This window comes from Centroberyx gerrardi, chromosome 5, assembly GCF_048128805.1.
Source record: "Centroberyx gerrardi isolate f3 chromosome 5, fCenGer3.hap1.cur.20231027, whole genome shotgun sequence".
Classification (NCBI taxonomy): domain Eukaryota; kingdom Metazoa; phylum Chordata; class Actinopteri; order Beryciformes; family Berycidae; genus Centroberyx; species Centroberyx gerrardi.
In genome coordinates this window covers 18434201-18545450 of record NC_136001.1, presented here as the reverse complement: position 1 = coordinate 18545450, position 111250 = coordinate 18434201, and the positions used below count along the sequence as shown (strand labels likewise).

At 39.1% G+C, this 111250-nt stretch overlaps 10 protein-coding genes across 11 annotated transcripts in view; 4 read left to right on the top strand and 6 right to left on the bottom strand.

Annotated features, from left to right (window-relative positions):
• Positions 1-4156: 4156 nt before the first annotated feature.
• LOC139922229 (solute carrier family 2, facilitated glucose transporter member 11-like) lies at positions 4157-10635 on the bottom strand. Its single transcript, XM_071912685.1, has 12 exons — positions 10612-10635; positions 9890-9988; positions 8715-8875; positions 8258-8382; positions 7963-8092; positions 7404-7552; positions 6271-6458; positions 6035-6145; positions 4913-5014; positions 4749-4824; positions 4507-4634; positions 4157-4351 (listed from the first exon to the last, which is right to left on the bottom strand). Exons 1-12 carry the CDS (start codon positions 10633-10635, stop codon positions 4157-4159), a joined length of 1488 nt encoding a protein of 495 aa, XP_071768786.1.
• A 3650-nt stretch (positions 10636-14285) lies between these two features.
• On the bottom strand, positions 14286-23014 carry LOC139922230 (solute carrier family 2, facilitated glucose transporter member 11-like). The gene is made up of 12 exons (XM_071912686.1): positions 22991-23014; positions 22248-22346; positions 21331-21491; positions 20597-20721; positions 20093-20222; positions 19836-19984; positions 18694-18881; positions 17772-17882; positions 17411-17512; positions 15888-15963; positions 14870-14997; positions 14286-14504 (listed from the first exon to the last, which is right to left on the bottom strand). The coding sequence occupies exons 1-12, from the start codon at positions 23012-23014 to the stop codon at positions 14286-14288; spliced, it is 1512 nt and encodes a 503-aa protein (XP_071768787.1).
• Positions 23015-27090: 4076 nt separating this feature from the next.
• tgfa (transforming growth factor, alpha) lies at positions 27091-32273 on the top strand. Its single transcript, XM_071912687.1, has 6 exons — positions 27091-27219; positions 28280-28449; positions 29948-30060; positions 31302-31451; positions 31751-31860; positions 32248-32273. The coding sequence occupies exons 1-6, from the start codon at positions 27177-27179 to the stop codon at positions 32271-32273; spliced, it is 612 nt and encodes a 203-aa protein (XP_071768788.1). The 5' UTR covers positions 27091-27176.
• Positions 32274-38545: 6272 nt separating this feature from the next.
• Positions 38546-41211, bottom strand: hdhd3 (haloacid dehalogenase-like hydrolase domain containing 3). The gene is made up of 3 exons (XM_071912702.2): positions 40923-41211; positions 39511-39845; positions 38546-39300 (listed from the first exon to the last, which is right to left on the bottom strand). Exons 1-3 carry the CDS (start codon positions 40939-40941, stop codon positions 38905-38907), a joined length of 750 nt encoding a protein of 249 aa, XP_071768803.2. The 5' UTR covers positions 40942-41211; the 3' UTR covers positions 38546-38904.
• Positions 41212-41417: 206 nt separating this feature from the next.
• trub2 (TruB pseudouridine (psi) synthase family member 2) lies at positions 41418-44897 on the top strand. Its single transcript, XM_071912693.2, has 8 exons — positions 41418-41611; positions 41849-41980; positions 42823-42897; positions 42992-43053; positions 43173-43254; positions 43693-43765; positions 44019-44155; positions 44287-44897. Exons 1-8 carry the CDS (start codon positions 41494-41496, stop codon positions 44613-44615), a joined length of 1008 nt encoding a protein of 335 aa, XP_071768794.1. The 5' UTR covers positions 41418-41493; the 3' UTR covers positions 44616-44897.
• Positions 44898-45969: 1072 nt separating this feature from the next.
• Positions 45970-53357, bottom strand: rab44 (RAB44, member RAS oncogene family). Of its 2 annotated transcripts, XM_071912694.2 has the most exons (9): positions 51728-53357; positions 49925-50019; positions 49368-49456; positions 49087-49221; positions 48920-49001; positions 48171-48285; positions 47420-47518; positions 47211-47287; positions 45970-47069 (listed from the first exon to the last, which is right to left on the bottom strand). In XM_071912694.2, exons 1-9 carry the CDS (start codon positions 53078-53080, stop codon positions 46982-46984), a joined length of 2133 nt encoding a protein of 710 aa, XP_071768795.2. In that variant the 5' UTR covers positions 53081-53357; the 3' UTR covers positions 45970-46981. The 2 variants fall into 2 exon arrangements, with proteins under 2 accessions (XP_071768795.2, XP_078140017.1); XM_078283891.1 differs by lacking the exon at positions 49087-49221.
• A 5466-nt stretch (positions 53358-58823) lies between these two features.
• Positions 58824-65079, bottom strand: srsf3a (serine and arginine rich splicing factor 3a). The gene is made up of 7 exons (XM_071912658.2): positions 64966-65079; positions 63536-63600; positions 62251-62461; positions 62029-62163; positions 59592-59630; positions 59390-59476; positions 58824-59232 (listed from the first exon to the last, which is right to left on the bottom strand). Exons 2-7 carry the CDS (start codon positions 63540-63542, stop codon positions 59205-59207), a joined length of 507 nt encoding a protein of 168 aa, XP_071768759.1. The 5' UTR covers positions 63543-63600; positions 64966-65079; the 3' UTR covers positions 58824-59204.
• Positions 65080-72477: 7398 nt separating this feature from the next.
• Positions 72478-83907, top strand: fkbp5 (FKBP prolyl isomerase 5). Its single transcript, XM_071912667.2, has 11 exons — positions 72478-72704; positions 77856-77988; positions 78261-78405; positions 78594-78736; positions 78908-79022; positions 79202-79358; positions 79935-80025; positions 80267-80350; positions 80479-80664; positions 80984-81223; positions 81823-83907. Exons 2-11 carry the CDS (start codon positions 77884-77886, stop codon positions 81919-81921), a joined length of 1365 nt encoding a protein of 454 aa, XP_071768768.1. The 5' UTR covers positions 72478-72704; positions 77856-77883; the 3' UTR covers positions 81922-83907.
• A 1017-nt stretch (positions 83908-84924) lies between these two features.
• LOC139922213 (sodium- and chloride-dependent GABA transporter 2) lies at positions 84925-97414 on the bottom strand. The gene is made up of 15 exons (XM_071912665.2): positions 97284-97414; positions 93218-93408; positions 92471-92605; positions 91705-91845; positions 90215-90302; positions 89993-90125; positions 89079-89213; positions 88678-88781; positions 87675-87799; positions 87364-87476; positions 86868-87005; positions 86657-86759; positions 86422-86522; positions 86088-86258; positions 84925-85989 (listed from the first exon to the last, which is right to left on the bottom strand). The coding sequence occupies exons 2-15, from the start codon at positions 93402-93404 to the stop codon at positions 85831-85833; spliced, it is 1833 nt and encodes a 610-aa protein (XP_071768766.1). The 5' UTR covers positions 93405-93408; positions 97284-97414; the 3' UTR covers positions 84925-85830.
• Positions 97415-109446: 12032 nt separating this feature from the next.
• LOC139922233 (sodium- and chloride-dependent GABA transporter 2-like) overlaps positions 109447-111250 on the top strand; it is a 14710-nt gene continuing 12906 nt past the window's right edge. Inside the window, exons 1-2 of the mRNA XM_071912688.2 lie at positions 109447-109462; positions 110641-110771. The gene's annotated coding sequence lies outside the window, so the exon portion shown is untranslated. The remainder of the gene's footprint in view (positions 109463-110640; positions 110772-111250) is intronic.

The window sequence follows — 111250 nt, the reverse complement described above, 5'->3', positions numbered from 1 at the left end:
CTTGTGTAACAGTTTCATCACGCATGGCCCCACTATATAAGCCAGTGAGTGGCACTTGTAGTTGTCAAGGACCTTAGTGAGGAAGTTAGATGGAGAAAATGTAAGGTTTGATTGCTTGTTTGATTGTTTTGCAACAATCAGTTTTAAGTTAAGAAGCACACTGGTTGTTTTTTGGTTTTAAAGTAAATTAACAAAAGCAGAAATGTCATGGCACAATGCTGGTCTGACATAACATAATAATGTTAACAAAAATATGATTTCAACAGTAAAGAATTCAGCTACCTCATAGAAGTAAATAACACCACAGTGCTTTGTTTATCACAAGGTTAAGGTTAACTCTCACATAATTATCACTTAATTTTGTTCGATTTAAAGAGCAAAATAATCACATTGATAAGTCCCTAGCTAAATGCACTGCGAAAATACAACAGATTTACCAATTAATCCCACCTACTCTTCTGCACTTGTGCCGTTCAATTTCAGGAATTAGAAATGCTCACAAAACGTCGACAGCAATTTAAAGCCCCAGTTGCTCCACAAACATCTTGTATATTTAAACTGAAGATACAGGTCTATATTTCACCAATGTTTGCAAACGATACAAAAGTAAACACATTTCTATTACATTTTTCACATTCATTTGTCACTGTAAATAATTGTATAAAGAGGCTTGTCAATGTAGGAATGGAAAATTGTCTCGGTCCCAGTGGTAGAACTACCCGTTTTACTTATATTTTGATAAAGGCTTGGGTCTTCGAGGACTGTTAATGTGCACCATGCCGGTCTCCTGCAATATTAACAATGTAATATTAAACTGAACTGTTGTGATTGTTCAGCAGAGGAGCAGAGCTGGTACACCGATGTAATGACTGAAAGAATGTGCTAAAGAAAGCAGATCTGCTGGCGACACATTTGGATGTGAATAGCCCTCCACAACCTGTTTTTCTATGGGATGATTTGTAAAAATATATAGCATTCATACTAATTAGAAAAAGTGCAGAAGAGAGGAGGGGACAGCCATTGTTAAAGTGTGATCTATACAATGTACAGGAATATTTTTTAAAATTGTGTTTTCCAGGAGAGACTTTTTTGATCATGTTGCGTTAACATGTAATGAAGACATTTTTTATGAATTTGTCATGAAACATGCCATGAGCTTGTTTGGAATGGGCTTTGTATACCCATTACAATGAAGTGTTACCAAGTCTTGTTTGTTCACCATTTACATGTTAAATCAATTCTGTATATTGAACAGGGACCAAGTTCAGGTGTGACAATTAAGAATTCTGAGAAATGTAGATTATATTTTATTAACTTATTCATGCCCTCTTAGTTTTGTGTACAAAGTGTTTTTTTTATATTGTCAAACAAAAATCTTGTGGTTTGCTAATTTTGATAATTTTACATTCTAAATTATGTTAAATAGAGGAGATGTGTGTGTTTGTTAGTGTGTGTTGTGTAACAACTTTTTGATCGGAAGCAGGACTCAGACCGTGTATCGCCGCATGAGGGGAAGTGGCTTCTTCACAAACTGAAACACCAGCCTCTTGACCAAACCCAATGCAGATTCAAGTAATCAAGTTCACTTTGACTCAACAGTATTTCTTCCTTTTGACTACACTCCTTCTATTACTCACTCCCCTCCTGTCAGTTTGCTTGTGCTATGCGTGTCTTGTGTTTGCACTAATAGTCACTCGGTCTCAGAGCAAGCTGCCTGTCTGTGTGTCTTGCAGTGAGAATGGTGTAGTTAATCCAAACTGTAAATGAGCAAAACTAATTGCAAGGCCTATATCTTATCAAGACATTCCTGTGACGGAGCAGTCTTCATTGAAATTTGCCCTCAAGTCAACACACATTCGGAGCCGCCCTCCCACCTTCCTGCTTTCCTTTGTCTCATTTGACATCTTGCTCTTCTTCAGGTGCCCTTCACTGCCATCTGACATCCATTGTAATTGAAGTGATAGGCCTAATTTTTCAAGATGCTAATTTGTTTAAGTCTTAAATAAGCTCATACGGTAATGTTGGAGCTTCCATGCTGTTATTGATAAGACAAAAATGATGTGTAAAGATCCATTACCTGTAACGAAATTCTTATTCAGTTTCATTTAAAACAATGAAAATGTAAATTATTTTGGTTTGTACTGAATCAAGGGATTGGGAAAATCTGGACCAATAATTTATAATTTAACTAAATCATTTTGAATCATGTCGACTCCTATTACATCACACACATCAGTTGAATTACATCAAATCTCTGTTTTTTTCTGTGCATTGTACAACACGCATCATGATGCAAATCAAATCGGTCTAACAGGGAAAGGGCGTGGTGTGTGTGTGTGTGTGGTGATGGGTTTGTAAAAACAGAAGAGTGTATAAGTGCTGAGTAGGCCGTCTGTGTGTGTTTGTCTGTGCTCGATCAGTGTTTCCCAGTTTGTATACTTCTGTTTAATTATTATTTGTGACTAATTTAGTCTGTTAAATTCAGTACATTCCTATATTATTTATGGTTATATTGTGATTGTAACAAGTGTATATACCATTCTTATACACATGCTATAAATATACATATATATATATATGATCCAACCAATATATGATCAATGTTTGTCAATGGTGACCCTGTACATGTATATAATTTTTTTTCTTGTCTGTTATGTGGAGGGATATTAAGTTATGGCCATTTGATTGGAAGCGTCTTCACTGCATGCACAGAGTTGACCTTGTGCTCCGGCTTGGTGTGCCAGTTGAGCTGGGGGCTGAATGTCGATCACTGGTTGGTGGCAGTAGCATCGCTGTTCACCGCACTGTCGCTCTGCTCTGGCAGCGCTCACACTGCCAGCGGCACGACTCACGTCTTTGACCAATTAGTTCCCTTTTTTCATCCACTCTGCCGTCATGCACTAGTATTTACTCCTTAGAGGTAATAAAGGGTGTATTGGTGTTTTTTTTTGTTTTTTTTTTGCAAGTGCAAGATGCTGTGAGGTAAAACAAAAACAATTTCTCGATACCCAATAACATGCTAGTAAATTCATTCGGTGGTATAATTTGTCTCGCTCATGTTACTGTTACATGGTACTCGAATATAAAAGGTGTTTTCATTGATTATTTAGCCCTAGATTCTGTTTTGCTTTATGCTTTTGGTCTGTTGCAAAGTGCCTTCCAAATACTGATTGTGCACAGCAGTGGATTAAAAAAGGTCCTGTTTTCTAAAGGTTAGGTAAAATTGTACAGAGTGACTTGCATTGACACTTTTGTATATAAAAAAAAAAAAAATCAAAAAACATGCACACACAGAAGATGTACAATATGTTAACTTGGTATTTTATCATCGTACTCGACAAGATTGTTCTTAAAACATGTGAGTTACATGTTTTGTTATAAAGTCTTTGGACATATTTCAATATAAGCATACTTTTCTATAGATATTTGTTTTTGTACTCTGTTATTGAGTCTCATCTCTCTTGTTGGTACAGAGGTGAGTATCAAATAAAATGCATTTGGAAAAGCTCCTTACATGTTCTCATTTCCTTGGTGGGTACTAAAACAATGTGATGTTGATATTAAATGACAAAACTAAAACATAACTGAAAATGGATATGGAATCATATTTGTTTAATCTTCGTAACACTGAGGACCAAGTGAGAACCTCAAACAACCTCTCGTCTCCCCCAGGGCCGAGGCAGATGGGAAAGACATTCAATCCCAGAAAGTGTTTTTTTATATTATTATTTAGGTAAATTTAAAGTAAAATAAGTAGGCAAGGCTAACAGTGTAACAGTGTGGGCCTTCTTTCTTAGCCTGACAGTTGCTAGCTAGGGGTCTTCTACTTCAAAACCACCTAATGCTTCATCGTTGTGCCCTTGACTTTAATAAATACTTTTCCTATAAAGCACTACTTTCAATACTCTAACTTTAATTATAGAACTTAATTGTGGTACTTAGATTGCCCAGGTTTTTCTAAAAGAGGGGCGCAACAGAATACAGATTACAATTTAACAAGATCAGATGATTCACATGTAAGGAACAAAAAATATTTGATCTGATTATTCATGTTGATATATTTCCAGGCTTGCTTTCAGAAATTCATACAGGAAACCAGATTCATGAGAAAAAGGGAGTGAAGTGATGAGTAAACATTGAAAAAAAAAATGTTTTCTTAGAATTTAGTTGCAAGAACAAAGTCTGTCTTTTCAATGTCAGTGCCCCTGTTCTTGAAGTTCAGTTTGTTGAAGTCCTCCATAATCTCCACCATTGTCTTTCCTTTGGTCTCTGGGATAAAATACAGCATGAATGCCGCACTGAAAACGCAGTAAGCCACAAAAATCAGGAAGCAGAATTGCCCAAGTCCATCCTGCATGGATACATGAAAAAACATGTTAAAACAGACATTATTCTCGGAAGGCATGCCATCGTGGAATTGTGGTTAAAAACAAATAACCTTTAGTTTTGTGTTTTTTTAGAAACCATAATACACAGTTTCACAATTTGAGTGAGCCAGTATCTCACCACTAAATAGCGGAAGAACATTCCCACAAGGAACAAGCCCAGCCAGTTGATAGTCCCGCTGATGACGTAAGCAGAGGGACGCCAGGCCTGTAGGAAAAGGTCAGCAGGGAGGGCCATAGACACTCCGGCTGCAAGGAGATAAAAAACTACTGTGTTACTGTGACAATCCGCTCCACAGCGCTGAGATTATTAACCCCATATTACAGCATGGGCAGTGGAGAAACACGCAACAGAAAACTCACAAGGTCCGAGTCCGTAAATACAGATGACAGTAAATATGAGGGCGATGTTCACATATGGGACCCATGAATACAAGTCCTGTGGGAGAAGAGAAGTGGTTATAGTACAAGGCAGAGGAGAGGAGGGCGCAGCCTTTGTATAGAAAAAAGCATCGCGATGTTTTTACCTTGATGGACAGCATGACAGTAAGTACAGACATGGTGATACCCATCAACAGATAGCCATATCCCATCAGCTTCTTTCTCCCGGCTCGATCTATCAACAGAGACTGAGACGAAAGAATTAATTTAAATGATTTAACAGGCATAAACATGCTAAACCATACTTATATTTTCCATAACAGCCTGGATTGTGCTCCAATTTCGCTAACGAGAGACCAGAAGAAACAGAGCAGCCAGCGTCCTGAAATTGTTTAGATGCTCAGTTTTCCGACATGCCGTGAACACTGGACCCACCTCTGGATTAATGGCTCAGGGTGTGGCTATTTTATTTATTTATTTATTTTTTAAAGGGGTGTGGTCAACCAAGGCAGGTGAAGAGAGAAAAAAGTATTGTTTGCTTAGCACAGTAAGCTAGCTAACTTAGCTGGACTAGCCTAGCATTAGCAATAGCCTAGTTGGCAAGGAGACCTAGAAATGGTAAATAAAGAGAGAAGGAACTGAACACTGCCTGTTGCTCAGTACCCCATTATTGTCTGACTAGATCACAACCCAAGGTTAGACAATATTAGCTTTGCACAATATCATTAGCACAAAAATTATTGTGACAAAAAAGTGATTGTCTTATGGAAAGCATAGCAAAGTGGGTACAATTACACAGACATGCACAGCCTACAGGCCAGATAATACATAATAGCTTATTATTGCGCATGTATATCGTATTTGTCAAGTTAGCGTAGTTTATCCAATTGAATGGATTTAGCCTACTAGTAAGTAATTTGGAAAATCTCCTCAGCAGTGTATTGTGGTTCATACAAGAAGGGGTGTCTTTGGAAATAAGCAGTTCTAATATGCTAGTCTTCAACAACAACCTATTTTTCTAAGTTTTTTTTGTGAAATTTTGTACATCCCCATAACAAAGCACCCATTATAGATTTGAAAATTACCGCGCTAGGATTTGTTACGTAATTTTGACGCAACTCCCGACACCCAGACTTCGGAAAACGAAAATACCCGAGCAGAGCTGGTACTGACACCTAAGGACCTACGACATGTTTTCCATTGCTGCTTCCCTTTAGGTGCCAGTGCGATTTCATGAGCCAAATTCACCCCACAGAAGTGATACTTACACATAGTGTGATGGTGACGAGCTCTGTTGCTCCAATACCAATGGCCAAGTAATGCATCTGGCCCTCTGGCACTCCTGATTCACGGAAGATGTCAAAGGCATAGAAGTACAGCTGGATGACAGGATGGAAAAATGAAAAGACATGAAGCTGGAGGGGAAGTAGAACAAGTTGCGTGAAACAGCTCTCGCTTGACATTTAATTTGGTGTTATCAGGAGGAGAGCTCAAATGAACGCACAGCATTGATGCCACAGAACTGAACACCGGCGCAGGGGATGGCCAGAGCCAGCAGCTGCCACCTCACACAGCGGGAGCGGAGCACGTCCATTACTGTCTTTGCCTTCTCGCCCTGCGCGCTCTCTCTCTCTTTACACATGTCGTCGAGCTCCAGCTTGAGGTCGTCCTCCTGCCACAGCCACTGCAAGGCTGTCACACATACACAAAGTTACAAGTTATACAAAGAAGCATGATGAATCTTGAGTTCAGCTGTGACACATATTTAACTTTCTGCACTTTTTTTGTATCAATGCTTGTTACGCGTTATATTTGGTGATTTTCCCAAAGCAGTACAAATCTGCACTTTTGCTGTGTTGGTACAGAACATTTGAGTTTAGATTTCCTTCACTCTTCACATTATTCCAAATTGGTAAACAAAGCTCACTTCAGTGTTTTTTGGGGGGTGAACAAAAGGCTGGGGACACACTGGAAGACGTTTAAAATCCTTTTGAAAACACGTTGCATGACATACATAATGACATATTTCATAGATTTTTGTCTCCCAGAGGTAAACATGCTCACACTAGATGGTTAGGCAAGGACGGGGTATCACACACATAGCAATATACGGCCCTGGGCACCATTATATTGTTGGGAGGGGAATCCCCAATCTGAGGGTTGGTCCGACTGACTGAAGGATTTACAGAGTCAATCTTCACCACATTGATTGACAAACTGAGAGCCGCCCCGATCATATCAAACATGTCTGATATTTAGGACCTGACATCTGGACAGGTCCTGAAGTGTGTGAGGATCACAGATTTATTCCAAAAGCCAATGAGAGCTGAGTTTACAGTGAGGTCAGGCGCATTTAAAAGTAATATTAATGATAATAATGCAGGGATAATAATTTGGGACCTCTAATTTAGAAGAACTTGCATGATCCAAAGTGAGTGAGTGAGGTGAGTAGGCTTTATCCAAAAAAAGGTAATATTAGCTAGGCAAGTAACTTACATTCATTGTAGAGGGATTCCAGAGGTTTTTAATTTCAAGGACCTTAAATAGATACTCATTGTTATCATTGATATAACTTTTGCCTCGCCCTGCCTCACTGTAGCCTCAGGCTCAGATGCGCAGGCTGCTGTTTCCACTAACCTTTTTTGCTGCCCTCAATGTCGCCTTTGTCAATGTAAAGGTATCGAGGCGCCTCAGGGAAGTAAAGCAATGTTACAAACTGCAGTATGGCAGGAATGCCACTAACAGCTAAGAGATATGGCCACATGTCTTCTGTGCCCATCAGTTCCCTAAATAGAGTGTAAAATAAAGCCAGGTTAGAAAGATACATAGATCAGTGTAGTAGTAGAGAAAAGGGAGATACATTTATGAGTTGGTACTGAAATGATTAAGGTAGCTGAATACATTTACCAGCTTCATCCATGTACGTAATATTATTTACCCTGGCTAATTAGTAAGACAAGGTTTTCAAAGTCTTGTACTTCAGTCTAGGACACGAAAGATCTTGAGTAGTAGGACGCAAATATGGACAATTGCCAGAGGAATTTTTGTACCCAAGACAAGATTCTTGCCTCTTTAATAAGTGAGTGAGTAGGTGGTTGTTTTGTACTTTTCTGCTCAGTTCTTGGCTAATGTTTTTTATATGGTTTTACAGATATTGGTGAGCTTATGCTTTTAAGTCCCAGCAGTCAATTCTTACTTGATGCCAACTATTTGACCCATAACTTTCCCCAGGCCGATGAAGATCGAGCTTGTGAGGGTCAGGAAACCCCTCAGTTTCTTTGGAGAACTCTCCCCCAGATACATCAGGTGCACACTCAGTCCAAGGCCTGTGGAGAAAGAACCGAGACACAATGAATAGAAAAGTCAAAAGAAAAACAAAAGCAAGAAATTTAAAAAGTGTTTCACACAGTGCAGTACTTAATTAATCCAATATTTGCATACACACACACACACACACACACACATAGACAGTACACATCAACAGAGCATACCAACATTATATCCATAGAGAAATCTGCCCAGCAGGATCATCTCAAAAGACTTGGCCATGCGACTGAAGACCATAAGCAGGGCAGCAACAATAGCCACAACGTTGTTGAACAAAAGAGCTTTTTTCCTACAAAATCAAAATAAACATCCACATTATTATGCATTATATGTTTTACCGACAGTCTGTTTTTAAAAAATATTTTGCGAACAACCATGTTGCAGATGTTGCACTATCATCATGTCACAAAACCACAAGAGCGTGCGTTCTGCAGCTGTTCGTCAAAAACCGTTGGGGTTTGGGAGTGTCTCAGAAATTCCAGTGGGTGTTTTGTTGAGTCACTGGTATTGATCAACAACCCTATCAACTCCCTGCAGATATATTATGGTCATTTTGTCCTATGGGGCAGCAAAAATCGTACTTATTTGCCCTTTAATGTAACTAGTGTGTGTGTATCTCACCGGCCATGAGTGACAGGAAGGCTCCCACTGTGAATCGCCCCGGCCCACGCTCCGAGGCTAAAGATCGCCACAACGAAGGACCAGATGAGCAGGTTGGTAGAATCCTCCACCGGGACCTTGTACCTCTGCAGCCACGTCTGGTTCACAAAGCTCTGAACATGCTGTGGTCAGAAAGGTCAAGGGAGATGTTAGATGTCCTTGTGTCTCGGCAGGTTACGGTGCATTGCGTGCACGTGCAACTCTGTGGGCCAAGGTCACATGCCATCCCATCTCTCTTGTCTTTACTGTAGCTTTCCACAGATAGCCCTCAGTAGATTGCATACCTCCACCAACACAATGCAGTTGTCAAGATATGACAGTTAATCAGTTCTTCCTTGCCCCCATGACCAAACTTTCCAATCTTCCAACCTTTCCACAAAGTTTTATTCAAATCCGTTCATAACTTCTGGAGTTATCCTGCTAACAGACAAACAGACAGACTGTTGGCGGAGGTACGGCCCATTTACTTCTTTCTTTCCCAGACATTTTGCAATGCATGCCACATGTAATTAGTTGTTTTTTTTTAACATTTACTCTTCTTTTTGTCATTTTTAAAATAAAAACTTTACAGTGTCCAGCCCAGCTTGAAATTAACTCCTGTCCTGGCTTACAAAGACGCCCTAAATAAGAAAGAAATAAGACATGGATGTGACAATAAAGTTTGTAAGGCGACATGTTTTGAGGGATTATTTCGTGGCAGAGACTTCCATTTCTCCCTGTGTGTCAGGTCATTGACGGCAAGCAGAGTGTATGCGCACACTGATATGAAAACACTCAATTTGGGTACAATGAAATAACAATAAAACAGAAACATTGACAAAACTTTGCTTCTTCTGAAGGGAGGAAAACGAGCCGTGACATCTCCATCTATGCCGACTGAGTGTAGACACCAGCAGGAATAATGTAAAGGAGAGGGGCAGCCTAGATGACTGGCACTAACTTAAAAAAACCTTACTGGTATTATCCTTTAAAACTGTTATAACATATGGGCACTGCATGAGATAAACGTCTCACATATCAGTGAGATGTGGTCCAGCTCACATTGTTAACTTAATGTCTATGGCACACACTTGTTCAATTCTTATTTCAGTTTTCTTGTAATGCAAGCTTTGACATCTTACAGAAGGTAATCCTACCTCAGCTGGAGAAGCAATGATGGAAACCTGGATCCCATATTGAAATGATCCCCCAATTCCCAACACCAGCGTCAACAGGTAAAGCCTCCAGTACTGCATCTGGAATTGGAATTGGAAATCATACATAATCTTCTTAGAAGTTAGCCATTATATTCTGCTTGCTTGGTAAGTTAATATATTCAGTAATAATCATTTCCTTTTTTTTTATGTGAATAACAATTTTTAGAACTTATCATGGGTGTAAAAAAAAGGCCTATTTTGATGAATGCAAACATAATTTCAGCTTGGGTACAGGCTGAACTTATTACTCTTCACATGTTCTTCTCTGTCATTGTTTCCTTCACATTCACAAAATGTTCTTTTCAAGGACATGCATTCTGCGGATGAGAAATGCGTAACAAAGATTTCATCATTGCAAATTGAAGAGATAAAAAAAAATTGGGTAACTTCATCACTGATTCTAAAACTGAACTCTTGATACAAGATCTGATTCCACAGCCGGTAATTAATTTTAAATGTACTTTGAAGCTGTAAAAAGAATCATTATTGGGTGAGGAAGCTGGAAGTTGCAAGCAAGGATGATTTTTCATGCGCAGTTGTCACTTAAAAAAACAAAAAACAAACATGCATCCAAAAATAACAAAAAAGTAAAGAGCAGAAAGTGCTATTCTAATGCAAACATTTCAAACACACAAACATAGTCTTGAGTAATGTTCACCTACCAGCTTTTTTGGGGCATCCTCCATTTTAGCACTATAGCTCCCTGGATGCTGGCTGGAATAGGTGCACAGGTGCACTGTGTGAGCACCTCTAGCTGTGGGGGACAAAGGGATTCACATGCAGGACCCGCATATAATATATCCCTGATGCCACCTACAGTTACACATCAATAGACTGTGGTTGACCATTCATTCTGTAATGACATGATAACCTTGGTTTTGACCATGTGAGTGTGTCAAATACTGCACGAGGCTGAACTGAAGTTTGATCCGTGTTCCTGGACCAAACTGGATCTTATCTAGTTGATTCCTGCAATTGGTAAAACTGCAGCATGCCTTGCCAATGTTTCTGGTCTGCTGGTTAGACATTATCTGTCTGTTCTGGAGGGAGGTGTCTTAGAAAAACAAGAATAACTCATGAATTACAAGAATAATTTGGCACGCAGGCCTTAGCAGACAGAGAGAGAAAATGATTAATCTGTAGGCTAAGACATATTAAAGCTATCTTGGAGCTTCAGCCTTATACACTGCTGGTAACTGCTATGTAAATATGTCCACTCTAGCTAAATAAACATTACATGAACCTTTACACTGTAGTGTAGTGAGCTGGCTTTACTAGACCCCTCCTCCTCCTCTTCTGACCAGACACAATCTACATCTATCACAGGAAATAAAGATACACACTCGTGTGACACTTGTGATGAATGACTTCGAGCAAACAGCCTCCGCACAACACATATTACAGATGTTATAGGACATGTGCACTGTGAATGAATGACATCTCAACAATACAGACTTAGATTCCGGACCTGTCTGAAAAATTCCCCGCAGTAACACAAAAAAATCACTGCAGTAACATTGTAGTAACTAAAGGCCTTGGGGAGTGTTCTCAGGGGAAACAATCTCTCTCTCTCACACACACATATTTGGGAGCTAGCAGTAACAGTCTGATGGGTCACGGACACTTCCAAGGCTAAGTGCCCTAGTCAAGCAGATTACAGTTTTTCTGAATTGTTTGCACACATTTTCTGAAACTATGCCTAATTTTCTCAAAACTCTAAACACAAATAAAAAAAGACACAAAATGCAAAGCTCCACAAATCTCTTACAAAAGGAAACATTACATGTTTCCAAAACCATGTTATGTCTTCAAAATAGAATTTTGCACCCATATGATACACACACAGCACCATGAATAGATCTTTCTAAGAACCAGTTTCACATTGATGTGCTCAGTGGAGAACACTACTATGAATGCCTTTATTACTGTAATCAGAACCCCCAATTATGCCTTCTTCATTTTCTGTGCCACACTTACTATACATGATGTAAAAAATCATGTGACTATTTTACTCTAATATAAAACAAACCCAGAAATACAATAACAAAATAGTGTATACATTTCAGCAAACACTGAATACTGTAGTATGTATATGTAGTACTACAGTAAAAAAGTAGCATAGTGTGGAGAGCAGCTTACTTACCTATTCTTATTTTGAAAGTCTGGACAATGGAAGCTACAGTGAAGCGACTCAGGCTGAGCTGTACTCTCTGCCCCTGCCTCCCTCACTGTCAGACCTCGGTCACTCGCCACATGGTCGACCAAAGTGGCCAGATTTGCTCTCCTTGCTCTTCCTCCTCCTCCTCTTCCTCCTCCTCCTCTCACCCTCACCCTTCCTCTCCCTCTGCCTCTGTAATGTTGCTAGCGATTCATCTCCAAAACAGCAGAGCTCACCTTTGGCTTTCTCCTCAGATTTGTAATTTAACAATTTAGCAGCTAATGTTTGTTCCTGGGAGTAGTCAGTGTGACTAAGTGGTAGTTTCAGTTTAGCATTTTGAATGGCAGTGCTTTCCAAGTGAACACAACAGATTTTAGTTATGAAGATTGTGCTAAATGTACAGAATTGTGTGTCGTGTTTGAATTGTTTAGAATTGCAGTCTGATAGAAAAGCAGAAAATGTGTTGTATTTTTGCATAATTGGTTTAATGGGACATGAGTGTCAGTTTTTTGTCTCTCAAGTTCAAGTGTTAGTGTGTAAACAACTGAGAAAAACTGTAAAACTAGAAACTTTAGAGTAAAAAAAAGCTTGCCTCTCTAAAGTTACCGCTGCTGTCAAATCAATCCTAAATTGTTCCTCTTTTCTACGTCAGGTAGGTTTTTTGCAAAAAACCTACCTGACGAAGAGCCCGTGAGGGCTCGAAACGCTGTACTTTTTAATGTAGAATAAAGTAAGCAAAATATTGGGAGCTGCCACAGTGTTGCGAGTCTTTTTGAATTTGCATGAAGTAACTATTTTGACTCAGCACCTGGAAAAGAGATGTGCGTGTGTTCACTCTGACTTCTTTGGATCCTCTTTTCTACTGGCCATGTGGTTCAACATTTAATATGAAGTATTTTACATTGTCATTATCTTTTAGACATAAAAGATAATGGTTGGTTATCATATGATGCAATGTTATTTTATTGGTGTATTTTGTAGGAAATGATCTGCACAATAAATAAAAACACAAAGTTAATATAAGATCATTTATTGCCTCACAAATCAGAATTAGATCATTGAAACAAAAAGAGTGAAGTACAAGATCAATGTGCAACACAACATATAGTTAACAGATATATTACACTCATATACATACAGTAGACTATTGCAGGATTTCACCAAAGGAAAATGTTCATACAAATTTCTCAACATACAGTACTTTATACTGCAAGTACTCATTTTTAAAAATGACCTGCATAAACATATTGTGATTACAGCCAACACCAAAACAAAGTTGTAATTATGAAAGAATGTATCAAAATCAGGGGTTTACATCGATGTTCTCCAACTTTCTGTGCTAACCTAGTTAATGCTATAGACATCATGAGAACATTTTAATGAATGAGGCCCTTAGTGTGCACGCCGCTATGTGCAGGTTTTAGTAATAGCGGGCAAATTAAGGTGACCGCATGTCTTTGGTTCTATCGTCACATGGTTTTGTTCATTTAGCTCAACCTTATGCTACATGGGAAAAGGTACAGTATATCTGACACACCACACTGAAATTATTTGATTGGCAGGTATGCTACTTCCTTTAAAGACATAGTAAGGTTCACCAATAAATTCAATCCCTTAATACCATTGTAATGCTTAAAGTGGTAATCCACAAGATTCTTGTTTTCTTTTATTTTGGTGACATCTATCACTCATTGCTGTAGTGTTTCTGCGCTGCACTTCCCAGAGATCACCTGTCAGTCAAACAGTGTGTCCAGTACTGTGACGTCTCTCTCCTTGGATTTTCTGTTGATGAAGTTTGAGTTTCTGTAGGTACGGGGCTTTTGCTGCTCATGAGGACTAACTTTTTTTCCTGTGTCTGGGAAGACCTACCAGACACCGGGTGTTAAGAACAGCATGTAAAAGCTTAAACTCAACTGGGTCATTTTGTGTTCAATAAAAGAAACACATTTATATGAAAATGTCATGGATTATTACTTTAAATTACCATTCTTTTCATAGAAAACATACTCCAGATAAAGGAGTTTACAATAGATTAAAGTTACTTTCATTGATATGAAAGTGAGCAAACATTCCTCCATTCCTGTTACACAGCGAATGGCTGGTTCAAGCAGATCAAGTCAAAGTAAAGCATACACAGCGGCCACTGGATACGACTGTACTTGATGAGAAAATGGCTGTCTACAAGGCCGTGGAATGACACACTTCGCCCAGCTGATACTGAGCTTGACTTGCCGATGAACCCTTTTTCTCCTGGGCTTTGAAGTTGAGCTTGTTGAATTCACTGGAAATGTCTGATAGCGACTTTCCCTTGGTCTCAGGCAGAAACAAGCCAACATACAGAGCAGATAACAGGCAGACTGCGCCAAAAGGCACAAAGCAGAACTGACTCAGCTCGCTCTGTAAAAGAAAGGCAAAGTAAAGCTGTCAGACTGATGTGGGACATGATGAAAATAAATGATGTGTTGAACTGTGAGCCTCTGTCTGTATGGAAAGGCTTTATATTTCTGGGAATAAACCAATACTTCACCATTCCATATCTCAGAAAGATAAAGGATCCAGTCAGCAAATGTGCTATACTTTCCTTAATTATGGGCTTAAGTGACCTACTATGCTTTAAAAAGTACCATACTTTGTTATAATGTTGTGTTATTAATTATTTTGTGAGTGTGACTTGTTTCAAATGGTGGATATCATTTGTATGTACTGTATGTTTATTGTGTGATTGTAGGTAAATAGACAGATGGATCGATTGATAGACTGACCACCAGGAATGGGAAGATCATTCCAGTGATAAAGAGGTTGAGCCACATCATGGAGCCAGCTATCATGTAGGCTGCTGGCCGGGCGGTCTGATTGAAGATCTCTGTGGGCAGAACTCCAGTCACTCCAGCTGAGAGAAATGCAAACATATTGATCGGTATCAGCTTCATCATCCATCCCGTCCTCGGCAATATTTGGGATATTGCTTCACATCAACTATCACTTTGGGTTTCATGTGTCCCTGATGATTCAGCTAACCTCTATGTTACAAGTATCACACTGATATAATAAGTAGCAACTATGCAGCGTGTAGCAACATATAATACGTAACAACATGCTTCAATACACATTCACATGGTTACATAGCAGAGATAAAAATATAAGTCCATGACACAGCAAACCAAGACTGCTCCCCTTCATTCCACTGCAGATTTAGTTTGAAGGACTAATGATGCCTACAACCTCCCTACTGAAAAATAGCAATAACGATACTTAATCAACGGGTTAATCTACTCACTTTCTCCAATATGCCCCACACTGTGCAGGCACTACACCATATTGCCCGTAGTTCAGTGGCCATGTGCACTGAGGACAAGGCTAGAGTTTTAATGCCAATGGAAACAGCTGGAGGTACTGTATGTGCAGGGAACAGTTCTGCTTATGGCACATTTAGATGCTAAATGGACCTCAACATCCAAGTTTTTAGCTGTTAGGTGATTTGGAATTATATTTATCATTCAAACTGTGTAGCACAAGTAGAAGACTTGAGGGGAAAGCCACCGTTAAACTTGTATTTTAGATGATGATAAAAAGATGTAAACTACAGAATGAATCTTCAGGCACATTTTTTTTTATTCAATATTGAACTGTTCCATGTTATTCTGTAATATAAATGTGACATAAAAGTGAGTGCATTATAAATGTTTATTTTCAATTCATGAATGCATCTTGAGACATGTTGTAACTCTGTCTGGTGAAATCCTTAATCCAAAATATTCTCATCAAAGGTTTTCGACTGACCTGGTCCCATGCCAAAGCTGAGAATGTAGGTGAAGATACATGCCATGCTCAAGTAGGGCATCCATGATACTTTGTGCTGTTTGCACGTGGGGAAGAAAGCAAAATGTCCACAGTTAGCGCCTTATAATAAAAAAAAAGGAAGAAACCAAATAAAGAATTTGAAACTTTGATACTTAAGAGATTGCATGATAAATGTACAGGTTGAGCTATAGGACACAATAGAAAAGACATGTATTATAGCATCACACTGTATAGCCTCTCAAGGGTGAGTGAGGAGAGTTATTGGGACAGAAAGCTCTTCTGTGGGAGTGAACTCAAACTGTGAAATTACTTGGTGATAGCAGGTCAACCCTCACTCTGGCCTTCACCTCCATTCTCACTCTGAGAGCTGCATGAAATTCCTTCTTCCTTCCTTCCATCAAAGCAAAGCATCAACCAGTGCGGTCTGCATGTTGAACCGTGTTGCCTCCTAGTGGACTGACTGATGCATTGAAATGTTTGAGCTGATGGGTAATATCACTGAATTTCAGCATCCTATTCCCTTGTGTAGCTGATGCCTATTGGCCAACGCTCGCTGTCTCCAACAGCTACAGAAGGACAGCAGATGCTCTCTCCCCAGTCTATGATTTCATACAAATGTATAGCTCCAACTAAAAATGAAGCTGACTGTGACAATGTCCATGATGATTTTTGGGTATAAGAAAAAATGATGCTTCAGAAATGACAATCAAACAATATGAGTCACAAGTCAGTCTTTTTGCTAAAACCTCATCCTGCAAAATCTGTTAGCTTTCACTTATTAATGACTGTGGGTTTTTGAGATGTATGTCCAACAGTCTTCATGTTGGATACACTTGTGGCTCAGTTTAACATTGGTCAATAAAAAATAATCCAAACAATCACAAAGGTCCTTTGACATCTCCACAATACTACTGCTGGGCCCTTCCCAATGTAGTGGATTTGTCACCCATATCTCCAAAAGAAACCTGAGATGAATTAGATAGTGCTATAATAACCGATCAGTAGGACTTGCTTTCAGTAGTAAATGGGAAAAACTATTGTTTGTAAAGGCATATTGAGCTTTGATAAGATATCTCCTATTTGTTTTTGTATTCTTTTCCTGTTTTTCCACTGTTTCTGTGTCTTTTTATTGGCCATTATTTTATTTATAAAGACTGTAAACGGAGCGTATAAAACTTTATGTATGTTTAGGCTATATATGTATAAGCATATATGATTGTTGTACCTCGATTTGCGTATATCAGTCAGACTTTCGCTATCCTTTTTTTTTTGTTTATAACTAGGCTGTGATCTCCATTCTGTCTAGTTAATATACTATATTGTACAGTTGCTGTGTTTACAGTATTCTTCTTCTCTTTTCTGATGTTTCTACATGTTTATGTTTCTGTGTGAGTGTCATTCTCATGAACCAAATTTCACAACACTATAACTCCATTAACAATAAGTAAACTTGCAATGTGTTTACAATTGGCAAAGGTAAGTGGATGATATGAGATGAATACCTCAAATGACAGAGCTATAGTGAAGACAACTGCCCAGCCGGTCATGAGAACGTATCCTCCCATCAGCAGAAACCTCCGGCCTTTTCGCTCTATCAGCAGATTCTGAAAATATCGAAATTGTGTATTGGTTTACATCAGATTCAGTTCATGTAAGGAATTACATCGGTGTAGCATCATATGCCAAAATGTGCTCAACAGTGCTTTTAGTGGCCCTTAATAAATGGAACCTTTCTTACAGAGAAGCTATGCCAGTAGTCTGGATTAGGGATTTAACAAGGGTGGGAACAAAAACCTCTCTTTCCCTCAGAGGGACTGTAGCTCGTTACATAATGAATCATGTGCTTTTCTGAAGGATACTTACACACATTATACAGGCAGTGAATTCACATGTGCCGGTGCCAATTGTGATATACTGGATTTTCTCAGCAGATATCCCAGCCTCTTTAAATACATAGGATGCATAGAAGTAAATCTGTAAGAACACATATAAATGTAAGAGTGCTGCAGAGCATCCTTAACTGTTATTCAAGTGTTAAAAAAATTGTTGATAAGCTGATTTAGCCAAGCATTTTCTACATAACTGCCGTAATACCCAGTCCCCTCCCTAAAGCTGCCAACCGTGTGGCTTAAATCCTTGAAACACAGAACTGTTTAGTCAGCATTTTCTGAGAATAAGGCAACTTAATAAACCTGTAAAATGGGTCTTAATTGACAGTGTCTTGTTATTAACACCCATCTCTAAAGAACAAAAATGTAAAAGCAAAATATCAGTAAATGAGTCTTTTAGTCCAGGGTAACAGCACCATGCAAACCCAAAACATTAAATTCTATTTACACGTCACTCACTCAGCCTTACGCTGAGGGATGATGTTTCATCACCAGCATACATTTTTAATATGATCTGCGGGAACAGCCAGAGGCGGTCCAAACTGTAGATGGATCATCTCAAATTTCTAATCAAGCTTCCTGAGAACTGACAGGAGCAAACTGTGGCGCATCTGATCTGGTTACAAATACACTCAGTACAATTGTGTAGATATCAGGTGTCAGTGTTACTGATACCTGACACAGTAAAGACTGCAACACTGTAATCTGACAAAAACTCCTATAGAGACGCCGAACCAAACCATCAACATCAAGACTGCACATACATGAAAATCATACTGACCACACTAATTAGCAAGAATATTGCTGCTCAGAGACCTGTAATCCAAACAAGTGAAATATGTTTGAGGATATTACTTCTACTTCAGGAAATGTGTGAAGTCTTCAATTCCTCTCACCGAGTCGTTGCCACAGAGCTGCATGGCGCTGCTGATGATCATGACAGAGATGAGCTGCCAGCGCACACTGCGATCAGTGAAAAGCTCCCATGGTCGTCTGGGCCTCATGCCTTTGGTTTCAGCCTGCTCCTGCAGGATCTCATCCAGCTCACTGCTCTGGACCTCGCAGCCACGCAGCTGTCTCAGCGCTGACAAGGAGAAAACCACTACAAATTAAGACCAGATCTGTTGTGGAGGGTTGATTCTCATTTTCCTAGTGATGGAACAAACTCAGCTGGTTAAGCAGGTTCATTGCAGTTTGTACAAATAGGTATATAATGTATTCATAAAAATAAAAATAGTGTAGCCGCACACTCATAGCCAAGATGCAGAAATTTCATTCATTCAGTTATTTATTTATTTATTTTTACGTTGCGTCACTTGATAGGAGGTTGAGCAGCAACATTGGACTGTCCAGCCCTGATGAATGTGTTCACATTGTCTCTGAAGACAGAAACACTGGTCCGTCTAAATAAATAAAAGGTTCTGCATCGTGGCTACGAGTGTGCGGCTACTTCTTTATGACTGCGACTAGCTGTGGCCAACACCTTTACAACACCGGCTGTGTGTCTTCTCCTCCTTTGATTTATGGCAAGCTAGATAATTACCACAGGTGACTGAAACATCATCACTCTGTTAGTAGCTGGCTGCAACTTCTCTCATGATTTGATAGCTAACACTTTACTTGGATAGGCCAATATTAATACTCAACTAACAGGTGACAAAAAGCAGATGCTCAACAAAGTATCACTTGCCTATTTGCTGCATCTCCACAGACTAGGTAACCCTAACCCTGACTTTAGCCTAACCCTAACCCCGACCCTAATCTGACCCCATTTTTAACCCCAAACCAAACTCAAACCTGTTTAACATTAATCCCAGCTCTAAGATTAACCCTAACCCAAACACTTAATATCTATAGACTTCTTTTCACACAATTAAGAGTATCACTTGAAACTCAGTAGACTTTTTAGTGACGCATTATAGTCACTTGATAGTAAGATGAGTATCAGCATTGGACTATCCAAATCAAGTGTGACCATTTTATATATTGTATAATTTCATGTTCCATCAGGGCTGAATTTGCCCATTACAGTACTCACCGTTTATACAAGCTTCCTTGTCACCCCTATCAATGAGCAAATATCTGGGGCTTTCTGGGAACCATGGCAGGGTGAGGAGCTGAATGAGGCCAGGAACGGCATTACTGGCAAGAAGGTAGTGCCAACATGGCTCACTGCCCAAGAGCTCTCTACAAAGAAATGAACCATGGCGTTTAGATAGCTTTGAAACAATAGATTAGTCTACTTTGACACAAATATGCTGTAACTGGTGTAAGATGTGTATTTTCTGTCCATACCTGAGTCCAATCACCTGTCCTAACACCACTCCAAATGCTGTGAAAACAGCCGATGACAAGGACACAGCCCCTCTTAAGTGCATTGGTGCACTTTCTCCAAAATACATGGGTTGCACATTCATGCTGATACCTGCAAATTACACAGTGGTTTTCTGTGAAGTGAATTTATTTATTTCTCATTCAGTTTGCCACATGCATGATAACTATATAATTTGTAAGATCTGACAGTATAACAAGTAGTAGAAGGTAAACTCAGATATTAAATATTACACATACACATGTGAAACACTCACACACACACATATGAAGCACTTGCACATACTGTATATGTGAAACTTTCACACATGTATGTGTGTGTTTCCTATATTTATGTGTGACTTTTCCATGTGTATGTGTGAGTATTCAGTAGTATGAATGTATGCATGTGTGTTTCATATGTGTATGTGCAAGCAAAGTTTGAAATAAGCCCCACACGGCCTCTCGTAGCACTAGCATTGGACATACCAGCGTTTATTCCAACTAGAACGCGTGAGATAATGATCATCTCAAAAGACTTGGCAGCTCGACTTGTCAGAGCCAAGAGTGCTCCAGCCATTAGGAAAATATTGTTCAGCAGCAAGCATTTCTTCCTTGGGAAGGGAAAAGAAGACAAAATTGTTTGCTAACAACTTTGGATGGTCAATGGGAATTATAAAATGGAAAATACTGGCTCATGGATTTGATGGGTGGCTGCCATGGAGGGCACCCATCCAGGTGTGCCAAGTGGGTCAAATGGGTCATATTAAAATCATAGATATCTGCCCATTTATAATCAATATTTAAAGTCCTTAAATAGATACAATATGCAAGTATGATTGATTCATACACCGCTAAAGTGCTACAATCAATTCAGTACTCATGGACTGTTGGATAAATTATCTTATCTTTCATTTGAGCCTTTTTGACTATTCTTACTCTACCTATTTTCACTTAATCTTTCCTAGCTTACTGAGACCTCTGTGTGTGTGTGTGTGTGTGTGTGTGTGTGTGTGTGTGTGTGTGTGTATGTGTGTGTGTGTGTAAATACAGGTGACAGAGGAGAGTAAATGATCAATCAGATTATTCATTCATGCATGTATATATCAATAGGTTGATCATTTACTGTCTGTTGGTTCCACTGTGAATGGACAATTTGTAATCCTCTGAACTCATACGTGTATCCATACATTTACATAGCATTATGCAGCACCTTATATTACCTCCCAAAGCGTATGGTCATGGGTCCAGCGATAAGAGCCCCTGCAAAGCCCCCTAATGAGAAGATGGAGACAATAACTGTCCAGAGCAGAGTCACCTGGTAGTCCTGCAGCTGGATGTCCCAGCGCTCCAGAAACGTCTCATTTACAAAGTTTTGAATGAACTGCAAGTATAGACAGAACAGTATGGTCAACCATTCCAACACAAACGCCTCTCTGAATTAACCAAACACACACACACACACACACACACACACACACACACACACAGCACAGTACAACCCAGCATCACAGTATGTATGTCCTTTGAGTTGTAATGCTTAACAAGGACATTATGTTTTCACCTTTTGTTAGTCTGTCTGTCTGTCTGTCTGTCTGTCAGCAGGCTATCTCAAAAACTTTTCAACAGATTTCTATGTAATTTGGTGGACAGATCGGCCTTGTGCAAAGGTTTAATTGATTTGATTTTGGTGGTGATCCAGTCTGGGATTTCTGACATTAAACTATTTTTTAGCCATAACTATGAAACTAACAGACAGAGACTGCAGTATGTCAGCAGGGTCAAGAAATCAATTTAACTTAAAGTTATAGGAATGATGTGGTTTGCTCTCTCCAAGTGAATGAAGAGATATTTGAAAAGAATGAGAAAAGAGCATGCAACCGCAATTAGTTGCCACACCACAGCAAAATTGGATGTGGTGCAATGAGATTGTGCTTACAGTAATCACTGACACAAGCTGCCTACCCTAATTATTATGTGTGCCAATTAACACTGTGACCCAAATGTGAAGTAACAGTGATGCTGGACTACACACCTCTACATCCACAACGTGCACACACACACACACACACACACACACACACACACACTCACACACTTTGACAGCTTGCAGTGGATTTATAACGGTCAAAAAACTTACAATTGTGGGGGCATTCATTATGGCAAGGTTGTAGCCATACTGAAGAGTGCCTCCAATGGCTGCAGAGGCAACCATTAGTGGCAATGTCCAGGAATTGCTCTGTAAATACAAATATAGATAGATAGATAGAAAATACACATCATACACATAATTCAGTCCTTTTAGATTATGTCTTTTTTTATTGACATATGCAAATGAAGCAATATCCCATTAACTATTTGCTTATTTTCTAGAAACACTACATACTTGCTAAAGTAAAACAAAAATGAAATGCATAATAAAATGAAAGTGCCAAAATGCATATTAAAAAGCCTGTGGATATTACCACCTATACGGCCTAATATCTGCCAGGATGTAGTGTCTGGGACAGTTGTGCTTGTGCACATAAACATGTAGTCCATGTAATTAGCAAAGTATAAAGCCTAGTCATCTGGCCTTAATCAAAATCTTTTATTTCAGAGTCCAGTGTGGATAGTCTGTTGTTGGAAATACATTTTTATTTTTTCATTTGATAATTTTGTCTTCTTACTGTCTTACTGCCAATGTAATGTGTAGGCTAACATAAAATCATATTAGAGAAAGCAACAGCCGTATACACAAAGGTCTCCAATGGCACTATAATAACAACACGATGAGAAATTCAGCTTTACTATAATATCCTGCACAATACCTTAGTTTAGAATTGGGAAATGAGTTCTGCCTATGATAGATTACTTATTCAAAAGCATAAGTAGGTAATTTACCTTCTCTGCACCAACATTTGGCATGATTAATCGAAGTTAGTCGGCACTTGTTAAGGTAAAGAACGACTTGAAGAAGTCAGTCCGCGTTGGAAGCAAGATGAATCTGCTGTGGAAACCACACGGGTCGCACATAGCGGGTATAAATACGATCCTCCACACCACCAGGACACACACACGCGCCTGCGTGCGTGCGCGCGCGCGCGCGCGCGCGCGTGTGCTCCTGACGCACACGTTGTGAACTGAGAAATGTCTTACCAGAAAATAAAAGGCATGTTATATATTGCACCAATGATTTACTCAGGCTAAACTGTGTGAAGATATAAGCGCCCACGTGTGGTAAGATTAAATGTCATGCTCTCTGGAAAGAACAACAACATATGCACAGGCCCAGTGGTTAGTCAGGTTGCCTTTCAACCTGACAACCGTGTTCAAGCTGTGTTGGCAAGCATCCACCCTGCTCAACTGTCCCTGGGAAAGACAGTGAAGCTCCAGGGGTCTTGACCTCTGACCTACCTAGAGGGGGAGCAGGTGAAAAGACAATTTCTCTATTGGGATAAATTATGTAATTTTTTATATAGCACTTTAAAAAACAAAGTTAGCCTACAAAGTGCTTCACAACCCAGAGGGAACAAAAATGACCAAATAACATAAATCAATAAAAAAGACAGAACAATGAAGAAAAACCGTAAACAATAGTCCCAGCCACAGGAATACGACAAATAGGAAAAACTAATAATACAGACAAGGCAACGTGGATAAAATGAGAGAAAGCTAATTAATGAATACAATGAATAGAAGTGAAGGTGCACCAGTGTTGGAGGTATTTTTGGTTTTGGTTCCACATCTGCTTAGGTTCCAGTTCTGGTTCTACTGCAGGTTGCAGTGAAAAAAAAATGCTGTTCTTTGGGTACTTCATCAATAAAAACATTAATTCTAAACATTGTGACTTTGTGTTTTAGAGAGAAAGTTGGCCAACTTGTACTGTTACTTAAATTTACTATTTTCATTCATATTATTTTATATTAATATCACGTGTCAACTCTCAAGTTTATTTCCATTTACATAAAAATGCATTGGAATTCTTGATCACGAGCCTCACGTCATTCAGGCAAAAAACACATAAGAGACAGGGTAAAAAGAACAAGGACACATAAGAAGCAAGATAAAAAAAACCATTGTCATCAAGGTAATAATAATAATCGTCATTATTATTATTATTATTATTAGCCTATTGTAATTATGATATCCATCAGCACACTAACTGTCCCTGTCCTGCAGATGGTGCTGGTTTGAAGTGTTGCATAGTGCCATTCTCTGCCTGCTACTCATGCTCTGTTCTGTTCATGTTCATCTTGCTTCCACCCAGATGGAAAACAGCATCCTACCCTAGAGCAGTGGTTCTCAACGTGATGTCCGGGGACCACCAGGGGTCCTTGAGGGGGTTCCAGAGGGTCCCCAGCAAATTGATGAATTGTTAAACTTCACCATTATTTCATTTACAAGAAGTTAACACAATTAGAGAATGTAGAAGAATGAGTGTTTTGATCATAGTTTCACTGAACTATTAGGACTATTAGGATCTACACCTGTCGGATGAAGAGTCACAGATAATCAGTCGCAGTAGTTGTGAAGTTACCATGTCATGGTCACTTTGGAAAGCTTTGGGTGCAACCAAAGCTTTCCACTGCTGCTCTTTTCTTCCAGCAGTATACCAGGTGCAAGCCTTGCTTGCACATGCTAAAAGTCAACAAATCTCTAAATTCATGAACTGGTAAATTTATCACATGGCCAACTTAGCAAGTGGGTGCTTGTTTAGGCTGGAAATGTCAGGGCCAATGGCAAATCCAATTAAACAGTTTAATCATTTTCTCTTATAGTGAATGCAGTTGATCACTTTTTGAGAACCACAACTCACAAAGTTAATGCCCAAGAGTTTGCAGAAACAGTAATGGTCATTTGTTGCCACCTAGTGGTTGAATCAGATTCACTGCAGACAGACTAGTGACAGACTCCTTTACCATCACTTGTCAGTGTTAACCACTGAGCCACCGTGCCGCCCGTATTGCGTTCATCTTGAAAAAGAAAATTCTCCAGATTTTCTTGTGATGAAGAGATCTTTTGTAGTTATAATGAGAACTTTTCTCTGTGTTGAGAAAAGGATCAAAAGAAGCTGGTTTCTGATTTAGCTTCTCTTTCAGAAGTGAACGGGAAAAATTAAAGGACAATAGAGTATTGGTTCCAGCCTGGCCCGATACAGTTTTCTATCTCAAATCAGGGGCCAATAATGGTGCTGCGAACAATCTGACAGAGGCTTTTTTTCGCCAATCTGTGCTGTCCAATCTGCACCATGGATTGATTCAATTCAATTCAATTCAATTCAATTCAATTCAATTCAATTCAGCTCAACTCAACTCAATGCCGTTCAATTCAGCTCAGCTCAACTCAACTCAACTCAACTTCAGTTCAATTCAATTCAGTTCAGTTCAGTTCAGTTCAGTTCAGTTCAATTCAGTTCAATTCAATTCAATTCAATTCAGTTCAGTTCAGTTCAGTTCAGTTCAGTTCAGTTCAATTCAGTTCAGTTCAATTCAATTCAATTCAGTTCAGTTCAGTTCAGTTCAGTTCAGTTCAGTTCAGTTCAATTCAATTCAATTCAGTTCAATTCAATTCAATTCAATCCAATTCAATTCAATTCAGTTCAGTTCAGTTCAGTTCAGTTCAGTTTAGTTCAATTCAGTTCAGTTCAGTTCAGTTCAGTTCAGTTCAATTCAATTCAATCCAATTCAATTCAATCCAATTCAATTCAATTCAGTTCAGTTCAATTCAATTCAATTCAATCCAATTCAATTCAATCCAATTCAATTCAATTCAGTTCAATTCAATTCAATTCAATTCAATTCAATCCAATTCAATTCAATCCAATTCAATTCAATTCAATTCAATTCAGTTCAGTTCAGTTCAATTCAATTCAGTTCAATTCAATTCAGTTCAATTCAATTCAATTCAATCCAATTCAATTCAATTCAATTCAGTTCAGTTCAGTTCAGTTCAGTTTAGTTCAATTCAGTTCAGTTCAGTTCAGTTCAGTTCAGTTCAATTCAATTCAATCCAATTCAATTCAGTTCAGTTCAGTTCAATTCAATTCAATCCAATTCAATTCAATCCAATTCAATTCAGTTCAGTTCAGTTCAATTCAATTCAATTCAATTCAATCCAATTCAATTCAATTCAGTTCAGTTCAATTCAGTTCAATTCAATTCAGTTCAATCCAATTCAATTCAATTCAGTTCAGTTCAATTCAGCTCAACTCAACTCAATTCAATTCAGTTCAATTCAATCCAATCCAATTCAATTCAATTCAGTTCAGTTTAGTTCAATTCATTTCATTTCATTTCATTTCAGTTCAGTTCAGTTTAGTTCAATTCATTTCATTTCAGTTCAGTTCAGTTCAGTTCAATTCATTTCATTTCATTTCAGTTCAGTTCAGTTCAATTCAATCCAATTCAATTCAATTCAATTCAGCTCAACTCAACTCAACTAAACTCAGTTCAACTCAACTCAACTCAATTCCACTCCACTCAGTTCAATTCAATTCAATTCAATTCAGTTCAGTTAAATTCAATGTGCTTTATTGACAGTAGTACAATTTAGTAGCCTATATATTGCCTATAATGATAACATTAGTAATGATGATGATAATGATACAACGTCTAATAAACTTAAAAAAAACAATGAGTGTATCTCTCTGTCTCCCCCCCTTCTCTCTCTCTCTCTCTGTCTCTCTGTCTCTCTCTCTCTCTCTCTCTCTCTCTCTAATTGGTCTGCTTCAGTGCTGCTCTGGACGGTGCGCTGAGAGGATTACATGTGTTTCCCAATTGATCAAGAGTAAAGTTTAGCGTGGGATATCCTGTGGAAAACCTTGCGCTTTTCGCTGAGAGAAGTCGAGGTCCATTACTTTTCTTTTTTATTCCATCTAATTGACTTGAATTGTCGGGCGAGCGAATGCTTGTAGCACTTGACATTGGTTGACAAGTCCATGTTGTGATCGGATTAAATGTTTTCTCCTCTGATCGCCGTTGCCCATCGTGCCGCCTACATGAGTAACGTTAGTGTTTGTGGTTTCCCAACACACGCCCGCATTTCGGAGAATTTCCTGTGAAGTTGTTAGTTTCAGCCGCACTTCGTCATGATGAGTCGGATTTTCTGGGATGCAATTTTTCTCATAAGTGGTGAGTGATTTGTAAAGACAAATATCTCTTAAAATCTCATCCAGACTCTTGTCATTCTGTGTTTAATGGTTAGATAAACAAATTGTGCTAAATATGAGATGCCTAGGGTTACTTTCTTGTTCGTATTATGTTTTTTTTTAGGCCTATTTAACATTCATTCATTGCATCTCTATATCCCATTTGTCCCTTGCAATGACACGTTTATATTGTGGACCCTTCCCTAACGAAAAGCCACTATAATATTCTTATAGGGGCCTGTAGTGTGTCTGTGGTATTCAATGGTGAGTTAATATTGACCATATTGTACGTCACTGTGATCCTTATATTGTGCCTGTGGTAGTGCGTCTATGATATTTTGCATCTGTGGTGTTACTTCTTTTCTTTTGCTAAGTATTTTGGTATTAGTACTTTTTTTTTTTTTAAGCCAAGAAGCTGTCTTTACATTTCTGCCTATATGATTGCAGGCTAGAGTGGTTGTGATAGTGTGTCTGCTGTATTTCTAGTGCTTTGGTCTCATCCTTGTAGTAGATACCCTGTTACTTCTGATGGGTACCAGTCACTCAGGGAAGTTCCCTCAAAAAGCGTCAATATCACACTCAAGATAGGCCACAGATGGGCAGATTGCTGGTACCAGCTACACCTCATAACTCAGGTTGTAGCCTGCAGTGTTCATCATATCATGTTTGACACCTGGTCTTCACTAAAAAAACAAAACAAAATCACAATAACATACCTATAATATTCCGACAGGGACTTGTAGTGTGTCTGTGGTACTCAACGGTGAGTTTGTAGTGACCTTGTTGTAGGCCTACTTTATCTTTTTTCCTTTCCATGGTATCACTATAATATTCCTATAAGGACTTATGATGTGTCTGTGCTGCTCAATGGTGAGTTTATTGCATTTTATGGTATTTTATCTGTCATATTCCTAGAGGGATTTGTAGTTTTTCCTATTTTGTGTCCTTACAGAATTTATTATAGGATTTCTATAGTTCATTAGCAATGTCAGGACCATATCACTCTGTTTATTTAACACGGCTGTTTATTTTTCTCTCTACAGGCTCCCTCTTCACATTTGGAGCGGGGCAGGGAAATTCAATTATTGATACCAGCACTCCCATCGATACAAACTCGACTAGTGCGTCTAACACCACCGCAACCGCCTCTACAGCAACCACCAGCGCCAGCACCACTACCACAACCATCACAATGACCAACAGCATCCCTCCAGTTAAAAGTGAGTCACAGCACTGCTGTAAAGCCGTCTCCAGAGGACATTGACTGTATTCAGATGAAAAGTGCTAGAAGTTATCATTGCAGCCCCAGATCCTCTCTCACCGCACTGGTTCTTAAGAATTGAAAGCTTCTCTTGTGAAATGTGACTCATCCATTGAGCTGCACTCCACAAACAGATGCAGACAGTATGGTGCACACTGATAATTGATCCTCTTAGCATGATGACTGCGGGAAGCAACTGTGGTAAACTAAAGATAATGAGCGGTATATTCAGCGACTCACAAGCTGCACCTACAATATTGAATCACTATCTGAAAGGCACCATACATGCCCTAATGGCTGATTTCCGTCTGAGTGTTATCCTCCTCCGACTGCCAAAATCACATGGGAAGGGAGAGGGGCTGGTAGGCAGATGCCTCAGGGACAACGGAGGGCTTTTACAGAGTCTGAAAGAAGGAGACAATACATGTAGGCTGGAATCCAAAAGCCCATTTACCGTTGGAATGAGTGTGTGACGAAGGCTGTAATGCAGCTATCTGTCTGGCTGCTCACCCTCCTTCCCACCCTGAATGCTACATTGTGACATCTGTTTCGGCTCCTTGAGGAAACAAACATCGACTTTTGTTCGGGTCAGCTATGTCGGAATGCTTCTGACTGTACAGCTTACGTGCTAGAAATTTGCTATTTTGTCTGGGAGTTAATTTAATCAGATATTTTTGTCCCATCATTTTGTAGCCATGGTGTTTTAACAGAGTGAAAACTGAGACACTGGCTGCCAGAAAGGGTTTAATTTCTGTCAGAGAACTACGGTTCCTGCAGGGATGTGCTCTTTCCTGAGTTCTAATGGGGTTGATGGACAGACTTTTTTGTTTGCCATGCCTCACTGGGACTTTTCTTTGACTCCTTGAATACAACACGCCATAATGCAAAACTGTCCCTCGCAGGGACAACGCTGCATGTAAGCAACCACAAATCCACACACAAGTGGTAACAAAAGGCCTCAGTCATGTCCTGTTGGTGGCGTGGCGTGGGTGTCAGCTTTGGGATTTAGTTCATGTTATTTCAGGTCTCTACAGGCTTAGGCTATTTTTAGATTTATGATGTTCACCTGTGTAATTTTGTGTATGCCTATTGTGTAAGTTAATTTGGGGTAGAAGTTTATGCATTGGATGACATTTATAGGTAGACAGTTCACATAAGTTATGTTTAAGTAGTTCCAAAAGTGTAATTTATGACCTCATGTTGATTCTCTGCTTAATTAAAAAGTATACTATAATTTTAAGTATTGTGCATAAATATTAATAGATGCTACCTTTTCCCCTACCCTTGAATAGAATCAGCACGCCCACTTAAAGGATTTAATTTGTATTGGTTTCAATGGAGAATTTTAGTGACCCATGGTGCAAAAAAAAGCAATAGTACTGTCCTGGGCTGTCCAAAACCTGTGGCTCTCTGAAAATACCTATAATGTTTCTCTTATCACCTCATAGAGTTTGTGGCAGCGGCTGTTCGGTCTCATTTTGATGACTGTCCAGACTCCCACAGCCATTTCTGTTTCCATGGGACTTGTCGCTTCCTGATATTAGAGGAGACTCCTGCATGTGTGTAAGTGGATACTTTCTTAAATATAAAATGCAAACATTATTACGTTCTCTTTGTCTGACAGTCTCTCTGTCACTCACCACAAACAAGAGCAGGTGTTGTTTCAAATCATTGTCCAGTACAGCTGAAAATACTCTCAAAATTAAAGCTGATAGTCAGTCTGCCTCAAACCCCATGGTAATCGCATGTTTTCACATGCACTAAAAAGGAGCATGCCCCACTCCCATCTTTGAGTTAAAAAGTCGGTAATGTAGGTGGGAACGAAACAATGCCGTCCTCAGTGAAATCTTAAAATCCAACTTAACTTAAACTAACAGGCAACCAGTACAGGGCCTAAACTGGGGTTAAATGGCTAAAATTGATAAGAGCTGATATGGTCTCTACGTTTGGCAGCGGTCAGCATTCTGGACAAGCTACAGACGTGAGAGGGACTTTTGAGTGACGCAGGAGTAAAGGGAGTTGCAGCAATCCAAGCGAGAGGAAATGCATGAATCACCTTCTCCAAATCAGCTGAGGATAGGCTAGATGTTTCATTTTCAAAATGTTTCTCTGCTGCACAACAAAATGTCCTTCAGCCTGGAGCCTCTACCTGTCCTCTCCACACTTTAATTTGTCCCAAGCCCAGGTGTCAAGTTCGCAGAAAAAGTTAATTTAGTAAGTGGAGTTTCAGGTAACAGCTGATCTTCAGCTTTGAAAATAATACTTCCACAAAATGCAAATCAGCTTAAGAGTGAACTTCAATGTTAACATTGACAGAGCAAGATAACTTGAGTGCACTAATTTATGAGCACCTGTGGCTTAAAGAGAGGACATTTTGACTGATTCCCGTAGCTCTCTGACAGCTGTTAATACCAAAATACTGCTGTTTACTTTGACTTTAATTGTTGTCAGTTGACTTTCAGAATTCCTGTTGCAGGTACAAGGCTGAATACAAATACTTTTTTTTTTTTATCCTTTTGTTCTCCACTGGACAATACAGTATATTCATGGGGCTTTTAGTTTTCCAGATCCTGCTAGTGGCAAAGCACACTCTTGAATTTGTCGAATTATAGCATTTCTCAAATCCATTACATCAGAGCGATTAGAATAAAAAAAATATTAATACCAAAAATTGCTGAAGGACTCAGGGCTTCACCTGCCAGCCAATAATACTATGATCTGAGGCACCGTTTAGGCCCCTGTGAACCATCATTTTCCTTATAATCCCCTAAATTTGATGTCTTTTTTTCCCCTCCGTGTGGCAGGTGTCATCCAGGCTTTGTTGGGATGAGATGTGAGCATGCAGACCTGCTCGCTGTAGTAGCAACTAATCACAGACAGCAGACAGTCGCCACGGTGCTGGTGCTGTGTGTGGTTGGTTGTGTGCTGTTCATGCTGTTCTGCACGCTTCTACAGTAAGTAACATGCGTGGTGATCTGGTGTCTTATAATGTTTTTCTACAACAAAAATCACAAATCCATTTATGAGTCACAGCCTCTCAATCTTGTGCATCATGAAGCAATCCCATTAAGTTCATGGCCGATTAACTGTACAGTTTGTGGATTTCAAACACATAGCATTATAAAACCATTATATTTTTTGTAATCTTTTTTTAAGATTACAATAGAAACGAAGCGATACGCTTAGTGCCAGAGAGATTTTTAGAAACTCATTCCAGTACTCTCTCATCTTGAATCCGCCCTTCCTCTCCTAGTTGTTGGTGGAGGCGGGACTGTCACAGACGGAGCCATGCGCTCCACTACGTCCCAGAGAAATCCAGCAGCATGCTGAAGGGGGGAGCATCCTGCTGTCATTCTGAAAGTGGTAATTTCTTTGTTTCAGTACATTTTTATGTTCAAGAAGTGCATTTCTATGGTCAGGTTTGTATGAATTTTGAAGCTGTAGGGGGATGTAATTAACTTCATCAACAGGTAATAATGAACTGGTGCTTAAATCTGATTGTTTTTGATATAAAACTAGTCAATTACCTTCTCATGAATTTCCCTGGCAAACCTTGTTCATGATTAATGAAGTCTAATGAGAAAAATAATATTAAGATATTAGTAAGATGAGTAAAATACGGTTTCTACAGTGTTCTGTCTTATCCAGCAGTGATATACTATGGGTCTATTCAAAGGTTAAGCAAAACATGGACAAATGTTGCCATACACTTAGTACTCTCCCTTCCCATAAGTTTTCTATATCTTCTAGAAAAAGAGCATGGCCCATGTTTCTAGCCCCATACATCATTTTCTGGTGAATCTGATATCATTGCCATTTCTGCTGTATCCATTCATCCCTTCACAATCTCATGTGCTATTGGCTTGTATTGATGTGCCATAGATGGCCTTTCTAATTTGACAGCTGTTTGGCATGTGAGCTAAGGAACCAATACTGAACCATTACAAGTTGGATCATTTCTTGAAGTTTTAAAATAGTAGTTTAAATAGTTTTCAGATTAAGCATTTAACGCTGGCAGATGGCGTCTCTGTCCTTGTTGACTGTATCATTCTAATAGTCAAATTCCAGTTGTTGTGGTTGCAAAACATTATTAACATAGACAATAAAGAACTCATGATCCTTATTAAAAACTTGATAAAAACTTTTTGTAATTCCCCTTTTAGTGGTTTGAGAAGACAGCTGACTGGAACATGAGCTGTGTTAGCATCATGGGCTGCTAGTTTCCCTCATCCGTCCAGTCCTCCTCCTCAAACCAGATCGCAGCCAAAATGATATTCTGATGTTTGGAAGAAGCAGACGCAGCCGGAGGCGAAGAAGCATTGTCGTCAGTGTGGCCAAGGTAGGCCTACTTGATGTGGGAAGTGAAATGTCCCATGACATTTCTTTCCACTGACTGGGACTTTTGGACTGCAGGAACCTCGGAACACTGTTACTTCACTGTTTCGTTCTGAGCAAATATAAGCACAGCAGCTGTGAACGCAAACTCTTTGGAGCTCTGAGGATGAGGCGAGCTGCTGCCAAATCCTATACGGGCCGGGCTCAGTGTGTCCTGCTTACTGTTTATGGCTGGCCTAGAGGACATGAGAGACGAAGATGTACAAGGACACTAAACATCCTGAGCGGATGCTGAATAGGAAAGACATATAATTTATTTTGGGCTGTGGGACAATCATGTTTCATTTCAAGTCAGAGGACCCCAATTCCTATTTTTGTCTTTTAAATATCTTGCACACTTTCAGCAGAACTGAACAAGCACTGAAGACATTTTTAAGAAGTTATGGTGGGGAAAACTGATGCTTTAAATGAGTTTTAGTGTCTGTTTTTAAGCAAGGAACTCACTTCACCTGACAAAATGGGGAATTGTTAACTGGATTGACTTCTAATGGATGAAGAGCCATTGATATGCTCGGACTTTCCCATCAGTATTTGTACATGAAGCTTGCAAGTGAGGTTATGAGATTGGTGAAAAGGTTTCCAACATGTTTTTGTTGTACATAAGCTTCTCCAAAGCATCTTTGGGGAAGCTCTCTGGGGAAAGATCATGTGGGTATTATTTCAAATGATTTGGTGACTCCAGTATTGCTACTGAAGCTAAAATATTAGTCCGCTTTGTTATTTTTTTATTCCTGAACTGTACTTGAACATGCTTATGCATCAGAGGTTTATGATTTGCAAGCTATAACTGTACAGACACATGGACATCTTGGGTGGCAACAGAAAAAAAAAAAGCATCTATTTTTTATGACCACATTATTCTATGGTACTTTTGTAATGTTGCACTTTCCTGCAAGCTTGCTCACCTTTCATAAAAACTGCACTTACTGTACAATTTAGTCACTTGTAGTAGCCTACACTTGAAAAGCGTCCACATATGAGAGATGCCAAATACACTCAACTCTAACAATGCCTGAATGAGCACCGAGGGGGAGAGGCACGCGGTTTGTTTCACAACTAGTACACATCCACCTATGCATGCATACACTTAAATCACAGCTTGTATTTTTAAAGAAACATCAACACAACATTTGAATGGTTGCACAAAAAAAAAAACGCTTTTATCTCAAGAGTCGTGTTATACCGCTGCCCTTGACTGTTTTGAAAGTAAACGCTTTTTAAGAGAGAAAAGCCTCTGAAGGCCAGTTTAAAACAAAGTCTTTAAATCTTTTAGACAATATTAGGAAATAATTGGTGAAGGAATACTAAATAACAAGGACTACAAACTGACTTAGATAAGAGTGTGTGTGTGTGTGCTTTGTGAATGGAAGAAGTGTGATTAAAATTACAAAACAATGTTCAGGATATGGCAACTTCCACTATGTAATGAATGTGATGTTATTTACATGCCAAAAGATGGTATCCTAAGGGGATGTTACACTTAACAGGTTATTTTCTTTGTTTATAGTATCTTGTTATGATATTGGCATTGCAGATTATGTTGTAATGTAAAATCACTGTGTAAATATCAAAAAGACACTGAAACGTTCTGTACGATGTAATCTGGAAAAAGGATGCAAGTCGCAATGAGCCATAGCAGTGAGTGTGTGTCTGATCTCACTGTTGATCTTCTCATGGACTAAAAGCCCTTTAGTTTTCCAGATCCATGTATCAGGTTTGTTTTTGGAAGGCCTCTAATCTCTGCATTTGTTTGTTTTTCAATGAAGAATTAAATATGCAAGTGTCTTGTCTTTATATATATATTTTTTTTTTTTCTTGCAATGCTCATATACCTTTTTTATCTGCTGATCTAGCCGTCACTTGAGTCCTTAAGAGATGCAACACTTGCCCTTATTCAATCCATTGCGTGATCTTCTTTTCACGTTTGAAGCGCTTTCCTTGTGCCTCTTCAAATACCCTGATTCTCTGAGACTCTGCCCATCTATTTTCCTCTTCCACTGAATATTTCAAGACGCAGAAATGCAAACATAAAACCCTGGACCCCAGGCACAATTGAACAAAGAGCCCAACTCTTGAGTGCTTTTATAGCTGAAGGAAAGGTTTCAGCCATCTTCTGCATGGACAGTTATTTATTTATTTGTCTGTCAGGTCCCTTTTTAAGGTTTTTGCGTGTAGTTTTTTATCTGCGACTTCAGTTCACAGAAACTCTACCTGTTCTTGTGAAAACATTTGTTCACCGTATACGACTGAGCCACATTCAATCTTTTTTTTTCCAATTGCATGTCATTGGCTTGACATGTCTCATCATGTACTGTATCTCTTCTGCTCTTCCCTTTCGCTCTCTCCATGAGGAGCTTCATTTTGTTTCCCAATCCTATTATGTTTGCAATTGGATTTCTGTGGAGCTCTTTAGAGCCGTCTGGCTGAGCTACTAAAGCCAGCTTTGAATAAAGCAGCTCTTCTGCATGCTTCCCTAAAGATACACAATAGCCTTAGCATGTGAAGGAGAGCAAGGGAAACACATTAAATGAACTGAAAACAAGGTAAATAAAAAGGAAATTGAGACTAACTAACAACTGGGTATAATTCACATTTTATGGAACAAAACGGAAGGCTGTTTTGTGAGCTTCAGGAGATTCTCTTGCTACTCTTTAAATCTGACTTGGACAAGTGTCAATCCCTATTCCCCCATAAGAGGCTGGAGCTCTGCTTTGAATTGCAATGCTTTGTGCCATTCTGTTCTTTCTCCTTCACCCCCTCTCCTGGCCCTTTTGATCCCCATCCCAACATTCCCAGTATCTGTCTCTGACCAGATGGTTTGAAATAAGAGTATTTGGGTATTAAGGTTAAGCAATCCTGCCTACTCCCCTGCCTCGTTCTTCTCACCCGCTAATGTCGGCACTGAAACAAATCATTTGGAATGATGAAAGCTCAGTAGCTGCGATTATTTACAAGTCCAGGTCCAGGTCCAACAGCCTCTAATGCTGAGAGCAGTCCCATAATGCATGTTCTTGTTCTCACTAAAGAAACATGATGGTGTTAGATGGTAAACAACCTTTTCTCCACCACTTGATTTTGAATCATGCAATTCCCCCCCCCCCCCCCCCCCCCCCCCTTTCCTCTGTAACTAATTAAAATACAAACGTTCATTTAATGCCAAACAAGAATTAGCAGCTTCTAAGCAGTAATGCACTGCCATGTGCTCATGAGGGGCATCGTGCTTTGGTTCTCACACTGACACACTGTTAATTGTGGCCCAAATAGAAGATATTCTGGAAGCAGAGCCAAGGAAAACAAGATGGACTTCACTGACATGATGTGAATAGAAGCACCACCCATCCAGGAAACGTACACTGGTTCCTGCCCTTAGGGTCGGTTCCCAGTCTGGCCCCAGTCATGTGCAGTTTTTTTTTTCTTTTCTACCCTGAGCGTGATAATAACTACACTTCTGATGGACTCCTCCTGCATGGCATAGTTTAAGCATGAGTGGATCAAAATCAATTGCTGGTCTCTTTGTCTTCTTCAAAAAAGAAAATAGGCATGTAAACATAGAAGAACATGCATTTTTGTTATTTTTTATAAATATAGATAGATATTTATTAATATTGCACTAAGACTGTTCTCAGAGTCTTGAAACTGATTTTAACAATTATGTTCCAATTCTATTTGCTAACTTTTTGTAGTTCCTGTGCCAATAATAATTGTCTCATACATTTGAAAGAAGTATTGTGTCGTTGACTGTCAGCTTTTGATATAACAGGCCTTTTTTGGCCTCAATGTTAAACCATAAGCAGCAAGTCAAACGCTGCAGCCAATTTAAAATGTCCACTTGTTAGGACTACTAGTGAATTAGAGGTTGTGTATATACACTGTGGTCTCTGATCCCTTTAAAGACAACCATCACTATTAAGTGTGTGATTCAGTCACTAGGCTCATATTAGCTTTTAAGATTCTCTGCCAAGCCTTAATTTCAGCCTCTCGTGTCTCATTACTGTTTAATGGGATTTCAGTTAATTCTACTGTACAGTGGTACAGACCTCTGAGACCTGGGACAGTGCCACAGTGCTGAATCATAACACTCCTATCACTATACTGCTCAAACTGCAAAAGCTCAGATCAATGGCGGCATTCACACACACAAGAAACACATTTGCAAAAATTCCATACAAAATATTTTACACATGGTGGAGGGTTAGGGTGTTTAAAATTTGTGACTTCTATGGTTTGAAAAAACACCCATAATCAAAACAAGGCAATCTATACATTTGCCTCATATGCATTGTAATGTGAAATCCTGAAATCATTGTAATGAAATCCATACTAGTTAGCAGTACAGAAGTCACAATAAGAGTTGTTCAATATAATGTCAAAGTATTTTCAACCCTGCAACCAAGACCCATCTGTTACCTTGGAGAATTAAACTGTGCTGGTCTGTTTGGTATCATTTCAACACTGGCTCCTGAACATATCACACTGTTTGAAGTCCATCACCTGCTTACTAGATGTTTACAATGCTAAATTCCTTGCAGGCCTTGACACAGTCAACCCTTTTATTTATTATTAATAGCACCTTGGACACAGGCATGTTTCTGTTATAAACATGCTGTGGTCCAACAGATCCTAAAATCTAGGCTATTTGTTTTTTTTCTGCAGTAACCATGTCACCATGGAAGTAACCATGGAACTTTTTCAAAGACTTTCAAAGAAATGTATCTCTTATGAGCAGGAACAACATTAATGCAACTGGAATACCAGTTGAGTTTTCAGAGCACGGCAAGTCCGTGCTTCTTAAATTGAGCAATATCCTTTCAACAGAAGAGTGTTCAGTTTGAATCCTTTTCAACCTTACTGTGGCATCTCATACTGTAGACCAAACCATTTTAATGGGCAGCCTCAAAAGCTCAGAGTCAGTATTTGTAAAGGCTGATTCTGTCTGGACGGGCTACAGCATCTTCAACCATTAGTGTTGGAGCTCAATACCTGCCATCTCCACAATTATTTTCTGAGTGACATTTTCTCATAAATACATAGCAAACAACAGAGCTGTCTGTGTTCTCAGGATCCACTCCTGACAGGATACTGAATGTATCGTAATTGATTTGACAATGACATATTTAGAGAATATCCTGAATGGGTTACTTTAAATGGATCCATCAAGTTTCTTCAGTAAATTAAAGTTTGTTTTATTTTCCCAAACCTATTCTTCAAAGCTGATTCAGGACAGTGTTGATAGTCTGCCTACCATCAAGCTCACTGCCAGACACTTCAGCATGATCCAGGCCTTAGTTTTAATGAATGGGTTCAAGGGATGTGAAGTGATGCTTATATCACCTGAGAAGCATTTCCAACATAAGGTCAATGCTGTGCTGTTGCTCTCTGGAAAAAGTCATCCATGCATATTTCCTCTTACAATATGAACAAAGTGGGTTGCATCATTTGCCACCACAAAATAATGAAATCCCCTTTGGTTGGGCCAAAACCCCTTTATGGGTTATATATAGTGTCTCTTTTATATTGCTTTCTTTATTATTTATATTGCAATGGTGTCATTATGATACTGTTTAACTTTTAATGCAAAGTACTAAATATATTCCTATAAGGGCTATATTCGTATTAGCATTTCAGTAGTATTTTCAAATATCAACTTCTGCTCCCTGTCTCAATACATTTACTTATGTCAACAGATGAAAAAGTCAACGAGGCAGTTTCCTAAACCAGACGATAAGCAAATATTTAATAAATATTCCTCCCAAAAAGTTTGCAGGAAAAGTGCAGGGTGATTAAATATATTACCACATATCATGGGAATGATAATGAACAGAAAACAAAATTGAGCATAAGATTCTGGATATTCCTTATAAATTCCTGTCAGGATCCTTCAATCTATTGAACATATCAAGAGCGTGATAAAGTGGTTGAGTACACTCAGGTGAACATGGGGTTGGTCACATCCTAGAAACATGTAACCAGTTTGGCTGAGCGGTTTGCACTTGAGCCTGTGAATCCCTGGCATCAGTCCATGAGCTGCTGAAGCCGTGATGGAAGCTCGTCCAGGGAGCGGAGTCGATGCTCTCGAGGAACATCAGCTTGGTGATACTTGTCACGTCGGTCTAGCAGGTAGCCGTGGATGCCCATAGACCGAGAGGTGAGGTAATCGTTGACATAGTGGTCCCCGACATGAGCTACATTAGTGGCTGGTATACCACACTTCTGTAATGCCTGCTCAAAGATGTCTGGGTTGGGCTTGGCTACACCTGCTTCCTCTGATGTGATCAGAAAGCTGAAGTGAGACAGGAGGCCACAGACACGTAAAATCCCTTCTAGGCGGCTATCGAAGTTGGACACCACACCCAACTTCAGTCCCAGAGAAGAGCAACTCTCAAGGGCCTTCTGTGAGTCTGGATATACCTGAAAAGAAGGGACATAATACAATTTAAGTTGACATTTTCATAGGTACTTGTGTCCTCTATTGTAAACAATGACAATGACTATTATTTATAATTAGATTTAGAAATAAGCCTGAAACTTTGTGAGTAAAATAAAATAAGTAAAACCAAGTTTTCAAACCTGTCTGGGACAAAAAGATACACAACTCTTCAATCACCATCTGTCATTTACCTCCCAGTTCTCTGGATTGCAGAAGTTGTGGTACAGGTTGTGAGCCAGTGTGTTTAGCAGGGCTGGTTCCTGTACCCTGCAGTGGGAGAAAGTGTCCCGCACCACCCCCATCCACCAGGCCCGTCCATCCAGGCCCTGAGCGACACCATAATTTGGGTAGCGGCTGGAATAGTGTCGATAGGCCTGGCGGAAGGCAGCATCGACCTCTGCAGGACTGAGGCTCAAGCCCATTCGCTCAGCCTCCGTACAGTACTGCTCTCCCACAGACGCTCGCACCTTCAAGAGGGTGTCTTTCACGTCCCATAGCACCCACTGCAAAGGACCGCGCATTACACCTGCACAAATACAACCACAGACAGTAGACAGCTATGGTAAATTTGTCAAAGCAACGTCTGAGAAAAAAACATCAGCTCACTCTTTACTTCATCAAACTTGTAATAACAGGGAGTACAACTTGTAATGAACTAGCTTCAAAACTTCAAAAGTTTCTGACCCTCTGAGAGTAATTTAATACTTTAAAGGTTTAGTAAAGTTTATAAATGTTATTCCTGTGGATTTACTGAACATTCACTATTCACTGCAATCAAACACAGACAGTCCTGCTGCCGGATCAGGTCAAACCAATACACAGCACCACAGAGAATGAATCGCAAAACATGGGAAAGGTGACTGTGTTGGTGTACAGGATGATTTTCTGAGGATTAGGGTACAATCTGGTTCAGCACATTTAACAGTACTACAGCAGTTAGAGTCCACAAAGTATGTCTACCATTCACTGTTATTGAAGCAGCTCCATAAACACATAACCTGTATCTGAGGAAGTGCATTTAAAAAAAAAATCACTTATTTAATTCAATCTTCATTTTCCATACCTGCCTATTTATATTCAGGGTCACGGGGGCCTGGACATTAAACAAAATGACCCCTAAATCACATGACACTCTCTGTTGACCTGAGTACCGCCCCCTAGACAACTTTTGAGAGATGGGAATCTATGATTGTGTGTTGTGTTATTTTCTGTTAAGAATAGGTTACGTTACTGTTGACCACGGTTGTAGCTACAGTCAGTGAGCCAGACGGCAGCTAGCTACAGATTATCGAGGAAGGTTAATTTTTTAAACGGTCTTGACGCTGACTACTTTCACACGTTCGTCACGGCGGTTACTTTTTAAACATTAGCCTGGTGGTGACGGTATACAGTACTTACACTGCAAACAGTCGTCACCCCTTGGCTACTGTGTACCAGATCACTCAGACAGGAAAATTTATATCTGTATCAGCTCATGTCCTCATGTCTAGCTAGGGTCAAAACGCCCCCTTTCTCTCGCGAGAGTTCGTGTGTGTTTAGCCTACGTTACAAAAATATATGTGCCGAACACTAAACTCTACCTCATTCGATATTTATGCATTACCTGTTAACCTCTTGCACATGACGGGATCAGGCTATAACTTCCAGCAGAGAGGAATATAGCGAAGCTGTCATAACGTTGCTTCCACGGCGTTAATTCGTCTGTTTATACTGGACTGCTCGGCGGCGTTCCGCATAACAAAGTCCAAGTAAAAACCAAAGTCAACAGTTGTAACGCAATGTTACGGTACACAACAAAAGAGCCACGTCTCTAGTTTAACTCAGTCTGAACTGTCATTCAACTGCACTTCAGTCCTGGCTATGAAGCAGCTCCAGTACAGCAGGCGGCAGTGTTCAAGAGATAGTCGCACAGAGAGTGCCACATTCTACGCATGCGCACAAGTCTCACGCGCAATAAACTCAGATGAAGAGAAAGCTGACCCTGACGTTAAACAACCTAACATTATTTTATATCAGTTTTGAATCTTATGTTCTGTACTTGTGTAGCATTATCAGTATGTTAACAGTATACGTTAGCTATTGTGCTGGTTAAGCTATTTAGGAGTGGAATGCCTCAAGAGATGTAGCCTAATGAGATTTACCCAGGAAAACCTAGCTGAAGTTACTCAAACACCATGGCAACTCCATCTATTCGAATGTTTCGTAGGTTAGAGGGGCTGTTTTGTGTCTATAAACCATCCGGTGTCCATTGGAAACACGTCCGAGACGGGATAGAGACAAGTCTTCTTAAAAGTGAGTCATTATTTAACAATTAATGAGCCAAGGACTTTTCACAGACAGTTGCGCAGTCAGTTTGCATCAAGTAGGGTTGACTTCAGTGAAGCACTGTGTAGCCGATGTGCAGATCAGCATTTAGATAAATCGTGCAGCTTGAACATCAGATGATGCAACACCATATTAAACCTAGCAAACCCCATGGATGATTGTTGTCCTGTTGACCTCTGTGTATCACTTTTATCACTGTACCAGGTATAAATGCGACCCCGTCGCAGCCCCTCCCTCAGGCTGTCCGGTTCTTGGCAGACCCAGGTGGGAATGAAGGAGCCAGTGAGCTCACCCTGTCTGCAGCCTCTGTGCCTGTGTTGGCCAACCATCCTCTGGGTACGTACACTTTACTGCATAGCAATGCACTGTACATCTCGTTTCTCACCATCTTATCGTTATTACCCTTCATCAACATAAGTCTCATCAGAGTCAAGATGCCCTTAAATAGTCAGTACTTTTCTCTTGTATTGTCACAGTCTGCTCTAATGTTTTCTTAACTGTAAGGATAGAGTAGATCTATTATTCAGAAGATGTTTGTCACTGCAGTGCTCCCAAACATCACAGGAGATAATTCTGTCCATAATCCGGTTACTCAGGAAACCTGGTTTTGGGTTGATGCATGTAAACGTCATAACTTGATTATAAAACTCGGGTCAGCTCATACTCCCATTCTGAGAAACCCGGTCTGACTTACTGTGATATTAAACGGGTTACTGTGGCATGAAAACATCTTACTCTATTCAGCTTTTGTTTTCATTGTCTGCACAAATTCATACAAACTCACACAGCATATGGGCACACAATGATTTCAACAAAAACATGGCAGTGAGCAGTCCTTACTATAACTATTACTATTGGGATCATCATTTCTTTCACTGTATTAGAGGTAACCTACTATTGCTCTGTCAAAGAGGGAAGACCGTAGCTGGAAGCCACACATTTTCATACTTTTTTTCCTTTTTTTTACTTCATCAACAGAAAGAACCCGAAAAAAGACCGAACCAGAGTATCGGCAATAGCCAGGTTGCTCATATCTACTGAGTTCAGAAATGCTGCATTTTGGTATCAGCTGGAAGGACTGAATGATGCCAAAGCAGGCAGCTGCTGTCTTTGTGCACCTTGCCCACTGTATTTGAATGAATACAATTATAAAACTGATTCTGTGTGTTCTGTTATAGTGAGTGGACCTGAATTCCAGCATGTTCGAGTTGGAGTAGGACATCGTCTGGATGCATTTTCTTCCGGTGTTCTAGGTGAGGTTTTACTGCAGACCGTGGAAGAAAAGGTCATGTATTTAGTATTTTGTTATGAGATCTCTCAGCATGTTCACACCTGCTTTGTCCTTAGTTCTTGGAGTTGGAAATGGAAACAAGGCTCTGAATGATCTCTACAAAACACGTGTGACAAGGGTAAATTTTAATTTACACTGTGTTCACATCAGCAGTAAAAAAACAATTAAACTATGCAGTACACAGGTTCAGTGCTTCATTTTGCCTGGATGGATTTTTATTTGTGTATTATGTTTCAGGATTACACATTGGAGGGTGAATTTGGGATTGCAACAGATGATTTCTCCCACACAGGCCGTGTTGTGGAAAGATCCACCTATGGTATGATAGTTTAACTTTTTCTGCAGCTTATGAAGATCGCTATATTTATAAATCACATTATTTATCTAATATGGCATCGTTTTTAGATAATTAAATCTGGTATGAAAGGAATCATAACAAAAGCAACTTGTTTAACTGTAATATTACTCAAATAAACCCTGTTACACTACTCAATACTGTGATGGGTAATAATATTCCCTCATAACCCTTTACTACCCCACACTGAAAGTTTTCTATTTTACAAACGCTTTAGGTCATCTTTATCCAGGGCACTAATATTTGTGCCTGTGCTTTTGCTTCAGTTTTACCTTTTGAAATGAAAGACAAATTATATATGAATCACCAGCCCCCCCCCTAAAAAAAAACAACTTTAGCTCACTGTCCCAATACTTGTGCCTTTGACTTTATCTCACCTTGAAATATTGATGTGTCCAACAGGTCACATTACACAGGACAAGCTGGAGAGAGTCTTGGCCATGTTGCAGGGAGCCAATCAAAAGGCCTTATTAACGTATGTTTACTGAACTTATCTATAACATTTCCTTAAACACAAAATAAACACTTGCTCCTCTTGTTGTTTCTCTTTACCAGACTGTTTTCCTTTTGTATTGTAAGACCCACTTGTACAGATGTGATATGACCACCCTGGAATACGACCTCCCACACACAACACATAGATACACACACTGTTCTCAGCGGAGCTATAGTGCTAAATGATGAATTATAGATGCAGGTGGATAAGACTTTTCTTTCTTTCCTTACAGGTATTCCAACGTAGACATGCGCTCACAGGAAGCCTATGAGATGGCTGTGCAAGGTTTACTGGGTCCAGAGGGGAAATCCGCTCCTGTGTTGACAGGCTTGCGTTGCATACGCTTCCAGCCACCCCACTTCACCCTGGGTAAATATCGTCAATATAAGACACTGGTACAAAGGAGATTCATGGAAAATCTCATTAACAGGTTAAACAGATCACAAGTTTGCAATAAACTTATTGACCTTCTTTGACATTCTATTCTTATGTTCTTACAGAGGTGCAGTGTCTGAATGAAACTCAAAAATATTTACGCAAAATCCTGCATGAGATAGGACTAGAGCTGCGCAGCACAGCGGCGTGTAAGGGAGTTCGCCGCACCCGGGACGGTCCCTTCACCCTGCAGGATGCCTTGACCCGTCACCACTGGACTGCTTCTGATGTCATGCGTGCCATTCAACAGTACCACTCCTCTAAAAAGAGTAAAAAAAAATGCTTCCACACACAGACCAAGGACTCAACTACACAACCGAAGGTAGAGAATAAAAAGACAGCCAGTCAACAAAGTGAAATCAATGAGGAAACAGCAGTCAATGCAATGAGCTAATTTTTTCATATACAATTTTTCTGTATCTCGTACTACTACTTCTTACATGAAATGAGCATCTGCCTGTTGAGGTTATTTTTGCTAATGTTTTCCTATATTTGTTATGCATATAGTGCAAGTTGTTTTGAATTTGTTTATCAGTATTAAATTATTTACCAAAACCTTAATATTAAAGTTATCTGTGATTATTATCCTGAACTAAATAGGACAAAATCTGTTGAAAATGTTAAAATATTACAGGTGTTGTTTGATGGTGCTGGCAGCTTAAATAACATTGATGTTTGAGCTGCATTTCAGTGTCTATGGACAGGAAGTGGAACAGCGCTTCAGTACAAAGTGGTTAGCTTTGCGCACAGAGCCTAATGTCTAATCTAATGTCTAATCTAATTGCTCCGGAATTCAAAGTATTGAAGAATCGTGGTTTGGGGTCTATGTACAATAACTAGCATTCTCAAAATAAGACTCCACACTCTTGAAGTGAGATGGTTCACACACTGTACCGCCCATCAGGGTATCAGAAACTTAAAAGGAACCACCGGCACAAAAATAACTCCTCGCTGAATGCGATAAACATTTTGTGGCATCGTTTTGGTCCACTCATTTCCAAGACAGTGGTAACGTTTAACCTACATGCATCGACTTCTTCCTGTTTAGCTGTTTCATGAACCTGTTGTTACAGGTTACAGGTTGTTACAGGTTACATCAATGGTAAGAACAGCATGATGACAATGGAACCTTCTCAGTTCCATGTCAATAGGAACATTGTTGTCCTCTTCACTCTGGAGGACACCACGTCCATCAAGAGACAAATGAATTATGCATTTAAGTTGAACATTCTCCAACATTATGTTGGAGGTGAATAAAATGTGTTTAGCCTTCGTAGTGATGATTAGATTGACTGAAATCTAGCTGCACCAGGTCAGAGGCCAGCCTGCTTTTGCCACATGCAGGACATGTCATGCACCTCTGAATTGTCCACAGGGGCCCCCACCTGGCCAAAGTGTTTCTTGCATTGCCTTCTGAAGTAATAAATCAAGCTTGAAACCCAGACTCAATAGCCTATTGGTAAGCTTTTCAACAACAGATGAATTGCCAGCCATTTTGTAAAGAGTCTGACTTGATCCTGAATGTTGTGTTTGCTTTTCCATAATGCTATATAGCCATTGTGGGGGGAAAAACAAAACAAAAAAAATCAAGTTCATAATTCAATAACTGTACAATGTAGAGGATTTAGTCAGTAATAATATTCTAAAATACTACCTTTTTAAAAAGGTACTAATACTACTTCTAAAACTTTAAACATTTTGTGTTATCAATGAGATTAGGTGTTACATTTTCAAATGGGAATATCTCATTTTGGAACAAGACAGATATTGCTTTAATGTAATCATTTGAAATAACACTGGTAAGTCTTTAAGAAGGGCAATTCATCTAACAGACAGAAGATAAAATGTACAAAGCAAAATTATATGGCATCATAGTACTTTGCAAGATAAAACAAATCATTGTTCATCATATCAAAAGGTCCAAATTGTTTCCTTGATAACTCACAACTGTGTATTGTCTTACATACTGCCAAAGAAAGCCTGTGTCAGACATACATGGACATATATTATACATATCAAAACATTAATAACCACATATCTACTCAATTCCTATTTTTGTTAAAGGAAGAGGACATTTTACATGCTCATATGAAGAAGTGAAGCAAGTTCCGCAGATAGGTCACAACTTTCAAAAGAGTATGAGTATCTGTAGACTAAAATCATTCTGAAATTATTCTTTTTATTGATTCACTTTAAATCTTAAAGATTTCCCCAATGGATTGATCAAATTATCAAAAAAAATGATTACATAAAAATATTTTTTTTAATGTAGGACAAGGCACAAGATGTCAAAAAATAGTTCAGTGTGCCACACATTAGCTTGCTTATTACCCCGTTTATTAGTTTGCTACTTTGCTAGTTACTAGCATCAATTTCCATTGACTTTCACGTCAGATATTTAATTGGTTTCATTCCATATGAAGGCAAATTGCTAGAGCCAGGATTGACATTTTTAAGTTATTTAATTTGGTTGCTGTTGGTCACCATGAATGGTATAATTACTCACTGGGATGTGCTGTCCATTGAATTGTTTCTTCATTTTTTTTTTTTTTTATTCAGATATTGTTTAGAGCCCCCTCTATGGCCTCCTCACCCATCACATTTCTGAGCTTATCTGAAAGTGCTCCATTTCTAAAAGTGACACTGTATGAATACCTTTTGAATACCCAACAGAATCACAGTCAACCTGAGGCTCAGGTGTGACTGTTTCACTTGGCAGGAGTTTGCAGTTACTTGAAAAACTGAGACAAAAACATCTGATCAGCAGCAGCCTGATTTCTTCCTCTGTTGAGGCTCTTTGCGTAACACCATGCCTTCCTCTTTTGTGTCAGATTTTTGACACAACATCCTGGCAACAACACAACAGAACAAAATCAGTTGAGTAACTGTAGATAATACAAGACACTTGTGACATGACAGGACACATGCTTGAGAAAGTTCTATGTTTATGATAGTGAAGGCATAGGGCAAAGGAAATGAAATGTATTACCTGGCCACAGTTTCCAAAGACTGCATCACATTTTCACCTGTGGCAGCACTACATTCCATGAAGTCAATGTTGTAGTCCTGTGAAAGGAGAATTATTACCATCAATGTGGGTGTGTGAAAATCATAAAACCATTTAATCCTTTTCTGCTATACCACTGTGAAATGCATCATAACCTAAAAGAGTGAAAGGTAGTAATCACACATCCATACCTTCGCAAGGACTTCCCCCTGATGAGATTGAACCTGCCGTTCTGCACAGTCACTCTTATTCCCAAGAAGTATTATGATCACGTTCTCTACAGCCCCTTCCTACAAAATATGAATTATTCAGATTATTGTTTGGATTCATTGTCATACAAACATCTTTCCACAGACCAATGTTGGAAAATATCAGTGTTTTTCACTTGCAGGTCCTAAGGTGTGTTTTTTTGCACACCAGAAATAAATGTGTGCTGCTGAAAACAGTCCCCATAACAAATGTTAATATTAAGTATTGTTGATGCATTCATCCTCTTTTTTTACACCTCTCAAACTAGCAGCTTGTCTCTGAAAGATATTTTCCATTAGGAACAGAGTGGGAGGTAATGGCATCCGGGTTGACATTTTACATTGTTATGGCATACTGTAGTTACAAGGCACAGTTACTGTAAATATGCGGTAATGTTTTAAATATACAATCCACATCGATTTGTCAATTAGAATTTTGGCTATATTTATATATTTTCTTGAAAAGTTTGACTTTTAGATGGAGAATAAGCAACTTTTGGAACTTCCCTAGCCTATTGTAACAAAAAAAATAATTATAACCCTAAAAAAAAATGTGTAAAACCCATGTTTAGCATTCACATACCAACAGTGCTTGAATAAAAACCTCTAAATATTAGTAAAAAAACATATTTAATTCAATAAATCACTATGTAAACAAAGCCAGTGGTGGGGTGACAGTATTTCAGCACTATACCTGAATACAGCTAACCCAGTAGCGGACGTCTGAGAAGCTCTGGAAGGAAGTGACGTCGTACATCAAGAGAATTGCCTGGGCTTTATGGAACACCTGTCTTGTAATGCTGTGAAACCTTTGGAGGATAGTAAAGAACATAATAATGGTCAATGTGCATAGAGATGCTAGCATCCTTTTTTTTAAATCAGGAGGAGGCAACTAGCTTTCAAAAATTTGTATTGTATGAGAGAAAATAATATAATCAGACACACGGGGCCATGAATACCCCAAAAGGCAGAATTTGTGTTGTTCCAATCATCTTGGACAGTTCAGTCAAAATTTGTGAACAGGAACATGTCTAGCTGTCACCAAGAGAGCCAAGACTCCCTAGAGGTTGTTTTCAAGAGACAAGTCCTGGACCTGTTCCATCGACAGTGAATGAGAGACTGACGTTGTAAACACAGCGAGGGCACACAGGGTGGTTTGTGGGTACGCTGTGTGGATCTCAACTGTTATCACTACAATGAAACCAAGCATGTTTCAATGTAAAACCTCAAACAAACATTCTATTGAATCACCAACGTCAATCTCTAACTCGTCAGTGGAGCAGCTGCTCACTCTCATCTTTCTTGATGAGATGACAGATAGAAGCCTTGTGTCTCTTGTTTCTAGCTTTCGGAGTTGTCCCTTTTCACGAATATTGACTTTGTGAGATCATAGTGACGAGAATTCTGTTTACGGGGGATTTCTGCTTCAAACAGGAAACTTACCTTTCCTGACCTGCTGTATCCCAAAGCTGTAGCACGACTGTTTTCCCATCCACTCTCACAGACTGCATGCATGTATCAATACCTACAAAGTGTATTTAAGCAACATATTTCTGTGTATTTACATATATTTATGACAGCAATCATACGACAAAGAACATGGAGCTTACCAACAGAGGCGCAGAAATCTAAAGAAAACATCCCACTTTGAACCCTTTTCATGAAGGAGGTCTTGCCCACATTGCTATTTCCAACCATCACCACATTATAGCAGTTTGGTCTGAGGTCACCTTCTTTGGAAAAACCTGCAGAAAGAGAAATACATTCTGGTCCATGCATGTTATATTTCCACTTCCACTTATAAAACCTCCCTCTCTTAGCATCTCTGTATCACCAACAGCCTTTTGCCGTGACTCCCATTGCAGTATTTCAGTATTTAAGTTATGTTTACCCAAGGAATGTGTCTTTTCTCTTGCTTGAACCAGGTGGTCTTCAGGGCCTGGGAGTTGATTTGGAGTCTCTTGTTCAGATGCCCTCTGACTGGAAGAGACAACCAAAAGCTGATTCTGTTAAAGTGTGTGTGATTATTTGCAAAAAAGTATTTTAAAATTAAAGATTTGAGATGTTTTAGAGATTCTAGGCAGCTTGCTAACTAGCCTCTTAGCTGGTTTGGTTTTAGCTCGACATCAAACCAAGATATCCAAGAAATAATTGCTAACAAGTAAATAAGAGATTCTCAGATATGCTAAAAATGTTGGTGCAGTGACATTAGATAGGATTAGCTTGCAGGCTAACAAAGAGTTTGTCTAAAGCTATTGTGCTAAGCTGGCTATTTTTACAGTCAATGTGGCTAACACAATTGCTGGGCTTGGGAAGAGGCTGGTGACGTGTGATTGGCTAAATGCTGAGGGGCAAGACAATTAATCCTTCCAGGCGGCAGCCTTGGGGTCGACCGTTCGAGCAAGGAAGAGTGTTTTCACCTCATTGGACCTTCAGGGTAGGACTTACCTCAGGACGCCTACAGGCCTAGAGGGATCTCCAGTACTTGAGATGCTGCTGCTGGATGACGGTTTCTGGCCACTTTTATCATATGAAGTGACAACCTACAAAGGCAAAAAGATTTTTCTTAAAGAACTGCATGTGGACAGTTTCCTTAAAGTAATAATCTGTGACATTTTCATATACGTAAATGTCCTTTCCTATACTCTCTATCACCGATTTATATATTGTTATAAAACAATGTTGAATCATCCTATGTCCAGTTCATGAAAGCTTTTACATTTGCTGTGCTGTCGGGTAAGTCTTTACCGTGAAAAATCCTCTGGCGCACAGGAGGTGATGCATTTTATGTTTGTGGCAGCATCAACAGCAGTTGGTTTAGAATAAATAGAAGAACTAAGTAGTTAGCATGACCAGTAATAGCCACCATGGATGAACAGACAAAGAAAAGACTGGTGGTACCAGTATACTCAAGCTTCATCAAGAGAAAATCCACAGAAAAAGACATTATAGTACTGGGTGACACTTTGATTTGAAATAATCTCTGGGAAATGCAGTGCAAAACACCACAGTTTATCACCAAAGATGTTGCCAAAATAATAATAATTAAATAAAAAAAGATTACCATTTTCAAGACAACGTGAAATGGCATTTTGAGTGTGTTTTGTGTTGTAACTCAACACATTTCCAGCTGAAACCGAATGTTGGAGCAGGACGTAATGTTGGGAGGGACTGTTCAAAAGTGGGCAGACGTGGACCATAGCAAACATACAAAGTGACTCAGAAGAACTGGATGCTAGTCTGCATTCCACTGTAGAGGATCACTTGCCTCCTCCAAACCCTCCATCACCCCCACTACAGGAGCAAGCAGAGGAGGAAAACCTTGCAGTGCAGCAAGCGAGGAGGAAGTGGGAGGCATATTTTGATGTTGCCACACTCGTGTCACTATTTAAGTTGCCATTCGTGTCGCTATGAAAGTTTTTTATTCTATGAGGATATTATTGGTAGGAGTATTAGATATGTAGATATGGTTGGTTGTTCTACATAAGTTTTCAGATAGGGTTTTCATTTGACATAAGATTCTTCACGGGCTGTCATTTAGGCCTACGTAACTACATAAACAGTTTATATAGTTATATAGGCTTAAAAGTCTTAATATCAAACCAACCATCATCATTAAGATCGAGAGGTCAGATACATTTTAATGTTCTTCTTCCCACCATGCAAAACTTGTACTTGGGACCGCAAGTTCATTTTGTTCTTTTCGCAACAGACATTTGTCAGGTCAGTGTTCAAGAGGTTTTATCTAAATGAGAAGAACAATATGTATGAACACCACCACTTGTCCAAATAAGGGCCATTCACAACAGGCTAAAATGAAAAATAATAAACTAAAATGTCATCTAAGACCCTAAGATCTATTTGTTCTCTAATCAACAAAAAATGCAGCCCATCTTTGAGGATTTCAACATTACCTCCATGTCAAAAGGGATGCCAAGAAAATGTATGTGACTTTTTATTTAGTATAACTAGTTGCATTGTTAAAAACTATTGTGAGCTGTATGTCAATTAAATTCAAATTTGAAACAATCATAGATGACGATTTCTACTAGGAATTGTGAGACAGACCAACCACTTTCATTTTGATATAATTGCTGTTAAATTAATTTTACCTTTTACCATAGCAGGGGTTTTGTTTTAATACCTATATTATAACATATAACTTTCAAATGTTTTTGATCCAAAAGCAATTACATTCCCAAAACATTCACACACTTTTTCTTGCCACTATAAAGTATCTTTGCTTCTTACCTCTTCAAAGGTCCCGATGGCACTTTCTTCTGTCTTACTTTTGAGATCTCTTCCATCTCCTGCATCTGTTATTTTGTCCTCACACTCAGTTGGGTCTTCATGGTGTTGGTGTCCTCGTGACTTGCGGTTAGACCCCATTTTTCTTCTCCTCCCTCCAGATTTTGATTCTGAGAGTAGATCATGTTCAGGAAAAGTGGCTGATTTTGAAGGGAGACAACTTGGAGTTAAGTGACGCTCTGTTTCAGGATTTTCTTCAATTCCCAAAACTGACTGGTGGCTGCACTCCTTCATTGTTTCAAATATTTTTTCTCTCTCCTTCTCAGAGTCACCATCTTTGTGTTCCATTTGAAGTTGTAATGTTTTGATGCTCGACTCACTTTCAGCCATTATGGCATCTCCTACATTCTTTGCGATCTCTGACTTCTCATTATCTGCCTCCTGTTTCCTATGCAATTCTTCCCCTTTGGGTCTTAGATTCCTGCGAGTGGAGCCCATCTTTTTTCTCCTGTTTGCTGGATTGGAAACTTCACTTTCATTTTTTATCTCAATTTTTATATTGTGAGCTTCTTCACTCATGTTTGGTTCTTGTATAGTAGTCTGTGCATTCTCATCTCCTTCCCCAGTTCCTCCGCTGTCCTCAGACTTCACAATTTCAAAATCTACCTCATCTTTTTTAATATCTTGGTCCTGTATTTCACCAGTGATGTTTTCAATGGTTTCCTGATGTTCTTGTTCTTCTTTGATCACATCATCGGGTTTATACATAGTATTCAAAGATGTTTCTGTGTTTTCAGTTTGCGATACCTCTTCAGTTTCCATCACTAATAACTTCACCACCATTTCCTTAGTTTCTTTGAGTGCCTCCTCTGTCACTTCATCACCTTTTTCACCATGTAGACTTCTTGGAATTGAGTCTGTCGTTCTTCCTTCAGTAGTTTTAGGCTCATTATCTATCATCTCTTTGTTATCTGTTATCTGGATTACTGCTGATTTACAGGCTGTCAAAAAGAAGCCACCAACATCCTCGTTAGCTGTGTTCTCAAATGGGTCCAACTGTCTGTTGCTCCCCATTTGAATACCCATATTTATGTCTTCTTTTTGATTAATTGATTGCGTTGAAATATCTGCACGGGTCATGTCTGATGCACCTTTGTCAATTTCCCTCTCTTCCAGTACCACATGCAGGTCACTGGTATTACATTTAGCCTCAACTATTGTTTTCAACTCGGCTTCAAACGACTCCTGATTTCTCATGTCAACTTCTGTGTTCAAGTTGCCTTCCTTTGTTTCATCTTTGTTGTCTGTTCCTCCCTCTTGTTTCCTACCGTGTTGCATCCTGCGAGTGGAACCCATCTTTCTCCTCTTCCCTGTGGATTTTATCTGAGGAATTTCATCAAGATCTTTGTTCTGAGAGGGTCTGTCCAATATCCCTTGTTGGCTTTGATGTACATCAGTTGCATCTGCATCACTTTGCTCAGATACATGCACAACCGGCTCTGGGAATTCTTTTCTGAGATATTCCTCATGACAAATGTCAAATGCAGCCAATGTGTCAGAGAGAACATTTTTATTTTGTGCAGCAGGAAGCAATTCACTGCATGAGATCTCACGTGAAGTGTTTATTTCTTGGGCGGTGTGGTCCTCCTTTGCAGGATGTCCAAATTGCTCTCCAACTTCATCTTTTTCAGAAACAACTTGTACACCCATTGAGCCCTCTGCTTCTGTATCATATTTTTCTCCAATTTCTGTTTCAGGATTTTCTTCAATTCCAAAAACTGACTGGTGGCTGCACTCCTTCGTTGTTTCAAATATTTTTTCTTTCTCCTTCTCAGAGTCACCATCTTTGTGTTCCATTTGAAGTTGTAATGTTTTGATGCTCGACTCACTTTCAGCCATTATGGCATCTCCTACATTCTTTGCGATCTCTGACATCTCATTATCTGCCTCCTGTTTCCTATGCAATTCTTCCCCTTTGGGTCTTAGATTCCTGCGAGTGGAGCCCATCTTTCTTCTCCTGTTTGCTGGATTGGAATCTTCACTTGCATTTTTTATCTCAATTTTTATATTGTGAGCTTCTTCACTCATGTTGTTTGGTTCTTGTATAGTAGTCTGTGCATTGTCATCTCCTTCCCCAGTTCCTCCGCTGTCCTCAGACTTCACAATTTCAAAGTCTACCTCATTCACATTAGATGTCTCCTCTGGTTTCGAAACCTTATCTTTTTTAATATCTTGGTCCTGTATTTCACCAGTGATGTTTTCAATGGTTTCCTGATGTTCTTGTTCTTCTTTGATCACATCATCGGGTTTATACATAGTATTCAATGATGTTTCTGTGTTTTCAGTTTGCGATACCTCTTCAGTTTCCATCACTGATAACTTCACCGCCATTTCCTTAGTTTCTTTGAGTGCCTCCTCTGTCACTTCATTATCTTTTCCAACATGTAGACTTCTTGGAGTTGAGTCTATCGTTTTTCCTTCAGTAGTTTTAGGCTCATTATCTATCATCTCTTCATTATCTGTTATCTGGATTACTGCAGATTTACAAGTTGTCAAAAAGAAGCCACCGACATCCTCATTAGCTGTGTTCTCATGTACAGTCTCTTTGGGTTCATTATGATGGTTAGGAGTATGTGACTGTCTGTTGCTCCCCATTTGAATACCCATATTGACAATGTTTTCTTCTTGATTAATTGATTGTGTTGAAATATCTGCATGGGTCATGTATGATGCACCTTTGTCAATTTCCCTCTCTTCCAGTACCACATGCAGGTCACTGGTATTACATTTAGCCTCAACTATTGTTTTCAACTCGGCTTCAAACGACTCCTGATTTCTCATGTCAACTTCTGTGTTCAAGTTGCCTTCCTTTGTTTCATCTTTGTTGTCTGTTCCTCCCTCTTGTTTCCTACCGTGTTGCATCCTGCGAGTGGAACCCATCTTTCTCCTCTTCCCTGTGGATTTTATCTGAGGAATTTCATCAAGATCTTTGTTCTGAGAGGGTCTGTCCAATATCCCTTGTTGGCTTTGATGTACATCAGTTGCATCTGCATCACTTTGCTCAGATACATGCACAACCGGCTCTGGGAATTCTTTTCTGAGATCTTCCTCATGACAAATGTCAAATGCAGCCAATGTGTCAGAGAGAACATTTTTATTTTGTGCAGCAGGAAGCAATTCACTGTATGAGATCTCACGTGAAGTGTTTATTTCTTGGGCTGTGTGGTCCTCCTTTGCAGGATCTCCAAATTGCTCTCCAACTTCATCTTCTTCAGAAACAACTTGTACACCCATTGAGCCCTCTGCTTCTGTATCACATTTTTCTCCAATTTCTATTACGTCTTTTTTTGTGAAATCTTCCACAGTTTCTATCACTTCATTTGTCTCTTTCATATGAAATTCTTGTCTTGTTGCTTCTTTGTCACAATATATAACTTCCATTGTTTGGTCCTGAAAGGTTTCTTCCTGGTTAAGTTCGTCCAAAGTGCTTGTCCTTGATTCCATTATTTTAAATTCCTCATATCCTGTAAACTCACTTCCACTCTCAAGCTCTTCTATCAATTTCTTCTCTTCCTCCTTTTCACTGACTTTTTCAGTAGATTTCACAAGGCCATGTGTTTCTGAGCTTGAACAAATTTCTGTTGTCATAGTTTTACTGTTTGTCTGGATCTGGGACAAAAGTGTGTCCTCCTCCATATTTTCTGTGTTCGTTTGCTCTCTTAGACTCACAGAATTGTCCTGTGGTGGGGAGTCCAAAGGGTCATCTCTCTCCCTTGATTGGCTTTGGGCCTCTTCACTTGATGAATAAGGTTGCCAACCACTGATTGAAAGATTTAGATCTGTCATGTTATCCAGTTGGTGGGTCTCTACCAGTGGGGAATCGATATTGTGACTCGTTTTTTCATATGATGTGGATTTAATTAATGCAGGTGTGACTCTTTCAGGCAGGGGCTCCATGTTAGTACAGGATGTTTCGTTTGATTGGCTGCTGCACTCAGCCTTGAAATCTATAGGCATCTCTATTTTTTCCATATTAACATCTTCATGATTGTCATTGTCTTTGTGTTGTTTTAGTTTATCTCGAAAAGTCCTGCGAGTTGATGCCATCTTTCTTCTCCTCCCTGTGGAATTGGATATGTCAGTACGCTCACCAGCACACAAACCACTATCTGAATGCAGAGTTTGCAAAGAGGATTCATTGTCCTCAGTTTCACATGGGAGTCTCTCCCCCTCCTGATGAACTATATCTTCAGCAATGGCTTTCATATCACCCCCCACTTGGCCTTTATCCACATATACTGGGCCTGGTGCAGTGTCTGCTCTTTCTATTGTGTTGATCCTTGGTTCTCCGGAATCATACACATAATCATCCTCATGTCTCTGGTTTAAAACCTCTGAATTGCTTTGCTTTGTCGGATGCCCATCCAGTTTGTTGTCAGGATTTGAAACTTCTTGCTCGTTTGCAGAATCATCAACACTTTTCACAATCAACTCAGATTGGTATGTGTCTCCGATTTCAACATTGACATCTGTCAAATTACCAAAAGGGCTTTCAAGATTTCTTGCAGCATCATGTATCTGAATCGGATGCATTTCTTTTATTTGTGTTGGCTTAACCTCCTGTTCATGCACTTTGTTATTTACAGCATCCTCTGACTGGTGTAATTGGGTGAAAGGATTTGCATCTAGGTGAGATAATTTGAAATTTTGTCTCTCATCTGTAGGCAACTCCTCTGTGGGTAATTGCTCATTGATACATTCAAGATCAGTAGGTTCTACTGGTCTGCTTTCTTCTGTGATTATCACTGGTTTGTTAGGAGACTCTGTGTCTTCTACTTTTGTGCGTGACTCACTCACCAAATAGTTAGCCTGTAAATTTCCAGATTGTCTCAACAATTCCATTGCCTCGTCTCTTTCCTTGTTTTCTTTATCCATTACAGAATGTACACTTGGAAGTTCATCTGGCATCTCCCTGGAATTTGATTGATCAGTCATCTGGTGATCTATTGGAGGAACTGAATCTAAAATGAAACTAGACATCTCAGACATGCCAACAAAATGTGCATTGCTTTTGACATGATCACTGACTTCTTCACTCTGAAAAGTGTGAAATATGTCCATTCCTTCAAGCATAATTTCTGATGATTTGCAAAAATCAGCCACTTCCAGTTTATTGTCATCCGCTCTTTCATGACCATCTTCTACTACATTTTCACTTTTGGGAATTAAACTTTCAAGGAAAGCCTCTGGACAGTTTGTTGCAGTGGGGTTCTGAAACTCAAAAGAATCATCAGGAATAGTGGATGAACACATAGAGCTGTCATGAGACATGATGTCATGCTCACTCCCTTGACTCAATTCTTCCTGCTTCATTTCCTCACTTGCTAGTGTTGACATTTCTCCCGGTTCATCTTGGATTGTTTGCTCATCAAGCATTACCTCCCTTCGTCTCGCAATACTATTTTCACTCAACTCTCGACTTTCCTCTCTGAAAGATTCATTTTTCTCTGTCAACATCTTCATATTTTCTGTGCTCGTGTCTTCATTACACTTGTTTTCAGGATTTGTCTCCTCTCCTTGATTTTCAGAATGCCTGAATTGTATATGTGAGAGGTCTGGCTCTACAAAGTCCTGTGATTGGTAGGAGGCTGACTCCATTTCAGTGGTACCAGGAAGCAATTTGCTGCTTTGGTTAAAGAGAGCTTCATTACTTGTGGCTTTTTCTACAACTTCCTCTCTAGCTTCGTGGCATGATTCAGCAATGGAGTCCTTGACGTGTTGTCTTCCTTTAATTCTCCGGCTAGACCCAAGTTTTCTTCTATTCCCTGTGACTTCTGACGAAGCCAAATGTTTGCTTCCAGATTCAGTATTTTCTTCTGTCATGTGGTCTTGTACTGCAGAGGGATTGTCAGTTTTGTGAAACTCATCATCAGCCTCAGATTTTTCATTTTGGTTTGATACCCGGCGGCGAGATGAGCCAATTCTTGTTTTCCTTGCTCTTTGACCTGACATGGCTTATTCTTCCCTCCTAAAGCATATGTTGCATCATGTTAAATCATCAATACATCAAGTTGAAATGTACCCTGTCCACCATAACATTAACTGAGTCTAGTGCAAAACTAAATCATCTCTGCACCTTATTTCTTGCTAGAAGTCCCCGTCTGGAACTATTTGCAAATATTTCAATCGATCACACCACTCCCTAACCCCATACACAAGCTGAATATTGGTGTGTTTGTTTTTTTTTTTTTAACATATTTTACTTATTCAGTTCCTTTTTAAATGATCTATTGCCAAATTAACATCAACACTAAAAGAAAATTGGTTTATAGCACCAATAAGTTAGGTATATCATGCGTATTTTAAGTACGGTCAAAAAAGTTTTTTTTTTTCCGGTCAAAAAAAGTTTCAACCATGCAAAGTACTTACCACCAAAATCCGTTATTCAGTCCTCTTACCACACGAGCAGCTTCGTATGTGATCAGCCTCTGGTGAACAGTATTGTTCACTGCATTTTAGTGACGTTTTGCACATGGTCCCTTTACACGGCAACATGGTTTCCTGTGTGATTCACAGTTGCAGCTCTAAAGCTAAATGTTTTCAACATACTTCCTGGATTGAGTCAAGCTTCATTTTCCGCATTTACTTTAAAAGATCACTTCACTTTTGAGTCTTTCTACTCAGCTAGGTTTGCAGCATTACCATCATCTCTACCCAGATATGACACTGAATCGATATAAAATGTATAAAGGACACAACATGCAGATAACATTACCTTAAAACAATTTATTGAACAAGCTTTTTAATAACTGCTGCAACACAAATTTCCAGTGGATCAAGCAAAGTTGAGGAGTAAAAGCCTTCTTTTGCAAAAGTGATGGAGGTAAAGCCCAGAATTACAGACGACTGAATAGTAAGGAAGCTTCAAGGACAGCCTGCAAACAAGAGCACCACTACCACCTTGTAAAATTAGACAGTGAATTTAAGTTTTATGCATCTGGTATAAAGTATGCTTCTTCCATAGCTGATGCACCTCATCTAACACCTCACCAGTAATGCAAGAGACAACAGAGGAAAAAAAAAACAAAAATCAGAAACATTAAAAACATCAAATTAACTTTAATCAAAACAGTTAAAAAAAAACAAAAAACAGGATGTTCATGGAAAGTAAAATCCCAGTATTCCATCTCAAAACATGCAAGGCAAGACAGTATTCATGTGAATTGCAAATTCAAAGACAAAACATGTTTCAACAGAGTAAAGGGGAAAATCGTCAAAATCAACATTTGCTATAAGAACTGACATAAGGGAAAATTAGACTTACGTCCTTAGTTAATTCAACAGATCGTTACTACACAATATGCAAGGTGGACAACAAGGTTGTCTTGAACTGGAAAAAAAAATCTAAAAAGAAAAACAAGACTATAAAAATTTTCACAACCATAACAGGATTCTGCACATGGATCATCCTTTGATGTCTTCATTTCCTCTCGTTAGACCGGGAGCGACTGTAAAATGAATGAACAACTGAATAAATGCCAAAGACTGAGAACTTAAAAAAACAACAAAAAAACAAAATCAAGCTTGTGTACCTACAGCCAGTCATATGTGACTCTACAAGGGAATTTCGAGGATCGTTACAAATGTGCACACTAACACACTCACCTCCTTGATCGTGAGAACGATCTTGAGGGCTTATGGTTCCTGTCTCTGGACAGAGACCTATCTCTGCGCCTGTCTCTTGAAACAGACCTGGTGAACAAAACCACAAAGTATAGACAACATTTAACATGTATTAATATCATTCATTTTTGATAAGAACATGGTTACAATCACAGTGGAGACAAACAGGTGTTCATAGGCTTACCTGCTGCGACTGCGGCTGAAGCTCCTCCTCCTCGGTGATCTAAGGTGTAGGTGTGGTGAAAAAAAAAACAAAGAAAACATTTAGGATATAGGGAATTTAATAATGTCCCGTTCCATCACTTAACCTCTGGCATTCTTGATCCTTAAGGAAACATGGTCACGCGTGGAAACGTGGTTACACGTAGTTCCTTGACTAACAGGAGGATCATCTGCATCCGTGAACTGAATCAAGACATAGACCCATTCCACTCATTAAAAAGGGAACTTTTTCCAATGAGCACCAATCTTGGAGCCAGATTAGCGAATAAGAGACAAGATCAAGGCTCGACATTAAGGCTCACCTGGGACAAACACCAAGTAAAACATGGTAAAAGTTGCCAAATATGACAAGTGGGAAAAAAAACCAATTGTTACTACAAAATTGGCTTATAACACTGCAGGTGAAATACACTTTATTGTTCAACAACACCTGTAGCTTAATGCGTGGAAAATGATCTCCACAAAAGTAAATTGCTCCTAACAGCGAATCTGCAAGGACTGTCATCAGGTAGCACTGAAGCCACTTGCAATCTGCATGTTTTGGCTTTAAAGGTTATCATTCGCTCAGGATTAGGAGCTGCAAAATAACCTTGACTGAACTGTGCTCCTTATAAAAAAAAATATTAAAAAAAAAAAATCTGGAAACTAGTACACTGGAAGTGACAGAACATCTCTCCATGTAAAAAGGGACAGCAAACAATTATTTTGTCTCTATACTTCTCAACAGTACTTTTAGTTGGACATAAAAAAAATAAAATCTTAAATTTATTCCCATAAACAATTGCTCAAAATGGCTTAATGTCGAGCCATGAAAATGCACTCTGCACAATTAGATAGAGCACACCTGATAAATTTTCTTCTTTGAATTTTTCAAGCTGTAGTTAAAAACTGACAGCCAACAGCTCCTTGACCACAACTTTTGAGCTCAAGGTTTTAAGTTTTGCAGCTCTGTACTATGGGAAGGACTTCTAAAATTCTTCTAATGGTCTAAATTACATAATTGCTGAGGGAAAACTGTCAAGCAGCTTTGAAAGCTAGATTAAGCATAAAATCTACAAAGAGCAGGATAAAAGCAACTTACTATTTTGGGGGATTTGGACAAGATAGAAATGACGCAAGGAAGCCAGACTGGCGGTGAGGGAGGTCGAATTGCAGAGAGGATTTGCCACATGATGCGAATGTTGGAGAAATGAAGTTGCTTGGTTGGCTGGTTGGAGGGGGTAGTTGTAGATTTTCCCTGCCTTTTAGGGGGGGATGGGTGGGGGGAGGGGTGTAAGCCATGGGCTGTTCCCGTAGATAGTTGTGTTGACAATAGAAAAAGTAAAAACGCTGATTGGTCGATAATGTGAAGTGGGCCGCTGTCGATTGGGTTAAGGTTGGAGGAAGAAGAGGAGGATGCTGGGAACTGCATGCTCAGGAACCAAAAGGTTGGTGGAACCTGACGACTGGCGGTGCGCCTGGGTCATGTGACAACACCAGCCAAGCTGATTGGGGCACGCTGGTCAGCAGTCACATGATGTGAAAGAGGACTAGTTGACTGACTCAGATGGTGAGAAGCGTGGTGGTGACTCTGCAACGGGGTTCAGTTTTATTAATATAGATGGCAACTGAACTGAGAAATAAAACAAAATTTACATCTGTAGAAAATAAATGATCTAAAGTTTACCTATAAAAATGTTTGATGGATGATGAAGTGCTAACTCTCTGTCACTTAAGAAGTTTCCTTAAAGCAATTTCACTTTGGTAGAGCATTGCCATTTTTTAAACACACATACCTTGGTAAGAGTTCATGAACAGTCAACCTCTTATATAAGCTGCCCTGGGAATTGGTGGCCAGAATTGCTCCTCAGACTATTTTCCTGACTCTTAACAATTGCACACAAACAAAATGACTTTTCAAAAAGTAGGGGAAAAAATAATTTTGGGAACATCATGACAGTTCATGTGCGAGGATAACGCCTTTTAGACTGTGCTTTCACATGAAAGCAAGTGAGTGACATCACAATGGATACCTAGAGCAGCGAGATTTGCAGGTTGACCATTGATGAACTCACATTTGGGAATGCATGCTAAAAATGAAAATATTCCACTTAAGTGACCCATAGCACCAAGAATAGACAAAAATTGAATTTAAGCCATGACAATGACCAATTAGAAACTTTACTCCCTACTATACTCTCTGAAACTTAACAAAAGCTGACCCGTAGGGCCAATTTTTAGGCGGTTGGCATATTTAAACAGCTTTGCCTAACTAATTGATATTTGGGAAGAGTGAAACAGCTAAAGATTAAAGTGTGTGGGGAATGTGATATCTGCTTTGTCATTTGCACTTCACAAATGTATTACAATATGAAGCAGAAGTAAAACAGTAAAATGAATTTTAGGTAGGAAAGATTTACCTGCGTCTGACTGGAGGACTACGGCGCCTGTAGTCGTCCCGGGGGCGTCTACTCCAGGATGGAGGAGGTCCGCGGCTCCTTGAGCGCTTTTCCCCATTGGATAACTCGACACGCACTCTACAGCCACACATAGTCCTAAACACAAGTCATCACATGAGGGTCAATGCACAAAGATTAATGCAACAAAAGAAATAACAACTAAAATCGGGTTTTAAGTCTTACCTTCCATCCAGTTCTCTCACAGCATCAGTTGCATCTCTGGGATCTTCAAACTCTACAAAAGCAAAGCCTGGGGGGTTCCTGGCGACCCATACGCTCCGTAATGGACCGTAGTACCCAAAAGCCCTTTCTAACTCTGTTTTATTCCCATTATTTCCTAAATTTCCAACGTAGACCTTGCAGTCAAGGGGACAGTCTCTATGAAGAGAAGGATCTGAGAGGAAGGGAGGGAGAGAGAGGCAAGAAATAAGATGTAGGTAGCATGTAGCATGTGTATGGTCATTAGTTACTCTGAATCATCCATGAAAGCCTACTGGTAGGTTGTTACAGAGATAGGACTATGTTCAAACTGCACTTTTTTGGGGGGTGTTGAGTAGGGATGCACCGATGCCACTTTTTCAATGCCGATACCGATTACGAGTATGAAAGTTTAAGTATCGGCCGATACCGAGTACCGATCTGATCCATTGCTTTTACTGAACAGTGCAGGCTTACTTCCTTAGTTTGGGGTCAATGGACAAAATTATTGAGATAAAATCTTTGTTTTTCCCACTGTTTGAGAAATACAGGCTTCTATGTGCCACAAATGCATAAAATCAAGACAGTTTGCTTTTATTTCTTACATGTTACTCATGGCTTTCGGTATCAGATTTTAGTCTTGGGTAAAATCTCTGATACTGATATTCCATTTTAGCCTGGTATCGGCACCGATACCGATATCGGTATCGGTGTTGAGTGATCCCTAGTGTTGAGTACCTGATTCAAATGTCCCAAGTCTTTTTTTGACCAACTACAACTAGCACTTGGACAATGGTCCAAATGGGACAATGAAAACCTTTTCAGTCATTCAATTCTTTATGAACAAATTCCCAGGACATTTTTTTCAATGACTTTTCCAGGTCTGGAAAAATAAATGTTTGATTTCCACTACCTAATACTGTGCAAATACACAGGAACTAGTTGCTGGTGCATGTGTTACCAAATTAGGTGGAGAGAAAATTTTGGAGGGAAAGTTTATTGCTTACATTTCTTTGCCACTTTCGCAGGAATATTCACTATCTTATCTTGTAGTACTAGTTATACCAGTTTGTCAGCCTTTCAGTGTTCTTATTAATGCTGTGGAATGGCGTGAAGTGGTGTGAACTTTTGAAGTAAAGAGACCTACTTTAAAATGTAATCAAATACATGCCTATCCGATTAAGATTAAACAATAATGCCTTCAAGAAATGATACAACACAATATACAAACAGTCAGACAGAACACCAAGAGAGTAATATGTCATCATACCTCCCATTTCACCTAGTCCAGATATCTTTTGGAGTCGTATTTCTGAGTTGTATCGTCAGGTGTGCCTACAAGGAAAAAAGAGGGGGGAAATAGGAAGCTGCATGAGGAGGGAATCTCAGGTGGGTGAGAACAGTTGTTGACCAGAGTGCATCCCAAGACTTTTCACTACTGCTCTTTTCTTAACCCCACCCAGCACTACTAGGGCTGATGAAAAAAAATCTCTATGGCATCATGATTTAATTTTGTCAGATTCAGAACAGCTTCTTCAAATCCTAGCATTGACACTTGGAATGCACGTTATATTTTACAGCAATAGAACAAGAGGGCACTTAATTTCTGGCTTTAATCTTCGACTCTACTGGTCTGGTGGCACAGTTCGGCTTAAGTTAATGCAGTAGTCTGACCAAACCGTCTCTCTCCACTGGCTCTACAGTGAAGCCCCAGCAAGCCTCAAGGCAGATATGTGGGTGCAGTTAAGATTTTGAAACAAAACGAAAAGAAACTAACTCGATAAAAGCCAGTTTGTCAAATGTGTCTTTCAACTTTGAAGCACTCCGGTAACATGTCGAACTTAACGTGATCACCTGTATGCAACTGTTTACTGTAGCCAAGTGGGCAAATAACTTAAAATGGCAATCTAGAATTTGCATATTGAGTCGCATCCTGTAGACAATAGTGATGAATCGACAATTGATTTAACGTCAAGTTATGACTCCAATATTCACAATCGAATCGTGAGATTCACAAAGATTTCCACCCTACTCACTAAGAAGCAACTAGGACGAGAGGAGAGCACAAATTAGGCCCGCTGGATGCGCTTCTTTGTTTTAGACGAGTTTGATTAATGAAGGCCGTATACCAAAAATTGCGCTCTGAAAGGTGCCCGTAACTCAATACATTTAGAAAATAACAATTATTTAAGTATGCAACCTCGACACAATAGTTGATCAAAATCCTAAGCACTGCTCACAATAAATGGCCTTTTCCTTTAAGCGTTAACGTTAGCTCTAAGGCAGTGAGCTAATACTAGCTAGCTAACCTGTTAGCTACCGACAGTCGGTCGCGTGTCTAAAACGGTAGCGCTGTGTTCATTAACTTTAGCTGGTTAATGAGGCATTTTTGGCTCACTTAACCACAATACATTGTCAATGAATTCAATTGGTTATAACTTAACAAACATATTTAGCTAGCTAAGATGGCTAACCCACATGAAGACACTGGCGATATGTTAGCTGGCAAAGAAAGAATGTGGTAGCTAGCTAAGTTAACATTAGCCATGGCGGCGTGGCGAAAATAGTATTAACTAGGTTCTAGATCCACCCGGATGAGCTAACGTTAATGTTTCTTGATAGACGACGTGGTGGTAGCAAAGCAAATTAATCTGTTTTAGAGAGATAGCTGTTTTTTAGCTATTAATCAACAAATATTACCTGCAAATGACACGCCGCCCGTTTCCAGTAGCTAACTAGCTTAACTTCAGATGTTGTTAGCAGAGCGGAAGAAAGGAAGCAAATCCGTTATTAACTTCCTCCTTATTCTTCTTCGTCTATCTGTAAAATGGCGGGTCGAAAACCAAAATGAAGGTGCATACCGCAACCTACTGGACGAATGTGTAATGCCACGGTACTACATCTGTTCAAAACTCACTACAACGCTTTCTTAGTAATTCCTGTTAAAGCTATTTCAGAGAGAAATCGAAAGCCCAGCAGAGTAATGTATTGCACCACACTATACTCTGATGAAACTGAAATAAAGACAATAACAATCCATTATATATATAATCACATCATTCTAACCCTGTATGGGCATTGATACTGTAATAAATATTTAACCCATTCCTGTTCCTTCAAAATATCAAGTGAATCACATTCAGAACCATTCAGATCCAGGAGAGATGATGAAAACTCATTGTTCAATATTAGTCACATCTTCAATTTACAAAAAATATAGCACATTTATTCCCATCTCTATTGCCATCTCCACCATTGCACACTTTATAACCATAGAAATGAGGCAAGAACTTTTGTTTTCACTATCTTGCTATCTTCCTCTAGCCTGTCCTTTATCTTTTGCAGATACTTAACAGAAGCAATAATGATTTTGTTGACAGTGTGAAGACCCTCTGCTTGCTCTTCCTTACAATGTCAATCCTCATCAGATCCACATCCACTCCACATCTTTCACACTAAGATAATGTTTTTGAACACATAATGGCAACACGCCCTTATTCATATGTGAAACATCTACATTATCAGTATTGTTATATTGTAATATTATATAGTGATATATGAACCTTTTAGCACTTGTTTTTACCATTGAGGAAAGTTACCATAAATGAAACAAGGGAGGCAAAGAATTTAAATTTAAACAGATAAAATTTCTGTAATTTTACATACAAATCAATTTTGAGAATTTCCTCTATTGGACTTTGCATACATTTCTGCCAAAATAATCCATTGCATTTTTAAATCCTTTTGTAAGACAAGATATTCTTATTCTCATGATAAAAGAAACAAATGAACAAATGCAAGTAAGAACAGAGGCACAAACAGCAAAAAGATGGTTAACAAAGACGCGCCTTAAGCAATAAACTGACAAAAGTGAAAAGAGCCAAAATAAAGAAAATGACTTCCATTGCCAAGGGGTTTGAATTACTGAGATTTGACTGTAATACCATTTATAATTTACAAGACATAATTAGTAAAGCAATAGAGCCTGTGGGTTTGAGCTCAACTTGAGGGAATACCAAGAAGGCCATACTGTAGGTAGGAGGAGGACAGATATGTCCAGTTTGCCCCCTGCTACGTCTCTCTCCCCCCTGAGCACCAGGCTCACCGCCTCACACAGACACACAACCTCTGACAAGTGCTGCAGTCGGCGTTCAGCAGGGGGAGAGGCGTTAGTGACTCAAGTGGACATGCAGCTTTCCACCTCTCTGACGCCTCCTGAACTCCAACTCCTCACAACACTCCCACACTCAAAATACAACAAAATTATTCATTTAATCTGTGCAGCCATCCTTTCCTCGCTGCATGCTATCAGTGAAAATATGCAAACTGTTTTAGTTGTTAGTGAATTGTGTGAAAAAGATGTTTCATCTAAAACATATGGGTTAAGCTCTTAGGTTATCACACTTGCCCTAAATAGAGTGTTTAATCAATTACTTCAGGGAACTTCCTCAAAGCTGCCAATAATTTGGAATCAGTAATAAGGCAGTTGACTTTGTTCTGGAGCAGCAACTTTTTTAAATTTAATGTCACATGTTTGTGATTATTGCTCAACTGTATCACTCTCTAATACGAATGGGTAGGGCTCTGACTGCCACTGTAGACATTCAAATTATTTACCAACCAATTTGCTCTCAAGCTTTGAGCATAGACTGGGTGGCATGATAAATCAAATTACTGCTTGCTAGGCTTCACTGTAAGTGACTCTAGATAATTTAATGAAGAGTAATTATCCTCATTCCCTCTATACGTTGGAGAAAGCCCCCCATGCTTATTGTGAAGCTCCATGGCAGGAGCTTGATGGTTTACAGCAGGTTGGACACCTTGCACTCTTTTTTTTTTTAATCTAACCATGTATTCCATCCTGCGTGAGAGTAATTTAACTCAGATGCAACTCCAAAGCTGAATTCCCACAAAGTGAGATTGCATCACTTGCTGAAAGAGCAGCTGGGGATGAGATACGAAGAGTCAGGTGATGTTTATACATGGTCACAAAGACTGTTATTTCTAAAAAAAAACAACAGCAACAACAACAACAACAACAAAAACTTCTTTACAGCATAAAGTCTTTATCTGTCCAAATACAGTATGTTTGGCAAATTTGATTGGAAAGACCATTGTATGTAATAAGTAAAAATGATGTATTTTTTATCTGATATGAAAGAAATTATCATCAAATTAAAGCTGATTCTCTGTATGTTAACCTTATACTAGGCAACATAGCCTATAATTGGTCATCCGAGGACAAGAGTTCAGAGCTAAAAATGTGTCACTGATCATTTCACGGCAGTTCTAAATCAAACTTAAAATGATAAAAACTCTGAGTCACTGTCCCAAAGTGTTTCCATTCATCGCTCTCAGCGTGACATAGTTTATTTAGGGTCCTTGGCAAGAACAACGGTTAAGATCCCTTGCTTCAGAGGGCAAAAGTTCAGGGATAAAAGCAGGAGATTACTCCGCTGTACGTAACGCAGATGCCTTGAACACAAACAAAGAGCATTATGTTGCTCAGCTTTATTTTAGTCGCAGTGTGCATGTTTGTCTGAGAGCAAGTGCTTGTCTTCCCTATCCGCAGCACCTGTCTTTCATATCACTAAACAAAGGGATCTTTTTTTTCAGTTCAGTTCAGTTTGTTTTCTTGGTATTCCCTGCTGTCATAGGATTCTCCTTTTAGCTGTTTAAATGAAGGATCTTTTTTTTTTTTTTCATGCATCCACTCAGGGCAGTGTGTTTTTCAATCAGATTAGTACAGCACATTCTGTTCTGTTTCACTTCCTGATGACTGCGCAGCCCGTATCCCTGAATGAACCCTCCCTCGTGCTTTTGGTTACACTAAGACGGTCATTCAGACAGACATATACTTACAACTGCCTCTCAGAATGTGGTACTTCATGCAGTATTTAGTAAACACGGTAGCCAGTTCTCAAAGAAAGAGCTGTTGTTCACCGTAATGAAGAATATCATATAGGAATCTTTCAATGAAATAAAAAAATATCAGCCCAACTACTATTATGTTGCATTGTGCTGAGTCAACTGTACCACTCCATTATTAAAATCTATTCACTTTCTTCTTTTCTAAAAATCTGAATCACTAAACTACCATATATATATAAGGATAGAAGCAATTCTAGCACGCAAATGCATTTTTAAAAAATAGATTTTCAGTATTCTTGCTAGTCTATTAAAACCTCAAACCCTCTAATTCTCCTGCTTCTCTATACATTCTAGGACAAACAAGGCATCATGATGTTCCAGAAGACTTCACACCTCAAGGCATGTGTCAGTAATACATAAATCTATTCATGGTTTCTATTCACTTTGATGATATACACAAAGGGACTTTGGGAACTTAAAGGGAAAACAAACCTACCCTGAAACAGAACATGTTATTTGCATTGTCTTGAATAGATCAGTTAAGGATGTTTTTTTGTTTTTTTTTGCCTTTACTTGATATCCACAGTAGAGAGAGACAGGAACGATTGGGAGAGAGAGAGAGAGAGAGAGAGAGAGAGAGAGAGAGAGAGAGAGAGAGACAGAGAGAGAGAGAGAGCAGTATGCTACAGCAAAGGTCCTCGGCCAGATTCAAACCCAGGACTTGCAGTTATGTGCCTTAGCCAACTAAGTCACCAGGACACCCGGTTCAGCTAAGGATCTGTGAACACAAACACATCTCTGCCAAAGCTAGAGCCAAGAGAGCCAAGACGCTCTTCATGGCTGACTCCTTTTTGTTTCTGTCTTTTTTTACAGCACTGGTTTTAGCTTTGGGTGGGTGGTGGGGGTTTTTGGGGGTTGTCCATGTTTACAAATAGTGATCGTGCTCTTAGATTATAAAAATCGGTGTTCTGTTTTTGAATTTCTTCTTTTAACATAGGCTAAATAAAATATCCTAATATGCTATCTATTTTCTACAGTGATGCCTTGGAAGATTGCCTCTCAGCCACTGTTGATGACATCCCTGTGGGTTTGCAGACTCAGGTCCACCTGTGCTATGTCACTTATGATTAACAAGAACATCATGTTCAATCCCATAACCGCTGGCTCTCTGCCAGTGATTTGGTGCAACAGCTTCCTCACCCCCCCCCCCCCCCCCCCCCGACTGTGGAATTCATCTACCAGACACCTGTAAAACTGAAACTTACCACTGTTACAGGCCAAGTGTGAACACCGTGCACCCCAGACTGAGTGGTAAATAATCTCTCACATGAATTTAATTTCTTGATTCAGTTATTGCTAAATACCACTGCTGGCCTATTGTTGTACTAATTACCACTAACACACTATATTCACACTGACAGCCTGTGTCATATTTGAATTTTTTAGCAATTATTTAGCTTTTAATTAAAAAAGATGATGAACATAAATACAAGCAGCAGCCATAAAATACATTGCTGTCAAATGTTGTAATTGGGCTTATGTAATAATATACCGGCTACATAGACAAAGCCATAAAAACATATTAGGAGAATTTCTGCTTCTCTTGCACAGCCCTGATGTAGCCAAAACCAGGTTTGGCTTCTGTGGCAGTGTGGCTTCATCACCAGTGGAGATACTGAATTTTTATCTTTATGCATTTGTCAAATCCTAATTTCTCTACGTGTTCATGTTCACAAGTGTGTATCTTAATTATTGACAAAACTCTCATTATTTAAACACAATATAGCCTTTATTAGCAGCTAAATTTCACGTGTTAATTCTGTAGTGTTAATATACATTATATTCATACACGTAAGACACTGAATGGGGAGGTCAGAATAGATTGCACCAATATCTGACTGGTGATTCTAGGTTTTAAGTCTATAGGGGGAAAGTTAAATACCTTGTTGGCTGTCTCATGCCTGTATTCAAATACTCAAAACAGAAGTATTGAAAATAAGAGCAAATTTATTAAATCCATAAATAGAACATAACACTGTTAAACTGTTACTGTCAGTCTCCATGCTCTATTGTCTCATTGTTGTATTAATATGACACTCAAAGTGCTGCTATTTGTCCTCTTTGGCAGATTTCCATGAAACTTGGAACAGGTTTGATATTGATTACATAAACCAACTTTGAATTATTATACATTATGTAATAGGCTATACCCACATACACCAATCACAACCAAACTTGCCTTATGGTCTACTACTTGGTCCATGAGCAAGTGTTCCAATTTTCATGACATTTGGTCATTGCATTGAGAAAAATTGCAATGGTGTCCAAATATGTGCCGTGGAGGGCCGAGAGTCTGCAGGTCTTCCATCCAACTAATCACAACACCAGCTCACCTTAAATCACCTGGTGTAGTGTTTGGTTGGAAGGAAAACCTGCAGACTCTTGGCCCTCCACGCCACGTGATTGGACACTCCTGCTCAGAGAAAATGCCTTTACTAGCATGGTTACTCAATCCTATACTAAACATTTGTACTGTTTATAATGACAGGACCACATCATGGGGTTATAGCCAATTTGTTATTGACGGTGAATATTCATTAGTTCACTGGTTAATGGGATAGAAAACAAGCAGCAGGCTACTCTGGGTCCTGAGGACCAGGACTGAAGACCATATCTTCTGGCTAGACCATTGGCCTTTGAAGAAATAAAAATATAACTGAAAATAATAAAGCAATGGAGTCTGAGCTGCCCGTTTGGTTTTGAATCCTAAAACATGGCTACAAGTCTGCTTTGTGTTATCTTTAGTCATTATGAGACATAATGTGCCTTAAAAAGTTTCCAGCTAGCTTACGTTGAATTCGGCCTGGCTAGTTTCTCTAGGCTAGATGGCAAATCTTTCACGTGTTGGGATCTCTGCTCAAAAGATAACCGTATAATCATACTCGTTACGCATTTCAGCAGTAGGCCTAATGTTATTACTTTGCCTATTACTCCCTGACAGCAGTAATTCGTTACAGCAAAGCTCTGCCACTACAGCCCCAAAAAGGCGTCTGCATGCTCGCTTTCTTTCAAACATCGCGGTACTTTATTGACCTTGCTGATGTCCAATGTTCTCCTCATCCCGTTGCCAGATAAAAGCAAAATTAAAAAACTAAACTCTTCTGCCTATTTCATATAAGACAGGCTTGGCGTGAGAGGACGACAAGCAGCCTAATTCTAATGAAATGTAGCCTACTGATCTGGGGTGGGATACTTGTCGTTTTTGAATAATTAAACTCCAATTTCATGTTTAGACAGGGTGACAACAACAGTATTTATTTATTTATTTATTTTATAACAGATTTATGTTTTTAATGGGTAATAGTATAGGCAACCTGACATATAAGTAGCCTTGTAATCCGTTACATTACTTGTTACAGGGGAAGCTATATTGTAACAAATTACCAACAAACACTGCAGTGATATAGATTAAAACATAAAAAGGGCTAAACCATGATCTTCAGTCAGTCATCACAATAAGGCAAAGAACCACCAATGTAAACAAAAAATGTATATATATATTTTTTAAAGGAAAACATCCATTTAAGCATTTTCTTAATACCCTACCTTTATATAAGTTGATCGTACTATGGCGAATGCTATGGATTTACATCACAAACAGTTAAGTCAAAGTCTATTCAGTAAATTAAAAAGAAAGCTGGGCAAAACTGTTTGTGAAATCACAAAAGTAATCCGTTACACTAGCTCTTTACCGGCGGAGTAAAGAGGTTTCTGGGCTATAATAACGCGTTAACGCCCGACAGGGACAGACAGTGTGCGTCGGTGCTTATACAGCCTCCTGAGTCCTGTACACACACACACACACACACACACACACACACACACACACACACACACACACACACACACACACACACACACACACACACACACACACACTGAGCAATGTTGATGAAGTGTTGTCAGCTGAGCAGAGGACAGCCTGCTGCGGTACAGGCTGTTCCCGGTGCAAAGCTGAGCGCGCGCGGCTCCGCTCGGCACGGCACGGAACGGGTTACAGGTCAGGGTGTCTATTGGAACACAGTGTTCTCATCAGCAGCGGCAGCGGTACAGCTACAGTACAGCCGGAACATTGTGTTACTTTGTGGCTTCTTTCCAAGACCTGCCCTTAATTTTACACTAAACGCCCTCCCACAACTCTCTCTCTCTCTTTCTCTCTTTCTCTTTCTCTCTCTCTCGCTCTCTCTCTCTCTCTCTCTCTCTCTCTCTCTCTCTCTCTCTCTCTCTCTCTCTACTCTCTTCTTCTTCTGCTTTCCCCGGTGTCATTTTAATTCTCTACTCCATGTGGCTACTACTCCAGCATGTTGATCGTCACTAGAGTCGACTGTAGAAAAAAGAAAAAAGAAAACAACCACGCACAACTGTGGGCAGAACATTTAGTACCCTGGCTATGAGAGGGGCGGGCTTGAATTAAGAGGAATAGAGGCGGCTAAACCGTTGCGATACCGACTGAAATTTCAGCAGATCACACAGCAGGAGAGGAATTAAAGAGAGGAACATACAGAATTGTAAGTTGTTCTTCAATTTATTCTATCTACAGCGCTGCTGGAAGACTTAATTAAGAGTTATTAGGGTTATTGGGTTTTGGTATTTTCTGTTCAACATACTGACTGAATTAAAAAGGTTAGGATCAATAGTTGAATTTGCGTAACTATGGGGGCAGTTGAGGTTACAGCTGTAGCCCACTGTCCTCGCATAATAAGGGCTGATATGACTCCCTGTGTGTGTGTGTGTGTGTGTGTGTGTGTGTGTGTGTGTGTGGGGGGGGGGTACTGGTTCCCACTGGAGGTGGATGAGGGGTGATTTCCAAAAGGACATCACTTCAGCCAAATGCACCCAGAGCACCTTAGTCTTAGGTGTACATAGACAAATTTAAAGCTTTTCTAACCGTGTAAGTAGGCTGGCTACTAACATCAGAAGTTAGTTTAACTATTTCTTCTGTGCTGATGCCTATTCTTTTGGACTTATTCAAGACCTACGCCTGATCCAGTGGTACATTTCCTATGGCTACAATACATAATGCTAGATTGAAGTTTAGACTCTGAACAATTAAAATGATATGAGCATTTTTCATACATGTTGTTTAGATTTACCCAAGGTAGTCAGGGAGAGGGAGACTTAACACTGACGTCGAAACAGGTTGAAGCAAAGTCTCAGAGATGAATCAGACAGCCTGAGGGAGATATTTGTTGATGATAATATTTATCTTTCCAAATACTTTTGGCATCCTAAAATGGAAAGACAATTAACAAATGGATAGTTCTCTACCTTTGTTTTGAAATCCCTGAAAATACTGTTGAATTCAAGCAGTCTTTACTTTACCTTCATAGCCACTGTGCTATTTCACATCCAAATGAATTATATTACAATACTTATGGAGCTCACTTAATTACTGTAGGCTATCACATCAGCAGGTTAGAGGTCAATTAGCTTTTACTGTTAAAAACGTGTGGTAGTCTATCTGCCAGTTTCTTTTTCTAGCTTACCAATTTATTTGTCCACAGCAGGTCAGGTTAACCAGACAGTGCCTTTCCATTTCACACAATGCTTCACTCTTTATACATGCCGGCCTGTCAGGCTGTGTCTTACACCGTGTGTTCACATGTTCACATGTGGATCAGCAGTGAAGCACAGACTTGAGATTGGGAGCGCAGAGGCTCAGTCTGCATCTGTGGATGAGATCTTTGCTTCATCGTGTTCTGCTCCTGCATTCCTCCGCAGGGGGTCTGAGTTAGCTTTACCAGCTTTTATTCCCTGTTCCACATTTGATGAAAATATTTTTTAGATGAAAATGAAAGAATTTTTACCTATATTAAGTTCTACATCATCACAATATTATTCCATTTGCATTACACATGTTCTGTTTTTTTAGACAAGGTGTAGCCCATTTGAACAAATATAGTTTGGGTTATTTTCCATCCTAAAGTGATGCTGTGTCGTAACTGGGGAGTGGGGGGGGTGGGGGGTGTCTCAGATCGGTGAACACCATCAGGCTTTGCTAGCAGGGAACTCTGAATAGAAGGAACATGGTGTTCAGACACACACACACACACACACACACACATACACACAAATAAATGCATTTCTCTAAATTATCTAGCGTTTCCTCATAGAAATGAAATGTAAAAGACAGAGTAAAAGGTTTTTGCTGAAGAACAAAGGCAGGCATTTTGAGTTGGACTTGTGTTTAATACTGTAGCAACAAACACTTCATCCTTTTGGGTGTAGAGTGCCAGAAAATGAAAGAACCAGAGCAAATTGTACAAATAAGACAACTCTTGATGGTTCTTACCCTGTGGTATTTCCTAAGATGTTACGCTCAGACAATTAGTGCCAAAAAACCTTCATTAATATTCAATGCAATGAGCTTATTGCCAAACCTTTTGCTTCGATGCATTTTTGTCTAAGTTCAATTGCTCATCGTTCATGCTTGCAGGCCCTTTTCATGTTCATACATAGAACTTATTTAGTGTGGTAGAATTACATAATATTAGCAACAATTAGGGATGTCAGTAGCCTGAAAGTCTGACAAGTGAACTGACTGAAAATGTGAACTACTGTTCCTCCCGCCTCCTGACTTTATAGCCTTCAACTGCTCCTGTGGAAATGTTCAGTGTCCATCAGTACAACTGCCGACTGGGCAGCTCTCAGGAGTGTGTGTGTGTGTGTGTGTGTGTGTGTGTGTGTGTGTGTGTGTGTGTGCATAACCTCTGCTCTCTCCGTAAGCCATTTCACTAAATACAAATATGTTCTTACTTAATTTTACAGATTAGATAAGGTGTTTTTTTTAAAATACCATGCGCTTCAATAGACCAGAAAAACTATCTATCTATCTATCTATCTATCTATCTATCTATCTATCTATCTATCTATCTATCTATCTATCTATCTACAGTATCTATCTATCTAAACACGGTTCAACATTGTTACAATATGACATTATGTTACATAATATTCAGTGCAGAGAGTTATAAAGACAGGCAAGAGATAGGGTGTGACGAGATGAAATTCATGAGCCAGATTTTAACCTTGATATCACAAAGTGAGCTTATCTCACACTATCTTTTAGTTTACCAATTCTTACAGACACAAATAAAAAAAAAAACAGCTTTTGTCTCAGCCATGGAAGAAAAAAAGAAAAAACATAAAAGCATAAACCTCACTTTATTTTCCTGATTATACAATGGCTAACCAAAAAAAATATTTTTTAATTGCAGTATCTCTGTTTCCTTGATACCACTTGTTGGTCAGCCTAATACCCATCCATCCCCTATGGACATTAGATGTTTATGCCATGAAAACATGACTTTACAACTCCAGCAAACAGTGCTTACTATAGTAACAACCTAGCAACATAGTCCCGTAACAGCTGTGAGCTAATGCTATGCTAGCAAGTGTTACTGTCTCAACTGCTGTCTGTAGATAGCAATCAGTAGATATCTGGCAGCATTCTTAACATAGCTAACTAGGTTGTTCATTGTCTCCAAAACATTGTCAAGATAATTCCCCCAGGCAGATTGGAAACGTCTGCAGCCATGCATGTGCAGCCATGACAGGCAGGATCAGTGCATGTCGAGCTGGAAGATAGGATGCATGATTGCTCAAGTGATGAGGAAAGTATCAGCTCTAACACCAACCATGTCGTTCTGACTTTGTTACTTTGCCAAGGCTGCTAGTGCAACGCTTTCTTGCCATATATGGAATCTTGAGAATGAGGCAGGAAGCATGAAAAGCAGTGTCCAGACCCGGAAATTGATCGGTACATTGAATTAGAGCGGATATTATACAGTTGGCACTATTTCACACTCAGGCATTTTGGCTGAATATTTTATGAATGAAAAGCACACTTCCTAGCCAATCAAAATGTATTATCCAGCCCTGATGTTTCATAAGTATGCAAAGTATTCTCCCTTAGGATGATGGATAAAAGAGAATATTGGTAGAATATTGAATAATGTATTGTCTTACATTTACCCATTAGAGTCTGATAAGTTTGTTTGATGTCCTTGTGGTCATGTCGATAGACTTTCTTGACTTTCTAAAATTTTTCTCTGTAGTTAACATCCAGCTTTTTCCACAATTTTATAACAATCCATAGGAAATTACTAAACTGTTACATTGTTGCATTATTTTACTGTTGTTTTTTAAATGTAAATCTATATCTATCTATCTATCTATCTATCTATCTATCTATCTATCACTGTTTCACTGGCCCATTGTTACATTATGGCATTGTCACAGAAAAAAAATACCTGTGGTTCACTTTTGGGACTATTTTCATGATATTTCCTCCTTATTTGATAATATTCAGGGAGAGATAGAAAGATGGGGGAGTTACAGTGTGTTACATGAAAAAAATCACGAGCCAGATTTTACCTGTGATGTTATCTCAAAGTATCTTTTTGGTCACCATTACAGAGTGTATGTAAGTATAATCAGGCCCACTCTTGACTGTGTGTATGTGTTTAATTAGTTGTGCAACTACATCAGTCATAGGACATAATGGACGTACCTGCACTGGGTTTCAGTGAGGGCCACCAGTACAAAGAATATAGTACTAGAACAATGCTATTTTACCATGTTAAAATGATAACATCAAATAGGTATAATAGATATAATAAAGGTCAAGATGCCTCTGAAGCTGACATTTCTAAATGAGGTTCTACTGTACTGCAGATTTAAAGTTGGTGTCCGTAAAATATCTAGATGTTTGTAGCCCATGTTGTCAAAGAGCACAAAGGGACATTTTCTAATTCTCTTGCATATACTTTAGGCAGTGCAGCAATGACTAAAGTAAGGAATGTGATACTTTCTCTACCATATATTTGGAGTTACGCAATTGGTTCATCTGTGGGGGATGAAAAACGGAGTTGAGTGACAGTGAGACTGCAGTGCAAAGTATTCCTCCACATAGATCTGGGCTCACTGCTCATCTGGCTTTCATGTATTCTGAACATACATCTTTACATATGTACCGGATACATAATGGGGAGGAGAAAGTCATGTTTGCTGCGGCTGCATTATGGAAATCATTAATACAAGGATTCTGATCTGATGGTTTTGGGAGAGATTGTGATCTTTTTTCCTAGACATCCAAGCAATAAGTCCAGCTCCACAAATTTGTTAGATTTATTACATCATGTGTCGTGCGCTTAGTTTTGCATCTCTTTGTTGCTTGATAAGCCCTCCATCAGATGCTGCTCAATAAAACCATGAACCGTATTAACATATATCAGCTATATTGTTTTTCTTACATCAAAACACAATCAATGTCATGTACAGAATAGTTTACAGTGCACTATATTTCATAATCATATTTGATGATTATTTGTGATGTTCAAATTCCATGGTCATTACCACAAATATGCGTAGGAACATCCTGAAAAACGAAACCATCAACATTCATGTTGGCCACTAGGCACATTTTTTTTGAAGAGGCTGTGATAATAAATAACTGCATGTTGTGGACGCTTCATTTTTTTTTAAGTTAATCAAAATTTAGAAGACAAAATAAGCCAACCCATATAATGATATCTAAGTAAATGGAGTCCAGTGGAAGGAAATCAGAATATGTCCCAAAGTGAAAAACTGATTTTTATATGCATTTATATACATACCTTTGCTGACATGTAGACTTGTGTGTTTATGTATGTTTACAGTAATAGTGTGTGATGCCCAGATGCAGAAATGACCACTGATAAGGACCTGTGTATGGATGGCCAGTCAGCTACAGCCATGTTTGCTGCCAAGGGTACAGATATAACACCCAACAAAGACCAAGGAGTAGTCAAGGTATTTATTGTCATATCTTTAAATTTTTATGTTTTATTGTGGCTGTTTTCATGCACACGCCAGACTCATACTCCCACTTTCCTTCTATCTAGCATGATTATCACACACACACACACACACACACACACACACACACACACACACGCACACATATTTTTGTCTGTTTTTGTCTGTTCTGCCTGCATATTCCTATTCTAGGCCCTATGCCTGTTTACTCTGTCAGATAGTGGAGGGTTATCAGCTGGACTGGTTGCTGATCTCTCTCTCTGCAGGTTGTGAAGCGTCAGGGGGTAGATGGAGACCGACCTATGATTGGGGACAAAGTGACTGTCCACTACACTGGAAAACTGCTCAACGGGAAGAAGTTTGACTCCAGTCTAGATCGCAAGGAGCCTTTTTGCTTCAATGTCGGCAAGGGTGGGTGTCTGACTTAAAGCACATTTCAGTACATTATGTGCCAAACTCAGTTGTGCCGTACTATAGTCCCGATTTTTATAATTATTAGATTGTTAGCTTTCATGATGTTCCATAACCTTTGAGGCAATTTTATGAACCAGCAATCCTTCCCCTCGTCATTTTTTTAATTCACTTTTTCAATTTCACAGGACAAGTCATCAAAGCCTGGGACATTAGTGTGTTGTCTATGCAGAGAGGAGAAGTGTGCATGCTACTATGTAAGCCAGAATATGCATACGGATCTGCTGGGAACCCCAACAAAATTCCTCCCAACTCATCACTACTGTTTGAGGTGTGTATGTCAGGACAGTGCTGCCGCTTGTTACATGCTTTGGCATTTTTGTTTGTTTGTAAACTGTCATGCCAATGAAGCACATTGAATTGAATTGAAAATTGCTGCCGCTTGTGCCATGCATGATCTGCAGTGATTGTGATAAACAGCAGCGTGTGTCTCCCTCTCTAGATGGAGCTGCTCAGCTTTGAAGGAGAGGTGCTTACAGATGATGGTGGCATCACAAGAAGAATCAAGGTTAAAGGGGACGGTTACACGAATCCCAACGACGGAGCCACCGTTGATGGTAAGTCCCTTCTTTGTTTCATGGATTATTATTACTCCAAATTGCCACTATAACTGGTTCGCTGTTACATCAGAGATTAAATTGTAAAGTAGCGTAACACAACTACATAGCCCCAAATGTGGAGTTAAGTCTTCAGCTGTATACTGTGCCGGTGTAGATTTGTGCCATGTACCCCACAGTGCACCTGGAGGGTAGCTATGGGGGTCGTTTGTTTGACTCCAGGGACGTCCGCTTTACTGTTGGTGAGGCTGAGGATAAGGGCGTTCCTCTGGGAGTAGACCGAGCCATGGAGAAGATGCAGAAAGGAGAGTGCTGTATACTTTACTTAAAACCCAAGTAAGTTACCCAAATATTTAAAATGTGATCCATGTCAGTTTCTGCTGTGATGCAACACACTTTAATCTGTCTTTATTTGGGATTTCTTTTGGCGAGTGTCTCTACTAGACATTACGGACAGTAGGTCCTTCCTGAGACCTTCTAATCCTAAATACAATCAGCTCCATATGAACTATAGACCTTTTATTTCATGGCACTCTAAGTATTTGGACAGATATTATTTATGTATTTATTCATTTATTACAAAGTAATAATTTCCCCCTCAAATGGCTATTTCCTGATGTTCCTCTCATTTGAATATGCAAAGAAGAAGCTCCATTAACTAAATCCAGCTCACTATTAGACCTTTGGCCAGTCTACATAAATTACAATTCTAATATGCAGTATTTCAACAAATTCAACTTTTAACTATGGAAATTTGAACTTTCATGAACTCTCCTTCAGAAACTATGCATGTATTTGAACTCACTGGGCTGTTTTCACCAGTCCCATGTCCTAAATGGTTTCCTTTCGATATCTCTTGGGAAGTTGTAATAGTAGAACAGGCTCATGCTCAGTCACACTTTATTTTTGCAGGTATGGCTTTGGAAGAGAGGGTAAACCAGAGTACAAGATTGGACCAAACAAAGACGTTGTATATGAAGTTACCCTTAAAGACTTTCAGAGGGTGAGTTCTGCTTTCTAAAGGAATACATTGCCAAATGAGGTTCTGGCAGTCTCTAGGTCAGTAGAGGGGTCAAAGTTTAAAGATTTGTGTGTCTGCTATTTTGGGTTGATTTTCCCTTGAAACTGAGTGAATTTAAGCACACTAGACAATGAAGTTTCAAATAATTCTGCGATAAATTTCATCTGAATACCAAAAAACCTCAATTTCCACTCTGTGACACTAACTGAAGTGTTTCCTCAAGGCCAAAGAATCCTGGGAAATGGACTTGAATGAGAAGCTGGATTTGGCTGCTGGAGTTAAGCATAAAGGGAATCAATATTTTAAGGTACAGTTGGCGTCCCGGTCTTTCAGCTTAACAAATGAAAATGGATTTGTCGTTAACGTGTCCGTAACATACAGCATGCACCGACAATGTTTAAGAAATTGCTATTATCTTATCTATCTCTATATTAGGCGGGATGGTACCACCAGGCAATCATCCTGTACCAGCGTATTGTGTCCTGGCTAGAGATGGAGTGTGGTGCCGGGATGGAGCAGCAGAAGAGGATACAAGATTTTCTTTTGATATCCCAACTCAATCTAGCGTTGTGTTTCCTGCGACTAAAGGAGTTTTCACATGTAGTGGAGAACTGCAACAAGGTGAGTTGCATAGATACACTACATGTGTCAACACAGCTCATATATTTAACCACACCTAGTATACAGTGTCACTCTGTAGGAGACCAACATATTTCCAATTAGATGGCTTTACAGTGAGTTGAAGGACACAGTTTGTATTCAAATACTTTTCTGTGATGTTTTGAGATGGTTTGATATTTTCCCTTCCTAGCAGAACATTTGAGATATTTAACTTTCATGCAAAATAATACACTGAACACAAACACGTAAATGTTGTGCTTGTTTTAGTCCTCTGGATGAGTGGATCTTTAACCAATTACTGTGTGTGTGTGTGTGTCAGGTGATTGAGCTTGATGGGAGAAATGAGAAGGCTTTGTATCGCCGCGGGGAAGCCCGTCTCCTCCGTAATGAGTTCAGCCTGGCCATGGAAGACTTTCAGCAAGTTCTGCATGTCAACTCCTCAAACCGAGCAGCTCGCGCTCAGATTTCCATCTGCCAGCACAAGATCCGGGAACATCATGAACAAGACAAGAGGATCTATGCCAACATGTTCCAGAAATTTGCAGAACATGATGCCAAGGTCCGTAAATTTCATGTTCTCAGCTAAATGTAATTGAAGGAAATGGATCTCACCAGACAATCCCAGATAAAATGATTTGATATTCATGACAGAACTCCTTCACTCACATTCATCATTATAGGGTTGATTTCATTTTCTTAAAAGGTAACAAACATTGTAGCATTTTCATAGTAATTTGTTGTGTAATAGTTTTTATTTACTTTCTGTGGTAGCATACTGACATCTAGTGTTCATTCATGTCTTTTTGAATTTTCTTGCCCTCTGGTGGCCCATTATTTGCTGCTGCTCTCCTCTGTTAAAAAAAAGAAAATATGGCAGGAGCATAGCAATAACAACATAAAATGTAAATTAATTCATTCGTTACAACAAATGACAAAGAACAACACTTTTAAACCTGTGTCAGGTTAAAAAACTGTTTTATTTGGTTAGGTTAACACTCCTACGTGGGTGATGAAGAATTTTCAGATGTTCTAATGAGGCATATTCTGCATAATTTTCATAATTTGCATTAGTCTAATGACTCACCGTATAATTATTAACTAATGAAAAAAATGTTTATTTTAAATTGTTGTAGTCATTTGTTTTTATCTCTCCTACAGGTTGGGAAGATGAAGAGGAGACGGGATGAAAGTGTGAAGAGCGATGAGAACAGTGAAGTGGGCATTAAACGACGACGGAGGAGTCAGGACTGTCCATAATAACAGGGACATCTAAAAGGGAGAAAGGCAGGCAGGCCTCTCTTTGCTTCCAGTGTCGAGCCCAGGGGCAGAGGCAGGAATGGAGTCGGACAAAACCCTCTAATCCAAACCTCATTATCCCAAAACCCCATGTCACCATTCCTGCATATAAAGCGGAGTGTGAGTAGGGACATTTGCAAGCCAAACAGCATTTCTCCTGTCACATGGACTGCTCAGCGGCCGCGACGCGCCTCCCAGTGGAGTCAGTACTGCACAGACAATGGTTAAGCCTTGATAGATTGGTGATCAGTTTTATCCACTTTTTTTGAATGCTATGAGTTTAGCTCTGCAATGACTTAAAAATTATAGAGGAATTCAATTGCCGTTGTCATTAGGCTACTGTTTAGAGTTGAGATATGCCCACACAGTGTGTATTTGATTCCCCGACTGCACTTGCTGGTATTCATACCTCTGACTTGTGTTTGGTATTAAGCCTTTCTTGGGCAGCTGCATGCATGGATCACGAGATGTTCTGGATTCAGACTTGAAACTTAAGCTCTTATTTGATGTGCAATATGTGCTCGGGATAAAAGGTTGAATAAGTCAAGTGACCCCAGTGGTATTTTGAATAAAAACACAATCAGTACTACTTTTCTGTGCTACAGTAAGCAAAAACAAGTTGCCCATAATAATGGATAAAAATAATCCATGGTTCATAATAATGGATCAGCATTTAAACTATTACAAATGCCTGTTTCATTCAATTAATATTGATATGATCTCCAAATTACACAAAATAAATAATCCTCCACACATCAAATTTCACAATTGTCATAAATCATTGATACAAGCCTTAAGTTATCCATCAGCAGTAGCCAGAAGCAGATAGTAGAATCTGAAAAAAGGAACTACATTATACCAAAACAGGAACCTGTAATTCTGGCTATTAACCTAACTGTTTCTAAATATGTGTGTCTTTGGTTATCTCAAATAACAACTGAATCAATATATGACACACTGAAGATGTCACCTTTCATTTTATCATCAGGCTAAAACCTTTAGAAACAGATCAGATCAGTACATCTTTTTTAACATTCTGTAGCCCAGGCAGTAGAGGGTAAATTGTGAAGTTTTGGGGGGTAAGGGTCAGCCATTCTTTAAGATAAATTAGACCACGGTCATGTATTAAAATAATTTATCCATGAACATGTGCATGGTAGGTCAACCTACTTTTCAGTTGCAATTAAGTCGTTGAATTTTTGTATCCATGAAATACATCAGGCAATACAAGTCCTCTGTTTTATGAAAAACCAATGTGCTATCATAGGTAGGCGACTGCAAATAAGATATTTCCACTCCTGACTTTTGGTCCTGACTTTTGGTGAATTTTGGTGATTTAGGAATTGAAGCTTCTACTGTTGCCCACATTGTATGTTGCTCTGCGTCAGCTAAATGCATATAATGCACAAGAAATAGCTCTAAATCCATCTAATTTCTTGAAATTGAAAGCAGAAAATTTGAATTGAAAACACACACACACACACACACACACACACACACACACACCATCATTTGAATTATCAGCTTGACTATTTAAATATTTCTTAGTTCTGTGCAGCACGTATCTGAAATGAAAAACTTTTCCAACTGTCTGTTTGTATCTGAAGAATGTACAAACAAGCCAAAATTCAATCAACTGGGAATATAACCAACTCTCAGTTATAAGATCATCATGCGGCTCTTGACCCAGTGAATATACACAGCAAAGTAGTGCAGCACTATTCCTAATAACTGTCAGAAATTATAATAATTACTATCAGAGCCTCTCACATTGCCACCTAAGGAGACGTTTGATAGTAGATTCTCCCCACCCACACCACCCCAATCCCAGTTTTGTAAATGAAAAGGCCGATGTACTCGTACAGGCTCATACTTCTGTGAGTACCAGTGGGAAAGGGAAGTCAGTCATTGTAACGACAATAAAGCTTTAAGTATGAATCGTCAAAACCACAGTCCTCTCTGAATCTTATCCAAAATCTTTGTATTTTCCTCTACGTTTTTGAAATTGTGGTAATGTGATCAAGTAGAGCATTTTACAGGTGTGTAGTTCTGTTTGTATTGGTCCAGCAACAGCTGTCTCTGTAGTCCACTGCTTTTATTTTCTTATGTATGTGTTAGATTGTGGAGAATAATGCACTTTGGCTAAGATTGTAAAACCACCACTGTTGTCTTTTCATGAAAAGCCCGGATAAAATCTTGGCTATAAACTTTAGAAGTTTGTTAAACATGGGTTCAGAATGAAAACCTTAGCTGTCTTAAATATTTTGTGTAAACAGCATGTACATTCAAAAAGAAACATCAACAGTCTGTGTGTGTGTATGTATGTGTGTGCGTGTGCGTGTGCGTGCGTGTGTGTGTGTGTGTTACCATTTTTGTCAAGGAATATACAGTGCTCTTTGTTAGCAAGTTTTTTGAATAGATTATTGATAAATGTTTTCAGTTAAGTGCTGCTGGCTATAAACATTCAAACATTTTGTACAGCATTACAAATGAGCATGAAGTACTGTTTTTTTCTAGCTATTATGAGGGTAAATTGTGGTAAACAGCACACAAATATATACAGTATATTTGACATACTGGCTGCAACTAGTACAGAATCTACATATCTAATAGGGGAAAAACATCACCCCTCGCCTCATTACCACCATCTTTTTAGTAAAATTTCACCTGACATGTACGCTGTGCTGTAACAGCCTCTATCCAGTGGCTGTCAACCATTGTGTTTTCTTTAACTTAATGTTACACCAGAAGTAAGATATTTAACTACTTCACTGTCCTCACCAGAGGGACAAGAGTCTGCAACTGTTTGATAAAACGTCACTTATAAGGCCCTACACCTAATATCGGTTGTGATAGGAGGAAAAAGTTATCACCACCCCCAGTAACAGTGAGAATGGAGCCCCTATCCCTGAAAGTGTTAGTGACATGCCTACTGGCTATAACATGACCCCCCAGCCAGTGTACAAATGCAATCAAGCAATCAATGACTCTCATGTTCATGTTCAGTTAAGTGCCTTAAGATTTTTATTTTTTATTTTAAAATCAGTCATAAAACACTGGTATAAATGACAACCCACAATTCTATCAAAGCCTTGATAAATGAGTAAGATAGACAACTGATTATGTATCAAAACTATAACCAAACAGGTTAAAATTACATCTCTAGCCAGGCCTACAGTAAAAATATAATCTATGTAACCCTGACTGTTAGAGCCATAATTCAACTTCTTATCATTAACATTGAAATCCAAACACAAACTTCAGAGTCTGTGTATGCATGGTGTATAGCTTCCACACACTCTCAATTTAATAGTGTCTGCACTCTATACACGTCAGACAAACTTGAAGTGTTGGGACATCCCGGTGGCTCAGGTGGCTATAAGGCACTTAGGCCCTGTACCTACGATGTCCGGGGTTTAGGTCCGGCCTGGGACCCTTATTGCATGTCACCCTGCCATCTTTTCTGTCTCTGGTTGTGATCCTGCATCAGGTTATGATTCCAAAATTAATCATATTATCACTCAAAATGTGATTGATGGACTCATTTAGCAGTGACCAAGAGCTGAATCAGTATGGCTCATGTGGCAAGTGCTTGACCTATTCATCCATGTCACTTCATTCTACTGGTTGCAAAAAACATGTGAGGGAGGATTTGTCTGGCCACACTCTCACTTTCTGACCTTTAATGTAGTGCAACTATGTAATGCAAAATATCCTTTTTAAGATTTCTCCAGAGTCAGCATTTAAACTCCACAGAGTTCAAAGGAGTGAACTGATACTTGATGCTGTGATCATAAGTGAGGCCTTTGTTTGAGGCCTTGAATGAGGGCATGCCCTTCCTTATGCCCCACAAAGTGGATCGGAGAATGATTACAGGGGGCCAGTGTCTTTGGGGATGCTCCAGGCTGTCATTTCTTGCTGGGATATCATGGTGTTGAAACATCTGTCCACATCATCCTGTTCAAGAGCTTTCTTCTGCGCTTTGGGCATAGGAAGATCATCGGCCGGAGTGCACAGGATGGAGATCCTCTAACAAAGAAGAATATATGTTTTAATGAAAAAAGACACGAGTAGCTTGCTGGAGACACCGTTTGCTGACCCATTTTGTAATATCACAAATGGCATACCTGTCTCAGTGTCCCGGGAGTAATGCTCACATTGTACAACATCCAAAGAGGAATCATGAGTGTAGAGGAGAGAGTGAACCACCAGCCAAGGGCATAGCCCCACCATGGATAGTCAATAGTGTTGTTGAACTTTAGAGGAGTATATTTGACCAGGGAGAAAACAAACGTTCCCTGAAAACAGTTATGGAAAAAGCAGTTAAGTGGTGAAACTGTGTGAGTTGAAGAAGTATAGGTTCAATAATCAACATGTACACCCTGGCAAAGAAAAAAAATAGAAAAACATTGCATAATCCCATGTAATCGACATGTGAAGTAGTGAGTGAATATGACTCACCATGCAGACTACTGGAGTGACATATTTCAGACAGTTCTTAATTAGGGGTGAAGGTCGAAATCCAATCATGTCCTCTACGTTATCGTAGAAACGGTCCGCACCTGTGGGATGGATGGAAACTTTGAGGTGAGGGAATTCAAAATCACCCTCACAATTTTGTCATTACAATGAGTTACGGTGAGGATTGTAACTGAATCGCAAACAAGCCCACGTACAATCCTTTTATTTAACTCACCATAAGCCCATCCAATACAAACAGACTGTATTATAGCAAACAGGAGAAGAGCCATTCCACTGCAGGCATAGTAATCAAACAGCTGGAAGATGTACAGTCCACCCTATGTTTGAGACGGAGCTGAGTTAGCTTTATGGTGAACTTTTTGACACGAGGAAAAAAGAAAACTGATTGTGAATTAGGGTGACATCACATTTTAATCTGATCTTACTTCTGTAACCATCAAAAGGCCGATGAAGAAGCTGCCCACACTAATGCCAAGCAGAAGAAGCTTTCGTCGATGGCCGGTGTGAAAGAAGGAAGGGTTCATGTCGGATATTGCTGTTGTAAGAGCTTCCAGACCTACAAACTGAAACAGAGTCCTCTCAGTTCTTTATAATACTACATAAGCTCACACAGATCACAATACTGATTTTAGAATATATAAATTATTGTTTTTGTTACGGTGAGATACCCACTGAACCCAAGCCAAGGCATTCAGTCTGAGAGCCAAAAGTCCTTTTATTTAAAAAAGGCTGCAGCTGTTATTTTACTGTAAAATGTATGAAATAGTTTGTCTATATCATCCTAGACAAAAGGAGAGCATTTAATCAGTCCATTATCATCATTATCTTACCAAATTAAAATCTTCAATTTGGAATTTTATTCCAGAGAGAAACAAATGTGATGTTTTTATTTCACTCAATTCTGAGGAAGAGTCAACTTACCTCACTGTCCAATCCAAGTAAGATGATCATGACGAAGAAGAATATGGCCCAGATCTGAGGAACTGGCATCATGGAAACTGCGCGAGGGTAGGCAATGAATGCCAAGCCAGGACCTGTAGAGGAATTAGTAAAAGGTTATATTTAAAGAACATCTGATCATTTTTCTGTTTGTTGAGTCAGAATATTTAACTTTTGTCCATTTAAGTGTATTTTGGATACTTCTGCTGAGTTAAATGCATAAATATTCATTCATTCATTCATTTATTCATTCATTCATATATTTATTCATGACACTTTTCCCCAATCCCCACCTGACTCAGCCACTTTTGATATCTCTGTGTTCTGCTCATACGCCATGAAGCCAAGTGCAGAGAAGATGGCAAAGCCAGCTACAAAACTGGTCCCACTGTTCAGAAGGCATAAGTACACACAGTCCCTATAAAACAAGAATTCATTTTTGGTTACATTATTTAGTATTACATGTGCTGCATGCATAAAATCTCAGGTTTTTTCCCCCTAAACTGGGTGGTTAAATTATCGACATAATCCGAATCCAAAATGTAGACAAAATGTTAGAACTGCTACTAAAAACATGAAGCTGGAGATTTTATTGTTTTTTCTCCATGAAATTGAAGGACATAAGTCATGACACAAGGTCCAACAGAACAAAAAATAGATTTTTTATTTATTTGGGCCTAAAAATATTTCCAATGTTTCTAAGCACTGGAACAAAACTTTTATTACAATTGATTAAGAAAAAAATTATAAAAAGCTTATTTTTCATCAGCAAGTAAAAATCATCATCAGTACTAAATTACAGGCAGGTTTAGAGGAAGTCAACTTGTTGACCTTTGTGTCTTTGTGCTGAAAATCATACTTTTGCTTCACTATTCAGAGAACGGCATTTGCCACTGTGCTGTGCACTTCTCTCCGTGCCGCACGCTAATAAATAACCTTTAAATAAATAACCTTTATTGAAAGAACACAGAGATCTCAGCTTGAATTCCTTATTGAAGAAGTTTTCTCTATCACACTCTAAACACACTGGTTATCATTTGCCTCCATGCAGTCTGTAGTCAACCTGACCTCTCCCTCTCCATCCTGTCTGTGATCTCTCTCCCAATAGCAGACCACCAGTGTGGGTGAGAACTGTGTGACCTTAACTAGGAGGGCAATAACCTGAAAGCTAAATCATCCCACTTCCACTATTAAAGACGGTGAAAGAAACAGCCTTGTCAAGGAACCATAAAACACCAGTACCCACCCCTGTTTCTGTTCTGAAAAACATGTCATGCACTGATACATCAGACTTACTTGTAACAGTTATTGTTGTACTTGTTGTAACTGCCAAGTGCAGTTAGGCACCCAATACAAAGGGCATAGGAATAGAATATTTGTGTCCCAGCATCCATCCACACCTGCAAGACAAATAAAGGACATTTATCCAGCCATGACAAGGTATAATCAATGGTTATCAAATGGCTAGCTTCTCAGATGCAATGATGACATTTTCTAGCAGCTCCTATATGACTTATCACATCAGCACAGATACAAGGCAGCATGTCAACAGAAATGTCAACTAAATTAAAACTTCAACTGTGTGAAAAGTGAAACAACCATTGTAAAACATGCGTAATGAGTGACTTATCCCTTTACTAGGCTCATCACAACCACATATCATGAAAAGGGAGAACTATAGTGAAATATTGTCCTACCTGGGGATCAGCGAGGCGGGACGGGTCGGGGTAGAGGTAGAACTTGATTCCATCTATAGCTCCTGGCAATGTAACACCGCGGACAAGCAACACCATCAGCATCACATATGGAAATGTAGCAGTGAAGTAGACCACCTGTGGGAGAGCCAGGGTGCAGGTCAATTTGTGTTGAAATTTTGGACATCAAAGGTTGACTGCTGCCTGAATGGATTAATCTCAACAGTCTTCACTTGCACCTGCTTGTGGATTCTGTAGGGAACTCACACTGATCTGTCAGAAAACAGAATTTTTGATGGACAGCTTTCTGTCAGCTGGGTTGTTTTAGAACAATGACAATCAATATGCAACATAACTACATGCAATATTAACACTATTGACCACTAAAGTGATGAGAATACAGCAAACAGCAGTTCTAAGTATGAGAAATCATGTTTGAGGTATGGTATCGCTATTGTAATGTTAGCCAGATCCTTTCTTTAAATTATTCTTTAAATTATGCTTCATAATTGTATGTAACTTGGATATTTTCTTCCTTTTTTCTTTTTCTTCTTCTTTTAAGAAAAGCCTAATTAGGAACAGAAGTTGGAAACTAGCAATATCTATATTCTCTGTATGCAGAACATCAGTTGCATGAACTTGTTTGTAACCAGTTGAAGTGGCGCTATGTTAATTTGCATTGTTCCTATTAAATAATCAAATAAATAATAAATAAATAAATAAATAAAGAATCTTTGGATAGCTAATATGTTAAAAGTAATACAGTATAAATTAAAAAATGACCCGGCAAACCTATAATTATCCAAAAGTTATTCCAGGCTTTCTCTGTTTGTTCTTTATTTTTGTAATCCTTTCATGATTTAATGGATGAATGGTCCTTAGGATATCACAACAAAAATGTTAAGCTTCTGTCTTACCTTCCCTGTGGACTTCACTCCTCTCCAGACGCAGAAGTAACATATGACCCAGGACAACAGAAGACACAGAGCCAGTTCCCATCGCATGCTGCCTAACTCATGGACACTTCCCGTTACATTCAAAACTCTTCTCCTGCAAATCACAGTTTCAGTTACAATTCAAATATAGGTACTTTCAGAGCTTATTTGATTTTTGACATTGGCTTTCATTTGTCTACTCACTCCCAGAATTCCCTCTCTGGTGATGTTGCATTCTCTGCTACAGTCCAGTTGATGTGGTCAGCTCTTCCATCAAACTCCACACAGTTCTCTAATGGAAAGAAATACAATACATGTCGCACATTAAGGCAACTGTCAAGGAGATATGCATATTGTCGCTGTCCAGTGAAAACCTTGTATCTCCAAAATGTTGGGGTGGTAGAATATTCTCAACCTATAGACGAGAATGTAATCCTTCCACTTAAATTAAAACATGAAAATCACCAAGATTGGATTACCATTCTGTCCCATTTATCCAAATTAATTGGTAACACTTTATAGTAAGGTTGTATTAACTAACATGAGTTAATGCATTAATTAATGCTGAACAAATGCTTAACTAAGACATGAATGAATTTCTTCATATTAACTAATTAATTAACAAATGCATTTATAAATGCAGTAATTAAACTCTCTTCATGACCTATTTATGACCGATCTGCAGGGCCGAATTAACCAACCACAGGGCCCCTGGGCACACAGGTCCTATTGGGCCCCCCCCCCACATCGTAACTTAAGATACAAGCCTGTTCACAAACAATACAAAGGTAAAGCTTTTACAGATTCAAAGTTATCTGAAACTCAGGTTTAGTTATTACAAACTGCCATTCCTTCTATCTAGAGCTCGCTCATTCAATTTGAGAGTGATGACATTTGTCCAACCCCAAGGCAAGCTTTAGTTGTAGGTGGTGGGGTTTCCCTTTGTTTACATTTGGATTGCAGGTTGTGGCTTTAAGGAGGCGAGGTGACATGTGGCGGGAATGAAGCACTAAAAAAAAAGTTAAATGTTGAAATTTACTGAAAAGGTTTGACTATGTCTTTACCCAATCTGTCTCAGTTTTGGAACTTCCTCTTTCATTAATAATAAACCATTTACTAACAGTAACAAAGCACGCCCAAAACTGCACTCATCACAACTCTTTCAAAGATCTAAAACCGCATTTTGTAGCGACTTTTAGTATAAACTATATATTTACAGGAAGATATTTCTGTAGCACTGTAGAAAGCATACATAATCTAGTGCTGGAGATTATGTATGCTATGTGATGCCTATGTGTGATGCGTGTTTTGAAGTGGGCTATTGAATGCCAATGCTCAGCCAGGAATTTGGCACCCAACGACTGGAAATCTTTCCCACAGCTGGACTTCACGTAACCATCTCCCAAAATGAGGGTGTAATAGCATTTTTGATAAAAAATGCAATGACTCATTATAAACATTTACACATCATATATTTTGAGTGGTTAACCATGTTGAAGAATCAGCACTGACCCATAAGGATTTAAAAAAAAAAAAATGTCTTTGCAAATGAGGTTGTGAGAACCACAGATAAAGAGTGGATTAAGAATCAAAGACCTTCATCAATTAACTAATTCAAACCCTGAGTTCTATGTAATTTGCTTCCTCGTTTGTTTCTTTAGTCAAATCATATAAATCATATCATTTAGACCTACCTGTGTTCCAACTGTTTCTACAGCTTGACCATGGGAGTTCAGAGGTGAAAGAAGAGAAGAGGTAGAAGAATGCCCAGGCCAAAATGATGATATAATAGATGCTACAATATAAAACAATCACCGAATTGCCGTAACCAATTCCTGGAAAGAGAAATAAAAGTCCGTAATTAGCAACTTCATATTTTGAAAGTAAGGGATATCTAATTATTATTCCAAAGAGTTTTGGATTATATCAAAGTCATCAACATTGCCCAGAAAGTTAGGCCCCATGTACTATTCTATTCACTATTAGAATCTATCTGAGAAAATTTTAATGATGTTATTTAAAATACTAACACTATCACGTAACACACTTATTATTTGAATGTTTTCATAGTATACTGGCTGGCAAAATGAAGGATTTTACTCAAGTGCAGTGTAGTGCAACATACTGAAACACTGTTGCTACAGTCACTTTGAAATCTGTTATTGCAAGTTTGCTTGACTGCATCTGCACAAGACAGAGATAAACATGAATTATTGTAACTCATGCAACCACAGCTCAAAGGAGGCAATATTTAACTGTTGCTGTGTAACCAAGATAAAAAATATTAACTTAATCAAGCAATGTCACTCACAAAAGCCATGTTAATGCGATACACATATAAGTTTCACCAAAGCTTCATGAAGTCAGACCATGTTTAAAGTTAAAAGCTTAAAAGAGGGTTTGTGGATTTATGTATTTTCTTTCTACATGCATACTGTAATTGTAATTCTAGACCTTTACCTTCAAATAGGGGGCAGATTTTCTTCCAGCAGGTGATACTTCCCTGTGCAGTATACTGCCCCAAAGACGTCTCCAGGAGAAACAGGGGGATGCCACAGGTGAAGAGGAAGAGTATGTAAGGGATGAAGAACACCCCTTGGGAACAAAACAAGGCACATCTCATTATAAACAAAATTAATAACCTTGCCATTTAATTTGTACCATGCGCTAATTAAAGCTGCACTTGGCAACTCTGCACTTTGACAGCCTTGTTTAAAAAAATTCAATACCCAGAAATCATGTAACGTGATGTCAGTGAACTGCACACAGCATATTTCCCAACCTGGATGGTCTGTGATTGTTTTATACCAAATGATACTAAAGGGACGAGAGACAAAAGATCTAATGTTGGCCAGAGTCTAGCTTTCTCTGGGTGGAGCGTCTGCTAGCTGCTGTAGGAGACAGTTTGTATTTCAATCTTCAGTTTTGATTTGTCACTTCCCGTGGGTGGAGAACACTCGACATGAGAATTTCATTTAGGCAAATAAGGATGTGACGCTTTTCTCTATTGTAGGGCCACTCTGTGATTTCTGCTGGTAAGACAGGTGTATGTTTAAAAATCTTGCTTAGTGCAGCTTTAAATCTAAACACAATAACTATGTCTTGGCACAAACTGCTGTCACAGACCGAATTGTTCTGCGCAAGTACTTCTGAAGGAAGAAATTAACTTTTCCAGTGTCAGATTTCAATTAATATAATGAAACTCACCTCCTCCATTTTTGTAGCACAGGTATGGGAACCTCCACACATTTCCTAGGCCTATGATTTGTCCTGCCACAGCTAAGAGAAACTCCAGTTTGCTTGACCACTGGCCTCTGGTCGGTTTGCTCGGCGCAGGATGGGACATGCCCATGTCCAGTTTGAACTTGAGCTCTGGATCATAGTGTTTATCCATTATACTGTAAGAGTAAAAAATCAACAGAAAAAATTCAAAGATGGACTTTTGGGATGGGAGATTCAATAGAACTTCAGATCATAGCAGTATCTTACAGCCCAACAATGACTACATTTACATGCAGACGAAGCCAATGGGACAATAACTCATTCTGAGGATTACATGCCTCCCCCAGCCCACTACTACCCCCCGACCAATCCCTATCCTGATTTAGCCTATAGTCTATATCATGCTTGGAACATGATCCAGTCATGATCCACTGCTGTAGCTAAAAACACACACAAACAAAGATAGATTCTAGATGAGATGTTAAAGGGATATGCTTGCATTTCATACTACCTAAAAGAGTTTTATGTAGTTAAATGTAAATCTTAAAAATGTCTCTCTCTTCAACACATGGAGATAATTTGTATGAACTTGAGTTCTCTTGAACTAGAGTTATGTTTTCTCTAACTATGTGGTGACTAATGGTGACTGTACAGGTGACTTTTCTTGAGTCACAACAAAACCATGTGAACAACATAATCTGAGTAACCACAATTCAAAGTATATTCAAGTTCAAATTCCACACTATGCCAGCAGTCTTGCTGCATGAGGGTAGGAGGGGGTCAGTGCTACTGGGCACAAGGGTAATTCTCTCATCAATGTTGCTTTTGTGTTGCTGCCTGGTATTTGTTGTGGGAGTGGAACACATAGACTGGAAAATATGTGTGCCACCATTTTGTCTGAAAACCCATTTAATTTACTTTTAAAGTTAGCAGAAGCCCAGCACTCTGTGTTGTTATGCACACCTGCATTTCAAAACTGGTGTTAGGACAATTATGTCCCTGGAGAATTGCTAATACAAATATTGTGTTCATGAATGGATTATCAGAAAAAAATATATAAATATGTATAATGATCTCCTCAAAATGAAAAATATGTATCTTTGCACATTACATAAAACTTCAAATTGTCTTTCTTGGTACAAATATCCCAACAAAAATATGTGTAGCAGATCCTAAGATGCTCAAAGCATCTTCCCAGAAGTGGTTCATTGGTCAATTATGATATATCCAGGAGGATATATCCATTCAGAGAAAGAGACCTAGTCCTATAGAGAAATTTTACTGTAGCATTATTGTTTTATGGCCCCCTGAACATGGCATGTGAGACTATGCTCAACCTGTAATAAACCGAATGTGATTGCACTTTCTGCCTATTTGCTGTGGCCCTAGCTCTTAATTATGAAAACATCTCAAGATTCTGATACTGGGGCATCATAGACAATGTATCAGAGTATCAAAATCTAGAATTTTGAGAAATTTTACAGTAGCATTTTTGTATTATGACAAAAATGTCTCATATTTCTGGATTTTGATACTCTGTTACATTGCCTATGATGGCCCACTGCCAGAATCTTGAGACATTTTAATAATCAAGAGGCAGAGCCACAGCAAATAGGCAGAAAGTGCAATCACATTCGGTTTAGTACAGGTTGAACATAGTTTCACATGCCATGTTCAGGGTGCCATAAAACAATAATGCTCATCATCCTGATGAAGGCCTCTGCAGCCGCAACGCATAGGTCACCAGCCAAGATAATGTTTTAGCCCAACTTAATAAAGACTCTGATAATTACTTAATGCACTTGAGTGCCTTGGACATCCTTTTTCATTTTTGAACAGATATTTAGATTTTATTAGTAATCACTTTTTAATTATGTTAGATATACTTGTCAGTTCCACCAAGTGCTTACCACCTCCATCTTACATTGGTTTTAATTTGCTTAAAATGGTTTTGCCCTCTTTAACAAATGTAGTTAATATGTCAAGGCCTCAACCCTCATTTAACCAGGTAAGTTGATGAAGAACACATTGTTATTTACAGTAACAGCCTGGTGGAGCAGTTGTAAGGGTTTGAAGGACTTCATACACACACACACGCACATACACAGACACACAGACACACAGACACACACATCCTTGTACTCATCCACTGACTACATTCATTCCCTTAACCCTTACCATGACATGCTTAACCTTAACCCTTACCCTAAAGTTAACCTAATCCTAATTTTTATCCTTAACCCTAAAACCAAGTTCTAACCTTAAAATAGCCCCTTGAAAAAGTGGGGGCCGGCCAAAATGAACTCACTTTGCAACTCTGAAGGTTTAAACATGCACACGCACACACACACACACACACACACACACACACACACACACACACACACACACAAAAGCAACAGTTGTCCTGGGCAGACTCTTTAAAAACTCACTTCTAATGACTTTTTCATGAAGGATTATGATGCTTAAAGACCAAATCCTTAATCCAAAACTAAACAAAAGGATAGCCATGTCACAGAAAACCAAGTCCATGGGATTTGAGACAATTTTCATGTGATCAGCAATGCTCTGGAAAGAAGGACTGTTATGACTACGTGACTGGTATGACTATGTGTCATGATGTTAAATGGAGGCTGAATTTTAAAATTCTGAAACAAAAAGCAAAAGTAATAAAGTAATACTTAGTCATCGCTGCAGGGAAATACTCTTTTCACTTGCTCCCCTAGCTGTAGGTTCAACTACAGATCAGAGTGGATGCTTGCCGACACAAGGACTTTGCAAGGAACCAGGCTGCTCTGGTTAAAGGACATTGCTTTAACCACAAGGCCACTGTGCCACACAAATATTTTTGTTACCAATCTGGCATGGGAGAAACAGTGCCTGGGGAATGTACAAAGATGTTCTGTTTTAAAATGCTTAGGCAGTCGTTGTGGCTCAGTGGGCTAAGCCACATATCACTTGACCCTGATGTCCTGGGTTCGACTCCAGCCTGGGGCCCTTGTTGCCTGTCTTGCCCCCCTCCCCCTCGCCTTCCAGTCATCCTCAACTGTTTCTATCAAGTAAAGGCAAAAAGGCCAAAAAAAAAATGTTAAACATGCTGTAATTTATATCATTGGGCTTACTTGCGATGAACACCAATTTGATGAGCTACATCTAGATGAGGACACTGCAGGAGAAAAGCAAATTAAACGTAAAATGCCCAGAACCTTAAAGAGGAATACCAGTCAGTTTAAGAAAGCTTCAAGAATAAGAAAGCTTCAAGAAATCTTCAAAAACTTCAAGAACTTCAAGAGCTTCAAGAACTACAAGTTTAACCTCTGCCATCAAGGTATAAAATTTGGTAAAAACTGTGAATGACAGTAACGGTGACTGTGAGAGTACCCATGGGGACTTACCAGGGTAGGTTTTTCTGTTTGGACTGTCACAGACCATATAAATAACATGCATGAATTGTAATATTCATTACTTAGATAAAGGAGGTACTGTTTGCATCAGAGGAGGAGCTGCAGCAGAGATGTTTACATATGTCATTTATATGGTCTATGTGTGTTAAAAATAAGCCCACCAATAAAAATCAAGGCAAAAGAAAAGATTTATGTTCATTCAAGTCTTAATTCAGTCCAATTTAGTCTCTATTCAAAATGGTTCAAATTACTCTGAATTACTTAGTGTTTATTTGTTTTCTTTTAGAGATTTCATAATCATAAAATCTCTTACTCTATTTGCAGAAGAGAGATGTAATAGTTCTACATAATGTGAGCTATATACGGGCATGCTCTTAGAACTGCCTGACGTGTTATACTAAACAAGGGGAAACAGCTACTCTCATTGCAGCGTCGAGCCCTCAGCCAGTAACCTTTGGCCTACATTCTAGAGCTACAAGTGCTAAGCACCACTGCAGCCACAAAAGCCCTGTCTCCTAACTATAAGGGATGCCCTTTTTGCTGTTAAAGAGAATAACAGTCTACACTCACAATCAACACAAAGAGTATACATACACAAAAGAAAGCTTTGCCTGTGACCTAAAGGGAAAGGGATGGACAAAGAGTACCTGAGGAAGGTAGCCGCACTTCAGAAGTCTGTGGTTGCGTTTTATGCATCCATTCAGCCCTAGATGGAAGACTTCGGCTGGTCCCTTCTGGTGAAAATACAAGTCTAGACCCCCCAGTTTCTCCAAGACAAATGTCCTCCCCAGCTCTAACCATGAGTGAGCCCATGTGGAGAGGTGTGAGAGTGCTTTGTATGTATGAAAGAGAGCGAGAGAGAGAGAGAGAGAGGGAGGGAGGGGAGAGAGAGAGAGAGTGTGTGTGTGTGTGTGTGTGTGTGTGTGAATGAGCAGCTTAAGGCGGAGCCTATTCAACAAGGCAACATTGGTCCTACAGCGAGGGGAAGAGGAGGGGATTTGTTCAGTGAAAACTACAGGAAGGCGCCTTTGTAACCGTGAAGGGCAAGCTTTTCTGGAATGTAAATCCATAAAGTTCAGTAGAATATTATGGATTGAGAAGTGATAGAAACTAAAGAGTGAAAAACCGAGGTTTAACTGATATAATATAACCATGCATTCTTAAAATAAATAAGTTTTGAGGGAGGAATTCCTAAAAAGTCTAAACCTGCAGGGTCCTAAACCTTACTTTATACCAATTAATACCTTACAGTATTACCTTAATACCAATTACTTAATACTAAACAACATCAAACAGCCATGAAACCAATAATTGATTGTAAATTTGTCCTCCTGCAATGATATTTTACCATATACTGAACTGATATTGTCACTTCACAGAGCCAATTATTTGCTCTTTTCCCAATTAATAGCAGTTTTACAGCCAAAGATTTCGGTACAAAAACAATATGCTTGAACATGCTTTGAATATCAACTGTTTTCCGATAGACCTGAAGGAGTAAACAGAGAAGCAACAAGATTCACATGACAGGTGTAAGCCAGAAGGTGAATGAAAGCTTGTGTATAGTCTCACCATTTGTCATCTGCTGGAGCTGATCGATATTCTTGGGCATCTCCTTGTGATTTTATTTGAACTTTTTTCATCTCAAAGTGCTTCTCTCTTCAGGTGAGTTCTGGCTCCTGTCTGCACGTCCCCGACAGAGGAGGTAGAGGTGACTGTGGGGGATGTACGAGTTCATAGACAAATCATTATACTGGTTGTTAAAAAATTATCTTTGACATGTTATTTTAAGTTGAGACTGTTAAGTATATGAGGTGTACAGCAAAGATTTACAGCTGTCACTTAATGATTAAAGTCCGCCTACTGCTGACGGCACACGACACCGCCTTCAGATCAGGTGATGCGCAAGCCTACAGTTCATCCAGGGCCAACCTGAAGAGGGACATCAAGAGGGCCAAGCACAGCCACAAGCTAAGGACTGAGGAATACTTTAACAACAACTCCGACCCCCGACGCATGTGGCAAGGCATCCAGGCCATTACGGATTACAAACCCTCCAACACCACCCCCCCAACCAGCGACGCCTCCCTCCCTGATGAACTTAACAACTTTTATGCTCGCTTTGACAGGGACAACCAGGAGGCGGCCATCAAGACTGTGCTCCCTGCAGACCACCAGCCCCTCACACTCTCCCCCACCGACGTGTGTGCTGTGCTGAGCAAGATTAATGCACGTAAGGCTGCTGGCCCTGATGGCATCCCCGGACGTGTGCTCAGGGCCTGTGCTGGGCAGCTAACTGAGGTCCTGACTGACATCTTCAACCTGTCACTGGCCCAAGCAGCTGTCCCCACGTGCTTCAAAACCACCTCCATCGTGCCGGTGCCAAAACACTCCACTGCAGCGAGCCTAAACGACTTCCGCCCAGTTGCACTCACCCCCATCATCATGAAGTGCTTCGAGAGGCTGGTCCTGGCTCATCTCAAAACCTGCCTACCACCCACACTGGACCCCCTCCAATTCGCCTACCGCCAGAACAGGTGTACAGAGGACGCCATCTCCACAGCGCTTCACTCCACCCTCTCCCACCTGGACAACAACACCTATGTGAGAATGCTGTTCATCGATTTCAGTTCAGCATTCAACACCATCATCCCCTCCATACTGATCACCAAACTCGGTGACCTTGGCATCAACACCTCCCTCTGCAGCTGGATACTGGATTTCCTAACCAACAGACCCCAGTATGTTAGGTTAGGCAATCACACCTCCTCAACCCTCACCCTGAACACTGGCGTTCCACAGGGCTGTGTGCTGAGTCCTCTCCTCTACTCCCTGTTCACCTGCACGCCTGTACATGGTTCCAATACCATTATCAAGTTTGCAGACGACACAACGGTGGTGGGCCTCATCAACAACAACGATGAGTTGGCCTACAGGGAGGAGGTCCAGCACCTGGCGGCGTGGTGCGCCAACAACAACTTGGCCCTCAACACCAAGAAGACGAAGGAGCTCATTGAGGACTTCAGAAAGACCAAAGGCTGCACACACACCCCCATCCATATCAATGGAACGGAGGTTGAGCATGTCACCAGCTTTAAGTTTCTGGGTGTCCACATCTCCAAGGACCTCTCTTGGACAACCCTGGTCAAGAAGGCACACCAGCATCTCTTCTTCCTGAGGAGACTGAAGAAAATACACGTCTCCTCAGATCCTGGTGAACTTCTACCGCTGCACCATCGAGAACATCCTTACCAACTGCATCACAGTTTGGTATGGCAACTGCTCTGTCTTAGACCGGAAAGCACTGCAGAGGGTGGTAAAAACTGCCCAACGCATCACCAGTACTCCACTCCATGCCATCGAGACTGTCCACCTCAAGCGGTGCCTGCGGAGGGCGCGCAGCATCGTCAGGGACACCTCACACCCCGGCCACAGACTGTTTGCCCTCCTCCTCTCTGGGAGGCGCTACAGGAATCTCCGTTCCAGGACCAGCAGGCTCAGGAACAGCTTCTTCCCCTCAGCTGTCACCTTACTGAACTCTGCACCACGGTGATAGCCCCCATCCCCGATACCTCCCCATCCCCCCAGCCCACCGGTACCCCCCCACCACACACCCAGACACCTTCCTCCAGTGACTATACATACTTACTATACACATGTTCATTCTGTATATACTATACACCATACTGTTTATACTATATATATATACTGTATATATCTTGCATTTCATATCCACTGTTCATACTGTTTATACTGTTTATACTGTTCATACTGTTATTTATCTTAGCACACTCATACTATACTGTTCATACTGTTATTTATCTGTTATTTATACTATTATTTATCTTAGCACACTCATACTACCCCTTACAATTTATTCTATTTATATACTTAGCGTATTCATACCACTCTGTTCATACAGTTCATTCTGTTAATACTGTTCATACTGTATATACACCATACTAAATATACTATATATATTATTATATACATCTTGCATATTCATATATCTTGCATACTCATATCCACTGTTCATACTGTTGATACTGTTAATACTGTTCATACTGTATATATCTTAGCACATTCATACTACCCTTATAGCTTATTTTATATATATATATATATATATATATATATATATATATATATATATATGTACATTACATTGCACTGCACTTTTACTGCTTCTTTTGCACTTCTGGTTAGATGCTAAACTGCATTTCGTTGTCTTAGTACTTGTACTCTGTGCAATGACAATAAAGTTAAATCTAATCTAATCTAATCTAATCTAATCTAATCTAATCTAATGTGCCATTCATCAAAGAACTGTCTGAAATACAGCAAAATTAAATTGTTTCCTTTGTCATCACCTGTTGTTATGAGTCACTGGTTCTCACCCATTTACTACATAAGTTTATGTATTTATGGAAAAGCTAACCATGTAACCTTGTAACCATTATTTTTGGGAGTTCTTTAAGAGTTTTTTAGTATTCACTTTTTTGTGTTGCGGAAGGGATTGATCTTAGCATTCAGACAGAAGAAAATCCAGCTGGCAGTATTTCTTTTTAATTAAGAATAAGGCTAGCTGGCCTGAACTTGACATCATCAATACAATTTAACCATATTCTGTCTCTTATTTTCTGTGTCTGATACATCAGGTTCTATTTCTCATCCAATCACAAATGTCAATGTTTCGGTAAGGATCAATCAAAGTCTACTTTTCAGTCATGTCCTGTCAGAGGCTAGCTAATGTAGCCTGGAAGGACAGTAACAATGGTGCGCAAGCCAGAAAATAGTAAAATGTTTAAAGTTAATGATGATATCACTTTTTCACGATTATAATGAAGGGCAAGTTAGGATTTAAGACTTAATCAAGGCTAATTGCTGGTTCATAAATCGTTAATTGGTCTCACACAGCCTAACATCAGATGGCACTATTGTTATTTCTCTTTATCTATTGCTGTATCTATAATACGTGGATGTAATAACAGCAGCCAAACATACAATGACATGCTGGTCACACTGAATTGATATAAATGTTGGTTGGAAAAATTTAGAAATCAACATGAAAATAGCTTATGTTATAGCTTTGTTTCCAAAAAGGCTTGAAAAACATTGATAAAAAAGTAAACTGCCTTGATGATTACATTTTACCATAAAATCATATTCATCCAGTTTCCCACTGAAACTGAAGTTACCTCATAGAACCTCATAGAACCTTATAGAACCAAACCTGGATTCACCATGCAGAATTATAAGCTTCTATCTCTGTTTGGGCTCTCTTAAAAAAGTCAAATTTCTATTTATCCCAAGATTTTGATTTTTTCTATTCAAAGTACCATGGAGATGCAAGCTTTGTTGAGCTATAAAGACACATTTCATACGTAACAGATTTGCCAGCTGGGATGTCAAAACTTTGATGCTCAACATCTCAAAACTGCACTCTACCCAGATAGAAACTTATATTTAAAGGCACGATACTTGACTTAGCATCAACTTGTATCAGTTTTTTCTCAAATTAAATTCATTTGTGTTCTACATATCAATGGCTGTCATTCTATGGTCCGTCACTACAAACAGGCTGATTTACACTATGCACAGGCTGAAGCACTATATTGGCCACGCAATCTGTAGTGCTAACCTTCATTATATTTTTTGAACGCAAAACATAAGATGGTAGATTTAGCTCATCTTTCCAAATATGTTTTTAGTAACTAATTAACTTACCCCGAATTATGGCTTGTCTCAGTGACATTAAATGCTGGATGACACAGAATTTCCTCCAGCTAAATGATGCTAAATCTGAGATCATTTTAATCGGCCCCCCAAATGCCATCAGTTTTTCTCAGAGTCATCTTGGAAGTTTATCTGCCAACATTAAACATACCCAGAGTAGGGGTTTCTGGCACAACTTCACCTACTTCCAAGGTGCATGGAGAAAAAGGTCTAAAAAGGTCAAAACTCCAGCAACACTTGTAGTATATAGAACAAAGTTGTTCTATATACTACAAGTGTTGCTGGAGTTTTGACCTTTTTAAACATTAAACATACCGCCAGTAATTTGTGAGTGCTTTTTGATTCTGACCTTACCTTTGATGGTCAAGTGACAAGAGTTGTGCAATCTTGTTTCCTTCAGCTGAGAAACATCGCTGAAATTAGATCATTTTTATCATACTAAGACCTTGAAAAGGTCATCCAATACTTTTATTTCTTCTCGGCTTGACTACTGTAATGCCCTTTACTCCGGGATTACCCAGAAAGTCATCTCTCGCCTCCAGCTAATAGAAAATGCAGCTGCTAGGCTTTTAACCAATTCCAAAAGACGAGACCATATTACTCCCATCCTTGCCTCGCTTCACTGGTTGCCTGTGAGTTTTAGAATTGATTTTAAGAATTTGCTGATAACTTTTAAAGCAATACGGGGCCTGGCTCCACTGACTTGTTAGCCCCCTATGTGCCCGAACGCAGCCTGCGATGCTCAGGTACGGCCCTCCTCTGTGTTCCAAAGTCCTGCCTCATTACGAAAGGTGACCGTGCTTTTGCTGTTAGGGCCAAAAGTCAGTATCATCTTGTAAATCTCTCCTTAAAACTTACTTTTATGTAAAGGCTTTTTCTGTGTGGCTTTTATCCCTTCTCTTTTACTATTTTATATCTTGTTTTTATTATTTTATTTTCCCTTTTATCCCTGTCTTACTTCCTTTGGGTTGACTTTTATTCTTATGTTTTATGACAAATTTTGAACTCGTTGTTGTTTTTATCTTGTTTTGTAAAGCACTTTGTAATCTTGTTTTGAAAAGTGCGATATAAATAAAACTATCATTATTATTATTAATATATATTGTATATGTGACAAAGAACAGGTACTTGCAGAGTAGCTGGATTTCTCCAATCAAAGTGATCAACAGTGAAACGGTTTCAGGGAGGATTTTACAATAGATTATTGGGTCCCTCTAGTGGCCGCAGACATCCAGTATGTGACTGCTGTGTGTTTTGTTGTCACAGGAATTGGAGCGCTCTAGTAATTTTCCAAATATGCAAGTATACAAAAATGCAGTTTTTTATTAACGCTCAAATTTAGGGGGGGGAGACCACTCAATTTCAGAATTCATATGCTTTTTCACATATTCATATCATGAGTTCAATCAGTATTAGTTAATACAAATAATTATTTATAAAAGCAATACATCAGAGTCAAGACTCTAATCTGTGATGTCATACTAAAGTGGCTGGAGCTGCACCATTGACAAAGAATAAGAGATTGAATTTGTGGATTAATATGTTTACCTAATGTTTTACATGCCTTTTATGTTAACATTATTGTAATGCTATCAGTTGTGAACATGAAAATATACATTATACATATATATATATATAGTGTATAGTATCTATAGTGTGTGACTTAGTAGGGTGCAGCTGTAGTGTGTAACTTAATGTTCTGAATAGAAAGTAATATTGATGGTGTGTGTGTTGTAAAGTAGTGTTGGTAACAAAGGTGCAGGTAACAGTAACAGCAGTGTAGTGGACTTGGGTCTGCTGAGTCTGGGCAAAAAGGGTGTTTCTGTTTCTGGGACGGTGGAATACACTGTTGAGCCTTCTTGAGGCGTCATGGGCCGAATCCAACGAAACATCGGTGAAGGAAGCTGCCCGCTTGATAACCTCAATGATTTGCCTACACTCACTCAGCCTGAAGCTAGAGTAGGTAGCTGATGAATGTTGCTGCCTGTCTTATGGTGCTGTAGATTTATAACGGTGTAGCCTGATGTTTTCTATGGTACTAACCATTTGTATGGCAGTATATCATTCTGTTACACTCTGAATTGGGCCTCTATATGAATGCTCACCTTGGATTATGGCACAAGGGATATTAACATCATATCCTGTGTATTGATAAATACTCCAATACCCATAAAATCATGATGGGTGCTTTTGCAACTCATTCTCTAAAGTGCTAGACATTTGTGGGACATTTGTAAAGGCCTAAAACGTAATAATTGACCATAACGTAATAACTGATGATGATGACAAAATCTTCTTCTTTATTCTGGCTATCAGAGACCACACTGAATATTTAATGTACAGACAGATATTCAATGTACAAACAGTCACATGGATTAGGAATGAGACATTTCAAAGCAGAAATTAAGTGGCATTCCTATACTGTACAATACTGATCAATCACTGTGTTCCTGCATCCATATTGTATCAATATCTACACAAACATCTCAAACATTATACTATATTTATTTTCACATCAATTATGGATAAAATGTACTCAAATATTTTGATGAGTGGTGTTTGGAGATTAAAACAAACTTTTTGGAACATTCTCATTCCATTAAAACTCAGTAGTATACAGGTGTATCTAGAGTCACTCATACTGTCAACTATGATTTGTTCATGTATCAAAAGCTCTTTCACATAATTGCCAAATGCAAATTTTTTCACCAATCTCTTTTCACTCTCTGTGGCAGGGCTATCATTTTCTTTGTTTGGATTAAAGATTCAGGTCTTGACAACTCAACAATAAAGCAAATACCTTATTATAGATGTCATCACAGGCATATTGGTGCCCTTGGTAAAGATAAACCAAAAAGCAATAAGCACAAAAAATTATATTCTGTCATTCAGAAGCAATTGATTGGGGAAAATGTGTAATAACGTTTAGCTTTGATAACAAATATGGAAATACAATTATTGGCACTATTGGTGGCAGAGCTGTCTTACACAGTTTGTGGTTAGATGTATTTCCCTTAATTTAAGTACACAAATTCAGGCACATATCATTATGAGATACTGTACTTTGTCAAACCTCTTGACAGCCTCGGTATCTCAGTGAGTATTCTGGATCAGTTTTCCTAATAATACAGTCTTGTATAATGTGAACTCTGACATTGCCTAATGAAATGTCTGGGGTACTGATGCAGAGGGAATAGTATTCCCATATTTCCCCACTCCACCGTGCACATCAAGAATAAAATGGTTAACTTAAAATGTCTTCTGGCATGGTATTTTTAAGCCTAGTGGAAGCACAATGGTAATTTACTCCTGGGATATATTTTACCCCATTCTCAACAATCTGACATTTCAGTCAAATCAAAGTATTTTAATTAGTTGCAACAAAGGGTTCCATTAACTCCCACCTGTTTTAGAATAACAGTCATTACACAGTTTTTCTTAACAATTATCACTGGTAAAAATTATTATTTTCTGAAAAATGTCTGAGAATATTACAGGATATTTTACTAATACACTGCAAAAAAAAATCTTTTATTTTACATTAAAAGCAATTATTGATCCCTCAACAAAATCCTTCTTATCTGCCAACTCTATTTTTAGTTTGAAATGTTATCTATCATTTATTGACTGCTGCATATAGGACATGTTTACAGAGATACATGTGAGTTCAAGAGCCTCTAGATAAGACTAGTGAGGTAAGACTTATATCTTTGACACGTGTTGAGAGCGCTCAATCAGAGATTAGTCATTCCTCCAAATGAGTGCCTTTTGAACCAAGTGTCGCCTATCATATCATATTGGTCCAACTCAGGCAAACTAAATACTGAGAATTTTGCGCAAATGTTTGACACACAACGCTAACATATGTCAACCCTATTGTTTGAAAGTGATTTCAATGTATGTTTATAAAACTTTATAAAACTAATTGTTACTTATTCTACCATAATATTCTGTAAAACAATAGTTACTTAATAAAATGCCTTTTTACTTCAATAAAATCATTACATTTGGGGTGAGCACCTTTAGGTGTTGCTTTCCTTGCTGTTATTGAAAGAATTTCCCCATTATTTTATAGGCTATTCCTCTTCCCCTACACATACAAACTAATTGCATCCCTTTTGGTGAGGTTATGACATTATTGTCAAAATATATCAAAGTAACAGGGTTGACATTTGGGTAACAGGGTTGATGACAGTAACAGGATTGATGGGACAGATAAGTTAATTTAACACGATCACCCAGAAACTCTATACTATATTACTCTTTTTTTTTTTTAATACAAAATCTGAATAAAGACAGGGACCCAAGTAATAGATGCTAGAAGAAGTGGGCAAATATTTGTTTAATAACATAATGAACTAAGTACATGCTGGCAAAAGATTCTGACACAACACCATATAGAAACGTTGTTTTACCAAGGAAAGGAAGGTTATAATAAAGTTGTATTACAATACAAGAACTTAGTTGGGTTTGCATTGTGGCAGCCATCTTTGTTGTTGGACCTCTGACTGATTGATAGGAAGTCCAGCCAATGACAGTTTCAGTGTGAAAGGCGGCATATGATTGGCTCGGATTCCGACAAAGGGCAGATGGTTGGCCAAGAGCAAACGGCCCCGCCCCCAAGCCCCACTAGTTTACAGGACTTGAAGTTCAAGCTGACAAAACCTGAAGTTACAAACTGATCCCCTGACAGAACGCTTACAGAAATCCTAGGATTTGTAGCTCTGAAAATGAAGTGCTGTAACTTTGTTAAGAATGTTGTAGCTACATGTAAAGATTTTGTGATTTCATTACACGTAACCATTCATTAGACCAATACAAACATTAAAGAGTAACTAAACCCAAACCCAAATCTGCATAAAGCCTGACATCTAAAGACCCTGACACACCAGGCCGACGGTCGGCCATCAGCCAATGTCGGGCCGTCGGTAAGCGTCTGTGTCCCTAGTTTTTGTGGTGTGTCCCGCACCGTCGGCACTAGTCGGACCCTGTCGGCGGCTTTTCGGCCAATTGAGCATGTTGAATCGGTGGCGGAGCCCGTCGGTGAGAGAGATCACTCTGATTGGTAGTTCATGTTTTGCCTCTGGATGATTGGACTGATAAATTCCTTCAACATGTGGAACTGAACAGGAACGAGCCGAGCGAAATTTTTAAAATCGGAGGTTTCATTTATCTCCAGCTCTCGACACAGGTTTGGGAAAGCCCCCTGAGCCTGTCGCTGGAGTAACGTTATTCATGATTTCACCCATTTAGTGCGGTTTCTCCTTATTTTTCGCCTCCGCCTCTTCCTTTCTTCTTCCACAACCAAAAGACCAAGGGCTGACAACGCCAGTGCCATTTGCAACTTCTTAACAGACATAAGGTATGGAGAGTTATTTCCCCTCATGCAGGCGCAGAACGTACGTGCTAGTTGGCCGTTGGCTGTAGTCTTTGCGGTGTGTTCAAGTGCAACTTTTTGGACCAGATGCAGGAGACGTGAGGCGACGCAACAGTCGGCCTTCGTCGCCGCTGGTTCTTTGAAGTCGGTTTGGTGTGTCAGGGCCTTAAGGGTAAAAAGCATACTACTGAGATTGCCATCTGCTATTGGCTAATCTTTGGTGCCAGGTGATGTCACCACCTGTTGTAGGCTACTCTATAGAAGGTGACATCACCTGGCATCAAAGATCAGCCAATAGCAGATGGCAATCTCAGTAGTATGCTTTTTACCCTTAGATGTCAGGCTTTATACAGATTTGGGTTTGGGATTTAGTTATTCTTTAAGTTACAAGCCTTACATGTTTTTTTCACACGCAGTCAAACTGAAATTACAAAAACAGATTTTTTGATTTCAAGTTTGCAAAACTTTCTTACGACCATTGAACCTCAACCCTGAGTACAAATTCCTAACTACAAAGATTCAAAACTGAGCTTTAAACTTTCCAAAACTTAGGTTTAAAGCCATCAGATTGTGACAGTTACTGTATCTAACTCCATACATGGCAACCCTGTTACTTTGCACAAGGTGGGTTGACATTTGAAGCTTATATCGGCCGTTTCTCCCCATGTGATGAAGAACATGGGAACACATGGCATGCATGTAGGTTTACATGCATTTATTAAATAATTTTTTTAATTTATAAAATTCATTGTATATCGTTTGAAATAGGGGATAACACAGTTGACATAATATGATCATTACCATCAGTTAAACCATCAACAAAACAGTTATATTATTATTTATTTCATTTATGTTTTATATCCTTACTTACCTTTTTTTTTTAAATCTTTTTCTTTCTTTCTTTCTTTCTTTCTTTCTTTCTTTCTTTCTTTGTAATATGTCATTTTATGAATTGATAATGTCATTTTCCCTGACAAATTATGTATTTTTTGTGTGTTATGTAAAACACATTGAATTTGCCTTGTGTATGAAATGTGCTATATAAACAAAGTTTGCCTTGCCTTGCCTTAAACATTTTAAACATTCAAAAACACAAAATACAGAATGGAAACTTACTTGCTTCTCATTGATGTTTTGCCTGCATTAAAATGATGTCATCATCTGAAAATCATGTGACTTGTGGAAAATTCCAGTCTTTTACAGGGGAGTTTCATTAGTGTGGCAGAGTTGACAGTAGATTTAGGGATGCAAATATATTTAATATTTTCTTTTCTTTTCTTTTTTAATGCATTCATTATGATAAATGATATTATGACAGAAAGAAGGGACAACTAGGGCAATACAATATTTATTCAACTGGCATTTTTGTAGATTTTATTAATTTTATTTCTATTAGAAGTTGAATGAACATACTTAGTGACATTGCAAAATGGCTTAGATTCAAGAAAAAAAGTTATTACAATAAAGAAAATACACTTTCAGGTAATACAAATTGTGCTTTAAATATGAAGAGTTTCGTTCCAAAATGAGACATCACCATTAAAAAAAAAATGACGCCCACTCTCCCATATTGACTGCTGGCATTAAAGATAAGCACATTATGGGTTAGTATTGACGTTAGGAGTCATCTTAAGGCACTTGCAAATTATTTTGAAATATGTCAGAGGGTCTTAAAAGGCACCAATTTGGAGGAATGACTCAGATGTAGTACAGGTCAGTAAAGGAAAATAGAGTGGTAAAAACAAGCCCTGCCTACTGTTTTATAGGTTAATGAGTTTATGAGGAAAAGAGCACAAACCAAACTATCAGTTGTACTAGTTTTCCTGACCTGTCAGTCTTCTGTCTGTGGACTTGCCATAGAAATGGTAATGAATAGCATTGATTGTCTGACACCCTTTCACAGGTGTGTCTACTTGCAGCAGTTCCCCCAACAACTAAATGGGTGGGCTGGACCATCTTGTGAAGAAAAGGTGCAAACTAATTTAAAGGAATTCCATTTGTATTGGTTTCAGTGGAGAGCTTTTGTATTATAATCTTTATTACCACACACAGAAACACACACACACACACACACACACACACACACACACACACACACACATAATACTAAGTAATTTATCAGTCAAATGAAAATTACTCTACTATAAGCATAGCCATTAAATGGCATTAATTGATGGAGACAAATGCATTGTGGTGAGAAATCTAATACAATGATTGCATGCTTCTGTTCCTCTTGAAATGTAATGCTATACAGGTGCCAAGAGAGGGAAACTCCTCTAATGTGACATACATCAAACGGAGTTTAAAGTCCAACTCGACACAGAACTGGAGGATAATAATAATTTGTTTTTTGTCATTAATAATAAGCAGAAAATTATGATTTTAACACTAAATATGAGGCACAATGTCAGCTTTGTGGCAATTCAGACCAAGAAGAAACTGAACCTTAAGCCGTCGATTCATAACAACTACAGTAATTATAGATTGTGAAGAGTTATTAGCTAAAATACAGTACATACATTACTGTACATAGTAATAATATAGTAATAATAGTAACATAACAATTGGATATTAAGTGTTATCACATTTACATTTTTTCAATTTTTTTTCAAAAATAACAAATGGATGAGATAATTATAAATACTCCCCAACTCCTTTAAAAGTATTTTACAGAACAACAGCAGAGCTACAAATGTGCAGAATGTAAGCCAGTAACCCCACGATAATGTTATCTCCTTTATCTTAGCTAACATGCAAAGCGACATAGACACCAAGTTAAGACCATACATTTGTTCGTAACTGTGTGTGTGTGTGTGTGTGTGCGCATGTTTGTGTGTGTGTGTGTGTGTGTGTGTATGTGTTTGTGTGTCCTGTTCTATCTTGGTTTCAAGAGAAGACCGCTGTTGGCCTCAATAGCCCCTCCTCATAGACTATTTCACTCAACTCCAACAGCCTTGGAGAGTGGTTGGACTTTTCTTCCTGAGAACAATTTTCTGAAGAGGAAACACATCAACTACTAGAGGTAAAGTGCACTTATTTTAGTTTTGAGTTCTCATAAAGTATATTATATAAAAGAAAAATAATAGTCAAGAAAGTGTTAGTTAAAACAGGTTCAGTTCTGAATGAGCACAGCAGGTCTAACCGGTGTTCGAGAACATGTCATTTGGTATTAACACTTTTTTTTAAACACAATTAACTAGTGCTCCTTTGGCTCAGTTGATTTACCTACTGGCATTTTAGGCAATATTTTACAAATGAATCCTGTTGTGCATGCTAGCCTTCCTTCTGTTAGTTCTCTTGTCAGCAAGACAAAATAAAAGCAAACAAAAGTAGAAAAACAAAACAATAGAGTCACTTATTTCACTTTCAGGCAAAAACAACCTACAGTCACTCCTCTTTGCCAGAGACCCAGAAGACCATGACCTGCTTCTGAGAATAATACTGTAACCTACAAAATTTTTAAACATTTTCCAAATCATGCTCACATGTAGCAGTTTCTAT

What these genes read in the sequence shown, in the direction of transcription:
- rab44 (XM_071912694.2), bottom strand. Translation starts at nt 53,080, where the DNA reads ATGGGTTCCACTCGCAGGATGCAACACGGTAGGAAACAAGAGGGAGGA. An exon ending in AGATTTCTGCGCCTCTGTTG is followed by an intron (nt 49,002 to 49,086) that starts GTAAGCTCCATG and finishes TACACTTTGTAG; the next exon opens with GTATTGATACATGCATGCAG. An exon ending in ACTGGGTTAGCTGTATTCAG is followed by an intron (nt 47,519 to 48,170) that starts GTATAGTGCTGA and finishes CATATTTTGTAG; the next exon opens with GAAGGGGCTGTAGAGAACGT.
- hdhd3 (XM_071912702.2), bottom strand. An exon ending in GCAATCCAGAGAACTGGGAG is followed by an intron (nt 39,301 to 39,510) that starts GTAAATGACAGA and finishes CCTTCTTTTCAG; the next exon opens with GTATATCCAGACTCACAGAA.
- fkbp5 (XM_071912667.2), top strand. Translation starts at nt 77,884, where the DNA reads ATGACCACTGATAAGGACCTGTGTATGGATGGCCAGTCAGCTACAGCC. An exon ending in AAGACCAAGGAGTAGTCAAG is followed by an intron (nt 77,989 to 78,260) that starts GTATTTATTGTC and finishes CTCTCTCTGCAG; the next exon opens with GTTGTGAAGCGTCAGGGGGT. An exon ending in ACTCATCACTACTGTTTGAG is followed by an intron (nt 78,737 to 78,907) that starts GTGTGTATGTCA and finishes CTCCCTCTCTAG; the next exon opens with ATGGAGCTGCTCAGCTTTGA.
- LOC139922229 (XM_071912685.1), bottom strand. Translation starts at nt 10,635, where the DNA reads ATGGAGGATGCCCCAAAAAAGCTG. An exon ending in TCTCTATGGATATAATGTTG is followed by an intron (nt 8,093 to 8,257) that starts GTATGCTCTGTT and finishes CTTTCTCCACAG; the next exon opens with GCCTTGGACTGAGTGTGCAC. An exon ending in TATTTACGGACTCGGACCTT is followed by an intron (nt 4,635 to 4,748) that starts GTGAGTTTTCTG and finishes ATCTCCTTGCAG; the next exon opens with CCGGAGTGTCTATGGCCCTC.
- LOC139922213 (XM_071912665.2), bottom strand. Translation starts at nt 93,404, where the DNA reads ATGGATAAACACTATGATCCAGAGCTCAAGTTCAAACTGGACATGGGC. An exon ending in TAGAAACAGTTGGAACACAG is followed by an intron (nt 90,303 to 91,704) that starts GTAGGTCTAAAT and finishes TCTTTCCATTAG; the next exon opens with AGAACTGTGTGGAGTTTGAT. An exon ending in TTGTATTGGATGGGCTTATG is followed by an intron (nt 86,523 to 86,656) that starts GTGAGTTAAATA and finishes TCCATCCCACAG; the next exon opens with GTGCGGACCGTTTCTACGAT.
- LOC139922230 (XM_071912686.1), bottom strand. Translation starts at nt 23,014, where the DNA reads ATGCCAAATGTTGGTGCAGAGAAG. An exon ending in CAAATGTTGGTGCAGAGAAG is followed by an intron (nt 22,347 to 22,990) that starts GTAAATTACCTA and finishes TTGTATTTACAG; the next exon opens with AGCAATTCCTGGACATTGCC. An exon ending in CTATAGCTCTGTCATTTGAG is followed by an intron (nt 15,964 to 17,410) that starts GTATTCATCTCA and finishes ACGTGCAAACAG; the next exon opens with CACAAAGTATCATGGATGCC.
- trub2 (XM_071912693.2), top strand. Translation starts at nt 41,494, where the DNA reads ATGGCAACTCCATCTATTCGAATGTTTCGTAGGTTAGAGGGGCTGTTT. An exon ending in ATTTTCTTCCGGTGTTCTAG is followed by an intron (nt 42,898 to 42,991) that starts GTGAGGTTTTAC and finishes CTTTGTCCTTAG; the next exon opens with TTCTTGGAGTTGGAAATGGA. An exon ending in AATCAAAAGGCCTTATTAAC is followed by an intron (nt 43,766 to 44,018) that starts GTATGTTTACTG and finishes CTTTCCTTACAG; the next exon opens with GTATTCCAACGTAGACATGC.
- tgfa (XM_071912687.1), top strand. Translation starts at nt 27,177, where the DNA reads ATGATGAGTCGGATTTTCTGGGATGCAATTTTTCTCATAAGTG. An exon ending in TGACCAACAGCATCCCTCCA is followed by an intron (nt 28,450 to 29,947) that starts GTTAAAAGTGAG and finishes CACCTCATAGAG; the next exon opens with TTTGTGGCAGCGGCTGTTCG. An exon ending in GAGGAGACTCCTGCATGTGT is followed by an intron (nt 30,061 to 31,301) that starts GTAAGTGGATAC and finishes TCCGTGTGGCAG; the next exon opens with GTGTCATCCAGGCTTTGTTG.
- srsf3a (XM_071912658.2), bottom strand. An exon ending in GTGAGAGAACTGGATGGAAG is followed by an intron (nt 62,164 to 62,250) that starts GTAAGACTTAAA and finishes ACTTGTGTTTAG; the next exon opens with GACTATGTGTGGCTGTAGAG. An exon ending in AGTCCTCCAGTCAGACGCAG is followed by an intron (nt 59,631 to 62,028) that starts GTAAATCTTTCC and finishes CCTACACCTTAG; the next exon opens with ATCACCGAGGAGGAGGAGCT.